The sequence below is a fragment of the Vipera berus genome, assembly GCF_964194415.1.
Source record: "Vipera berus genome assembly, chromosome: 2".
Lineage (NCBI taxonomy): Eukaryota > Metazoa > Chordata > Lepidosauria > Squamata > Viperidae > Vipera > Vipera berus.
The window spans coordinates 27,924,753-28,038,008 of record NC_138203.1 but is presented as its reverse complement, the minus strand read 5'-3'; the positions used below and the strand labels follow the sequence as shown (position 1 = coordinate 28,038,008).

Sequence of the window (113,256 nt, the reverse complement as noted above, 5' to 3'; positions counted from 1 at the left end):
TAGTATTCCATTGGAACTGATTCAGATGCTAAGGCTTCCAAATCCAATGAAATAAGGAGAGATCAAAGAAGCTTGTAATGGTTCATAAAATTGGGACAATGTCTACTGTCCCAGTCTTACCACAGATGCAAACTTTTCCGGTTCATCTTTCTATAAGAGAGATACTTATTTATTTATTTATTTATTTATTTATTTATTAAATTTGTATACCGCCTGTCGCGCCCCGCGGGCTCGACGCCCAGCGGCACCACGGGCGCGACACTCACCAGCGCTGCTCTCTTCCGCCCCTGCTTCTTCTGATCGGGCTGGCTCGGATCGGGAAAGCGCTCAACAGCTGCGGCAGCGACTGCGGCAGCGACAACGGCCTCCACACACGGCCGCCGAGCCAGCAGACGCCCCGACTGTGCGCACGCGCGTGGAGCAACCTGGCCCCGCCCTGCCTGCTACGGAGGCCTCACAGGAACCTGACATCAGCTTCGCCCTGCCGGCTATGGTGGCCTCGCAGGGCCATGGGCCCAGGTCGAATAGCAATTCGGGCCTTGCGGCATTGGCGGGCGGGGCCCTCAGCAGCAAAGCTCGGTTGCAGCAAGAACGGACTGGGGGCTTGACAGCTTTCCGAGGGGGGGCCGGACAGCAGGGTAGAGGTGTGTCCGCAACAGGAGGGAAGGTGGCGGGATCAGAGACGGGGGTGGGGGTGGAGACTGGTGTTCGCGAGAGGACTCACCTGGGAAGTAGAGGGTGCCGGGTGGTGGGGCGTGTCGCAAAAGGAGGTGTTTGGGGGAAACGGGAGTTAAGTAGGGAAGGGGTGGAAGTGGGTGTGGCTGGGTGGGGCATGGGTGTATACATGCAGTGTGTATTTAACAGCGTTGGATGCGGGTAGCAGCCAACGCTGGCTTTGTTCCGTTTGAAGATCGTTTGCTTTTGCTCATTAAACCGTTTTGGAAACTCAGCTTTCGTCTCGGTTGCTTGAATCTCCTGCTCTCCGGACGAGGTTTGAGAGAAAGCCAGCGTTGCTCACCCTTTCATTTTCCCTTCCGAGCGACAAGTGGGTGAGTTGTATGGTGGAGGGATCGCAGGGGCCCGCCTCGGCGGCTGCTTCGGAGAAGGAGGTCGGGCCTGAGATGGGGGCCGGGGCTGGTGCAGCCTCCCCCAGGACAGTGGATGTCGGAGAGGTTGTGCTCCCGGCGGTTCGGCCTAGGCAGCGGCCATCGTTGCTCGAGGATCGCTTGGTGGAGCCAAGGGAGGCAGGGGCCCAGAGCCTCGGCAGAGGGAGGAGGCCGGGTCTTGTTCTGGGCCATAGAGGATATGAGGAGGCCCACGAACCTCGGCTGAGGGGTCCTTCGTCAGTATGGAGGGAGCGCTGCCTTGTGGAGGACGAGGGGGACGAGTGGAGTTATTCTACCACCCCTGGTAACCAGACCATGGACATTCTGCGGACCAGGTTCGGGGAGGCTGGTGGCCAGGAGCCGGGCCATTGGTCCCCTGCCGGGGCTCCGCCTTTGGATGCGCCAGCCCACCTGAACCAACCTGGTCTGGGCTCTGCTCCTGTGGGCCTCGGGCGAGGTGCTGCAGGGATGTGGTCAGGGACGGACGATAGGCCCGGGCAATCGACAACACGGCCAGTTGGAGCCTCTCCTGTGCTGGGCCCGCAAGTGGCTTCGTGGGGACCCGGAGTGGTATGGGGACCTCCACCTTTGTCAGTTACTTATGATGGCCACCCTGACCGCCTGGCGATGTTCCTGGGTCAGGTGATAGGACATATGGACCAGTATGCCCAGGCTTATGTGTCCCAAAGGGCTATGGTGGTGGCAGTAACAGCTTGCCTGCAAGGGGAGGCAGCGGCTTGGGCAGCCGATTTATATAGTGACCACGCTCGGGAGCTCGGGGATGTTGGCCTGTTTTTGGAGTCGTTGCGGGCTCGTTTCGAGGACATCTCTCGGGTGCAACGGGCCGAAGCCGACATCCTTTCTCTACGGCAGCGAGGCAGATCTGCGCTGGAGTATGTGAGGGAGTTCCGTAAGGTGGCCGGGAAGTTGCGTTCGTGGCCGGAGCGTCTTCTTGTCCACCATTTTAGGGCTGGCATGGACGGGGCTCTCCGTCGAGCTTGTGTGGTCCACGGCGTTCCAGCACGACTGCAGGAGTGGTACCGCGTGGCCGTGGAGCTGGACGTGGGTTTATAGGACGTGCGAGGCCGGTTCGAACCTCCTTCTGGAAGCCGACGGCCGGCCGAGAAGACGAAAGTGGCAGAGCCATCTGTAGCAGCGTCTACACGGCCTTCCTCCCAGCCAGCGCGGGCCGTTCTGAGGTGTTTCAGATGTGACCAGCCAGGACACCGGGCAGTTGATTGCCCTCTGCCTCCTGCCAGGCCAGCCCCCTCTGCTTCCCCAGCACGGGGGACCGGAACTCGGAGATCCATGGAGCAGACACGGGCCGCTCACCAACTAGGCGGAGATGTCTCCAGACCAACTGTTCCTGTTCGGGTGGAGACGCCGGTAGAAACACAGCCTCCACCGTACGAGAGTCCAGAGGAACAGGATCTAGACGAAGATCCAATGGTAAGTGCTCCAGTTTGTCCCTTTGTTTTCCCTGTGGTGCTGGTCAGTCCCCGCACCGGTCAGAGGACGGCATTTAAAGCTCTCGTTGACTCAGGTAGCACACGATGCCTAGTGAGCCAAACGGTGGTAGCAAGGCTGGGAGTCACGGTGAGGCAACTATCTAGCCCGCTACGCTTTCAGCAGGTGGACGGGTCTCTGTTGGGGGGGGCACCTGTTACTCACGTCACTGAACCGATCCGATTGGAGATGGGCGATCACTGGGAGACTTTGCGGTTTATAGTGGTGCCTTCTATGACCGAGGCAGTTATACTGGGGCTTACATGGTTGGATCGGTGGGGTCCTACGATCTGGTGGGAGGGGGGTAGTCGCCATCTCCGGTTGGGGTTGGGCCACAGCCTCCGCGAGAGCACGCATTCTTGGGACCACTACACACGGGGGAACGGGAGAGGGTCTGTGCGGGTGAATTAGCACAAGAGGCTCAGGTACCCCGTGAATACTCCGACCTGTTGGACGTTTTTAATGAACGAGAGTGCGACACGCTACCACCTCATCGTTCCACGGACTGCGCCATTGAGCTGGAACCGGGTGCTAGGCTACCAAAACCCCGGATGTACGCCATGTCCCCGAAAGAACTGCAGGAACTCCGGCGGTACATCGACAAGAACCTGGAGCGGGGATTCATCCAGCCAGCGCGGTCTAGGATGGCGGCGCCCGTGCTGTTTCGTGAGAAAAAGGATGGTGGGCTTAGACTGTGCGTAGACTATCGCGGAGTGAACGCGGTGTGCGTTGAGCACCTTTACCCGCTCCCACTAATGAAAGACCTGTTGGCCCACTTGGCTAAAGGTCGGGTCTTTACCAAACTGGACCTCAGGGAGGCCTATTATCGTGTTCGAATCAAAGCAGGGGACGAATGGAAGACGGCGTTCAACTGTCCTCTGGGTAGTTTCCAATTCAGAGTGATGCCGTTTGGGCTACAGGGTGCCCCTGCCGTTTTCATGCAATTGATTAACCAGGTCTTGCATGAATTCTTATATCGTGGGGTCTTGGTTTACCTGGACGACATCCTGGTGTATACTGAGACGATGGAGGAGCACGTCGCCTTGGTTAGGCGGGTGTTAACGAAATTGCGGGACGCATGGCTCTTTGTGAAACTATCCAAGTGCGAGTTCCACCGGCAGCGACTTGATTATTTGGGGTACAGAATCTCTGCAGGGGGGGTAGAAATGGACCCAAAAAAGGTGGAGGCCATCCAGCAGTGGCAGGCCCCGCGGACACGGCGGCAGTTACAAGGGTTTCTAGGCTTCGCGAACTTTTATCGCCAATTCATACCCTGTTTTGCGGCTATAGCCCTGCCACTTACGGACCTTCTTCGCACACGACAACTAAATGTACGACCACGTCCTGGATTACGGGTGGGGTGGACTGCAGAGTGCCAACGAGCCTTTGATACGTTAAAAGCTCTTTTTGCTAAAGAGCCGATCTTACGACACCCAAATCCTGACCTACCTTTCGTGGTCCAAGCCGACGCAAGTGATGTTGCCCTTGGAGCCGTCCTTCTCCAACGAAACAACGACGGGGTGCTTCAACCATGCGCTTATGCGTCTAAAAAGTTGTCTCCTGCAGAACGTGCCTGGGCAATATGGGAGAAGGAGGCTTTTGCGGTACGCTGGGCATTGGAACTGTGGCGACATCATTTGGAGGGGGCTGTCCACCCGTTTGAGGTGTGGACGGATCATAAGAATCTGCTGGCATTACAGACACCCCGACGGCTGTCCCCCAAACATGTACGGTGGGCACTGTACTTCCGTCGGTTCCGCTTCACATTGAAATATGTTCCGGGGGGGAAGAACTTCCTGGCGGACGCACTGTCGCGTATGCCACAATTTGAGGGGCAGAGGGAGGAGGTTGTGCAAGCGCTTGTGCCTACCGGAGGTCCAGATCAGGAGGGGGACACCGCTCTAGCAGCGCAAGACGAGTTCTGCGAAGAACTTCGAAAGGCCCTTCAGGGGGATACCTGGCTACAGACCCACCCAGAGTTCGTAGCCATGCGTGATGGCTTGGCTTGGCATGGGACTCGACTTTATGTACCAGCCCCTTTGAGGGAGCGAGTGCTGTATCGGTGCCACGACACCAAGCAAGCTGGACACTATGGGTTTCTGAAGACCCTGCATTTGGCACGTCGGCAATTTTGGTGGCCGCACATGGCAAAAACGGTGGAGGATTATGTACGGCGATGCCACATTTGTGCCACCACAAAACCTATGGTGGGAAAACCTTTGGGCCTTCTACAGAGGGTAGCTGACCCTACTCGTCCATGGCAGGATATAGCTATGGATTTCATTGTTGAGTTACCCGACAGCAAGGGCCATAACGTTATTTGGACGGTGGTAGACTTATTTTCTAAGCAGGCCCACTTTATTCCCTGTAAAGGGTTGCCCTCAGCACGTCGATTGGCTTGGCTCTTTGTAACCCACGTCTACCGTTTACATGGAGTGCCACGCCGTATCATTTCGGACAGGGGAGTTCAATTTACGGCACGTTTCTGGAAGGAATTTGTTAAATTCATCGGCTCAACCCAAGGACTCAGTACGGCGTACCACCCTAGCACCAATGGCGCAGCAGAATGGGCCAATGCTGCCGTTGAGCGATATCTACGTTGCTACATTTCGTACCAGCAAACCAACTGGGTGGATCTTTTAGCGTTTGCGGAAGTAGCGTATAACAACGCTGTACATAGCAGTACGGGGTTTTCCCCCTTCAAAGTGGTTATGGGTAACGATTTTGTCCCCATCCCTGAATGCAGCCCGGAACATGAGGATCCTTGTCAGCCACAGGAATGGATGAGGCAGATTGAGGGGGCCTGGGGTGCAGTGAAAAAAGCGTTGGAGCGGGCTGCGATAACATATAAGGAGCAGGCTGATAGGAAGCGAAAGGCGTTCGCAGTCCCGAAAGTGGGGGACTTAGTTTACCTATCTACCAAGTATATACGTAGCCAGGTTCCCTGTAAAAAGCTAGGGCCCAAATACATCGGACCATTCCGGGTGGTACAGGTAATTAACCCTGTAACCGTACGGCTACAACTACCGAAGTTCCTAGGCAAACTTCACCCAGTGTTCCACAGTAGCCTACTGAAGCCTGTCACCTCGGGTGCCACGGCAGTGGGGGAGGGTGGGCCTGGGCCCACTCATGGCGACCACTATGAGGTCCAAGAAATCCTTGACTCCAGGGTTCGTAGGGGGGGCGTCCAGTACCTCATCAAGTGGAAGGGATATCCTGTGGAGGAAGCAACGTGGGTGGGGAAGGCAGATGTCCATGCTCCTCGGTTGGTGCGAGCATTTCACCGGTTGCACCCTGGCAAGCCGAGGGGGGGTCGGGGGGACACCGCGGACAGGGTGGACGTTTGCTTACCTTTTGTGTCTTCCCCTTCAGGAGGGGCCCTGGTAGGAGGGGCGGCATGTCGCGCCCCGCGGGCTCGACGCCCAGCGGCACCACGGGCGCGACACTCACCAGCGCTGGTCTCTTCCGCCCCTGCTTCTTCTGATCGGGCCGGCTCGGATCGGGAAAGTGCTCAACAGCTGCGGCAGCGACTGCGGCAGCGACAACAGCCTCCACACACGGCCGCCGAGCCGGCAGACGCCCTGACTGTGCGCACGCGCGTGGAGCAACCTGGCCCCGCCCTGCCTGCTACGGAGGCCTCACAGGAACCTGACATCAGCTTCGCCCTGCCAGCTATGGTGGCCTCGCAGGGCCATGGGCCCAGGTCGAATAGCAATTCGGGCCTTGCGGCATTGGCGGGCGGGGCCCTCAGCAGCAAAGCTCGGTTGCAGCAAGAACGGACTGGGGGCTTGACAGCTTTCCGAGGGGGGGCCGGACAGCAGGGTAGAGGTGTGTCCGCAACAGGAGGGAAGGTGGCGGGATCAGAGACGGGGGTGGGGGTGGAGACTGGCGTTCGCGAGAGGACTCACCTGGGAAGTAGAGGGTGCCGGGTGGTGGGGCGTGTCGCAAAAGGAGGTGTTTGGGGGAAACGGGAGTTAAGTAGGGAAGGGGCGGAAGTGGGTGTGGCTGGGTGGGGCGTGGGTGTATACATGCAGTGTGTATTTAACAGCGTTGGATGCGGGTAGCAGCCAACGCTGGCTTTGTTCCGTTTGAAGATCGTTTGCTTTTGCTCATTAAACCGTTTTGGAAACTCAGCTTTCGTCTCGGTTGCTTGAATCTCCTGCTCTCCGGACGAGGTTTGAGACCGCCCTTCTCCCGAAGGACTCAAGTACTTTACCCAGATAATGAGGAACAACATCCAGAGTTCTGACATCTTGAAGAGTATCAAACTCGCCTGTTAATTTTATAAATACATTTTATTTATTAAAAAAATATAAGTATAGTTTATCCCCATGACTTGAAGGAAGGCTGCTTCACATTCTTATCTGTTTCTTGATTTAGAAATGTGTTCAGAATGCTGTTACAACAAGGGTTGTAAACAGAATTAGAGTAATTGTGACTTGGGATGAACAAAAGAAGGAAATATGCTTGTGTATTAAACACTGAAATATCTTTGGCCTTCTTGAAATAACATTGTTACACTTTTATTAGTTAATCGATAAGATGTAATACAGAATATGGTTATCAACATAATTGTACCCCTGAGCACTGTGATTACCTTTGGATAACAGCCCACATGGGAACTGCTTTATTCTCATTATGAGACAGTTTTATGGAAAGGAGGAAAATGGGTCTTTTTGCTGAAGAAATATATAGTGGGCTATTTAAAATTAGCAGCCATTTCGATTGAGCTGATAAATTAACTTCCCCTTGTACATCTTGTCTCAAAGTCAGGCAAGCACCTTTCTCCCTGCCAATGTCTGTTCAATGACTGGAGGAGGGGGGAGCGCATAATATTTATATGCCTTAACTGTAAACATTTAAGTCACATTTCACTTAATGGGTTTGCCTTTAGGATAATTAAATTGCAGATATGAAGAGGATCTGGCACAGCAAAATGAACAAAAGGACAGCGATACCCACTGCAACACTCTTGGTAATGTCTTACATTGCATGTGAAATCTTGAGCACATCCACAGTATCAGGCTGCAATTTATAATTTTTCTTTAAAATTATAGAACCAGTTTAAGCTTTCAGAGAGATTTAATTTAACAAAATAGATGATATATTTTAATGGAAATGAGGAGCTAGTGAAGTCACAAAATGTGTGATCCAGTTAAAATGGACACAAAGTTTTATAAGGCACATAGACCCAACAATTATCCAAAGCAACAATGCAATCTATAAAAATTTTATTCCAGAAAATGCCCTCTGTTACATCCATATATAGTGCCAAACTATAGAAAGAGAGGAGAGAGAAATGAGTTGTTGTGATAGTATCCAGATGGTACCATTTATATAAATATTTGGATTAATAGAGAGAGAGAAAGAAAAGAGAAAAAGAGAGGAAAGAAAGAAAGAAAGAAAGAAAGAAAGAAAGAAAGAAAGAAAGAAAGAAAGAAAGAAAGAAAGAAAGAAAGAAAGAAAGAGAAAGAGAAAGGAAGGAAAGAAAGAAAGAAAAAGAAAGAAAGAAATAAAAATTTTATGCATTTTCTGATGTTACTGAGTTTTCAGCCATGGCATAATTCTGTCCCTCCAAGCCAGCAAGAATGACCCCTGAATCAGAGCTCTTTTGAGATTCTGATTTACAGTAATTAATTATTTAGATACAGGTTATAAGACTACATGACATCTGGTTTAATATGGTTCCAGTCTAATGCTATCTTAATAATCTATGGACAGATGTTGGTCCACTATGAATTCCAGACATGGTGTAATTACATCATTGAAATCAATGACAATGTTACAGAAATTGATTTTCAAGGAAATCTTTCTTTTTTCCTGTGCATGTATATCAGACACTAAGGTTACAATCCTACAACCGCTACCCTGGAATGACTATCATTATCTGTGCAGATACACATAAAAAAGATCAGTGCAAAGTACACAAGTGTAACCACACATTATCTGTCTCATTCACCCCAAAGATATTTTACCTACTCTATTGCATAGGTGATCTGAAGACATCTCTCATTTTTCCTGAAATTTGTCAAGCTGGGATTGAAACAGGCTCCACTCCACAGAAAAGGTTTGTTTCTTTGGATAATTGACTAACAAAGAGCAGCTATTAGGAGATAAAGCCTGTCAGAAATCACATTCTTATTAGGACAAAGACATTATTCATATTTTGTTTCAAAATGCAGTGCAAAAGTAAAATATTTTCCAGTTTTAAAATAGGTAAGTGGAAATGTAATATCTCTAAAACACATAGTCTATGAGAATTATAATAAATAAGAAATATCATACATCCTCATACAAGCCCATGTCAGAAAAATTCAGTAATATACAATAATGTTTACAAATGGAATAAAAGTATTCTGTGAAAAGCACACTTAGACCAAACAGCACCATCTTCACAATTTCCCTGATAGCCAGAAGCATTGAGCGATAAAACAGGAAACAGAACAGCTTATTGCTTTAAGGTACTTCTTTCAATTAATATATCTGAAATATCATGATATGGGCCAAAAGGAATTTCTCTTCAAGTGGGGCTCTAAGTTTGGCAATCAGTAAATAAATAATAAAGGAGATTAGGTGGTTTTACTACCATAATAGTCAAGAGTTTTAACATTGGAGTTCATAAGGAAACAGATAAACCATCTGTAGTTTGAGGATCTGAAAGAAACATAATACTTCTGTTTCAGTTTGCAAAGTAACTATATTTTTTTCAAACATTCTGCATAAACTATTTCCATCTGTTTTACATATCTAATTCGTATTCAAGTTCTTAGTTTCTACTACTCTTTGACTGATTGAACAGGAATCTGATAAACTAATTCTTTTATAACAATAACATGCTGAAGCATTTTCAGGGCCCATCTTTAAGTTGGTGCTATGTGCAAGTATCAAACTAAGTACTAAGTTTATCTATCTATCTATCTATCTATCTATCTATCTATCTATCTATCTATCTATCTATCTATCTATCTATCTATCTATCTATCTATTATTTATCATCCCAATTTATAGAACTATCCATTGGCAAAACTAGGTTTTCAAGGCCTTGCCAAAAACCAATAGAGTCAGGGCCAAAGTGATTGTATTGTAGTGTGGTCAATGGAATGATAATTCCTACATATCTGGAGTGATGAAAGGTATAAAATACTGTTTTAGATTGACAATTATATCTTACAGCCCTCGGTTTTCATTATTACAGAATACAGTAATGGAATATAACATAATTTAAATAAAATACACATCAAAATTGTTACTTTTGCCTGGATTCCCCAAGAGAAAGTTTATGAGTGGAATCATGTGTTTTGATCACCTTCTGATGATACATCTTATTAGCATAATCATATGTCCAAATATTGTAGGAACCCTTGAATTCTTTATTTTGAAAAGTGGTCAGGACTGGGCAGTAGATGTCAACCTCCAATTGATACCTTCCTTTCTGAATCCAGAGATATTCTGGGAAAATTAAAAAGTGATGTGGATAGCCAGTGCTTAGCTGTGAAATGTCATTTTTGAGCTAAAGAAAAGTAAGGATTAATGCAGAGCTTTGTACAGGTGAAACTTGAAAAATTAGAGTATCGTGCAAAAGTTCATTTATTTCAGTAATGCAACTTAAAAGGGGAAACTAATATATGAGATAGACTCATTACATGGAAAGCAAGATAGTTCAAGCCATGATTTGTCATAATTGTGATGATTATGGCTTACAGCTCATGAAAACCCCAAATCCACAATCTCAGAAAATTAGAATATTACATGCAATCAATAAAACAAGGAGTGTACATAGAACAATATCGGACCTCTGAAAAGTATAAGCATGCATATGTACTCAGTACTTGGTTTGGGCCCCTTTTGCAGCAATTACTGCCTCAATGCGGCGTGGCATGGAAGCTATCAGCCTGTGGCACTGCTGAGGTGTTATGGAAGACCAGGATGCTTCAATAGCGGCCTTCAGCTCTTCTGCATTGTTCGGTCTCATGTCTCTCATCTTTCTCTTGGCAATGCCCCATAGATTCTCTATGGGGTTCAGGTCAGGCGAGTTTGCTGGCCAATCAAGCACAGTAATCCCACGGTCATTGAACCAGGTTTTGGTGCTTTTGGCAGTGTGGACAGGTGCCAAGTCCTGCTGGAAAATGAAGTCAGCATCCCCATAAAACTCGTCTGCGGAAGGAAGCATGAAGTGCTCCAATATCTCCTGGTAGATGGCTGCGTTGACCCTGGACTTAATGAAGCACAGTGGACCAACACCAGCAGATGACATGGCTCCCCAAATCAACACAGACTGGGGAAACTTCACACTGGACTTCAAGCATCTTGCAGTGTGTGCCTCTCCATTCTTCCTCCAGACTCTGGGTCCTTGGTTTCCAAATGAGATGCAAAAGTTTCTCTCATCAGAAAAGAGGACTTTGGACCACTGAGCAACAGACCAGGTCTGTTTTTCTTTAGCCCAGGTAAGATGCTTCTGAAGCGGCTTGACGAGGAATACGACATTTGAAGCCCATGTCCAGGATCCGTCTGTGTGTTGTGGCTCTCGATGCACTGACTCCAGCCTCAGTCCACTCCTTGTGAAAGTCCCCAACACTTTTGAATGGCCTTTTCCTGACAATCCTCTTCAGGCTGTGGTCATCCCTGCTGCTTGTGCATCTTTTTCTTCCACACTTTTCCCTTCCACATAACTTTCTATTAATGTGCTTTGATACAGCACTTTGGGAACATCCAACTTCTTTTGCAATTACCTTTTGAGGCTTTCCCTCCTTATGGAGGGTGTCAGTGATGGTTTTCTGCACAACTGTCAGGTCAACAGTCTTCCCAATGATTGTGATTCCTACTGAACCAGACTGAGAGACCATTTAAAGGCTCAGGAACCCTTTGCAGGTGTTATGGCTTAATTAGCTGATTAGAGTGGACACTTTGAGCCTAGAATATTGCACCTTTTCACAATATTCTAATTTTCTGAGATTGTGGATTTGGGATTTTCATGAGCTGTAAGCCATAATCATCACAATTATGACAAATCACGGCTTGAAATATCTTGCTTTACATGTAATGAGTCTATCTCATACATTAGTTTCCCCTTTTAAGTTGCATTACTGAAATAAATGAACTTTTGCACGATATTCTAATTTTTTGAGTTTCACCTGTATATCCTAAGAAAAATATCTAAAGCACCTGAATTCACATAATGCCATGTTGAAGTATCCATCTACATGGATACCTCATGCAGTAAAGTATACCAACCATCTGATGTAACATTTCAAAATCTATTATAAAATCAATTATTGGAAAAATATGCAAGAGTTTGTAAAATAATGTGAAGATTAATGCTAATTTTTTTTGTTGAGATTAATTTTCCTTTTACAATAAATAGATTATTTTTTATCACCAACTTTCTATCACTAATGCCTTTTGATTAGTGATTATGGGACAGGTCATGTCAGAAGCTATATGTCCACCAGTTCTGGAATCAGGACTTACAATATGGAAAGTTTAAAATGTAACCATTACAAGTTACAGCATCACGCCCAAATAATTCCCTTGTGAGTTCCAATTTGTTCTTTTATTTGGTTTGTAACTAACATTGTGACTCTCACATAAGACCATGAATATGTTTCCTGTCATTAGTTTAAAATGGTGCTTCTTCTGCTGGCTATACTTGAAGCATACCTAATTCAAGAGCCATTATCTCAGAACTGCATAATCCCACCTTTTGAACAAATGAGGTGTTGCACATTAAATGCGTTTAGTTAAAAGACTTTGGAGTCAATATTAACAGGCTTTCATTTTACATGTAACAAAAATGCTGGTTCACTACCCTTTCCCCCCATTTTAGAATTGCTAGATAACAAACTCATCAACCAAGGAAACCAATTCTATCTACCTAACACAATAAATTGTTGAATATTGCTATCTGTAATCCTTTCTCAAATATGTTTGTTTCAAAGGCACCAGAGATGAGAAGAGCGGCACATTCTATACTTCTTATCTCTCAGCTTCAAGGGCAAAAATTGCAAATTAATCTGTGTTCCGAGTCAATAGGTCATGCTTTTTGTCCTTAACCAATCTACCGTAACAGCATCCTGTATGATTTTGAAGCTAACCAAGTAGATGATGTTACCTTTCTCAATAGGGAAAAAAACATTGCAATAAAGAATCTTTTGGAATAAGCCAGTGATGTATATCAAGGATTTACAAATGTGTAAAAGCATAATGTTTATTCTGACAGTTTTGCTTTACACCTGATTGTTAACCAGGAGGATAATCACTAGTCTCCATTTATGTGGAGGAATTTGGCCATTCTATCAGTAAAGGCTTTAAACTCATGATACTTACTCTGATCTTGGCATACAGATCCTTAAACATTTGGGCCAGTGGGCATACTGGGAATTTTCAAAGCATGCTAAAAGCATTGCTTTTAAATGGCTACTATAGTAGGCATAACTTGTCACAAAAGCTCAATTTACTAGGAGACAAACTTCCTACAACCTGTTCCTATCTCACGTAGATTCCCTCTAGCACTTCAGCTTGCTTTAAAAGCACAGGGAGACAGCACCCTTTGGTTTTGATTTCTAATAGTGTCTCCAGAGGACAAAGGCCCCCAAGAGTGCTTTTCCAAAAGGCAACTGGACTGTCTTTGTTTTTCCTTGAAGACATCTTGCTTCTCATCCAAGAAGCTTCTTCAGTCCTCATCCAGTGAAACGTCTTCAGGAAAAACAAAGAAAGACCAGTTGCTTTTTGAAAAAACACCTTTGGGACAACCGTGATATAGACACAAAGCCCCCCAAAACATTCTTAAGACTAAGTGAGGCTGGCATTTTCTATTGTTTAAAAAAATCCTAAAAATTAAAATAATGTGATACATAGAGGCAGTTAATGGGCATATCTTAGAAAAGAACCCGGAGAACAGCAAAGCAGTGTGGAGAAGCTAAAGAATCACAGCAGTTCCCAACAGGGCAGATGTTGGATTTCAATCTCATTTTTTCATAATGTAAGTCACAATGACATGTAAAAGTCCTCAATAAACTCAAATGTAGCAAGGTTTTGATAAAAGATTCCCTATTTTTTCTTGCTCTCTACAAATAAATCTCTATAAATAATTAAAATCCTATTTACAAATAGCTATTTCCAACTTGGAAGATACTTTGATATATATACCAATTAAATATAACCTCTTTAATCTAACCACGTATGAATCTGGAAATTTGTAATGATTGCCACATATTCTGATGTCTTACACTGGCTTGAAAAGAGAGATCAGTTTAGGACTTAGCTGTATGCATTTTGTATGGTCAATTATAAAGACATAGTTCAAAATATTAAACAGTGATTCAGCCAGCATTTAAGTCAGGAAGTAAGAAAAAATTATTGCTTCCAGCAATATAGCTGCAGGCTTAGGATTTTTCTGATCTCCATTTCTCTTTCAGCAAAATATAACAAGAGGTAGATTAAAAGACTATCAATACAATTAAACCTTACAGACTATACTTCAACATTTTATGATCGGTGTGTGAAATGTTCATTGCTTCTGAGAAAAGTAACATTCTTGAAACTGGAAATCCATGCTGTCTTGTATTAATCTGATAGTATCAGATGCTTTAAATCCTATGGGTAATTCTTCTCTGCAAGATTCATCCCCAAGTCTACAGTAGGGTAGAGACTGAGCAGCTAAGTTGAACTCAGCTTAAGAGCCAATCAATGAAACAAAAAAGAACTATAAAGAACTGGTTGTTCAGAATTAATATCTATTGTATTTGTGAAGATTCTATTAAATGATTGCTGAAATTCCCCCTTCTTTTGTATGACCATTTCCTAGACAGCATCTCTTTCTCTCATCCCCCAAGCCCATCTGCATATTCCACTACATCAACAGTCTTTCTCATTCTTGCTCTGTTGGACAATTTATATCTACTCCAACCAGAGGTGGTGGGTGTTGTAGTTCAATATATATATAAAACACTGCATTGGAAAAGACTCTAATTAGGAACTAGAAGTAAAATATGGAGAGTGAAGGTCATGGAAGAATTTAGACCCAGTTTAGAACTTGTAAATAGAAAGTAAGGAAGACAACCTTGAGGAAGGTATGCAGGAACTGTTACCTAGGCTAAAGAAACTGAAGCATATTTAGGTCCAGAACAATGAAGATAACAGTTGGATGTGGCTCAGATAGATACCTCCCTAATTCACCAAACCATACCAGGAGGAAGAGGTACAACACAATCAAACTAGCAAGACTTCATTATTATAGCCAATTTCAATAAAAGTAATTGTAGTGTTCCTATGGAGCAGATTTTCTGGAATGAACCACCTAGTGGGGCTGACACTTTGATAGTAGGTCTTGGCTGTAGTGCGCCAGGCATCCAAGTGATAATAGTAACAAAAAAAAGTGGAAACGCCACAGACAAGAACATCTCAGTTTGAGATCATCAAAAGACTGTGAACTAGCATTTTATTTCTGATCCAAGATCAAAAATAGGAGCAATGAATTACAAGAAAAGAGTGCTAGGCTTGAAGCCAAGACTTTGACACTTTAAGCTCACTGCTTTCTAAACAGATAAGCACAAAATTCTGGGCTGAAAAGAATCAGATTTTACTTGGACCTTAGGTTGTGTGTCCCAGTTGCTTAACCTGAGCTGTTTGGGGTCAAGGGACATTTGGCAACTTCGTATAATCAAGGTTCCTGCTTGAATTCAACTTTCTTGATTTGGTTTGAAGGCTGCCTGCATCCTGTAACGGATACAATATGAGACTTTATATTATAACAGAATAGCTTGAACATCCACTGGGTTTGTGTTGGAGGATCTACAATATGGAGGGCACAATAACATTATTCAAATTTTGCCTCTTTTGCACATATACTGCAGTTGCAAGCTCACAGATGTTGACTCTACTTTGCAGATGTTGCTGGTCTGTAACTATGCAACACATATGCCTGTATGTTTAAAAAACAGTAACTTTTAATGACATAAAAGGAGTTTGGTTATTTCTAGTAGAAGTGTAAGAAAGTATAAGCTATATTACCTATTTGGTGATGTGTAAATACTGGATCTATGTCATACAAGGCTGACAAAGTGCTGATAGAGCACTTATTTTACAAGCTGGAAAAAAATAAGCACCAGGAAAAAGAATTAATTCTCACAGCCCTTCAGAAAAGTGTCACCAATGTAGATTTGCAGAGGAAGCAGCATAATTCACCCAGAAACAAGGGGGGATATTACTCAGCAAGTAGAATACAAAAGAGTCAAGGAATTATGCCAGATAAACAGTTTGTGAGGAAGCATAACAATAATTCACTCCAGGGACAATTCTTTACAGAGCAATAGCCTGAAAGTCATACTCAATGTAAGTGAATTAAAATCAACTCTGCTACCCTTAAGATTAATTTTAAAGGCAAGATGCATGAGTACTAAATGATTCTAGGGCAGTAGACATATTAAACGTGAAATGTTTACTAATAGTAGACAATTATTTGGAAAAAGTGAACTTATTATACAGCCCCAGAGAGGCAGTTAGGAAGTTACTATTTTTTTTTCACTGCTTACACCTTTTTCTTAAATGCTTGTATACTAAAAAAATAGTTTAATGAAACCTGGCATATGTAAAGATTTGGATGGTTTTGCCACCAACATTTTATGGTAGGATGGGCAACATGCAATACCCCAATATTTTCTTGAAGCTTCCAAAACTACTCAAAACACAGACGTCCAAACAGATTTAACAGTTTTAGAGGGGGGAAAAACCTCAACTCACCCCACCCCAAAACTCCTCAACTAGAAGTTCTCTATTCTGAATCTGAAGGAGATTAATTGCAAATAAATTGGTGGAAGAATTTTCTAACTAGGATGTCAAGGTTATGATTTAGAAACTAACCAGCTGATGTAATGTAAGTTGTATGATGTAATATTGAGAATGACTAAGCAGGGTCTATGTCCCTTTAAAAGCCAGCTGAGTCTGTGTCTCTTTAAGAACCTTTGTATAAAAGGGAAGGTTCTGCAGATGTGTGCTCTCTCTTCCGTTTCCTCCTGTAACTATGGTGTGTTGGATCCTACTGTATTAGCACATGTATGTTTATTGTTCCTGGTGTACGATATCATAGATAGTGTAAGATAAACCAGCATTTAATATAGACCACTGTTTACTGTGTTTACTCCTGGGTTATCTCGTGCAATAAGACACTGCACGCTCTGACCGGTTATGGGCCCAGAGTGAGGAGAAACCCAGTGAGAGCTTGACCCAGAGCCAGAGAAGTTAAGGGTTGTGATTTGTGGTGGTTTGTGGTGGTAGCAGGCAACATGGACTCCATCAACATAATGGGAGAAGGTTTCATAGTATCTCATCTGAATGAGACCAACTACCACTCCTGAAGTCTGAAAATGGAGATGTACCTGAGAAGGTAGTAGTTGTGGATGATAGTTGCTGATCCACCTGCAGCCCTGGATGATGGGGACCGGAGAAAGAATGAGAAAGCATTAGCCCGCATAATCCTGAGTTTGGAGGGTAGCCAGCTGATACACATGAGAGGTCTCCAGTCTGTCAAAGAGTTCTGGGAAGTTCTGCACAGTGTGTACATGACAGACTGTGAGCAGCAAAGTAATGCTGACAAGAAAGCTATATAAAGCCTAACTGAAACTGGGAGAGAGCATGTTTACTCATTTGCAGTCCATGAGAAAGACATTCCTAGAATTAGAAGAGGAATGACTTTTACTGAGGCACATAAGGTGTATGTGGTGCTCAGTTCTTTAGACAATTCATGGGACATCATAGTGACCAGTTTAGAGTCCATGCAAGACTTAACCATGAGTTATTTGACTGGCCAGTTGCTAGAGGAGGAACAGAAATGGCTGGACAGGTAGCAGAGAGGAGGGTGACAATGCACAAACCAGGCCTACAACTGCAACGTCCAAAGATGCCAGTAAAGCAGCTGAAAACATCTGTATGGTGAAACGCTGCTTCACGTGTGGTTCTGCAGAACATCACCAGAGACTCTGCCCTGAGAGGAAAACAGAGGAGCAATGAAACATGATCGTAGAACTACACAACCAACATTTTCCCTAGCAGCAACTTTAACTGAAAAAACAACACTTGGCTGTTGGACATGGGGTGAGTCAACATATTGCAAATGACCCACAAATGTTTTCAAAACTAAGACCAGCTAAGCATATGTTTGTTAGCTTGGCTAATGAAAAACAGTCTGCTGTTAAAGGAGAAGGTAAAGTTTATGTACCTGGTATTGGAAAAATATTGGATAATGTATTATATGTACCAGAGTTAGACCATAATTTACTCAGTATTTCGAGCTTGGATAATATGGGGTATGAAGTACTATTTGCAAAGGAAATACCATCAGGAAAGGTGGGAGGATTTGTGCACAAGGTGTTATGCTGGATAATTTATACGTGTTAAAAAAGAAGCAGGATGGTTGTGCATGAACACTTACAAACACTCCCACGCATGATAATTCCGTACAGTTATTACACAGAAGGTTAGGTCATGCAAGTGTTGCAAAGGATACCAGACCTAGCTGTGGGACTTAAAATTAAGCAATGCAACACATATTTAGATTGCATTATTTGTAAGGAGTCGAAGTCCAGAGTGTATCCTGTAAGTAAGAAAAGCTCAAGGCAAACAGAGTTTTGCAGTTAGTGCATGCCGATTTAATTGGTCCTATGGCGCCCTCTCTAGGAGGAGCTAGATACATACTAGTCTTAGTAGATGACTACAACAGATATGGGTTTTGTTATTTATTACAGAGCAAAACAGAAGTTTGTCAACAGTTCAGGCAATGGGTGAACTTTGCAGAGCGAAGATATGGCCATAAAGTATGCCAACTGCAAACAGACAGGGGAACAGAGTTCATGTCTGAAAATTTCCAAAAGTGGATGAGGAACTTAGGCATAAGGCATAGCCCTACAAAACCATACTCACCAGAAGAAAATGGGGTAGCTGAACAGAGGAATGGCATTTTGAAAACCATGAAAGACTCACTGCTGGCAGATGCAGGAATAAGTAAAACGTACCAGGGGAAAGCCATGAAAACAGCCAACTATCTAGTAAACAGGACATTGCTATCAATGAAACTCCATATTACCTGTTATATGGAAGGAAACCTTCATTGGCTCACCTAAGGACATTTTGCAGTTGTGCCTGCGTGCATATTCCCAAAAGCACCAGAAGGAAGGGACAGAAAAAGGCCAGGAAACCTAGGTTTGTTGGATACGAGCCAGGTTTCAAAGGATATAGATTCACAGATGGAACAAAGAAGGTTGTGATTTCAAGGTCTGCTAGTTTTGCATGCTAACATCGAGGTGTTCATGCCAACACGTAGCGCTAGTTCTCAGGAAGGAGAGGCTACACAAAGCCCAAGGATGAGCAGAATAGCAGGTACGAAATACTAGGAATAAAAGAGGATAGACCTGAGGTAAAGAGAGAAGTCACAGAAACACAGGAACAGATGTTACTGAGGAGGTCTGAATGTAGCAATAAAGGCATACCTCCTGATCAGTTCTCAGCAAGTGGGGTTAGAGCGTATAGTGTAAGTATGAACCCCATAATTACCAAGAGATGTTATCATTGCCTAAAGTAGAACAGGATAAATGGAAGGAAGCTTTGGACAGAGAAATGGAGTCTATGAATGTGCATCAGGTGTTTACCCTTATGAGATTAACAGAAGGACAAAAGGCCATGGAGTATAAATGGGTATATAAAAAGGTTTTACACAATAATAAACTGCAGTATAAGGCACGGTTAATATAATGCAAGGATTTACACAGAAGGAATGTTCATATGTTGACTAAGCCTTTAAATGCAGGCAAGCATCAAGAATGTGTAAAAGCATTTGGGTTAACAGCTGTTTAGCTTTAAATGGGAGGAGTGTCAAGGTTATGATTTAGAATACGAGTGTCAAACTCGCAATGTCACATGACATGTTGTGATGTATCGTGGCTTTTTTCCCATTACTGGCAATGGGGTGGGCACGGTTTTGGTGTGACACATCTGGCCTGCAGGCTGGCAGTTTGACACCCCTGACTTAGAAACTAACCAGCTGATGTAATGTAAGTTGTATGATGTAATGTTGGGAATGACTTAGCAGGGTCTATGTCCCTTTAAAAGCCAGCTGGGTCTGTGTCTCTAAGAGCCTTTGTATAAAAGGGAAGGCTCCGCAGATGTGTGCTCTTTCTTCCATTTCCTGCTGTAACTGGTGTGTTGGATCCTGCTGTATTAGCACCATTTATATATATCACTGTTTACTGTGTTTACTACTGGGTTATCTTGCACAATAAGACTGTGCACGCTCTGACATAATATTATCCACATTATTCAAATTAAGTGCACAATATTTAGTTTTTCAAGTAAATCATTGCTCAACTGCTTTAGAAAAAGGGACAAATTTATTTAATTTATTGGCTACCCATCTTACTACAGTATAGCTTTGGGTGGTAAACCTTTTGTCCATGCATTTTCACTTACATATGCTTTTGAGTGAAATCCACAGATAATTCCTGAGTATTATTTGCAATATTGTCAAGAGTTAAAAATAAACATTAACACCAATGAAATGAGAATGATTGGAAGAAGATCCAGAGTTTGTTGGGCTGAACTGAATTCCATGAAGTCTTGCTGGGATGGAGTCCCTCTGAGACCAACAAGGTGATGGATGGATACAGAGACTGTTGTGCATTAGGTTTTGGGAAACAGCTATTCACATGTTTGAACTCTAACAGTTCTGGCGGGAGTTTTAGTGGCGGGATTGTTAGGTTCAATCTGATTGGTTGAACGAACATATACAAGCTTGCTTGTAATCCCTAACCCCTCAGTACTGATAGTGACTGCTAATAAAACATTAGTTTGTTTGTACTCATCTGCCTGGCGTCTTCTCTACGTGTCAGAACCCAATACTTAATAGAGACAGACTTTCATTCCACCAAAAGTTGCATTTTACTGGGTGGGATATCTTCCACCAGGAAGACCTAACCTTTCTAGCAGCTTTTCGTGACTCCACACCCTTTTCAGGACATCTTCCGCCTTAAATAGACCCACGTGCTCACCGCCCCTTTCATGTCTACTCCCTCCATCCAGCGCTCATGCTCGGCGCCTGCACCGGCTCTCCCGTCCTCCGGAGAGCATGCCGCTTGGGCTTACCAAGGTAGAAAAGTGCAGAGGTAGAAAAAGGTAGTTCACTTCTTGGTTCAATTTGCTTTCTTTTTCCCCAGCCGGTCGAAAGCAAGAAAATGAGGGGAGGGGAATGCTTATCGAAACAACGAGAAATTTTTCTGATCTGAGAAATAATAATAATAATAAACCTTTATTGTCACAGTACAACATGTGTACATTGAGATTAGCTGAGCCTCCCCCGTGCTCTCTCCCCCCAACACACAGTGACAACAAACCCTCCATCCCACCACACTATGTTAACCAACTACACCACACACCGGCCTCCCAAGTCAATTCTGCATAAGATTATGTCCCATTTAAAAGCCTAACAGCCCACAGATAAAAGCTATTTTTCAGCCTGTTGGTACGGCTGGCTATATTCCTATATCTCCTACCGGATGGTAAGAGAGTAAAGAGATACCGTCCAGGGTGTGAGTCATCCCTGAGAATCTTCCTCACTCTTCCAAGGCAACAAGCCCTGGCGATGTCATCCAGTGGTGTCAGGGGACAGCCCACAATGTCTTGTGCTGTGCTCACTACCCTCTGTAATACTTTCCTGTCCACGGCTGTCAGACCAGCATACCAAACCACAATACCATATGAGAGGACGCTCTCTATAGTAGACCGGTAAAAGAGAGTCATTAGCTGTTGTTCTACCCTGTTCTTCTGCAAGACCCTAAGAAAGTGAAGCCTCTGTTGGGCCTTTCTAGCCACCTAAGTTGTGTTAACTTTCCAGGTCAGATCTTCACAGAGGTAGACAGAGTGGTCCAGCCAGTATTTTCTTGCCCCAAAAGAGGGAGCTGCCAAGTAAGGAGTGGAGATTTGGGATTTATAAAAAGTGGAAAAGACTGGACAGTTATTGAGGACTATCTGAAGAGCGGTCTTTATTAATCAAAGGGTGGAGGAAATATTTACTGGGCTGCGTTGCCGCTCAGTTTCATTTAGCTATAATTAAGAATACAAAAGATCAGATAACCAAGAGATGGTTTACATCCGTTTCTCAACCTCAGCAACTTCAACTCCCAGAATTCCCTAGCCACCAGGGCTTCTGGAAGGCTTTCCAGCAATCCAACCGCACCCATATATTTCTCTATTATTTTCCATACTAATAGTATTAACATTAAAACTTAAAGATTAATATTAGTATTAATAATAGCATTCATAGGCGTTTATGCCCGGCGCACTGCAAGTCTGTTATTTGGCGGGGTTAGGTTTCGTCTTTCTCTTGTTTGCCCCAGTAAGTCCCGTTCCTTTAAAGGCAGAGGCGGGGTTTCCTACCCGGAAGGGACGACGTAAATCCTCCCTTCACCTCCACGTCCGCTCGGGAATACCGGTGAAGGCGGGCTCCAGTCGGAAGTTGGCTTCCTTTTACTTCCTCCTTCCGGTTGGCGGGTGAGTGAACCCTCGAGCCGAGATCTGGGGGGGGGGACCGGAGGGGGGGGCAGCCGTCTCGCATCGGGGGAGGGAGGGAAGGTGGCCGCGCGCGCTACGTCGGTCCGGGGCCTCGCCGTCGTGCACGCGCCAGACGTACCCGCGCCCCAGCTCGGCTCCTTCCTCGCCTGCGCGGTCCCGGTGATCCGGACCCTTTCCTCGCCTTGCTGTCCAAGGGGGCGGGGGCGGGCGCTGAGCTTCTTAAGAATCGCAGGCGACCTTCCCCGCAGCTTTCTTACGGTTGCCAATGTGTTGTTGTCGCATCCCACTCCCTTGCAGAAGTTCAACAGGTGAAGTCTTACGCACGCTGGCGCAGTAGATCCGAAGCAGAAGTCAGCGGGGCAAATGTCCCGTAATTCCCAGCCCGCTCCGCTTTGGGCCACAGTCTTTCTTAGCCCCACCCAACTCACGTGCGGGTGGGGAAAATAGGAGGCAGGAGTATTAGGTGTGTTCCTCGGCTAGATGGATGGATATAGTAAAATACAGGTTTGTCATTGCGTCTTTCCTGAGACTTCGTGTTAGGAACTGATGGTCTTGCAGCTGTATTCATGTCGCTGCTTGCAAATCCTTCTAAACTCCAGTAATAATAAGTCAGATGAATCTAAGAGTACTTCCCAAGAACCAGCCTTTCCATCACCCAAAATATCTGATTTCAAAATTAAAAGAAAGCAGGGAATGACAGTTGTTCATGTAGTTCACTAGGCACAATACGCAGGGAGGCTAAGGCAGTGTTTTTTCAACCTTAGCAACTTTTTAGATAAGTGGGTGGACTCCAACTGGCACAACGGATGCTTATTAGAAATAATTCCCACTGCAATCTATAGAACTGTTCAAGTGTATGCAGTATGGATTGCAGCCCTTTTTTTGGGGGGGGGGAGTGCCTTAAAGTCTGTCTTGAGTCTTGGCAACTGTTGCTAGTCCCTGCTGTTTTTTTAATTGTCTCCTTCCTAGGGCTGACATCATCTAGCCCAGGGGTGTCAAACTGCAGGCCCATGGGCCGGTTTCATCATACTGAAACTGCGCTCACCCCATTGCCAGCAATGTAAAAAGAGTCGCGATATGTTGCAACACGTCACATGATGTGGCAAGTTTGACACCCATGACCTAGTCTAAGATCACACAGTTGGGTTTGTATTAAGGCAGGAATAGATCTCACAACTTTCCTGGTTTTCTAACTTGATGTTTAACAGAACAGAATAACAGAATTGGGAGAGACTCTGGAGGTCTTCTAGTCCAACCGCCTGCTCAAGCAGGAGACCCTATACCATCATTTGGGAACAATATTTACTTATTCTACTGCCAGGTCTTTCTATTTGAATTTTTGCTCATTTAAATTATGTTCCTTATTTTGGGGGCAGTTATAGCCTTGTTGATCTTTAGAACAATCAGTAGTTGTAATCGTATTAACTCTACAGTGGATTAGAAACTATTGTACTTGATTACCGAAGTCCACAATTTTTTGATGGACAAGGATTACAGTGGGCACAGTGACTGATACAATGTAAGCAGGATTGGGAAGGTTGAATTTTTGGATGATTCAAGCATCCTTTTTAAACTGGTAAGTTTCCAGATTGACATACAGACTTTAAGGATTTACCATCTCAGAATGATAGGAAAGTATGTCACCACTTTTCAGTAATTGTGATCACTTAGTTAAGTGACTTCAGACTAATTTCCCTACCCTACAGTAACTCCTGGCCTAATAGAGCAATAGGAGTAACTACAATTTGTGGAGAAAATAGCAATTACTGTAAAATAGGGGTATTCTTAGTGGCTACTCCTATTAGCTCTGGAAAATAGATTCAATAAAATTTGATCATGGATCTGAGAATTTTGATATTAATTATTGCTACTTTTGTGAGTGAACATAAAGAGGTGGCATGTTTTTTTCTCTCAAATATGGGAACAAGTACTAGATTTAGAATAAAAAATAGCTTTTTTAGTTTTAATACTAAGTGCATTTTGGAAGATGAGAAAGAACATTTTAATAGTAGGCAATTCCCATGTTTAACAAATGGAAATTATTGGGCTTGCTTATTGTCCCAGTTTTCAGCATAGATGTCAAATGCCATTTCACATGAAGATGTCCAGATATGTAAATAACAGAGAAGCTGTGTTTTTATTAAAATAACATGATTGAGATAGAAATGAGAATTTCAAAAACCATTTTGCATGCAGCTTGATGTACCATAAACAAGTCTTCACATTTGGTTCAATTCACTGCCTTGATGACTTGCTTATGCAAAAAGCTATTCAGAATTGCATTTTAAATGTTTTCCTCAAAAAAGTATAAAGAGAACAAGTTGCTAGTTTTTTTGTGCTAAATTATAATTTTATTAAGAAAATATGGAAATTTGCCAGAAGGGAAAATGTTTATTTTCCTGTTTTACTGGATCTATTTTTCCTTTTCAATTTCCTTAAGTTTAATACCGGTAGATGGAACTCTTATGGAAGTTGCCATTTTTGTGAACAGTTTAGCAAATTACTATACTTACCAGTTCCACATTTTTAAGTAGCACTTGAAATATTTTAAAATTTATCTGAAACTTAGCAACTGAACCTTTGATATTGTAAAGAGCCTTGGTGGAGCAGTGGGCTAATGCCTCCTTAAGTAACACCAGCTGCCTGCAGGTTCGCATCCCACCAGGCTCAAGGTTGACTCAGCCTTCCATCCTTCCGAGGTAGGTAAAATGAGGACCCAGATTGTTGGGGGCAATTAAGCTGACTTTGTAATAATGTCGCTTGGGGGGGTATGTGAAAGCTTTAATAAGCAGGCATATACATAGAATGAAGGCTACTGCTAAGTTTGTAAGCCGCCCTGAGTCTTCGGAGAAGGGCGGGATATAAATGGAATAAAAATAAAAAATAAAAAAAATAAAAATATTTTGATATATAGATAGTCCTTCACTTACAACAATTCATTTAGTGACCATTCAAAGTTATGGCATTGAAAAAAGTGAATTATGACCCTTTTTCACACTTCAGATTGTTGTAGCATCTCCATGGTCACATGATCAAAATTCAAATGCTTGTCAACTAATATTTATGATGATTGCAATGTCCTAGATCATGTGATCATCTTCTGAGACCTGACAAAGTCAAATGGGAGGCCAGATTCACTGGACAACAATGTTGCTAACTTAACAACTGCAGGGATTCATTTAATAACTGGCAAGAAAGGTTTTAAAATGAGACACTTAACTATTATCTCGCTTAGCAACAGAAATTTTGTGCTCAATTGTGGTCGTACATCGAGGTCTACTTGTACAGTATGGAATATTATTTAATACCACAATTTGAACTGTTTTGTATTACTGTACAACTTCTACAATCAGAAGCTACTTTAAATTTCCCAATGTTTTTTCTTATAGTTTTTATGACAAAAATATTCAGCTTTGCTGTGTTGCTACACTGGAGTTTCTTGACCTCTTGGGTAAGTTGTGACATTTTTTATATTGCTGGAGGCTTTCTAAATATATTTCTAATTGTAATATACAGGGTTCTTGTTATTCTAGTAGTGTCAGTTATTTGATTGTTATTTGTATAAGAGGGGGAGACTCAGGTACCTGGGTTCATATATTAAACAAATGACCCATTGAGAACCCTATATTAAAACAACATACCTTACATGCGGGCAGACTCTGAAAACAACATTTAACACGCACAGTACTTGAGTAAAATGTTCGGCTGAGATTGGCATATGTGGGACTGATTGAGGTAGATTGCAGGGGTGATACTGAAATATATTTCTATCTTATTTTACTTCAATTTCATTTTAGATTGTTTTACAAGATTTTAATAATTTGGGTTTAGAGGTCTGTATTTTGATATGGCCTATGGGCTAATCAATAAACTAAACTATTAGTCTCAGGCACAAAGGATCAGAACCATACATTAAGTTGCAGTTTAGAACAGAGGTCTCCAACCTTTCTGGGCTCACAGCCTGGAGGGAAGGAGAGCAGCTTCCAGATTGGTGCGCATGTACACAAACGGGGCCATGCGCACTGGTGTGGCACTAGTGGCCCCGTTCATGTATGCAGCATGGGCTGATGCAATGCGCATATGGCTGCACACCCCCACAGCAGCTAGCGGCACTGTTCGCGCATGTACAAGTGGGCCACGCACATCTGTTCGTGCCCGCATGCATTATGTGCAAACGGGGCTGCAGGCACTAGTGTGTGTGTGGGGGGGGAATGCGCACCCATGTGTGTATGCACCGGCCAGCCATTTCAGCAGTCCACTGGCTAAGAGTCCGTAGCCTGGTCCTAGGCCACAGCCCATAGGTTGGGGACCCCTGGTTTAGAAGATTTATTGCTGAAGTCTATATAAAGAGTTCTAATCAACTAACGGTCAATACAAAATTGGTGCTAGATAAGAGTTAATGGAATTGGGTGGGGGCTGAACTTGGATACTTATACTTAGTATGGCAAATAATAACTCCAAACTGATCACTTTCTTAATTCCACCCGGCTCTGCCTCCTCTTTTACATCTAAAAGGATTTGAAAATGGTGGTAATAATCATGCTAGCTGAAGAGATATCTGATTCAGCAATGTCTTTCTGCCTAAGATAAAGAGAGAATGGTGGTGAAATGTGTGGAATCATCTCAACCCCAATTTATGATGTGGTTCCATCCTCTTTAAGACCATTTTAAAAAATTGAGGGATTTGGCCATCAAAGGGTTCTTAAAAACTTGTGGGGGTTTTGTAAAAGTATATTGTAAAAGTCTTTGTTTTGCAGGAGATTCTGTTCTTTTATTGTAATATGAGGTTTTTGTTTATGTTTGTATTGAAGTAGTTTTTCTCACCAATTTGAATCAAATGTGTTGCTTAATATAGTGTAATGTGGTGCTGCTTTGCAGAGCTGCCTTGATTCAAAACACAATTGCTAGAAGTGACACTCAATATTTTGCCTGGTCATTTTGCTTTAGTGGAAATATCTTTTGCAGAGAAGTGTCTATTGGTAGAATGCTGAATCCCACTGAAGTGGTGCTTTGAAGATGCAATTGAAACAAAGTGCTCTTTCAAGGCTCCATACAAGCTGAATCTATTAATTTGATTAACATGTTCTAAAGCAGGGCTTTTCAAACTTGGCCCTTTTATGACTCATGGACTTCTCTGGGAGTTGAAGTCCATGGGTCATAAAAGGACCAAGTTGAAGAAGACCCCTCTTCTAAAGAGATACAGCAATCCAACCTAACATTTTGGAGTGCTGTGACATTAGAACCAGACAAAGCAAAAGATCTACTGCAAAATGGAGGGAAGAGCAACTTTTGTGCTTTAAAAAAATATTGTCTTATACCCTTTTCCTTTTTCCAAATGAGGCTGTTCTGTCCCAGTGAAATCAATCCAGTTTGCAGGGTTAGCAAAGGTTAGAAACTGATTTGGGAACATATCAGGGAAGCTTTGGATTCCCACTGATCTAGTATTTTCCTACCTGGGTATAGCATTATTGATCAAGGCTGCAGAATTCACAGCATATATGTTTGGAACTCGCTGCTTATCCCTGCAGGGAAGACATATCCCTGCCATTGTAGCCTAAACATAAAATTGAAGGGATGTTTTAAATTTATATTTCACATACTAAAGTAGGGGTATGCCTTGTCTTTAATGAAAGAACTAGGGATGATATGATAGCAGTGTTCCAATATCTAAGGGGTTGCCACAAAGAGGGAGTCAGTCTATTCTCCAAAGCACCTGAAGGCAGGACAAGAAGCAACAGATGGAAACTAATCAAGGAGAAGTCCAATTTAAAACTAAGGAGAAATTTCCTGACTGTTGGAAAAATTAATCAGTGGAATGACTTCCCTCCAGAAGGCCACTTTCAGCTCTGTTACTCTGAATTTCTGTCTGCATTATTCAGTTGTTATCTGTTTAATTTTCTGTGAAATAATAGTTTCACATTTTTTTTAGGATTTTCCCCTATTAGATAGCAAGAAGGATGTTTGAAAATATCAAATCCTGGGCTGAATATATTGTGGAATGGGCTGCAAAAGATCCATATGGATTCCTTACAACAGTGATCCTTGCTCTAACACCTCTATTCTTGGCAAGTGCAGTGCTATCATGGAAACTGGCAAAAATGATTGAAGCTAAGGAACGGGAACAAAAAAAGAAACAAAAACGCCAAGAAAATATTATAAAAGCTAAACGAATAAAGAAGGATTAAGAAATCAATTTCACTGGGCCAATTTTTTCTGGCAATGCACTGTTATTATATATGTACCTTTTTTTGTTGTATCCTTCAGAAATGGGACATAGCAGATTTTTTTCCTGGAATAATGTATCCTTAATTCGTGCTATTAAACTCTGTGGTCGTGAACTTTAATTGCTTTTCTAAGAAATCTGGTTTTTTTTCTAACCTGGGATATAAGCAAAATGTAAGTTTATAATGTATAACATAACTAATATAGATATGAATTATTATTTTCATTAAAATCTGTCTTATGATTTTATACCTCAGAAAATAATTGTTTAATGATTTGCATATAATTTTGTTATATTGTAAAATTTTCCTACATTATTAAGAATCCTGATTTCATACTGAAAACCAGTATTTTCACTATTCCTTAGCATAATGGTTTGTAAGAGCCAGATTGTCTCAATTATACAATCCATAATGGCTTAAAATTATCACTCGGGAGATTATCCTTGTTAAATGTAAATGACAGCAACCTTATTTACAAAGTATTTGGAAAAAAGAATATAAAATTATGATTACTGGAATAGTCTGTGCATAAGCCATAGCTGTTGGATAATACTTTCTCATTTGTGTTACATTTTATTTTTGATGGCTACGCTCTGAGGACAAAGCAATAGTGAATGTGTCCAGTTGAATGTAGGCAACCACTAAGTCTTGTAACAATAGTTACAAATGCTCTCACATGTTTAGTAGTTCAGCTAAAGCAGACTGAAGGGACTCTTGGCCAGTTCAGGCCAAACGGCAAGCATCATTCTCCCTGTAGCAAGCTCTTTTGGCTGTTTTCACAAAGTTGCTATAGAAGCTTCTTATTCTAAATTATGGCTCCCTATAAAGTCAATGATTCATGCCTGGTGGGCAAACGATTAGCAATTCCTTTTATATATTTCTAGTCAAGCCTTCCTGTTTCAGTTCTTTAAAAATCAAGGCTTCTTAAGATCATCTTTCAAAATCTTGTAACATTTTGAAACCTATTTCTTTAGATCCAGTTACTTACAAATATAACAGAGGTATCTTATTTATGATATTGGTTTGGTGAAATAATGATTACGAAACCATTGGTTTACTGATCTAAGAATAAAGTTAGGAATTATGTAGGATAGGAAGCTAATAAATGCATCTCCTGATGCAAAGGATGCCAAGTACAAGTATGCATTTTAAACAAAATGTATAGGACATTTAAATATGCTCATGATTGCACATTGCTATTGACTTGTTAAGCTATGAAACATTACATTTCTACTTTAAATAATGTTAAAATTAGCTTTGTTAACTTGCACAAGTCCTGACATTTATTTACAGTGGGAAATTTTTAGCTGTAATGTATCCCTTTCTAAATAATTTATTGTGTTTAGTGACATTTAGAACCTTGTCAAAATCTTATTAGACATAATTAGTGAATAACTATAGCATTGCTTACTTTTCATAAATAACATTTTGGATCCACTTCCATAAACAAATCATTTTTTAATATGTTAGGAGAAGCTGTGAACTTATGTGAATGACTAAATTTCAACATTAAGCAGTTTGGAATGTGAGAAGTTATAATAGTTTTAACAGATTTAAAGAGAATATCTGTACGCATAGCATACATTGGATATGCCATACAATCTTTTAACATTAATTAACAGCTAGAATATATATAGTCATGTAGTAATCTGTAATGATTACAGCAGCAGTAAATTGTATTGAAGTATAACTTCACTGAAAACATTATCAAATGATTTAAGAGGCAAAGGAGTTAGAGACAGGACATTTTATAAAAAGCAATTAAACATTTCCACAAGAAGTGGCAGAATCTAAGCATTTTGAAAATGCTGCTAAGCTTTTAAATATAATATGGAGTTTTTAAAAGTGTGTCCATTCATGCTGCTCATTAACCAAATGTCGTCTCTTTCCTGATGCTTTGCATGGGGCCTTTTATTTTTCACGGATAGGAGGCATCCAGGCTCCAGGCTGAAATGTATTTGCTGTACTAACAGGGTCTTCTGAGCGTTCAGGCTTTCTGTAGTCGGAAGCAGATGCATGTCCTTTAATCTGTGTTTGAAGTGGTCCTACCTCAAGACCCTCTTCACGATCTTTGGCCTGTAGGAGTCTGCTTTTTTCATCCAAATCTTCAACTTTAGCTTTCATTTCTTTTCTGTAGTTCTTACTCTGGATACATTCCTGAAAAAAAATGTAACACATTGAGCTGACTGAATGAAACAGTGAATGCTAAGGAGATGCGCCTTGAGTGGGGCAGGTTGTGTTGCTTTCATTTTTCCAACAGAAAAGCTTACCTCATTCAACAAGTACCACTTGAAGAGACCAGGAAAAGCAGCCCCAGTATAGGCAACTTCATCTAGATTCAACTCATTGGAGTATAGGATGCTAATTTTCACTTTTCTGGGCATTCCCTACCATGAATTGCTGAGATCCCTCTAGAAGAGCATGGCAGACTTGCCTCCAAATTTCATTCCCATTCCACTGATGAGCTAGTGGATCAAAACCTTTCTGTCTGTAGATACCAATTAAGAATAAACCATTCTTGTTGTTGTTAGCTGCGAAATCGTGTCCGACTCATCGCGACCCCATGGACAATGTTCCTCCAGGCCTTCCTGTCCTCTACCATCTTCTGGAGTCCATTTCAGCTCACACCTACTGCTTCAGTGACTCCATCCAGCCACCTCATTCTCTGTCGTCCCCTTCTTCTATTGCCCTCAATCTTTCCCAGCATTAGGCTCTTCTCCAGTGAGTCCATTCTTATTAGTTGGCCAAAGTATTTGAGTTTCAAGAATAAACCATATACATACATTTTAATGAAAATTTTAAACACCAGAATGGGACTACTAAAATACTGTAGTCAAAAGAATAAAGAAAAAGCTAAAGATGCAAAAGAATACTTAGCAGAAAAATAGAAAACAAAGTGATACAAGGAAATGTCTTCTGATCTTCTCTACAGCAGCAACTACAATTTTACACTGACCTCTCTAAAGTTATATCCTAACTCTCTTCATGATCTATCCTTTCTAATCATCAAACCAAAAATCACAAGTTCATTTATTCTCTTTAAGACAAAAAGTCCATAAAGTGTTTCTAATCATCAATAAACAGCAATTCAGAGGATTTTAAACATTTAAGAGAAACCATGAAGGAACTTGTTTGATTTAATTATGAAGATTAATTTGAAGAAATAGCTACGTTTTCTATTCTTCAGAAACAGAGGTTTAAAATTTGCTTGTTTCATCATCCCAACAGTCCCAGTAAACTTGTCTTAATTACGGCTTGGAAAATATCTCAACATATGCTGGAGCTTGATTTCAGTGTGGCACCCTTCCATCTAAATCTATAGCTGGATTCACAAATTATACTGTTATAACATGTTTATTTTTAGGTTAGCACAACATACAGAACCAATCACTGGCTGTTTATGAGCCATGGTTTATAGCTAGCACCATGTGAGAAGCAGCTTACATACTTCGTTCAATCAACTGCTTAAAATGCATGCTTCAGTATGATGTGTTACCTCATATGACTTTGAATGCAGACTTAAACATCCCTTCCCCCAGCTTTTTTTATTGTGAACTTCATCCTCCCTTCTTGAGAACTGAAAAGTGCACACATTTGTAATCCTGAATTGGCTTAATAAAATACTTTGTCCTAATACAATTCTCAGAATTTTGCTATGGGTAACTTAGATTCCTTTGCTTTTTGTTTTAAATGTGTATCCAAGATCATCAAATCCCGCATGCTAGAGGCTGTCAATCACCATAATTTCTCTTAGAGGCATGCAGCACATTATATTTTCTTGATCACTATTCTTCTAAGAGAGACTTGGACAGATGACCAAGAGGCATGGTTGTAGGCTAGATGAGTAAGTTCTGTTCTAATACATGCACTATGAAGTGTCTATGTGGCAATATAAGTAATGTACAAAAAATGCTGCAATACTTTTTCAAAACGAGTTAAAATATTGACTGCCCATCATTAACATTTATAACCATGTATTTCTTTAAAATGAAAATAGAAAAATAAAGAGCAAATGTATCAAATAATTTTACAAAGACATGCAACAAGATATAATTCATTAAATGTGTATAATCAAAGGACTGTTTGCCAAATCCAAATTCAGAAGGAAACCAAATTCCCATATCAAAATGAAACTGAGATTGGACAATAATGAATTTCTATAATCGCAGTGTAATAAACCTACTGGGTCTCTAGTGCTAGCTGAAAATAATTCAACTGATTTCAATTAACTTTCTAATTTTTCAGCATTCAAATGTCAGACCCATAAGGAGTACATACAAATTTAACAAAGGCCCCTCCCCCCTAACATTTGGCCTTCAGGGGAAAGAAGACACCAGATATTACAGAGGAGTAGTACAATAGCATAGCATGAGGTTCTATTGCATTTCATCTGTACAGCTTATATAATTATTTCCTGTTCCTTCCTTTTCATGGGAAGGGTGGAAAATGCTGCAAGGTGGATTATTGGGAAAATTAGCTCATAATGGCTGCTGTTCCCCTAGCAAATAATCTTACCTAATTTACTGGTTCTGAGAGCGCATAATCACAGTATAGAACCAAATCCACATATCACACTTGGTAGCAGTATGGAGGTAATTAGCCATTGTCACTGCCTTCTTTCAAAATATTATTAACTTACTCATCTAGCCTACAACCATGCCTCTTGGTCATCTGTCCAAGTCCTAATCAGGTCCAACCTTTCCATGTGTGCATATACATTCTCCAACATCTCTAAGCGTAATTGTTCACAAACAGCCAAATTTAGTTCATTCTGAGATGAAACATTTTATAAATACCTTGAGGTTCATACTGCATGACTTCAAAGACCATTTTAACGACTACTGACGACTACTTTTTAATATAACTGGACTACTATAATAACAAGTGGCATGGTGGCATAGTGGTGAAGACGATTATCTCCCACTTGAAGGCTGAGAGTTCAATCCTAGTAGTGACAGATATTTTTCTCCTATGGCACTAAGGGAAAAATATCTGCTGCGAACTCCACATAGGTGTCAAGAAGGGCATCCGGACAGTTGCCTTGACTCTACCCCAAATAGGGACTATATAGTCGTAAAAAGGGAGTTTGGGTTATTGCAATAATGTATACAGAATAGTTATCTTGCAAAACACACTGAACGATATTTCTGATTTGTGAAAAGAGACATTAAGTAAGTCAGTAAGGTTCAAAGTGAGGAAGCATGAAATAAAGCACATCAAGGAAAAAGATGATAGATGCATACTGATGAGCTTGAATCAAGAACCAAAATATGAAAAATTCATATATATATATACATATACATATACATATACATATACATATACATATACATATACATATACATACACATACATACATACATACATACATACATACATACATATATATATATATATATATATATATATATATAATATATATATATATGTGTGCATGTGTATGTGTATGTGTATATGTGTATATATATTTGTTTTCTGAGGTTTTCGCGGGTGTTTGTATGTAGATCTTTGGTCATTCGGGTTTTTCCCCACATAGAATTGAAGGTATAAGAGCAACGTTTCGACGAAATCTCATCCGTCATCCTCAGGCTGGTGGCTTCAGCTTCGTTCTTCTGGGAGAAGTGTATATGTATATATGTATATGTATATGTATATGTATATATATATATATATGTATGTGTGTGTGTATGTATATATATGTGTGTGTGTGTATATGTGTATTCTCTCTCTCTCTCTCTCTCTCTCTCTCTCTATCTATCTATCTATCTATCTATATGTTAAATGCTTGTTAACTATTTAGATTACCTTGCTAGGCCCCAAACATGGGACAAATCTTTATTTCCTGTTTCAGCCTAACCGAAGGCCATCGACAGGCAGTAGTCACAACAGTGACAGCTCATATTTGTGTAAATTTTTTTAGATTGCTAACAAAGAATTAAAGGGAGACTGATATGCATTTCAAACTTATTTGTTTTCATCAGTCAACCATACCCTTCTGAGATTCGAAGGGTGTATATATATATATATATATATATATATATATATATATATATATATATATATATATATATATATACATACACACATACACATACACACACACACACACATATATATATATATATACACATACGCGAATCCTGGGCATATCTGTACAATATTATAAAGTCCTTGAACTCCGGAATAAATACATAACAGCTGTTTATTGTTAAAATAATAAAAACAATTTACAAACCTAAAACAACCTTAGCTTTCGCTGGTCCACTGATATGGTATGATCATTGTTACACTAAAAGTGGTATTATAGAGGTGGAAAAGGTTGGTCCAAATAAGGCACTTAACAAGAAAACTTACAATTATCTGGGTAGTTTTGACTAAAATAATGATGGTGGGAGAATGCTAAAGACATACCGAATTATGTGGCCCATTGGCTATATGAATAAAAGTTTATTCTTATTTTTACAAGCAAGGACTAAACCACTGAAGACTCAAGATGGATGAAGTAATTCGTCACAACGAGCATTCTGAGTATAATGGATGTTAGTGACCAACTTAGCCAGTTTTAAAGGATGATACTGTATGAAAAATTCATATGAAATAAGATTATTTTCATCTCATCAGGTATATATTACACTTAATATCAAAAACCATATAGCTCTGAATGGTGATTGCTGAACAATGTTACTGCCTTCCCCATCACATTGTAAGCCTCCAAAATCAACAACTTGGGGAAAAAAGCATTTGGCTTGTGTCTTGCAGAGCTTGTATATTCTTAAGTGATAATGCATTAGAAAGAGATTTTAATATGCCCATACAAAAACACCTGTACAGCAAAAATTGCTACCATATCCAATACCAGGTAAAAAGACTTAAGAGACAAAAGGGCTTATCCAGACTTAATTTCAAAGTTAAAAAGCACTAAACACTAAACATAGCCTATTTGTACCAAGAAAAATCTCTGACCTAGTCTTCTAAAATTCTTCCCCAAATAGCAAAAAGAAAACGTCCATAGATCAGAGGCATTAAAAAGTGCATTGACAATAATTGCATCACCAATAGAAACACTTAAAAGTTATTGTACCAACAAAAAATGAGGATAAGCAAACAAGGCCAAATATGGTAATTAACAAAATGTTGAACCAACGTGTGAACAGATCAAGAGATCCAGTAAATAAAAAAGGGAAACATAAAAGACCCTTACAATCTAATGCAGGGGTGTCAAACTCGCAAAGTCACGTGATGTGTCATATCATGACTTTTTTTTCCATTGCCAGCAACGGGGTGGGCGCAGTTTTGCCATGATGCATCCGGCCTGCAGGCTGGCAGTTTGACACCCCTGATCTAATGTGTTTATGGTGGTGGTAGGGGAAATATTTTAGTCTGATTTACTGGGTTAACAGAAAGGATTATTGGAGCTGTAAGATGATGTTAGAGGATTTTAGAGCGTGAACAAGCATGGGAGGAAGAGGAAGGAAAAACAGATGAAAATTCACAAAACGAATAATTCTCAGTGTCATACTACCCATTTATAATGATTCCCTGGCATACTAAAGGATGAAAAATAAAACAATGCTAATTTTACCAGATATCTTCCACGTTTGATGATGTATCTGATATGGGTACAAAAATGATCTCAGATAGTCGTTGCTGAATAACTATTTGTTCAGTGACTGTTCAAAGTTACAGTGGCATTGAAGGAATTGTAGTTATGCCCGGTCCACAAAGTTATGGCCACCAGTGTCCCTTAAGTCACATGATCAAATTCCAAGTGGTTGACAGCCTGCTCATACTTATGACCAGGAGGGTGATTCAACTCCCTCCACCCATTTTCCCCTATCTCTGTCCTTCCAGCTACTCTGCATTCTATTTTTGCCACCCTGTACTCCACTGGCCTGGCCGCCCCCAGTGAGCCTTCACCGTCTTCTTCCTCCCACTGCTGACAAGACACACCTGGCATGGTCCTTTGCAAGACAGCTGCTAGCTGTGCCAGGCCTTCTTCCCAAGGCAGCACATGCCTTTATCCAAATGACTCTTGTGAGGCTTTCAAACTGGATAAAATGAGTAAGAAAATACAGAATAAATTTTTCTACAGTAGAATTTGAATAAAATGCTTCCTATACAGAATTCTACCAGAATAAAATCCCAAAGTGTTGTATAACCACAGCTTCCTTGTTTGTCTGTCTGTCTGTCTATCTATCTATCTATCTATCTATCTATCTATCTATCTATCTATCTATCTATCTATCTATTTATCTATCACCCATGTTATCACAGGGTAAATCTTAGCTTTTTAGCTAGAGAGATAGAGATACTCAGGAAGCAATAATTAATATTTAGTAAATGCTTGCATTTCTGTTTTTGTAAACTACTGTTCTAGAACTAAATTATCTCAGTAATGAATTTTATTCACATATTAATGTTAAAGCCAGGTTCTCTCATCATGCCATTCTACACTATAGTATTAGATTATATACTGTTGGGCAGCTTATTGCTTAACACGTGGAAATTCAGACAATAATAGCCAATAGTTAAAAAAACCATAGCTTAGTACCATTTCAAATGGTTCAGAAAGATAACAAATCTTTAGTTTTAACAAGAAGCATAAATTATATTCTTTAGGCACTACCTTAGAAAGGCACAATTTCATGCAGCTACCACTCTAACAGGTGATTCACTGGAACTGAGAAAATATGCCCGCTGTTTTAATTATAGAGAAATTAATAAAAAGCTTTTAATTGACTAATGTAGTCAATTAATCTACAAAATGTTGCAGACTACATTTAAAAAACAGAATATATAAACAGGCAAGGCATAAATAAAGTATGCACTAAAGTGTCACTGAAAATATAATTCTTTAACCATCCTGCAGTTGGATGGTAGGAACTTAGAATTCAATGAAAACGAATCACCATGATTAAAGTTAGTTTCTCTCATGCTATTTCTGAAATAATATTCTTACAATCAAATAAGATGAGCATACACTATGATAACTAAACATAATGTAATTTTCAATTTAATTATTCTCTTCTAGGGATGATGATGGGGAGATAATAATTGAAATTTTATGCTTATTACTACTCAGTAAAGTACATTTTCCTTCCTTGACAAGAAGGCTGTCAAAACAAATAATTATGGAAATGCTCGAAATAGTTTGAAAGAAGACAGGAGCTGTCACAAAAAGTTTCTACTTTTTCACATTTCACCTTGTATCCAACTGTGTAATTCAAAAGCCACCTAGTCTTTATTATTGCATAGCAAACACATAGCACATTAGAAATGAAAAGTAGTACCTTCTATTTTCAACCATTTTCAGACCTCCCACACCAGCTAAGAAATATTAATTCAATTGCATATTAAATTCTATCTCCTCAGGATATTTTCATCTGCCTTTTGGAATTGTTTATTATTAACATTAGATGGAGCCCATTTGGTTAATTCTTTCTAATCTTTGGACTTTGATTGGGAAAAAAAGATACAAAGAATAAAGCTATGTATTGTCCTAAAGTTAATGGCTCATGAAAAGATATTTTGTAACAGCCAGCCCAAATCTGGCAACAGTCTCAATGTGTTGAACAACTCTTCCTACCTCTCCTAGCTGTTACAGTCATTGCCTACAGGGAGAGAACATGCAGGCAACTATAAAGAGTCATGGTAGAGGAAGGTATTTTATGCAAAAGCACAGAAGAAAATTAAAACTGAACACATCTAATATGAGTTCTTTCAATCATACTGAAATAGAATTACTGCTGCTTGCACAAACTTTTCTTTTTCTTACAATTTTCCCTTCTTTCTTTTAATTCTTCTGTTTTTTCCCCTCTGGCTTTTCTTGATTTAATAGCATTACTATTTTTAATGTGGCAGGTCCCAAGAGAGACAGTATTGGGGAAAACTCTCCAAATGTCACTACCAGAGCTTACTTCAATTCAACAAACTAAGTGTCACAATTACATTACTCCAGGCATGTCAAACTGCCGGCACGCAGGCCGGGTGCATCATGCCGAAACCGCGCTCACCCCATTGCTGGCAATGGGGAAAAAGTCATGATACGTCACACAATGTCATGTGACGGCACAAGTTTGACATGCCTGCATTAAGCCTAATTCAATCATCTTGTCTGCTTGCTTATTTTTGGCTTAGCGTAATGTATGAACATTCATTCATTCTTGCATTCTAACTGTATTCTGCTAAGTCAACAGACTCATCACATTTTACAGCAATCCAATAAAAAGCATACAGCCAATTAAAACATCCACAGTAAGCATCACTTAAAATCAAATTTGAAACAAGTATAGAATAACAACAATAGAAAAAATCACAACCAAAGTATAAGATAAATAAAACGGCTAAATTTAAAATTCAAACACGTAGACAATCAAATAGTCATATGTTTAAAGAAATGTACCATCTCAAGTAGCTTCTGAAACTTGAGTTTTAATTGCAAGGAAAAGCTATTGCCTATTCCTGCTGGAGCAACCAAGAAATAGCATCTCCTGTCTCGATTTTCTCTTTCCTTCCAAAAGTAGCATACAGTATAACCCAGGGTAGGCAACCTTGGCTCAGGAATTCTGGGAGTTGAAGTCCCCAAGTCATAAAAGAGCCAAGGTTGCCTACCCTTGGTATAACCGGAAGCTTCTAAGAACCTACCAGAAGGGCTGTTTCTAGTAGGTGAAGACAATCCTGCAGATACCTTAGAAACAAGTTGTATAGGACTTTAAAGACCAGCATTTTGAATTATAACGGGAAACCTGCTGGAAAACAACGCAGGGCTCAAAGCAGAGTTGTAAAAATCTCTTGGCAAGTAATAGCCACCAACAATTTATACCAACTGCAGTTTCCAATAGTCTTCAGAGGCATTCCATGACTGACTGCATTGCAGCAGTATCAGAAAATGATTACGGCATAAGTTACTGTTAGTATAATGTGCAAGGAAAGCCACTATAGCTTGCTAGTAAGTAACTGTAATTTCATACAGCCAAGTATTTTAAAATACGTTGACGATGAAGGCTCCAGCATACTTGAAGAATGTAAGATTTGGGAAGTATGCTGTAATGGATCCAGAACTCATCCATTAGGAGGGAGATTGTAATGTATTTTGGTCATCCTTTCCCATTCAAAACCTTTGCAACTTTTACAGGGTTTTATTTACTTATTGTTTCTTAGCCTGGTTACTTGGTGCAGATATAGAACTGCAAAGATAAGAGCAGAAGAAAGCATGAAAAAAGCAAGGTCTTTTTGTCAATAGCTTATACAGCGATGTTTTCAAGAAAATAGTACTAAGTATATTGGCAAGATTTGGGAATGAATCTTTGGGGGCAATAAGTGAGACAATAGAATAAAGGCTCAATAAAATACAGTAACTGACATTTCAAATTCTTTGCACACCTCCTGAAAAAGCGGGAAGTGGGGAAGGATAATTTGTCACTTGCCTCAATGAAAGATGTGGGCAGGGAGATTTGCTATAGAACAACTTCAATAAGAAATATGGTCAAAAGCACCCCTCCCTTCAATAGCTGTCAAAGACCATTTACTGTATCAGCAGGAAATTGTCAGAGGCTGTCTAATACAGAAACCAAATCAATCTATCTGGCAGCCATTTTAGAAAAAAATGTCTTAATAATAATATCAAGATACAAATGACCTGCCACACAGATTTACACATGCCTTAGAGAAGGAGGCAGGGAAAGGAATAGGTAATTTCTTTGGAGTAGGTCCACTATTCAGATTTTAAGATCACTTATGCTTCAAGTTCAACAACAACAACAACAACAACACACATACAATTCCTATATATTCTAGCACCGCTTCTCTCCAAGTCTTTTGGGACAAAAGTATCTGGCAAAGAAGTAGCAGCGTTACCATTAACTGTAAGATGGAAAGAATGTCACTTAGGTATTCCAGCCATTTTTAGCTTTAAGGGATGCGAAGAAGAACCTGGGAAAATTCAGCAATAAATAAATAAATCCCCAGAATTACAGGCAGTACTATACGATCTTTTGGGGACCCTCAAGAAACAGACATAGGTATAGAAGCCAGAGAAATATCTTTATTGTTCCAATTAAAATTGAACAACCACACCGGGATGATAGCAGTGGACAAAAGCCTGAGTGAAAAGGCTGGAAGTTCAGCCTGGGACATAATAAAAATATAGTTTAAACTATCTACACAGTATGTAATCACATCTTACCTCAAGTGTAGGTGGATTGTTTCTTCTTTTCTTCATCCAAGCTAAGAAAATTAAAAACAAAAAATATCAAACATTTCACATTCTTATATTTCTTCTGATAACTATATCAACAATATTTTATGAATTTATAAGCTGCCTTTCCAAATAACTTTTTAAAAAGTTACTTAAGTTATTTTTACCTTTTATAAGTAGTCCTTGACTTATGGTCACAATTAGAACCAGAATGGTTGTTGAGTTGTGGCTGATGTTACAATCTATGCCTTGGTTGTTAAATGAATCATTGCAATTATTAAGCAAATCATGTGATTGTTAGGCAAATCCAGCTTTCTCCATTGACTTTGCTTGTTGGAAGCTGGCTGGAAAAGTTGCAGATTATTATTAAATTTGTTTGCTGCCCATCTCACCACAATCACATGACCTCAGAATGCAGCAACTGTGCTGGTTATCAAGTGCCTGAATTTTGATGCCATGGTGGTCATAAGTGCAAGGACCAATCATAAATCATTTTGCCGTTGTATCTTCAAATGGTTACTAAATAAATGGTTGTAAATTGAGGACTACCTATATACAAAATTATGAAAAGATTAACCAACAGTAACATCATTTCTTTATCATCAGTAAATTTAGCACTAATTTTAAAACGACCATAGAAGCAACATTATAAAATCCTAAATTAAAAAACAAACCTTTTTTAACCCAGAATAAATCAGCCCTATTAGAAATATTCCATCAGAATATAACAAATGTTTTGTATTCTTATGGAACAAAACTCAAAATGTTTGGATTTTCTCCTCAATGGACCAATATGACTTGGAAGTGCTTGCTTAATCATTGTTTGCCTCAAGGTCTCAAAAATGTATATGGTGGTAATCCCTGATGACTATTACCCACCATCCATTTACATGTTTTAATTAAAATTTAAAAAATGTGCAGGCAAAGCTGCAAGAAGCGTGCTTATTTCTATTTAACTGTTTTAACATTTATCATTACCAAAAATTAACATTCAAATTTTGACCAACTTTACTATAGGTTTGGTGATGAGCAGCACTCAATGTGAACTGTTTCACATGATAACATTTTTTTGGATCTAGACCAATGAAAAAGAACCCTCAGTTTGTTTCAAGTTCCTCACTGCTCTTTCTAACCAAAAAGTTAAGACACTCTCTGATTAACCATTCAATTTCCCCACCCCCTGTAGCAGTCTTTAAATCTGGAGTAATCTAAATCCTGTGGTTTTTTTTGACCTCTCAGAATGAAACACATTTATAGCTATTGTTTCTTCTTTATAAAATTAACAGATAAACAACCTGCATAAGCGATCTCATTAGAAAGCTAAGGCATGACATGACATCATCATCATCATCATCATCATCATCATCATGAAATAAAAAAGTACAAAAAGAAATACTATGAGTGGGGAAGTAAGAGAGTGAATTTAGCAAACAAAAGGAACATAAGCAGCAGATAAAAAAATGTGTGAAAATCCTTTCCTTCTTTTGTCTCTTACCATTTGCTCTAGTGGGCGAAAAGGTTCACTGGTGTAGAGATAATGTAATCTCCAACAAAGGCAGATGGGAGAACGTAGCCTATTGCAAGGAATGAATCTTAGTTGAAAGAAATGAAAATAGTTGTGTACTAGAATGCATTTCTCCCTGCTTGACGTATGGACATGAGAACTGGGTGTTGTTAAAAGAAACACTGAAGAAGAATGTTGAGGGAATTGATTTCTTAAGATGCAAGCATGATAAAACAAGAAGAAACAGGGTGAAGAATGGATGGGAGAAGAATTGGATAGAAATTATGAAAATAGTACACCGAGATGGTTTGTTCGTACAGACAAGAGTGAAAGACAATTAACTTAGACAAGAAACACAGAAAAGTGTGAATGAGTTAAGAGAAAGGGGAAGATAGGACACGTTGTGGTTTCTGAAAAAGGGGTAAATGAGAAGGCAACATGTGAAGTATGTTTACTTAAGGAAACAAACAGTTTGTAGGGACCAAAAGATATAGAGAAATACAGTGAACAGCATTGAAGAAATACTAATAATACTAATAATAATAAAAATAAAAACAGCAGCAGCAGCAACAGTAGTACTAGTAGTAGTTGGAAGGATCTTGGAGGCCATTTAGTTCAACCCACTGCTCAGGCAGGAAACCCTACACCATTTCAGACAAATGGTTGTCCGGACTCTTCTTAAAAACTTCCTGTGTTGGAGCATTCACAACTTCTGGAGGCAGGTTGTTCCACTGATTAATTGTTCTGTCAGGAAATTTCTCCTTAGTTCTAGGTTGCTTCTCTCTTTAATTAGTTTTCATCCATTGCTTCTTGTCCTGCCTTCAGATGCTTTGGAGAACAGCTTGACTACCTCTTCTTTGTGGCAACTCCTGAGATATTGGAACACTGCTATCATCACCCCTAGTCCTTCCCTTCATTAAACTAGGTAAAGCTAAAGGTTCCCCCACACATGTGTGCTAGTCATTTCCAACTCTAGGGGCCAGAGCTCATCTCCGTTTCAAAGCCGAGCCAGCACTTGTCCAAGGACATCTCTGTGGTCATGTGGCTGGCATGACTAGACGCCAAAGGCGCACGGAACGCTGTTACCTTCCCACCGTAGTGGTCCCTATTTTTCTACTTGCATTTTTACGTGCTTTTGAACTGCTAGGTTGGCAGAAGCTGGGACGAGTAACAGGCGCTCACTCTGTTACGCGGCACTCGGGATTCAACCCGCCAAACTGCCAACCTTCTGATCGACAAGCTCAGCGTCCTAACCCACTGAGCCACCGCGTCCCTATTCATTAAACTAGATATACCCAATTCCAGCAACCATTCCTTATATGTTTTAACCTCCAGTCCCCTAATCATCTTTGTTGCTCTTGTCTGTACTTTTAGGCACACTGAGTAGTATTTCTTTTGTTTTCATACCTGCAATATATACATAAGTACTAGTGTTGTGCTGTATTTGGATCCAAACAGGCTCAGGTACCTTGGAGTTGGCAGGGAGACCTTCACTGTATTATCAGCAGCTCTTTAAATAAGCTGTGCCTTTTCCTAGGCTCACACAGTAACTATACAGGCTTAGAAAACATCTGTTTTAATTTTAAAAAGGTTTATGTAACTCAAGCAATTGATGATGGGTATCATGAAGTGCCCATGCCAGATCCAAAGTATCTCTGCTCACTCTGAAAATTTGTATGTGTGAATATTTTCATCTTTAATATATTTTTTTGCATTAAAGATAAAGCTGCTTTAATTTAAAGACTTGAGTATAGCTGAAGTAATAAATATGCAGTACTTTGTTTCTATCCTAGACTTTTTAAATTACAATATCCAGTTGTAAATATACCAGGAAACTATGTTTTTAAGTTGTTTTTTTAAGCAGGATACAAAGCAATCCTAAAAATGATAAATTATCTGCTTAGGAAGTGATGTTGTTTAAAAAGACCAAGACTGAAGCACCGAAGCAGAGCTTTGTAAGAAAAAATAATATAAATAATTCTCTTCCATTTTTCCCAAAAAATATTACAATGTATTTTATTAATCCAAATTATTTTAATTTGTTCTGACTTAAAAATGCCAACCTGAATAAGATGGACTTGGAAGCTTATTTAAAAGAAAGCAAAGAGTTCACAATAAATTCCTCTAATAAAATATTCTATGGTTTAAATCACCATTTCTCCTGGGAAAGAAACAGCGAGACTGAAGATTATCATCATAAAATAAGACAAGGAAATGATAAATAAATGGTTTTCATACTAGGCCCAACACCAGAGCAATATGGATGTCTATTTTTACTGTTGATTTCTTTTATATTAACTCACACATTTTTCACAATCAGCTATGAATGGACCTAAAAATGAATAATCATGCAATTTAATTATAACAAGAACTAACCTCAGAGATTTCTTTGCTTCCTTATTCTTCAAAGACATATTATCCCAATATATACTACTCAGTATACTCAAACTTGATTATGTGTCATCAAGTTATTTTTTACTCCTAGTGACCGCATAGATTTTCTCCATGATGGTTTCTCCTTAACTTGTTCCTTCAGGTCTTCCAACGGTACACACACACACACACACACACACACACGAATATGTTCAATGCTTTTATTGGAAGTTAGTAATTCTCAAAAAATTTCTACTACAGTATGTGAACTGTACAAGAAATCTCTACTTCAGTTTAGGGGGGGGGGGGAATGAAAGCAGACCGAATTTTAGTAATTGTTAGTTGATCTGTCCCTTGTTCAAATTTTGAAACATAGCCAATGTGTCATCTGTTTTTAGAAAAAAACTTTGTAAGTTCTATCCTAACCAAAAAAGCACTTTCATGGAACTGCAGCCAAAATAATTTCTAAGTGGAACAGTACCCTCCCATCCAAAATGAACAAAGAAAATGTAGAAACATATAGTCCAATTTTACAACATGCTCTTCCAGTTTTGTTAATCCAGTATAGGTCAAGCCATCTAATTAAACAGTTGTCTTTAATTATAAATATGGTATAGCTATCTGCAGCATGTGTTCACGATAATGCTACCATTTTCTAAGAAGAATGTAGCAAGATAAACTGGGTATTTCATATCCTGAGACCTTAGCATTGTTTCGTTTCAGTGCTCATCTGCATTCTCATTAGTATGCATGAGATTTCCATTGAACTTTAAGACTACTGGTGGCATGTAGCGCATTGTAATAAGCGTAAAAGTGGGCATGCAAATTAAAACTCCGATTAACCACTAAATGTTACTCATTAAACAAAAAGGGACCAACTTGAACACAGACTGTAAAATACAGTATGAAAAACACAAATGCTTATATCTCCAAACACACTGAAAGTGACTATATTTTTCATGAAGACCAGGGCTTTTTTCCCTCATAGAACGCTCAGAATGGAGTTCCGGCACCTTTTTTGGATGGAACCTTGTAGGATAGGCAAGGTGGGTTGTATGACATGTGAGTTCCAGCACCTTTTTCTTACAAAAAAAGCACTGATGAAGACTAACAATATGGAAAATGGATATAGCACCTTCTATCTTCAGATAGACGCGGTGGCTCAGTGGGTTAGGACACTGAGCTTGTCGATCAGAAGGTCGGCAGTTTGGTGGATCAAATCCCGAGTGCCGCGTAACAGAGTGAGCGCCTGTTACTCGTCCCAGCTTCTGCCCACCTAGCAGTTTGAAAGCACGTAAAAATGCAAGTAGAAAAATAGGGACCACTACGGTGGGAAGGTAACAGCGTTCCGTGCGCCTTTGGCGTCTAGTCATGCTGGCCACATGACCACGGAGACGTCCTTGGACAAACGCTGGCTCTTCGGCTTTGAAACGGAGATGAGCACCGCCCCCTAGAGTCGGAAACGACTAGCACGCATGTGCGGGGGAACCTTTACCTTTACCTTTTTTTATCTTCAGATAGAATCAGCACCGAGAATAAAAGTAAATGTAAAGATTATGACCATTGTAATCTACACCCCCCAAAAAATGCCTTGCAATTTCTCTTAAAAAGAAACCTAGGTAAATATGGATGTTTCCTAGATATGTAAGTAAAAGCATTCCTAATCCTCTGTTGTTATGTTCCTGGGCTGAATAAGGAACACTCACGTTCAAACTTCTGATGGGAATTGGGAGTTTTGTAGGGGTTGGGCAAAAATCATCAGCTTACTTTTACTTGAGCGGGTTGGTAAAATATACCATTTTGTAGCACATATACAAGCGCTGCCGCGCCGAATGGCGGCGTTCTGAAGCCGCCCGATCCTGGGAAGCGTCAAAACGCCCGGAGGCAGCGAAAATCAGCTGTTCCGTGGCGCTGGAGCTTCTCCCTCGGGAGAAGAGGGAGAGGCGAGCTTGCCTGGGTAGAGGTAGAGCTCCCCTGCGATTCTCCCAAGTAGTTTGGGGGATAACAGGGTGAGCCCCCTCGGAGCCCAGGCTTTCTCCGCTCTCAGGACGTTTTCGCTCCAAAAGGAGTGGAACAAGACGCGACAACTGCACCTGCTGCTTAGAGGGGACTGTGAGTATTTTGTTCCTTTGGAAAGCAGGCAGAGCAAAGCAGGAAGATCTGCATTTTCAAATTGGATTTCAACTTTAACTCAGTTTCATTATCTTCTTCAAGTTTCAAGTTTGAAATGGAGTAAAAATGGCGCTGGAATGTTTCTCTCCTGTGTGAAGTGACTGCGTTTGAAAATTGTTATATTTTGCTACAAAGCAAGAGATACAATTTGCAACTGACTTTATCCAGTATCGGATTTTGTGTATTTGAAAGCCTGTTCCCTTTTCTTCCTATTGAAGGTTAAGAACTTTGGGAGAATTGTTATTTTTTCTTCCTTTTCTTCCTTTTTTTTCTTTCCTGAACTTTGATTCTGCTGGGTGAAAGAGGAAATCGAAACCTAAGAGATGGCTGCGAGACGTGGGGGAGGGCCCCCGCTTTCTAAGAATGTTATTTCCTCACCTTTACCACAAGCTGCAGGGCAGACTTCGATGAAACCTACAGTACAACCACCCTCTCCCCCACCTCCTACATTTACACTGACAGACATTCAGCAAGTTGTGATGCAGTCAACGCAAGTTTTGCAACAAGAAATAAAGAATCAAAACAACCAGATGAGGGAAGATATAGTGCTTGCACTCCAGGGTTTAGCTGCACATATAGAACGCCTGGATGTTCGTGTGGACTCAGTTATGGAGTATGTGGAGAATTTGGAAAATAAAATTATTGATGCTGAACAGAAGATTGATAGAGCAGAGGCCAAGATTGACAGAACACAAGACGAGGTTACTATATCGGAATATAAGAACATGGAGTTTGCTTTGCGTATCAGAGGCCTCAAAGAGAATCCTAAAGAAAATTTGGAATGGGAAATAGCGCAAGCAGTGGCTCCTGTTTTGAAATGGGAACCTGAAGAACTACTTAAGGAAATGGATAAGACATTTAGGGTTAACTCCTGGATTGCTAGGCAAAAAAGTCTACCTAGAGACGTAGTGATTTATTTTTCCAGGAGATCAACCAGAAATTCTGTTATCCAGGCTTTTTATCGGGAAAAATTTCAGATTGCAGGCCAAGATATTATGATCTTAAAGGAGATACCTTCAAAAATTCTTAGAAAGAGGAAAGACTTTGGCTTTTCGTCTGATGAGCTTAAGAAGCGACAAATCCAGTTCAGATGGGAAATACCTATTGGAATCGTGGTAAATTTTGCAGGGACTAGATACAGATTGGATACAATCTTAAAAGCAAAAGATTTCTACACTAAGGTCTTGAAAGCAGGTTTACCACCATCTCCCAGAATTAAAAGAACAGAAGTAAGACAAGATGATAAACAATTGAGAGAAGGGGCAATGTCACTGCCCCTTGAGGAGATGCAGAAGGCGGAGGCCATGGAGCAGAGTTTGGCATCAAAAGAAGACCCAAAAGAACAGAGGATGACAAGAGCTGCATATAAGCGTATGGAAAAAGAGCAAAAACAAAAGCCTGTAACTGGTCCAGCTACGCAAGATGCGGCCGTTTCAGAGCCTGTGGGAGAAGCACGTCCTAAGAGAGCAACAGCTGATCTTCAGGCCATGTTCCAAAGGCTCATGGTCACCAGAGATGGTGAAGTTCCTGACATGGAATGTTAATGGGTTAAATTCACCACAGAAAAGAAAGAAAGTTTTTTTTATCTGAAACAACATAAAAATGACATTGTTTGCTTACAAGAGACACATATTGCATTAAAAGATCAAAAATATTTGATTAATTCCCGATTGGGAACACATTTTGCATCTTTTGCTTCGGACAAGAAGGCTGGAGTGGTTATTTACTTAAGAAAAGACTTTTCGGCAAGATTGATTGAATCGGATAAACAAGGGAGATATGTTAGTATTGAATTAACACTACAAGGAAAGAAAGTTCTTCTTATTGGATTATATGCTCCAAATCAACAACAGCAAAAATTTTTTAAATTTTTACATCAGAGACTAATTGAACTGGATTACAAATCTGTTATTATGATGGGGGACTGGAATGGGGTTTTGGTGCCATCTGAAGATAAGAAGGGATCTTCTAAAAACTTTTTTAATTCAAAATTGCCTAAAGCTTTTTTTGATTTGAAGGAAGATCTGGAATTAAGAGATGTATGGCGGGAAAGGAATATGAGAGACAGAGATTTTACTTTTTTTTCGGATAGACATAAATCTTTCTCCAGGATTGACTTCATTTTGATTACTACTGATCTTTCCTCTTCGGTTAAGAACGTTAATATTTTTCCTAGGACAATGTCTGATCATAGTCCTGTTTGGTTGGAGTTCTTTGCTGAAGACGCTAGTAGGAGATCCTGGAGGCTGAATGAGAATTTATTTATAAATGACTTGTTCTTGCAGAAATGTAGAGAACATATGAAAGAATTTTTTGTTACAAATATGCATAAAGGTACCTCGATGGAAATGGTTTGGGATGCTAGTAAAGCCTATATGAGAGGGGTTTTGATTTATATGAATAATGCTTATAGGCGTAAGCAAGTGCAAAAACGTTTAGATATTGAGGAAGAGATTAAAACTAAGGAGAAAAAGTTCATTTTGAATCCATTGGATAATAATTTAAAGATCTCAATACATTTATTGAAAGAACAATTTAATATGCTATTGGCTGATCAAGTAGCAACTAATTTGCGTTATGCTAAACACAATACTTTTTGTAACGCCAATAAGCCTGGTAGATGGTTGGCTTATCAATTAAGGAAAAAACAGAAATCACGTACTATAGACAAAATAGAATATAAAGGAAAAGAAGTCTACCAACAAAATTTGATTAAGAGGAGTTTTTTAGATTTTTACTCGAAATTATATTCTAAAGAAAATATACAAGCTTTAGATATAGACAAGTACTTACAGGGAGCTCATTTTCCAAGACTTTCACAAGAACAACAACTTGAGATGAACTGTCCAATTACATCAGAAGAAATTTCTTTAGTTATTAAACAGTTGAAATTGGGCAAGGCTCCGGGAACAGATGGATTAACAGCAATTTACTATAAAAAGTTGTTGCCTGAAATGATTGAACCCTTAAAGATTTTGTTTAATGAAATTCAGACTGGAGGTGTAGTTCCTCCATCATGGAGGACAGCTTTTGTATCGTTGATTCCAAAGGAGGATCAAGACCTTACTCAACCTAAAAATTATAGACCTATATCGCTTTTAAATACAGATTATAAGATTTTTGCTAAAGTATTGGTTAATAGATTAATGCAAGTTTTGAAACAAATGATTCATAGTGATCAATCAGGATTTATATCTGGGAGGTATATGAAATATAATGTAAGACAAATTGTTAACTTGCTTGAATATTTGGATAAGAACAACCAAGTCCCTGCAGCATTGATATTCTTGGATGCAGAGAAAGCTTTTGACCAATTGAATTGGCAATTTTTATTAAGAGTTGTTGAGGAGATGAATTTTGGAGAAGGTTTTCTACATGCTATTAAAGCTATATGTCAACAACAAACGGCACAAATTATAGTTAATGGGGGATTAACAGAGATTTTCAAAATTGAAAAAGGTACAAGACAGGGTTGCCCCCTATCACCATTATTGTTTGTTTTAACACTAGAGATTTTATTAATTAAAATTCGAGAGTCCTCTATGATAAAGGGAATTAAAATAAAACAGAATGATTATAGACTGAGAGCTTTTGCTGATGACTTGGTTGTGACAGTATCCTAACCGTTACAGTCGGTTATAGACTTGATGGAAATTATAACTCAGTATGGTAAGGTTTCTGGGTTCAAGGTGAATAGTAATAAGACTAAGATATTATCCAAGAACTTATCTATGAGTGAAAGGGATATGTTATCTAAATTAACAGGTTTTGAAATAGTGAAGAAGGTTAAATATCTAGGAGTATATATTGCAGCCTCAAATGTAAAATTGTATAAGAATAATTATGAAACACTATGGTTGAAGGTACAAAGGGACTTAAATAATTGGAAAAAATTACAATTATCATTACTGGGAAGAATTGCAGTTGTTAAAATGAATGTTCTACCAAAGTTTCTCTTTTTGTTTCAAATGATACCTATATTGAAAAAGGATGCCAACCTTGATCAATGGCAGGAGGGTATTAACAAATTTATTTGGGCGGGGAAAAAACCAAGAGTTAAATTTAAGATTCTACAAGATGCCAGGGAAAGAGGGGGACTCAAGGCGCCGAATTTGAAATTGTACTATGATGCGGTTGCCTTGACCTGGATTAGTGATTGGCTTAATTTAACTAACAAGAGAATACTTCATCTTGAGGGATGGGATTTGGTATATGGATGGCATGCATATTTGCTTTACGATAAGAAGGTGGACAGGGCTTTTAAGTCCCATATTCTTAGAAGTGCTTTATTGCGTGTCTGGAAAAAGTATTATTATAAGTTAAATTATAAAATACCGATTTGGGGAATTCCTGGACACGCGATAGAGGGCGTATCTATGGGAGTGAGTATGGATATGGTTTCTTATAAGGAATTACGTAGATTGCAAGGGAATAATTGGCAACTTAAACCATTAGAGGAGTTACGACAAGAAAACATAAGTTACTCTTGGTTTCAATATACCCAATTGAAAGCTAGGTGGAAGTCAGATCAAAAGGTTGGCATCACAATCATAGATCAAAATTTAGTAAAGCAAATTAGAGATTTAAATTGTGCACATATAAAGAGGATATATAATGCTTTAATTGAATTGGATTCGGAAACGGAACTGGTTAAAGACTGCATGATAAAGTGGGCACAAAATATTCAGGAACCAATTTCGTTGGACACCTGGGAGATAATTTGGGTCAGAAATGTTAAATTTACTCAGGCTCAAAATTTAAGAGAAAATTTTTATAAAATGTTTTATAGATGGCATCTGGAAGTTGCCAAGAAGTTGTCCAACATGTATCCTAATTTACAGTCTAAATGTTGGAGGTGTGGTAGTTTAGAAGCTACCTATTTTCACATGTGGTGGACTTGTAGAAATATAAAAGCTTTTTGGATTAAAATTTGGTGGAACATTCAAAAGATTTTTAAGAGAAAGATAAAGTTTTCTCCGCAATTGTTTCTATTGGGTATTGTTGTAGATTGTGATGTTAAAGAAACTAACTTGATGTTGAACATGATAACAGCAGCACGGTTACTGGTGGGACAATATTGGAAGAAGGATAGTTTGCCCACTATAGAAGAATGGGTGTTTAAAGTTTCGAATCTTGCAGAAATGTCTAAGATTTCTGCTTATTTGAAAGATCATTCACAGGAAAGATATATTTCAGTTTGGAGGAGATGGATAAATTATATTCAGAACAAATATGGCACTAAAAAGTTCCATTTAGCTTATGAGTAGATTTTAGTGGGATATTGTTATTGGCACGTTGTTTGTAGTTATATTAAAGGGGAGTTAAAGCACATTATGAATTTGGTTAATTGTATATTATGCATAATTTTTATTTAGAATATGATTATTGTAACTATAATCCTGTATTTAGCTCTGGGAAGTGGGGGGGAAGTGGGCGGGTTTGGGGTGGGAGGGATTTGGGGATGTATTGTAAAATTTTGTTTTTGTAAAACTCTAATAAAAAAAAATGTGGATTATAAAATCTTTACTTCAATAATGGCGGAGATTGAAAAAATATTTGGTTGAATTTATACATTCGGATCAAAACAGCTTTTTACCAAAGAGACAAATTAAAAACAACTTAAGAATGATAATAGATATACTGGAATACTATGAATTACATCCAGGGAAACAAATGGCATTAGTATTTTTAGATGCTCAAAAGGCATTTGATAATCTTTCATGGCAGTTTTTAATTTATCAACTACAAGCAATGGATTTTGGACAGAATTTCATAAATATGGTAAAAACAATATATAGTAAACTGCAAAAGTGATTGAGAACGGAGATTGTACTGAAAGGTTTGAAATAAGGAAAGGAACAAGGCAAGGATGTCCTCTGTCCCCTCTGCTATTCATTTTTACTTTGGAAGTTTTAAATCGAAATATAAGACAAGATATAGAAATTAGAGGTTTGGAGTTAAAAGGTGAAACATATAAATTACAAGCATTTGCTGATGATTTGGTATTCATTTTGGAAGATCCCTTGAAGATGATTCCAAAATTGTGGAAGAAATTGGAACAATATGGTGAAGTAGCGGGATTAAAAATTAATAAGGAAAAAACTAAAATAATAGTGAAAAATGTTACGGATAAGCAAAAAAATCGAATATCAGAGGTGACAGAAGTACAGATAGTGAAAAAGGTAAAATATCTGGGTATATATTTATCAGCTAAATGCTCAACATTAAAAGAAGACAACTATATAAGACTATTGAAACAAATAAAGTTAGACCTGGAAAAATGGAAGAATTTAAAATTGTCTTTACAAGGAAGGATAGCTACAATTAAAATGAATATATTGCCTAAGATTTTATTCTTATTTCAGACAATCCCGATAAAACTTGGGGGACTTTTTTTTAAAGAGTTGGACTCCTTAGTTTTGAAGTTTATATGGCAGGGGAAAAAAGCTAGAATAAAAAAGAAAACTTTGCAAGATACTAAAGAAAATGGGGTTTTTGGTTTACCTGAGTGGACTTTGTATTATTAAGCATCTGTACTGACGTGGGTGAAAGAATGGATAATGCTTAGGAATAAAAGGTTGTTATGCTTGGAGGGACATGATTTACAGTTGGGATGGCACGCGTTTCTATGGTATGGGAAAAACAAAATTCATAGATATTTTCAAAACCACTATATTAGAAATGCTTTGATAACAGTATGGGAAAAAATCAAAATGAAAATATATGTAAAAATTCCAAGGTGGCTATCAACAATTGAAGCTTTTTCACTTGTAAACTTGTTAGATTTTGAAAAAACGTGGACATATAAAGATATTTTAAATATTGATGGGACATTAAAATCGAAGCAAGAACTGGAAAATCAGGGTATCAACATGTCATGGTGGGTACGTTTACAAATACAAAATAGATATGAAAAAGACATGAAAATGTATGGATTTTATAAAGAACAAAATGTCTTTGATAAGATATTATTAACTGCTGATGAGAAACTAATTAAAAATTTGTATAATTTGTTGTTAACTTTAGAGATGGAAAGTGAACAAATTAAAGGGACAATGACAAGATGGGCGGAGAACTTTGGTTATAATATAGAGTTAGAAGAATGGCAAAAATTATGGGAGAGAAATTACAAATTGACAATGTCAATTGCATATAAAGACAATCTGTATAAAATGGTATATAGATGGCATTTACCTCCAGCCAGATTAGCAAAAATGTTTAAAAATGTATCAGGCAAATGTTGGAAATGTAAACATAATATAGGTACATATTATCATATTTGGTGGACTTGTGATAAAGTAAAAGCTTATTGGAGAAAAATACATGCTTGGCTAGAAAATATATTAGGAGAACATGTAGCATTTAATCCCAAATTATTTTTATTAGGTATATTACCAGAAAAGACTAATAAACAAAATACATACTTGGTTCTACATATCATAACTGCAGCAAGAATAAGCTATGCACAATGCTGGAAAAATGAACAAGTACCATCAGAAGAAGAGCTAATAAAGAAGATACTGGAATGCGCAGAGATGGACAGACTAACTATGAGACTAAAAAACAAAGAAGAAACAGAATATTATGAAAGCTGGAATTTATTTTATAAATGGTTGGAAAAGAGAACCAAAGAGTGAAATTTGTATACGTATTAATGGATTACGAACTCAGTTCGCACGTTGTTTGGAAAATTAACATATGTATGTAAAGAATAAAAAATAAAATTAAAAAAAAAAACCAAAGTTCTTCTCTTACAGAAGAAGCAAAAATGTGGCCTTCAATTTTTTTTACAACAGTCTCTAAACTGAAACATTTAGCAGTTGAAATGTTAAGTAAAAAAATCTAGTTAAAGTTGCTCTCTGTGTTTAAGCACCTGGGTTCTTATCTGTTCTCTTTGTAACAAACAAAAATATACTGCACACCTTCTTTGCCTAAATAATGGATGCAAAACAAAGCACTCTGAACATTTTCTCCACATTCCCTAAAAGGAGCTGTACTTCAAGAAAAAAAAGAGAGACTACAGCTTATTCATAACACTTTATTTCTATGCTCTTCACAAATCCTTCCAATTCAGTTCCGCAGTAATCACAAAGGAGACAAAATGCTATAGTAATTATAAGGATGCTTAAGTGTTGTGTTAAAAATGCAAATGCAACTGAAAGTATATCTTGCCACATATGGTTTATTTCCTAAATAATAAGAATCTTAGATGTGCAAACATATCCTAATCTTAGGAAAATCATCTAAAAAGATGTTTAGCTTACATGCATACTTGTCAAGAGTCATTCAATCAAAACTGCTTTTCTTACTTCAAAATGTACTCAGAGCTGAGTCTTGCATTTTTCTATCCAACTTTCAGACATTACATTAACTTGCCCAGTTTTTGTTTTAAAGTAAAGCCAATACTTTAGAACTGAGGTTTGAATCTAGGCTTATGTACCTAGGGCTATGGATTATGTTCATACCTCTCTGCAAGTTCCATTTTTTGGGGGTGGGGAGGTGATATCTATTAAAAAGGTACAGCACTGTACATGAGAAATGATGTCTGGACAAACTGAAGAGACAAACGTCAAGAAAGACAAAGTCATCTCCTCTTAAGAATTCTTATGTTAGTAAGGGTGAGGCTAGAAATGTTGTCTTGTGTCTTTTCTGTACAACCTGGGAGAGATAGAGGTCTGTAAGCCATGCATTTCCCCAACAATGCCAATAAAGCTTTACCTTCCCACTCTGTTGGAATGGCTCCAGATTCATACTGGTATTCTTTTAGATTCACAGCTTTCACAATTCTTCTCTCTTTAATATTCTGACCTGTTTCAAGGGGGAGAAATTGTGGATTATTAAGAATGAGTCCATATATTATCTTCAGTGTTGTAACTGATATAGAAATACTTTTATAGTATTTTTCCAGTAACTTGAGAATCGTAGCATGAAATAGTATATACCATGTTTCCCTGAAAGTAAGGCCTACCCCAAAAATAAGTCCTAGCTTGATTTTAGGGGTGGACCTAATATAAGCCCTACCCCAAAAATAAGCCCTAGTTTGGGGGCAAGGCACACACCTAAAAATCAAGCTAGGGGAGGGGTGGGGGTGTGGAGCTGCCCCACACATCCTGCACCCAGTTATCTTGCAGCCAGGCCTCTCCTCACAGGCCCACTTCTTCTGCAGCATCTTCTGTAGCTCGGCTTGCACTTGTCAGTCACAGGCCTTTCCAGAAGGCCACTGCAGTCAAGAACCGAACTATGGATTCAATCCATAGCTCAGTTCTCAGCTGAAGTGGCCTTCTGGAAATGCCTGACTGCAAAATGCAAGCTGGAGTTCCATTCCCAGGTGCAGAATGAAGCTGCTCCTTCGGCCGCAAAAGTAGGCTGGCTGGGCAAGGCTGTTGGTGCCAGAAGTGAATATAAAATACACCCCTATAAAAAAATAAGACCTGGTGCCTTTTTTGGAGGCCAAAAAAAATAAAACCCAGTCTTATTTTCAGGGGAAAATGGCATATACCTATACATTGTATATACACTGTACATAGTTTAATGGTATCTTGGTACTCAACTGCTTTGAAACTCATCAAATTTGGTGTTCAATGCATTTTTACACAAAAATTTTGTCCCAGTACTCATTGTTTGTTTGGTAGTCAACGTAGAAGTTAGAACTTGTCAGTGTTGGTTGCCTTGTGACTCACATTATTATTATTATTCGTTATGGGAAAAATATGTTTGATTTTCATTATTTATTGTACCCATTACGCCTCCTGGAAGCAATTAATACCTTGAGTACCAAAGGACCACTGTATAGTGAAATGTGGATCCGCTTCTATGACAAATATAATGAGGGTGGCTGCTAGACTGTCTTCCTTCTTTATAGAATAGGCAATCTATTCTCTCCCCAGATCAGTATAAAACAAGCAATTTTGATAATGGGGAATTATGGGTGGGAATAAAAATGGGTGTGTAAAACTACCTCTGTAAGTGCAGAGTACAAATTATCTTATCCTTAATCTGGAAAATCAGGCCCAAATTAAATCATCTTGAGGTAATTAGAAGCTGCAAATAGTTGGTCTCCATGATGCTCATATTTCTTTAAAACTAGTATTTATTTGTTGATTGATTGATTGGGAACATCAACATCAACAAAAACAGTAAAGAAGATTACAGGGGAAGAAAACTATAGAGGCAAAGGCATTGTAGCCAGCTGGTACTGTTTGAAAAGAGCATTAAAGATATGGCAATAATACAATGATTAAACTAGACATATAAAGAATAGGCATCTCACAACAGAGATGAAGAGAAAGAATACTGATTGGAAATGGAAAGAAGGGCTAATGACTAAGGAAACTCTACAAAGTAGTAGCTGACAAATATAAGGATGAAGTCAGAAAGCAATGATAGGGTAAACCAGATTCACTTAACAACCATGTTATTAACTGCAGTGATTCACTTAACAACTGTGGCAACAAAGATTGTAAAATGGGGCAAAATTCAGTTAACAAATATCTCAGTGTGCAAAAGAAATATTGGGCTCAATTGTAGTCATAAGCCAAGGACCACCTGTAACTTCTTGTTATGTATAAATATACATGTACTTTTGATAAAGAATGAAATCTAATTCCTACATCCTAAAATGTCTTGAGATACATAGTTTTTGGAAAGATTGAAATTAAGGAAGTTGTTTTCTCTTAAGTACAGCAACTACAATATTATAACCATACTAATGCCTAACAAAACATTTGCAAACATTTTCCTTTTCCTCTATAGAAACCAGTTTGTGAATGTTCCACTTAATATTTCAAAGCATGAATAAATCTGTACAATTTGTTTTAATTCACTAATTGCTTTATTAGTATTTGAACATCAAAGTAACCTCCTTTTGTTTACAGGTTTTAAATAAGCTTCCCACTCTGCTTCCCTGAAAACCAATTTCAGAGCTGAAAGGGAAAGAAAAGGCAGATGATGGGGGGGCACCATGGGAGTGGGGGTGGGAGAGAGAAAGGATTCCTATGAAGATGGCCTACGTTAGTGTGAGTATAACATTCATCTTCAAACACAGGACATTATTATAAAATAAGATTATCTGTATGACAAATTCTCTATAATTACCTGCAAATGCTTCCTTTTTTTTCTAAGATGAGAATGGTTCTGATTTGTGGCTGCATTTAGCATATCCTGCAGATGACTAAACATATATTTAGATATCAGCTTTAGATAGTTTTAGTTCAAATCAATGGGGCTGGGGAGGAAAGAAATAATTCCCTTCTGGCTGCCTATATTTTTCGTTTAATCCTGGTCAGTGTAAGACCTTATTACAAGTAATTTGTCATTATAACTCTGAAGAAAAATGCTAGCCTCACATTTTTTGTCATTCCCCCCCCCCAACACTTCCCTTCAGGCTGCTTCTGTTGATGGGCTTTATGGAAATATAAATTCAATCAGCAGCTGCAAATTTCATGAGACGTCCATCTTCATGCTGAATTTGTAACTGGGTGTCAAAACAATCTGTGAATTCCTCCCTGATGAAACACACATTGAATTGTAAATTTCTGCAATTTTCTCATGTTTGAATTTAAAGGGCACTAAAATAGAAGTAGCTCATAGAAAGCATCTATCAGTTTAAGACAGGTAATTTCTTTCATTACTTCTTCATAGCTTTCAAGGAGTTAAATCATAAGAACCAGTGAACGTGACAAAATTGAACTATATAGTATTTTTAATATATGCAGAAATAAAAGATTAAAAAGCTTTCAAATAAGCTTTTTAAGCTATTTTAGTTTCATTTTACACAATCCTGCAACAATAAAAATTGAAAAATTAAAAGATTCAGTAATGCCAACATAATCCAATATTTGGGTTTTTTAAAATTCTGGTAAAGATAATAATAGCAGCTATCTCTATCCCCTTATAAAGTTTACTCAATTAAATATTGGTAGAAAACAAAATAATACATAATACTTTAAATTGCTAAAAGAAAAGGACAATTGGCTCAAAGTTGTAATTTTCATACAGTTTTCTATTCAAGTTGCATTTTCTTACACTAGCTTATAAAATGTGCTGATATCAGCTTAACTTGGCTGTTCTGCTTTGGACTTATTCCAGTTTAGCAGTGTCCTTCCAAAACTTATTTTCTGAGCTAAGCACCATATTCTAGATGAGGTATGGCCAACCAGGGTTCAGGAGAAGGGCCTTTTCTGCAGTGGCTCCCACTTTCAGGAACATCGTGCTCCTTGAGGTCAGGTACACCCCCACATTCTTGGCCTTCCATAAGAGCCTCAAACCCATTTGGAGAGTGTTTATTGGGTTGGGAAGAAGATCCCATTCCACCCTGCAGTATTCTGCTTTTTTAAGTTAAGCTTTTAATTTAATAGATAAAGTTTTAATGTTTTGTACCTTTGTTTTTATGTTTATATGCTGCCCAGAGTGGCTTGACAGTGAGATGGGTAGCATATAATTTTAATAAACTAATTAAATAAAAAGTCCATCAGATGATCAGTATAGTCAGTTAATTGTATTAAATAAAACAAAGATAGTTTCAGAAAATGGTGTACTTTATTAAATCAGAACAAAAAGCATAAAAATTCAAACTAGATTAGATCTCTTTCTGTCTGTCTGTCTGTCTGTCTGTCTCTCTCTCTCTCTCTCTGTGTGTGTGTGTGTGTGTGTGTGTGTGTGAGAGAGAGAGAGAGAGAGAGAGAGAGAGAGAGAGAGAGAGAGAGAGAGAGAGAGAGAGAGAGAAGAGAGGGGTGGGGGGAGGTATAAAGGTTTCCCTGTACAGTCGTGTTCAACTTAAGGGTTTGGTCCTCATCTCTGTTTTTTGGCTTCATTCATCATATATTCATTCATTTTAAATGCGTTTAAGGATACTATTTGTGCACATACTGTAAATGCTCACTTGCAAAATAGAAATGGATAAATCATAATGCAAAAAATAAAATAAGATCACAGGGAGGAACTTGACAGTTCATTATTTCTTTCCCAACTCAAATCAATACTGACACTTTGCTCACACTAAGCACACAGCTTTTTTCTCTTCTTGAAACTGATGCCAGTCTGGTCTTATTTTATATATATATGTATCCAAGCTACCACTAACACATTTTAATTTTGTTTTATGTCACTTTAATTAAAAAAACTATTTACTTATATTGTATAAAAATCATAATTCAAACTAATTTCCGTATACTGTGAGTAGATAGTATAAGAGTTTATACTCAATTTATATAGAGAGTATAAGTTTATGCTCTGACATACTGAGTTTATATTTAGGCATGCAGCTTTGTCACTTTCATTGGGCTCCTCTGGCCAAATTCAGGGTAAATGAAATGCTCTTTTTTCCTGCTTGTTCAGCAACATTTTTCATTTTGATGGCATCACCTAGTCCAGGCATGTCAAACGTATTGCAACTTTTTCCCATTGCCAGCAATGGGGTGGACACGGTTTTAGTATGATGCATCCGGCCCACGGACGGGCAGTTTGACATGCCTGACCTAGTCTAATATATCTTTAATTGTGAAAAAAGATACATAGCCAGAAAGAAATAAAAAACAGAATCATGTCACTTAAATAAATAAATAGACCTTTATTGTCAAAGTACATGTGTACATTGAGATTAGCTGAGCCTCCCCCCATGCTCTCTCCCCCCAACACACAGCGACAACAAACCCTCCATCCTACCACACCATGTGAACCAACTACACCACACACCGGCCTCCCAAGTCAATTCTGCATAAGATTATGTCCCATTTAAAAGCCTAACAGCCCAAGGATAAAAGCTATTTTTCAGCCTGTTGGTACGGCTGGCTATATTCCTATATCTCCTACCGGATGGTAGGACAGTAAAGAGATACCGTCCAGGGTGTGATTCATCCCTGAGAATCTTCCTCACTCTTCCAAGGCAACGAGCCCTGGCGATGTCATCCAGTGGTGTCAGGGGACAGCCCACAATGTCTTGTGCTGTGCTCACTACCCTCTGTAATACTTTCCTATCCGCGGCTGTCAGACCAGCATACCAAACCACAATACCATACGAGAGGACGCTCTCTATAGTAGACCGGTAAAAGAGGGTCATTAGACATTGTTCTACCCTGTTCTTCCACAAGACCCTGAGGAAGTGGAGTGTGAGAGGTGCCACATTGGTCAGGGATGGTCCGAAGGGGGTGCAGGTGGGAAGAGGTGCTGGAAAGTGTACAAAAGATGCTATGCAAGACACAGAAGGCACATGGGTAGTGTGGCTTGCTACATAGATCAAGGAATGTGCACAGGGGCTGGCAAGGGTCTGGGAGTGTCCATGGAGGTGCACATGAAGAAGAAAAACAACCTAGAACTAAGAAGAAATTTTCCAAGTTAGAACAATTAATCAGTGGAACTTGCCTTCAGAAGTTGTGAATGTTCTAACACTGGAAGTTTTTAAGAAGAGACTGGACAGCCATTTGTCTAAAATGGTATAGAGTTTCCTGCCTGAGCAGGGGGTTGGACTAGAAAACCTCCAAGGTCCCTTTCAACTCTGTTATTCTATTCTACTCTAACATGAAAGGCTATAAGAAAAGTGCTAAAGTGAAAAAATGATATTTTAAGCAATATAAAGGATTTTTATTCCCTAATAATATGAATTACATTCCCAAGTTCTTTTCCCAAAAATACATGAAGAAGGTGAGAGAAACAGTCAAACTGTTATCCCAAAGATGCTTTTTCATGAGGCAACTGGACTTCCTTGTTTTTCTTTGAAGACGTTTTGCTTCTTATTCAAGAAGCTTCTTCAGCTTTGACTGGATGGTCTGACAAGCGGTCCATTTTCCAAGCTTCAATCATTTCCCTGGCTATTTTTGTACCTGCACGGCCAACAATCTTAGTACCTGAGAAATTGAATGTATGTCCTTGTTCATTGCAATGTGAGGTTACTAAAAAGTTTGGGTCTCCTCGTCTGACCGCTTGCTGGTGGTCTGGTGGTTAGCTTCCTCCCCGTCTGTCCTACATAGTCACAGGGCAATCCATGAAGGGAACTGATAGGTATGTAGATAACATCTATGTTGTCCATAAGAGTAAACAATGAGTTGATGGCACATAATCATCATTAATATCATTAAGTGATATTATCATGAAACTGGGCAAAGCCCTCTGTGGCCATTAGAAGACTAAATAACAGGAATTAATAATATGTGAACACTGGCCAAACCAATTGATCTTCATAACATCTTACATTACAAATTTGTGGTTATTTTATCATGACAAAAATATTACCATTGTTAGTAAACATGAATAATTATTATAGATCTGATGAAACTATCAAATTTTCTTCATATTTCAGAGGCATAAACCTGCCAGCAAAGAAATTTTATGAAGGCATGGTTATACTTAGTAGCTATTAGCATAGAATTGTCCAAAGAGAAAGCAATATAAGGACACAGCAATTCAAATTAAGTTTTATTTAAGATTTTAAAAAATGGGAGAATAAAGACATATGACTCCAACATGAAATTAAATAAGTTATTTAAAAACTGGCTGAAATTTTTCGATCACAAGTTTTTAATGTTCCTGCCTGAATTTCTAAAGGCTTGGAATCCCTGTAATGTCACATTTTGGATGGCTGGACACAGACACACACTATATAAACCAAAATTAAGGACAATGAGTTGTCTTATAGCAGCTCACAAATTAAGAACAATGATGCTGAGATAAAAATATTAAAAAATGAATTACAATTCAGCTAAACTGTCAGCTTTGTTTTGATCCATGAATAAGTTATCAACATTTGTTAGACATCAAAATTAACAGTATATCAAAATGACTGGCAGCAGTTTATATTCTAAGAGCTATGTTTAAGATTCCCTGTGCATTCTTATGAGTGATGTGAAAGAGTTTTTGTTCCCAACTTTGAATTTTAAGCTTCCATGACAACTCTTTTTTTAAAATGAAAGACATCAAAATGAAGAACAGAGGGTTTTTTTATAAGGAGGTAAATGTTCCTTTGTTCCTACTCAAAAAAACATAATGAAATTTCTATTTTTAAAAAGTTCTTTAGATATAAGATGCCACATGTCCATAAAAATTGATCTGTAAATGAATAAGAGTATAGTATTAATATACTGTGCATTTTTGGATTTTCACTGTTTTTATTAACATCCTTCTAAATTAGTAAGAAAAAGAGTTTGATTCTCCAACTGAAATAAGTTTTTCAATTTTTTTAAAAAATGAAATAAGGATCCAGAACATTTACAGGTTGCCTCTTATTTGATGAGATGTTCACACTATTTTGATTTACAAGGCAGTTTCAAGATTAAGAGTCTACCTTGCCTAGAATAACATTAGCATGCAATAAGTAAAACTGGGAATTGATTGTGCTTGAGACATACTGCCCCATATATACCCAAACTGTCTAGTACAGCCTTTACCATTAGCAGGGTAGCATTTGGTATGGATACAATAAACTCTTGTAACTTAGTCAACACTTTCTTTGTTTTACTAACAAGGATTATGTAAAAACCTTGATTGATCAAAGCTATTGATGGTGACAACAATGGTATATAGCAAACTGTGACCTGGAATCTAAGAAGAGCAAATATAATGACATAACATGTTGTAAAAGGTAAAGGTAAAGGTTCCCCCGCACATGCGTGCTAGTCGTTTCCGACTCTAGGGGCCGGTGCTCATCTCCGTTTCAAAGCCGAAGAGCCAGCGCTTGTCCGAGGACGTCTCCGTGGTCATGTGGCCGGCATGACTAGACGCCAAAGGCGCACGGAACGCTGTTACCTTCCCACCGTAGTGGTCCCTATTTTTCTACTTGCATTTTTACGTGCTTTCAAACTGTTAGTTTGGCAGAAGCTGGGATGAGTAACAGGCGCTCACTCTGCTACGCGGCACTCGGGATTTGACCCACCAAACTGCCGACCTTCTGGTCAACAAGCTCAGCGTCCTAACCCACTGAGCCACCGCGTCCCTAATGTTGTATAACAGTGTAATTAAGAAAAGGGGAGGGATATAACAGAACTCAATGAATTATGTCCATTAATCATAAATTATAAAATTAAATGTCAAAAATAATGAATTAGTGTCACCAATATTGTTTCGAGTATACTTATGACTACAATTGAGCCCAACATTTTTGTTGCTAAGCGAGACAGTTACGTGAGTTTTGCCCCATTTTACAGCCTTTTTTGCCACAGTTGTTAAGTGAATCACTGCGGTTAAGTTGATAACACGGTTGGGAGGTGAATCTAGCTTCCCTACTGACTTTACTTGTCCGAAAAGTGTGCTCATATGACCCTGGGACACTGTAACTGTCATAAATATGAGTCAATTGCCAAGCAGCTGAATTTTGATCACGTGACTTTGGGGATGCTACAATGGTTGTAAGTGTGAAAAATGATCATAAGTCACTTTTTTCAGTACTGTTGTAACTTGAATGATCACTATATGAACTGCTGTAAGTAGAGTCCTTACAATTGTATATCACTGAGAGTTGGGTTGCTTAGAATTTTTTTAAAAAAATTAACATCATCATCAGAATATCTGCAAGAAATAAAAGAATTGGAAGGGCCACAAAATAGATCAAGTAATAGAAAATGAAGAAGCTAAAGTGCTCTGGGATTTTAGAATTCGAACAGAAAAGCACCTGTCGCATGACATCCTAGATTTAACAAGTGTTGATAAGAAAGACAAAAAAGCTGGATAGTGGATATTGCAGTACATGGAAATAGCAAAACAGGAAGGAACTGGAAAAAAATAACAAAACACAAAGTCCAGCAGATAGAAGTTCAACAACTGTGACGAGAGAAAGCAAAATTAACAGCAATAATAATAGGGATAAAAATGCCAATCCAGTCTAAAAAAATCTGACTAACTGTACAATAATAAACACAAATGGTGACAATAGAAATACCGAAGATGAGTTTTAAGTTAAAAATGTGCAATGTTCTGAATGAATATTATTCAAGGAAATGTTTTTCCCCCAATTTATTGACAAGAACAGATAGATAAGAACAAGAAAAAGTGAAGAGAAAAAATGTCTGGGCCAGAGACTCCTCACCCACCCACCCCAAAAACCTGATGATGACAGATGAATGTTTAGAAAAAGGTCAATATCAAATACATGGTTTAAGCATAAATCTATTCAGATATAAACATGATAAAGAAATAAATTTAAACTTAAAAGCAAGGTTGGTTTGATTGTTCATGATGAAGAACTGAGAAAAACGGTGAAGATATGGAGGATGAAAGATTGTGATTGTGAGGCAGATCATTGCTTGATAGCGATGAGTGGATCTTGGGAGAAAAATGGGAATGAATGAAAAGAAGTGAATTATATTAGCCTGAAGGAATCATTCGTAGCAAATATTTGTACAAATAAACTATATTGTGCTATAAGAACTAAAGAAATGAAATTTCAAGTAATATAAACAAAAGTAGTTGGGTTTGACAGGAAGAAATGCAGTGCCAAATTACGATGGAAGAAAAAAACAAACAGAGCAAGTAAAACAAATTTGAGTGCCTTCACCTTTGATATCTTGCTTTGGTACCTACCTACAAAGCATGCCTGGAACAATCTTTGTCCCCGGCCCCCAGATATGATGGGCCTCAAATCTGCACGTCTTTAGAAAAACTGTTAAAAACTATTAAAATCTTTTCTTCCAGGCATTTGTGTCCCCATTTCATTGTCTATCCTGTTTGGTTGCCATTTTATATGTCATACATTTTTAACATTGTACGATATTTTTCTTTATTATCTGCTTCTAATGTACACCACAAAAGTCACATTGAGTTGAGAGGCCCTATAAATCCATTTACTAGATAAATATTTACTAAAGATGGATGAAGAAATGTTAAGAAAAACAAAGCCTGGCAGAAATATAGTCAACGTATGTGGTCTGTTGCAAGGACAGTTTATCAAACAAAGTGGAAATGGTTATGCTATGAGAACTTGTTTCTGTTCATTTTGTTATATGCAAGTGAGAGTTGGTTATATCAGGATGCTATGAAATGGGATTTATTTATTCTACATACTTCTAGACTATATCACATAAGTGGCTCCAAGTGGTTTAAAATAGAAAGTGTGTACAGTAAAAGAAGAATAAATGTTTGATTAGTTAATATGGATTGGACACAAAAGTGAATGATCTGTACAACAGTTCTATATTGAGAGACTTAAGGTTAGGGCTAAAAAAAAAGTTAGTGTATGAATTGGTGTACTGATATGGTAGAAGCAAGTATTGTTTCCAAAAAGAAAATAATAGAAAAATATAGTGAACAGTGTTGGTATAAATTAGATCTAGCTGTTTCTTCTCTATTCTAACTTTACAGACTAAAAAGTCAGTTTTCTGAACCACAAGTTGGGAGGCAAATACATATTATTTGTCATAAATAACATGGGACAGTCTAATCATATATAACAGAGTTTTTCTTTCTTCCAATTTTTTCATGTTGTTAAAAAAATGAAAACAAAAAATGGAACTGTAGCCGCTATGATTCAATGTAGCGTTTGAATACAAGAACAATTACTTTAAAAAGAAAAAATGTGTGAACCAATAGTAACTATAGTATATTGATATTTTTCCCTAAAAGTATTCTCCACATAAGTTTACCAGCATAACCTGTGAAGAAACTACTGCCTGTGCTTTACACAACGCAGGATATTATAAATATGCTGCTGATATAAATCTAAAACCACACTGCCTCCTTCTGGACAAAAATTGTACATAAATTTTTAAAGAAATTGAAAATTGCAGAAATATATCACCAATTACCAGGAGACAAGCTCATTCACTTTACTACAAAAAATAAATTAATGTAACATTTATAAATTCTATCCAGTGTATCAGATTGTACAGTAATTTGGTAATACAACTGACAGATTACAGTATTCAGTTTTGGATTCTTCTTTATTTCCTTTCTACTACTTTGGATATCGAGGGATACAATTCTTGAATACTTAAGCAATATAATAAAATCATAGCAAGTACAATGAACTTATATAATTGGGGAATGGTAGGAGGGAGAAATAAAAAGTGGTTAATCAGTGATCAACAAATGAGTTGACTAATATAACTTTGTAAAATTATGTAGTTATATTTATATACAATATTCCCTTTAATCTGACTCAGTAAACATCTGCTTATACCAATAATTTTAATCATTCCAATACATTGTGCACCAATGTTTATGTGTCTCTTAGCAGGTAAAGAAAATCCAGTTCAAGCAAGTTGTTACCTATAACTTGTTTCATATCTGTAATATCATTTGTGTAACTCATTTTTTTCTCTTTTGGCATATCATTTAATACTCTCAAACCTAGGTTCAAATGTCAGGTTCAAATTTAGTCATGCTGAGCTAAATATAGTGTGGAAATATTTGTTCAAATTACATTCTGAAGCACACATTCCTAGTTTTATTTTTCACAAACTGACTGGATCAGAATAGAAATATGCTTTACAATAATGGTTCTCAAAGTCTGGTCTGAGGACCACTGAGACTCTTGGGGGATCCATAAAGTCTAATAATTTTAAATTTCTTACCTCTAATTTCTAATACAGTACATATTGATAAATATAACCCATGTAAACCAAAACTCTTTGCTACTTTTAAGGATATAAAAGCATCCTAAAATGTATGATAATCACTGTTTTAGCTATCTATTAGGATGCATCTTTTTTCCTTTTATGTTGTTTGCAGCACAAATTTCTATATATAGAGTGAAAACTGCTTTCCATATACTGTATGTCTAGTTGGGAAATATGTATGAAAATAAACATTAATATTAATGTCTTTCTTTAAACTGCAGGCTGATTTTGCAATTAGATAATAGTTTTGTGATTTGTAACCACTGACCATAATCTGTAGTCCTAAGACTGACCTTGAGTTGTCCTTAAGGGACTTTATCAAATACATGGCAAAAGAATCATATCAACTGTATCTAAGTAATGTTCTTTAAAAATAAATCTATTTAATTTGCATTCTGCCCCTATTTGTTCTTAATAGAAATGCAGCAGTGACAATTTTGTCAGAGAATGTGTCTGAATACACATATTATGCACAGTGTAGTTGGTTTGGTTTGAGGTTGATATGGTTGTATTTTAAGAACAAACCATTATGAACCACAGTGTATAACTTGATGTACTGTCTCAACTAAACCTTTGGCTATTATGGTTATTCATTAGAAGATGTTTATTTCTGGTAATGAAACTAGAAGGCACCAAATGGAAAAGTGATTAATTCTAGCCCAGTCAGAAAAATTCACTACATACGGTAAGAACATGATGTAATCACTGATAATTTACTATTATCAATGAATACTACACTGCCAAAATTAATATAAAGAATTTTATACTTCACTTTCCTTTCCATTAATAAATCTTAGTCAAGACATATATTCCTGCTATTTCAAACATCAGATATTTACCATTAAGAAGACCAAAGTGATAGCATATTTTTAGCCAGAACTTAAGCAATCTATTTTATAGCAAAAATACTGTGGAAGATGATTAATAACCTGATATCACATTATAATACAGGTAGTCCTCGATTTACAACAGTACATTTAGTGACCTTTCAAAGTTACAAAGGCACTGAAAAAAGTAAGGACTGTTTTTCACACTTATGACCATTGCAGCATCCTCATGGTCATGTGATCAAAATCCAGATGCTCGTCAACTGACTCCCATGTATATATATATTCTAGTTCACAAACTATAATTTACTGTCTAGCCAACTGTAGGATGCCAACTACTGATAGTTTAGTTTATAAACCATGATTAAGGAAACCCCGGTTTGGATAAAACCAGCGAGGAAGTGGAGCATAAATACGACCGACCGTAGACGACCATCTCGTCTCGCTCACCTGCCCAAGTTTTGTGCTGCGGGATCCGATAATACTTGTTTCCAAAGAGGTCGATGCCCACGTACTCGCTCCCTGGCCCAATAAAGCGCTGCTTTAGCAAGCGCAGAAACCGCCATAAACCGCTCATCCCAGGCGAAGGGCGTTGCGAGGCCGCAAACCACAATCGCACCCCCCCCCCCAAATACCAGTACACGAGTGGAATAAACACGCTAGAATAAATCCTCGCCCGCCCCTTTCCGTCAGAAGCCACACCTACACCTCCCTCCGGCCCAGAATGTCCATCTTGCTTATTAGAGATACTAAAATTGAAGAAAAGACATCCCACATTGCTTTTAAAAAAGTTATTTTATGTTAAAACCCCAGTTTACTAACGGCCGAATGGCTATCTGTTAATAACATTCATGTGAAAAATTATCTTCTGGACAGCATTTTGGGAGAATGGAAATATTTCAAATTGACACTTGAAGTCAAAGAAGCCGCTGCTTTTTCGTATCTTTTCGTAAACGTTTCTCTATGCTTCTGAGCCTGACGCGTTCGACGCTGAGGCATTCTGAGCCGGTCCTTTTCTGACCGATGACGTTTCAATACCAAGGTTTCTTATTGGCTAAGAGAGCGACGCTTTGAGCCAATGGGCGCGAGACGATTTCGCGGCGTGGTGGCGTCGCAGTCGCTGGTTCTTCCTTTTGGCTATGCTGGGTTTTCTTTCCGCTCGTCAGGTGGGAGTAGATGACCCGCTGAGGCTCCGCCGGGCGGAGGCTACGAGGAGGTAAAGCCGCCTTCCTGCTTCCCGGACTGCGTTAGTCTCCTCAGGCCACACGTGATCACGGAGGGTCTTGCACAGCCTCAGCGTCACAATAAACGCCTCAGACCCGGGTTCGTGGGGTGGCGCTCTGATAGATGATCATGGCCTTCAAGTCAGTGTTGACTCCTGGCACCTGGGCAGGTCCCTGCAGTTTTCTTGGGAAAATTTCAGAAGTGGTTTGCCAGTCTCCTCCGTAGGGCTGAGAGAGGGACTGGTCCAAGGCCACCCAGCTAGCTTTGTGCTTAAGGTGGGATTACAACTCTTAATATTCCAATTTCTAGCTGATGCCTTCACCACCACTCCAACTAACTCTCTTTGATAACAACAATAATACTATCTTGGGAGGCCGGTGTGTGGTGTAGTTGGTTCACATGGTGTGGTGGGATGGAGGGTTTGTTGTCACTGTGTGTTGGGGGGAGGGAGCACGGGGAGAGGCTCAGCTAATCTCAATGTACACATGTTGTACTTCGACAATAAAGGTTTATTATTATCTTACTAATAAGGCTGAAAGGCGTCACGTGGGAGAGAATTGCAAAAAAACCAAATAGCATTGACTAGCCCTCCTTGCAAGTATACAAATTAGCAAGCAAGACTGATCATGTGCTGGAAAGATTCACTGCGTAGAGGGGAGCAGAAATGCCCTTTCTAGTGCCATTCCTAGCAAGTGAAAGAATTGTATGGACACAATGTGCAAGAAAGCATCTGTATGAATGTACCCTTGTTCAAGCATCCTTGGTTGCACATATACTTAGCCTGTAAGTATAGGGTCATTTTCAGCTTTATTTCAGGGGGGATTTTGTTTTATTCTGCAATTAGGAACTGATGCCCCTAGTTCAGTGTAGCTGCAGATTCAAAAATGGCATTTGGATGGGGAAAGGGACATCAATCGAACTATGAATGTGTGCTCATATGGAGCCTTATAATGAAATGTTAAAAAACTAGTACCTTTATGTTTCTCCCATGCATTAAATATGCAGTTTCTAAATGTATGGGAGAGAACCATTTGTGTGATCACAACTTTCTTTCTAAGGTTATTTGGGAAATAAGTGTCAAAAATATTGCTCTAAGCTTTGAGAAAAGATGAAACAATACTGATGTAAGTAAAACGTAAGCTACAATTTGGTGGTCCAGCTCACAGAAATAGAAACACAATATGCTTGTAATTCCTTTAGAAGGAAATCTGACTTCATGGGTCATTGAATGACCAGAACTAGCAAATGTATCTAGGATTGCAATTTACCTTGAAAGAAACCAACATTGAAGTTATTGAGAACTATTTTCTAAATCAGTGTTTTTCAACCTTTTTTGGGCAAAGGCACACTTGTTTCATGAAAAAAATCACGAGGCACTCCGAAAGGGGGGGGAGGGGAAATAGACATATTTTTCCAAGCTGTCTTTCTAGCAGCTCGGTCTAGCTAGCCGTATCAGTTTCATGCCTTCCAAAGGAACCGAATACCCAGCATGCATCTTTCCCCTAAATACCAATTTAAAATTGTATTCGAGTATATTATATGCATAGGGACGCGGTGGCTCAGTGGGTTAAGACGCTGAGCTTGTCGATCAGAAGGTCGGCAGTTTGGCGGGTCGAATCCCGAGTGCCGCGTAACAGAGTGAGCGCCTGTTACTCGTCCCAGCTTCTGCCAACCTAGCAGTTCGAAAGCACGTAAAAATGCAAGTAGAAAAATAGGGACCACTACGGTGGGAAGGTAACAGCGTTCCGTGCGCCTTTGGCGTCTAGTCATGCCGGCCACATGACCACGGAGACGTCCTCGGACAAACGCTGGCTCTTCGGCTTTGAAACGGAGATGAGCACCGGCCCCTAGAGTCGGAAACGACTAGCACGCATGTGCGGGGGAACCTTTACCTTTACCTTTACTATATTATATGCAGATTGAACAATGACAAGAGATCCAAGAGCTTCCCCTTCAGAGGTCACGTGAACGGAAAAAAAAGTGTGAGCCGTCCCGCCAAGGCCTAAAAGAATACCATAAAGGCCAAGGTGGTCAAGCTTCGCGGTATTGGAAGGAAGCGGGGTGGGGGGGAGAGAAAGGGGTTACCTTACGATGTTTGCTTGTTCGTTCGTGTTTTATTTTCTTTAGCGAGCCCAGATCTCCCAACTACCAACCTCCCTCCCGTTTCCTAAGCCACCCCACCCTGACAACCGCATAATCATCTCTTTGCGACAGCGGGACAAGAAAGGAGACTAAAGAGCGAGAGCGAAGCTCGCAGCTGCTGGAGAGCACGCGGAGATGGGGAAGACACCCCATCTCAACCCGAGGAACTCTCCGCGCCAAGCCTCCGTAGGGCTGGCACAACCAAAAAGGGGGAAGGGGGGGTTGTGTGCGAGGGGAAACACCCTGCCCAAATCGCACTTCGGCTGCTCTGCAAGCTGACGTGGGAAGGGAATCGCCGAGAACTTCCAGGCGGACACGAGAGAGACTGCCCTGCGGTGACAAGACTTGCAGCCCCTTTTTCTCCTCTTTCCCCCTTCCCGAGCCAAGCCCAAGTCACGGCAATAGCGGTCATGGCGCTTGCAAGAACAGTCACCCCCCCAACCCCCCACCCCCCACTCCACCCCCGAAAAAGGGAAGGAGCCGAATGGAGAGGGGGGGAGGGAAAAAAAACACCTTCACCTTGGCTCCCAAGAGGCGCGTGGCCGCCCTGCTACCGGCAGTCAACAAGGTCATGGCGAGCAGCGACCAAACTGGCGTGGCGGCGAAAGGGAAAGCAGAAGCCGCCGCCCTCGCGAGGGGAGAGTCTTTTTTTAAAAAAAAATCAAATTTTTCAATTTTTCCCACGGCACACCAGGCAACATCTCGCGGCACACTAGTGTGCCGCGGAACAGTGGTTGAAAAACACTGTTCTAAATAATATATTCTGTAAACTCAAAAAAAGCTAATGTAACATATTAAAATAGTAATAGGAATGTCAGTCCAAGCATCCTTTGAAATTCTAGGATTGACTTCTTTCATGTAAGTGGATTTCTAGTTATGCTAAAGAAATGGTCAAAAAATAGTGAAGACATTGAGCAAGGTTCTATCTGTATTGATGGAGGACATAGCACATTATACAAATTAATATGTATTTGTATTTTTGATAAGTTAAAAAGTTAAAAACTTATTATTAATGTGATCCAAATGTGGAAATAATAGACAAAAAGAATAAAGAAGCAGATAATATTTTATAATTTTGTTAACCACTTGAGGAATCAATGTAATAATATGCCATTATATGTGGAATGGCTATTGTCATGCACAGTGCAATATGCAATATTGACATTTATGGAATTACATATCCAGGAATGAATTTCTAATGTCTCTTCAATTCAGAATTTGCCACATAAAATGAGACTATACCATTTCTAAGAGAAGATCATCCAACATTTTCCTTAATAATTCCAGCAAAATTTGGTTCACCATATCCCAAAGCACTCAAGTTTCACTGATAGAGTTTATGTCTACTTCAGGAGAAATTTATGGCTCATTACTTTTTCTACCCTTTAGTTCTAATCTTGCTTCTGGAGAAAGAATATATTATATTTAATAGATAGAATTGAATAATCTATTTTATATATACTACCTGACATAGTGGGAAAAGATGAAATGTAGATAAATTCTTTGTAAATCCTAAAATTATAATGATAGAATCCTTTTATAGGAAATGGGGTATATGATTTTTTAAATTCTCAATCATTGTGAGTCATTCAAGGCATCTTAAGGCTACTTTTCACCAAATTTGTAACATAAATATTTTAAATTAAAAAAGGAAATTCTAGTTTTGCCAAATCAATAGGACTTTTTTTAAAAAAAGATTCATTTTTATTCATAATTTATAAAGCTTTTATAGGATAAAAACAGTTAAGTAATTCACTTAAAAATTGAAATGTTACTTGATACAAATACAATACATAAATACTGTTGCTTTATTTGCTTGGATTGAAGTGTTATTAACCTATCTCTGCTTATGTTTGATTGCATAATTTAGATACAAACTACTTATATTCTGGATCAAGCTGTCGTTTAATGATTTTTTTCCCCTTGCTAAAACCCCTGTGCTGGTCTGTAAAGGCAGATTCTATCATTGTTTAACAGCCCTTTGCCAGATAGCAGAACTCATGAAAATATCTTTTATCATCCAGAAATACCTTTATCTGCATGCAGAGTAGATTACAGCAGATGAGGTGAATTAGATGATAACGCAGGATATTTCCAAGGTCAAAAGACAGTAACGACTCCCAGTGTCTGCACATGTATCTGCCGGTTATGGAGGAGGAGAGTCCCCAGGGAGAAGGAGGAAGTCCATCCCAGAAAGGGGAGGGGTGTAAGGCACATGATCAGGAGAAGGAGGAAATATGTCATAGGGAAGGAGGAGTTGGCTACCCAGATAAAATAGCATATTATAATTTCCCCAAAACAGCCATGTGGTGGCAGCACACTCCCCGTCTGGTATTTCATAATACCACTATAAACTTGATACTGGTAGGTATGCAAATAAAAATAAATGGTTGTGATTAGCTTGTTGTCTTAAAAACCTGAGAGATATAAGAAATAAACCTGAGATATATAAGAAATAAGCATGCATACATATTGCAATAATAAGAACTGCCATTACAGGCCTAAAATAGTCTAACTTAAAGTTCAAATCACTTTTCTTCTTGAAGTGAGGATCCAACCAGTAAAGGCGACGAATTCAGTCTTCAAGAGGCAGAGGCAGGACAAGCTCTGTGATGGGTGTGATGAAAGTTTTTGGTGCCTTTCAATTCTTGAGCTTGTTGGTCCTTGAGCAGAACAAGGTCTCTAAGTTGGAGATTGGGGTGAAGATGAGACATTTGTGACTGGAGCATGACTTTGTTGCTCCCCGCCATAATTTGAAGCAGGGTTGGATGCAGGTGGTTGCTGTGAATTGCCTAGAAGTGGAGTAGGATACATGGCTGTAATGTGCTTGTCGCTATCGCATTCTGTACACTTAACAAAGGCTTTGCCATCTTTAGCAAAATGATCATATGAAGCTGGAGAATGGCGAATTAAATCATCCCTTTTTATTGCAGGCAGGCAAGGAGATCAAACTGTCTTTTGACTATTCTGGATGAAGCTGTCGTTTAATGATTTTTCCCCTTGCTAAAACCCCTGTGCTGGTCTGTATAGGCGGATTCTATCATTGTTTAACAGCCCTTTGCCAGATAGCAGAACTCATGAAAATATCTTTTATCATCCAGAAATACCTTTATTTGCATGCAGAGTAGATTACAGCAGATGAGGTGAATTAGATGATAACGCAGGATATTTCCAAGGTCAAAAGACAGTAACGACTCCCAGTGTCTGCACGTGTATCTGCCGGTTATGGAGGAGCACGTGTGTCTGCCGGTTATGGAGGAGGAGAGCCCAAGGAGAAGAAGGAGGAAGTCCATCCCAGAAAGGGGAGGGGTGTAAGGCACATGATCAGGAGAAGGAGGAAATATGTCATAGGAAAGGAGGAGTTGGCTTACACTACTGACATCTGACAAAAGATACTGTAAATGATAAATGTAGTGGATTGACGAATTTGATAAAATAACAAAATATATAATTTTAATTTTTGTTTATAATTGTTTCCTTCTTAAAAGGGTATTAAGCTTGGAGTTAAATAAGAACAGTGATGTTGAAAGGATTCATGGAAGTGGAATTAATACCTTGGATATTGAACCTGTTGAAAATCGATAGTATGTATATTTTATTATGCTTTTTTATGAAATTTATTTTACTGAACTGATCTGAAATATTTGCATTTTTAATTTCATGGAAACTTTTTTTTCATAGAAGCATTTCAGAAAATTTACTTGCAGCATAATGAAAGATTGTCAGCCCAACTGAATAATTTTGAAATTATAATTAACAATTTTCAAATGACTATCCCAGAATGTATATATGTATATATTTAATTTAATTTAATAATATTTATATACCGCCCTTCTCCCTGAGGACTCAGGGCGGTTCACAGGGCAGAATAAAATACTAAATACAAACATTAAAAAGAGATAATGAATAGCCAACTTCCTAATATAAATTTGCATGTTAAATTGTTAATTTTTTAGCTTTTTTTCCTTAGCATCTTAACATAGAGCAGTCTGATATATATCCAGTGAGTTTTACTGGCTTGTTCAGAGGTCTTTTTGATTAATCCCATATGATCTCCTCTAACAGCCTTGGGTGGATTTTCTAAGCATTCTTGTTTTGGCAGCTTATTTGTTACTGTATAATTGGCTATGGTTTCCATGTGCCACCACCTGGAAGGATCAATACAAAATTGTGGGTTAATTTTTTGTCCAGCTAATGAAAATAGAATCTGGGTAGATAACAAAATAAGCATTAAGCAAGCAATTTCCAAACCAGAGAGACAATTAACTATATGGAAATAATTGCTACTCCATATTTGGACAGAACATCAATAGAATAGAAGAATAGAATAGAATAGAATAGAATAGAATAGAATAGAATAGAATAGAATAGATAACTTTATTGTTAGTTTGAATGTACACTAATAGATATACACTAAAATGAAATTTTATTGCATACAGCTCTCAAAGGGTCACCACCTCTGATATACACTACATAAATATGACAAAAATAAATAAACACAAAGCTTAGTTAAACCTGAAACTAGGATAAAGGTCTGCATAGGATTGGGGTTGGAGCACTTGTGGGCAGGGATACAGTACATCCATGTTTTATTTACCAGATTCAGTGTCTTAGCATGTCATGTGAACATGATTAGTGTGAAGAATTACATTAAAATATTTGCAGGTATGCCGATAAAAATAATTTCTAAGAAAATTGTTTTGTTTAGGACAACTTTTAAACTATATCAAGAATTCTTTATTCTAAAATCATTATTCAGATATTTCAGTTTAAATATTTTTAGATTAAAATATTTAAAATAAAATATTTAGAGGCTGGATGACAGCACATAAAATGGTATGGTATACTAAAAAGTAAATCAGCTTGAAATTAATATATATGTTTAACATTAAAATGGTCTAATATTTTTAAATAAACTAATTTTCAACTATTTTTAAAAGATAAAATTACACATTTGGTGGGGGAGAGTAAAGCCTACAATATCTGAATTGATTCATATCTTGTTTTCTTACAGTATGTTATCAGGTGGTTCTGATGGTACTATTGTATTGTATGACCTTGAGAACTTTAGCAGAACGCCATGCTATACCTGTAAAGTGATTTGTTCTGTGGGAAGGTATGTACACTTAAAAACTTGTTATGAATATGTTATCTACATTACATGTTTACAGTTCACTGCTAACTCATATTTTGTCAACAAAATAAATGAAACATTATTTAAGAAACTATTTTTAGCACAATTTGTGCTATAGCATAGTTAGCATGTATGTTCTTGTACCAGGGTAAGCAAGATTGATCTTCAGCTGCCCTTTAGAAACAGGAAGAGGTTAGTTGCCATAGGGGATTGTTTGCTAGACCAAATGTATATTTTTTAATTTCATTTTTCATCTCTCTTAAAACATTTAGGAAAACAAACCAAAATTCTTAGTAGTTGCCATTAATTTGCAATACTGGTTTAAATCAGTCCAAAGTTCCAAAGGAAATTAGTTATATAAAATGGAGGCACATAGACAAAGCAAGGAAATGTATATATATAAAAAATTAAAATGTAAACGAGTATTGTAGTAGGAAACATTGAACAAATACTTCCCATGTGTCATCATTACAGTTTTTGATTATTTCATCAGATATTCAGTTTGTCCTAAAGCGTATGAAAAACAAAGGCATTTTGCTAACTTGTGCAGACTCATCTGTGTTCAAATGAAGGTTGGCATAAAGCAATCTGATATCCTGATGGAAAGGATTGGCAGTCTGAGGTCATGGAGACTCAAGTAATCATCCCTGAATCATTTTCTCCAGTGTCTGGAAACAACTGCCAAAATTGGTGGGATAGATTTCCTGCCATTTTGAGGTAGAAATACAAAACTAATATACAATAAAGGGTAAAAAAAAATAAGAAAGAATTCAGGTGAATAAATTTAAAAAGCAGGAGGGAAAGTTTATTATACTTTGTTTTATTATACTTTGTTTTGTCTGCCTGCAGTAGCTTCTCTTTCTCTTGGAGCAATTAAGTATACTTAGGACAGTCTTCTCTAACCTGAAGCTCTCTTGATGCTTTGGCTTGCAACTTTGAATCAGCCAATCTCCCTTCAGCCAATCTAATTCACATAGAATATGGGAGGCAGGAGTACTAATGTAGTCGTCATGGAAAAAAATCTTGTCTATGTGATTACTAAAAGTCGACACCTACTAGATGGCACATAATCATCATAAGCCAAGTCATATGAAGGTCACTAGACTCTGAGAGTGATGGGGAGGCGATCCTAGAATGTCACCAAACGTTGTCTCCAGGCTTTTACCATGTATGTTTTATTTTGTAGGATTGTATGTAATTTGTATTTTTGTAATCCACAGAGAGCCAGTAAAGTAAACAGTATTTACATTTCTTTTAATATATTTAGAATATATCTTTGCCTCAGAGCTAGTACAGAGCAGCCAATTTTGGTGTCTGCATTTGTTCATTGTTTCCAAATTTGCCCTAATGGCTCCTAATTTTATGGACTTTGATTTAGAGCAAAGTTTGGTTATCAACCATTGTGCTGTAGCACATTGGTGTGCCATAATAGGTTTGCAGGTATGCCGCCTCAGCTAGAAACCCACATCTATGATATCACCAGGTATCACTGATATCACTGTCTCCATCCTTTTTGTGGTGCCACAGGATTTCCAGTTTCAGAATCTGGAAGTCCCACCTTTGTAATGTGTGTTATGAGATGAAACAGATTAAAAACTGGTTAAGAGAGATGGCCTTGTAGATCTTCTGTGGAAGGCTTTTATATTTTTTTAATTGTGTGATTAAATGTTTACCCAGTAGGTGGCAGAGCTAGCTTAGGTTCTGCTCTGTTACATTAAACCAAAGTAGAATTATACTAGTTGAACTATTTTAGTCTTTCTTTCCTGTTTAAAGTGATCTTAGCTCTTCCTGCTACTTAGGTCTTGAAATAGTTGAGATATTCAGATTTGTTGAGCATTATTACAGCAAATAATCTCTATCAATTTTACTTTTCTATGACTGCATTATAGGAACCATCCTGGTGTCCATAAATACAGCGTAGAGACTGTTCAGTGGTATCCTCATGATACTGGCATGTTTACCTCAAGTTCATTTGATAAAACACTGAAAATATGGGATACAAATACTTTACAGGTAAGTTTTCTTTAATAATTTGATCATTATATGAAAGAGAAATAGTATTTTAACACATCCTTGTTTTTTACAAAGGATTGGCTGATTTTTGTAAAGCAACTTAAATGAACACACCATAGAGTCAAGCCTAATGTATGACTGGTCTCAAGAGTTGATGATGATGATGATGATGATGATGATGATGATGATAATAATAATAATAATAATAATAATAATAATAATAATAATAATAATAATAATAATAATAATTAATAATAATAATAATAATAGTTGGAAGGGACCTTGGAGGTCATCTAGTCCAACCCCCTGCTCATACCATTTCAGGCAAATTGCTGTCCAGTCTCTTCTTAAAAACCTCCAGTGTTGGAGCATTCACCACCTCTGGAGGCAGGTTGTTCCACTGGTTAATTGTTCTAACTGTCAGGAAGTTTCTCCTTAGTTCTAGGTTGCTTCTCTCCTTGACTAGTTTCCATCCGTTGCTTCTTGTCCTGCTTTCAGGTGCTTTGGAGAATAGCTTAACTCCCTCTTCTTTGTGGCAGCCCCTAAGATATTGGAACACTGCTATCATGTCACCCCTCACCCTTCTCTTCATTAAACTACACATACCCAATTCCAGCAACCGTTCCCTATATGTTTTAGCCTCCAGTCCCCCAATCATCTTTGTTGCTCTTCTCTGTACTCTTTCTAGAGTCTCGACATCTTTTTTACATCGTGGTGACCAAAACTGGATGCAGTATTCCAGGTGTGGCCTTACCAAGGCATTGTAAAGTGGTATCAGTACTTCACACGGTCTTGATTCTATCTCTCTGCTAATGCAGCCTAGCGCTGTGTTGGCTTTTTTGGCAGCTGCAGCACACTGCTGGCTCATATTTAAGTGATTGTCCACTAGGACTCCGAGATCTCTCTCACAGTTGCTACTATTGAGCAAGGTACCACCTATACTATACCTGTGCATTTGATTTTTCCTGCCTAAATGTAGAACCTTACTTTTTTCACAATTGAATTTCATTTTGTTAGATAGTGCCCAGTGTTCGAGTCTGTCCATATCCTCCTGTATCTTAAGCCTATCTTCTGGAGTATTTGCTATTCCTGCCAGCTTGGTGTCGTCTGCAAATTTGATACCCCTCATCCAAATTGTTGATGAAGATGTTGAAGAGCACTGGGCCCAGAACAGAGCCCTGGGGCACCCCACTACACACTTCCTTCCATGTAGAAGCAGTTCCATTGAGGACCACACGCTGAGTACGGCCTGTCAGCCAGCTACGAATCCATCCGGTGGTGATGCTATCTAACCCACATTTTTCTATCTTATCAAGTAGTAGGTTGTGATCTACTTTATCAAATGCCTTACTGAAGTCCAAGTAAATTATATTTACAGCATTCCTCTGGTCCACTAGTTTTGTCACTTGGTCAAAGAATGCAATAAGATTTGTCTGGCATGATCTGTTTTTGACAAACCCATGTTGGCTTTTAGTGATAACTTTGTTCGCATCAAGGTGTTTGCTGATTTGTTGTTTGATTATCTTTTCCAGAATCTTCCCAGGTCAGGCTGATAGGTCTGTAGTTTCCTGGATCTATTTTTTTCCCTTTTTTGAAGATGGGAACTACATCAGCTCTCTTCCAGTCCTCTGGTAGTTCCCCAGTGCTCCAGGATCTTTGAAAAATATAGTTCAGTGGTTCTGAGATCACGTCTGCCAGTTTCTTGAGAACCTTGGGGTGTAATCCGTCTGGTCCTGGTGATTTGAACTCGTCTAGGCTGGACAGGTGCTCACTTACCATTTTCTTGCCTATCTTAACTTGCGTTTCTATTCTGTTTTTTATGGCACTGGTTTTGGTAGGTTGGACTGTTTTTTCCCTTTGTGTAAAGACAGATGCAAAAAACGAGTTAAATAGTTCTGCTTTCTCCCTGTTGCTTGTCACCTTCTTGCCACTTTCCCCCACTAATGGACCAATCATTTCCTTAACTTTTTTCTTGTTTCTTATATGTTGAAAGAAGCTTTTTTTTGTTATTTTTGACTTTGGTCGCAAGCCTTAGTTCATTTTGAGCCTTAGTTTCTCTCACTTCATCTTTGCAGGCATGGGCTGTTTGCTGATATTCTGCCTTAGTTATGTGCCCCTCTTTCCACTTCTTATACTTGTCCTTTTTATCTTTCAGTTTATCAGAGAGTTCTTTATGCAGCCATGCTGGTTTCTTTTGAAAGCTGTTATTTTTCTTCTTTGTTGGTATTGTGCTAGACTGGGCCTTTATTATCTCACTTTTCAAAATTTCCCAAGCTTCTTGAGTTGTTTTCCCCTTTAGGATTCTCATCCATGGAATCCTTCCCAAGGTCTCTCTAAGTTTATTGAAATTAGCTCTTTTAAAGTCCAAGACTCTAGTTTGGCTGTATTCTATTGCTTGTGCTTCCATAATGTTGAATTCCAATATTGCATGATCACTTCCCCCCAAGGTTCCTGTGGCTTCGACACTTTCTATCATTTCATCTCTGTTTGTGAGAATTAAATCCAATATGGCTAATCCCCTAGTTCCCTTCTCTACTTTTTGGGAGAGAAAGTTGTCTGCTAGGTTTGTCAGGAATCTGTAGGATCACAGACCAGCAAGGAGACTGTACTTGATATGGAAAGCCAAATAGCTGATCCATGGAAAAATAGCTTTTAAATCAGTACATTATATTACTTGTAAATGTCAGACACGGGCTTATACATTTTGGTAAACCATAGATTATGTAATCATTGTTTATTAAAGTAGGCTTCATCAACACATTAAATTGTAGTTTACAAACTATAATAGCTAAGATAACAAGCATGCTATGACCTGAATGACAGAATCTCCATAGACTTAGAATTTATATTTCACAAGATTCATAGAATTTCTTGATGTTACTAGTATAACCTGAGGATATGCAAATAGAGTGGCTTGTTCTTGGAATTTTTTGTTTTTCTCCTTGGTTAATCCATACATTCATGGAATGGTTCACACTATTTCAAAGACAGACTATATCTAAAATAACCCAGATACCTTCTTCTAGAAGCCATATATTATACAATTTGTGCATGTGTATGTATGTGAGTTTATGTATTATACACACACACACACACAGCATGTATCTGCAAGAAGTCACATTCCAAAAAAGGGCACAAGAAGGTGGAAGATATAGATTACTTTAATTAATAACTCCTAATTAATTGAATTAATCATTAGTAATTAATTTACAAAATGTGCATAATAACCATGTAAATCTGTCTCCTCTACATGTACAAACTGTACACATTTATCTTCCTCTTTGCAAAAGTACCATAAAAGGAGGAAACAAAAAAAGATGGAACTACTTTGAGAAGGGGTAGCTATTGTAGGAAAAAGAGAATGGGAACGATCTTAATCAAGGTGGATACTTTTAACTTCAGAGACCATGAAGATGCCCTCCACCTCTTCAAAATTGTGAAGAAAATGTTGCTGCATTTTCAGTGATGCATCAAGTTAAAGCAAATCTCAGTGCAGCCATTGTTTTCTCACAAAAGCAAGAAATCACTTGGATTTTTATTTGAACCTATCAACTTTAAAGCCAGATAAATATATCTATGGTTAAAGGGCACCAAGTTCAAAGCTTGCATTAAAATGAAGTAGAAAGTAATAAATTATTTTACTATAATACTAATTTATGAACAAGTTGGTACGAATAAGGAATAAGTGTTATTTAATATCTTATGTAAAATAATAACAGGTATTTAAAATTTAAAGTTCAATTTTGCAGATATTAATGGTACTGAAATTTAATCATAATTGGCAATTATGAAAAATAAATGTATAAAATGTAAAATTTTGTAAAAATGTATAAAATATATAAAAATATAAAAAATAACAGATATAGGTGGGGGCTAAACAATATAAATGTAGAATGGTATGGCTTTTCTTTTTCTTTGTAGTTGAAAACAGGATTAAAAATGTTAAAAGTAAAAGCAGTTTAATCTTGTAATTATAAGTACTCGTTTCTTTATGTTATTTTGATGGTACATGCAGTATTAAAACTTGACACTATTATTTTATTTTTGTTAATGTATTATCAATCATAACTATGGTCTGTCGCTTCTGGTTAAGATTTGAATTGGTCCAAGTATTTAATAATCTGTTATCTTTCAATTAACAGCTTGCTGATGTATTTCATTTTGATGGGACAGTATACAGTCATCATATGTCTCCTGTTGCTACAAGACATTGCTTAATTGCAGGTTTGCATTAATTTTAAATATATTTTGAATATATTTTAACTGTCTTCATTTTTTAAAATAATTCTTTTCTGTATTCAAGATTGCAACATAACATAATTTAGAGTTACAAATATGTGGCATCCCTACAAACTTTTACATTTAAGAAAGAATACTTGAATAGTACATAGCCTTATTGTGTAATGTATTTTCTAGATATTTACCATGCTTTTGTGAACACATTGGGGCTTTTTTTGAATAAACATGAACAAATTGTACTATTAAAATATTTTTTGGCCAGTTTGATACTTAGGCATAGCAAATAATAATCTTAAAATAAAAATTTCAGTCTCAGATTTGTCACATGATGGGGGCACATATCTGACTCATCTATAATTTCTCTCTTGCCCACCACTATATTTTTAAGGGTATTCATAGTTCACATTACTTACTTATCCCACTAATTAAATGTAGCATATGGGTTACCAGGCTTTGTGGCTAAATTTTGAGTTGTTAGCATCTCATGCATAAGGAAAGTATTATGTCGACATTAAGGGCTATCCATTTGAAGCTCTGTATAGGGTGATGTATATAGAGTTTCGCTTTACACATACTGTACAAATGTTTCATTTATTATAATGTACGTACTGTACTCCCTTTTTATAAAAGAAGAAGATAATATCTTCTTTCTTGTTTATGAAACAGTTGCTGTATGCTAATGCAAAATGTAATTATAATAAAAGTAATTCTCTGATGAACCTATGTGATGTTTAAAGATATTAAAACTGCTATCTATTTTGTATATTTTTATATCAACATGCAGTGCTTGTGTTTGTTTTCTGTAATGTGTTTTTGCTTTTTCTGTTACAGTTGGTACCAAAAGCTCCAAAGTACAGCTTTGTGACTTCAAGTCAGGATCTTGTTCTCACATTCTGCAGGGTATTTCTTACTCTGAAACATAAATGTTAGACAATAATTACTTTGAGTATACCACACTGTGTAAAGAACTGCACTGAACAATATTTTCTTTGTAAGTAATAGGACAGATATGTTTAGTGCCAGTTGTCAAAGAAGCAGTGAGAAGGGCTTTCTTCCTTAACATTTGTCTGATCTTGTTGGGCTAAAGATATATTATTGATAATTATAAAAAATTCTGATGTCTATTTAAGTTGGACTCCTTGAATTTTATATCATTCAGATGTAAACTTGTAGTTTTCTAAGCAAGTTGAGAAACTGTCTTGGTTATATTTGTCCGAGTGCTTTATATTATACATGATTAAAATTATATTTTTTAATTGTAAACTAATTCAGGTAAGCCATGAAACAGTGTTTTTATTCCAAAAAACAAGTAATGAGTGGGGAGTGGTTTCTCTAGCAGGGCATTCTCCTTTTTCGTTCTTTCTGCCCATTGTCCTGACCTGTTCCCATTCACCATTGCCCAGGATTTTACAGATTATTTAGTGGCCTTCCTCTATTATCTCAGGTATCGTAATCTGATATCTACCTTCTGGTATCAGCTCAGAATCTGTGGTTTGAAAAGTGACAGCTTAATAGCTGGCAAGAATTCAGACTTGATACATTATGAAATAGATTTAGAATCTTGAGCTATATAATTTACCTGTATTGTTTCGGGATATAAGTAAGGAATGCCATTTTGGATGCAAATCTTATCAAATCCTGTTAACATTGAAAATTGTTGTATCTTCAGCCTGTAATGACATATAGTTCCTTCTAATTTCTTGGAACTCTACCCTTTAATTCTGTTGTACCTGTAAATGTTTCACAAATTCTACTTTTCTTCCATTACCAGAATTGCATCTGAAATTATGTTGATATATAAAGTAACATGATGTTTCGCTATGCATATTCTGTGGTCCTTAATAGTGCCTTCAGAAAACTATGAACATAAACTCCTGAGTGATGCTTGATTCTGGATCTCTGTTATGGAATTTATTGTGCAGAGGTCTCCTTGTGCTACCAAAGAGTTGCACAGACAAGGAAGGGCACTGAGAGCAGTAAAAGTCACACAGAAATACACTGAGTTCTAAAAGCAAAAAGTATTTTACTTTGAGGTGGTGTAAAAACAAAAATGCACAGTCAAAAATAAACAGTCCAAGTCATACACAATAGCAACAGTCCAAAGAGTAATCCAAACTACAAAGTCTTCTTACCGGTCCAGAGGTCAATACACAGTTCAGGTTACAACAGTAGTAAACCAACAGCAGAGCAAAAACAGTAATAGTAGAGATCAGTGAATTCAGAGAGAGAGAGAAGCTACTTTCCTAGCTTCCTCTTATGGCCATGAGAACACTTACACACCCATTGGCCAATTAACAACTTAAAGACATAGCATTATGGTTAATATATTTTCAACCCAACATTGTAGGCTAACACCATATGCCTAACATTCTCCCCTTTGGGTAGAATAATATATAACTCTTACAATCTTATGCACATTCTTTCACAATTAGCATTGTGTTTCACAGCACTTTGTACCTTCGTAAAATGGTCTGCAATATTTACATCAGATGGACAATACTCTAACTGTATTAATTTATCTTTGACACATTGTCTGACATTTAAATAACGAAGATCAGTATGTTTAGATCTTGTTCTTACTGCAGCATTATTAGCCATCTTTATCGCAGCTTGATTGTCCTCATACACAATAAATGGATCATTTACATTTAAACCCATATCTAACAATAATTGTTTGTACACTAGCAGTTCTGTACATAACACTGATAGACATGAAAATTCAGCCTCCATTGTAGATAAGCTTATGTGTTTTTGTCTAATAGACTTCCATCCAATTAAAGAATCACCCAACATTACAGCCAACCCTGAGGTAGATTTACGACTGTTTGAATCAGAGGCAAAACTCGCATCTGCATATGCAGTAAGGATTAACTCACGATTTGGCTCTAAATATAACGAGTAGTGAATAGTCTGCTTCAAATACCTTAATACTCGTTTAGCTGATTGCCAGTGTCTAACAGTTGGATTATTGTTGTACCTAGCTAATTGATTTACACAGTAAGAAATATCAGGTCTAGTCCAATTACTCAGATACATAAGACTTCCTATCAAAGATTGGTACATAGTCTTATCAAATACAGGACTCTCAACATTAGTGTCCTTAAAATCCATAGCCATCGGAGTTTTTGCTGGTTTACACATTTCCATGTTGTATCTCTTTAATAACTGAGATATTTTACTGGCTTGTGACATCTTAAAACCCCTATTTGTTTTCACAATATCTAACCCCAAATAGTGGCTAATTTCTCCAAGATTTCTAATTGTGAATTTATTTTGCAATCTTGAAATGATAGTTTGTGCTTCTAACTCAGTTTTTGTTATTATTGCAATATCATCTGTGAATAATAAGAGAAAAGATAATGCTCCGTTGTGTTCTCTTCTAAACAAACAAGGATCAGCATTACTGGCTACAAAACCTATTGCACTTAACTCATTTACTATACATTTGTTCCACTCATAGCCTGATTGTTTCAATCCATAGAGGCTTTTCTTTAACTCCCAACAATCATGGTCTCTATCACTGGTCAATCCTGGTGGTATTCTTAAATAAATAGTATGTTGCAATGGAGCATGTAGATATGCAGTTTCAACATCTACATGATTAACCATATATTGGTTTTTAGCCGCCCATACTAAAGCTGCTCTTAAAGTAGTTGCCCTTAGACTGGGTGCAAACACTTCGTCATAATCCTCAGTAGTTTGGGCAAAACCTTGTGCAACCAAACGTGCCTTATGGGTTACAGTCCCGTCTACACCCTTCTTTAACTTATATATCCATTTACAACCTATAGCTTGCTCACCAGGTGGCAGTTTTGCTTTCTGATAAACCTTAAGATTCTGCAAAGAATTCAACTCCCTGTTCATTGCAGCTTTCCATGATGCTTGTTCCTTTTCAGGATACATCCTGATCTCATCATAGTTAGAAGGCTCTACACTAACTTGACATATACTAGCTTCATAGCGATCAGGTGGATGTCTGATGCGCGTTGAACGCCAAGGAATTACAGGGCTTTGAATTTCAGACTCCTTTCCTTCCTCTGATTCCTCTATTATCTCCCCTATCTCCTCTTCATCTTTTATATTTACAGGAGATGAATTATCATTACTAGTTACGTTATCAGAGGAGTCCTCAAACACTAGAGGATCAGTATTAACAGTTTCTTGCTCTAACCTATCCCAACCAACGTGCTCAAGGAATTTTGCACTCGCACTGTTATATACATTAGTTGTGCCTCGTTCCCAGAAACGATAGGATCTGTGATTAGCTTCGTAACCTACGAAGTATAATTGCCTAGCCCTATGTTGGCCTTTACTCCTGAGTTGTGCAGGAATGTGGACCCAAGCTGGGGTGCCAAACGTGTGCAGGTAATCAAGGTTTGGCCTTCTACCATGCCATATTGTATATGGTATTTTACCAGTAGAAGTATTAACAACTAAATTCAGAACATGGTTTGCACATTTTGCTGCCTCCCCCCACAGTCTATCTGTTAAGCCAGAATCTCTTAACATAGTTCTAATCATGGCTTGTAACGTTTGCCCACGTCTCTCAACAAAAGCATTAAGTTGAGGCCTATAAGCTGAATGTTTATGCTCAATGCCAGCTGATTGTAGCATATCAACAAAGCGCTTGTTTGTAAATTCAGTACCATTATCAGTAATTATGCACTGTACCTTTCTCTTTGTTTTTCTCTCCACAAACCTCAGCCAGTTTGCAAATTGTTGGAAAGTGTCTGCCTTTGACTTAAGCAGATAACAAAATCCATAACGAGAGTAGTGGTCAAGGATACTTAAAATATAACATGACCCTCCTAAACTTGGTTTCATGGGTCCAATTAAATCAGCAAACACAACTTCCAAAGGTACAGTTGTTTTGAAGCCGTTTATCCTGTTTGCAGGAGTTGCCTTGCTCTTTTCCTGATTACAGGCATTGCAATTCAAATACTTACTACATGGCTTCAGTTTAACTCCCTCTACTAATTCCACTGTTTTACGTAGTGAGTTAAAGTTTACATGCCCTAACCGCCTATGCAATAAATGTATACATTCATCATGTGGCTTCTTGTTCTCACATATTGAGTTAGCTTTAACTGTACTAACCTGGTTACTTGTGAGAACGAATAAACCATTTTTCAAATTTGCAGTTACACAGGTTCCATTCCTCTCAATAGTGCATTGCTCCCCTCTGAATGTTACCACAAACCCAACCTTAACCAATTCCCTTACAGATAACAAGTTGAATCTTAGCTTAGGTATATATAACATAGGTAACTGTTCATCAATGCATGGACAATAGGAATTACCTTCACCAGAGGCCTTCATCCTCCAACCGTTTGCTAGTGAAACATATTGGTTGCTGTTTTTCATATTAACAAACCTCTTTTTCACTTTAGTAATGCATTGTGAAGCCCCACTATCAACAACCCACAATTCATTATTTCTGGATGTTGATTCACCAGAAATAGCCAAACCAATGCCCTTCTTAGCCTTCCCACTGCTATTCACATTCTGTTTTTTACCCTTTCTACAGAATTTGGCTATATGCCCTCTAGCCCCACAAGAATAACATTTCTTGACGTTGTAAGCAGTGGTGAATTGCTGCTTCTCTCGTGGCTGTGTCTCTCTCAGCTGGTCTCTGTCACGCCTCCTTCTGGACTCTTCCAGCAGTCTCCCAGTAATGTTAGTCAATGTCAGTTCCTCTCTGGTCAGGACTTCCAAAGAAGAAACATATCCATCATAACTCTCATCCAAAGATGACAGAATAATGTAGACCTGATGCAACTCTGAAAAAATCAGCTCCTTTTCATGAAGCTCTTGAAAAGTTGCCTTCATGTAATTTAAATGGGTCAGCTTATCTCCATTCTTCTGCAGACGAGCCCTAAACAGCTTACGTGTAAGGTGTATATGTGCACCCACACTGTCACGAACATAAAGCCTTCGCAAAACATCCCAACACCTAGCAGCAGACTCCTCACCACGAATATGGACAAGCTGCTGGTCATTCAGTGTTAGTCCAATAATGCAAAGAGCTTTCTCATTGCTTCGTTTAAAGTTGTCTAACTTCTTTGCATCCTCTTCGTCATCTGGATCCCAAGCAGTAGTATCTGGTGGGTTATTTACAACAGCCCATAGTCCTTCCTTGCGCAAAAGCAAGCAGCATTTTGTGGACCAGGAAACATAGTTTGTCCCATCCAACCGGGTTATCCAGGAGATGCCTGACAACAGTTCCTGTGCCATTTTACACCAAATACAAACTCAGCTAGGAATACTGTGTGTACTTACTCTCAGTACAGGCCTGGGCCCATAACCAGTGTTATGGAATTTATTGTGCAGAGGTCTCCTTGTGCTACCAAAGAGTTGCACAGACAAGGAAGGGCACTGAGAGCAGTAAAAGTCACACAGAAATACACTGAGTTCTAAAAGCAAAAAGTATTTTACTTTGAGGTGGTGTAAAAACAAAAATGCACAGTCAAAAATAAACAGTCCAAGTCATACACAATAGCAACAGTCCAAAGAGTAATCCAAACTACAAAGTCTTACCGGTCCAGAGGTCAATACACAGTTCAGGTTACAACAGTAGTAAACCAACAGCAGAGCAAAAACAGTAATAGTAGAGATCAGTGAATTCAGAGAGAGAGAGAAGCTACTTTCCTAGCTTCCTCTTATGGCCATGAGAACACTTACACACCCATTGGCCAATTAACAACTTAAAGACATAGCATTATGGTTAATATATTTTCAACCCAACATTGTAGGCTAACACCATATGCCTAACAATCTCTATCAGAATTAGTATTTATGTAATTAGTTTATATGTATTAATTTAAAATTTAAGAGTTATTTCTATTATTTACATGAGCCTTGCAATTTTACAAAGTTTTCATATTGTTACAAAAATGCAAATTTAGGAGGTTACTGTTCTTTTTTTAAAGATAATATACAGTACTATGAAAGTCTGTACAAAAAATTGCAACATAATTTATGTAAGATGAGAATAATAGAAAATAACATTTAACCTCTTAGTTAATTAACCAAAATATTATTGTGCTTTTGTATTTTTAGGTCACACTCAAGAAATTCTAGCAGTATCTTGGTCACCACGTTATGAATTTATTTTAGCAACTGGAAGGTAAAAGAAACCAATAAAATAAAGCAGTGTTTATTAAAGTCAGCCAGTGTTTTAAAAACCTATTCTAAATTTCTTTTGACAGTAGCATCCATACAAATTGCAATGACGTAAAAATTACATCTTGCACAAATTACAGAGTGACATAATCATGCAACTGCCCTGATTACATACTTTCTTAAATCACCTGATCCAAGTATATAAGCCATTGTATTTATATAATTATCACTTTATGCATATGTCACCATGTCCCCTACCTCTGACCTTAAATGCCCAGGTTGGCAGCATTTCCTAAGTTGAAATTTCTTTTTTTTTTATTTCTTTTTAAATTTAAATTTAAAAGCAGATAAATACTTTTAAACCATGAACATAAGTTTTGGCACTGAAATGTAAAATTAGGGTTGAGTCAAAGATTTAGTATATTATTGCTGAATGAATATTTCAGTAGTGTCTGTGTTCCTTTCAAACTTAATTTTTTAATACCTACATCAGCAAAACATATTCATTAAATAATCACAAATTTGTGATCAAGAGTAATGTGTGTGTGTATGTGTGTAAATTTTTTGGCTTGGTAACGAATAAAGGGTGACTGATATGATCATTTCAAACTTATTTGTTCTCATCAGTCAGCCATACCCTTCTGAGATTCGAACCTGGGCCGACTGCGTCTTAAGCAGTTGTTTTAACCTCCCTCCCTCCCTCTCTCTCTCTCTCTCTCTCTCTCTCTCTCTCTCTCTCTCTCTCTCTCTCAGCTGAGAAGCAAGGAAGATATATGTTAAATGTTTGTTAAGCATTCAGAATACACTTGCTTAGTCCCAGACACGGGACAAATCTTATTTCCTGTTTCAGCCTAGCCCAAGGCCATCTACAGGCAGTAGCCACAGCAGTGGCAGCTCATTTGTGTAAATGTTTTTGGCTTGCTAACAAAGAATAAAGGTAGACTGATATGATCATTTCAAACTTATTTGTTCTCATCAGTCAGCCAGGTTCGAATCTCAGAAGGGTATGGCTGACTGATGAGAACAAATAAGTTTGAAATGATCATATCAGTCTCCCTTTATTCTTTGTTAGCAAGCCAAAAAATTTATACAAATATGAGCTGCCACTGCTGTGGCTACTGCCTGTAGATGGCCTTGGGCTAGGCTGAAACAGGAAATAAGATTTGTCCCGTGTCTGGGACTAAGCAAGTGTATTCTGAATGCTTAACAAACATTTTACATACATACATACATACTCAGTTGGGTAATAAAGATCCCGTTAGAGTTCTTCTAAGAAAAGAAATAATTATTCATTTCCAAAATTCAACACATTTTACACCCAGTGCAATTCCTGAGAGTTTTAAGAATTTCATTTTTTTAATCTCTTCATGAAGGATCTCATTTTCTGTTCATCTGTTTTTGGAGTCACAGATCTTTGAAAACTTTAACAGTGTTATTTTGAATAATAAAAAAGTTATCCATTTCCTGGTTTAATAGTTGTACGTATCCTTTTAAGTCATCCATCAGTTCCATTTATATGTCTGTATCTTTCTTTATATTCTTCTGATTGGTTATCATATTTAAATCCCCTTTCTAAATAATTTCAAAATTTTTCATTGCAAGCTGCACTTGTTGTTTAGCTGTATTACAACATGCTGGATCCATCTTATCAAGAAGTTTATCTGTCTTATCAAAAGTTTTGGTAGAGAAATAACTGCTCCATTCTTTTTTTATCCTTTAGTTCCCTCTAGTGCCCAATCTTCAAGGTCCCCTTATCATAAAAATGGTAAACAATGACCGTTTTTCAATGATAAAATTTATTCTAATGAAATAAATTTCAAATCTGTCTGGACCCCTTAGTCTGTTAACTATCCAAAATCATATTCTAAGCACTTTTTGCTGCATAATCCAAAACATATTTCAAAGACTTTTAAAATGGTCAAAGATTACATGGAGTGTTTTTGAGGAGAGTGTTTTAGAGCTTGTTTTCAGAACATTTTTTTTTATTCCATTTATATCCTGCCCTTCTCCGAAGACTCAGGGCGGCTTACAAGCTTAGCAGTAGCCTTCATTCTATGTATATGCCTGCTTATTAGGGGAGTGGTGGGGATAATTAGAATGTGGGAGAAACTGTCAGAGGTCATTTTCTGTGTTTTTTTAAAAAACGTGAATTTATTCAAGTTAAGAAAAAATAATTGAAAATAAAATAATTATAAATGTTGAAAGTTCATTTGTATTGCTCATAAATTACCTCAGAGTGTTGTTTTTTTTCTTTTAGTGCTGACAGTAGAGTAAAATTTTGGGATGTAAGGAGAGCATCTGCCTGTCTACTTACTCTTGATCAACATAATGGGGAGAAGTCAAAAGCTGCTTCTGAAGCAAGTAATATATTTCATATATCAATATTATAGTTTTATTGTAATATAAGTTCATATTAAATGGGAACCATGCTATTATATAGCCCAGGATAGATGACACAGTACTAAGTGCTATATGATAGGTTTCATGACCTTTTTTAAAATACTAGCTTTTGTCTTACCCATGGTTAGCATATGACACCAATATATTATATAATCCCCCAAGAGACTACAACTCTCGACCAAAAAAAAATGTTTTCTTCTTAGTTGTTTTAAATCCATAATTATGATTGCTAGTAATTTAGAGTAATTTAGACAATAATTAAATATGATTTCCATGTGTTGAAATGAATGATCTGTTGAAATCTCCCACACTGAAACTTTAGAATTTTAAAGGGATTAACTTTAGATGGTTTAAGCCCAGGTGTCTGTTTGTTACCTGCAAAAATAATCCAGGATTATAGTAAACCAGTTAAATCTTTATATCTTTCCTAGGATGAAAGTAGCTTTCCCTTGTCAAACTCATTAATTTTAATTGGGGAATAATATGGAAATGTCTTTCTGCTTTTTTTCCCTTCTGTGGTGTGGTATACTAGTAAAATATGCCAGTAGAGTATATAAATGACTTTATGAAATTAAGGTGGTATGGCATCATCTTACTTCAGAAAAAAATATTAAAGCATAATGGTGTCATTAATATTCAAGGGTACAATAAATTATAGTAAATACTGTTTTACTGTAAAGAAGTATTGCATTGGGCAGGGAGCTAAACCAGATGATCTCCAAAATGCCTCCCAACCCTGGGATTCTATGATTCCACATGTTGTACCTAATCAAGGGAGGAGTCATTAATGCTAATATTAGTGACCGAGGCCACAAGAGTTCTAGAAATGACTCTCCCTTAAGCTCCATAGAGCCTTATCTGTCTGTTCCCAGGCGAAGGCTGGTAGCCTGAAGATACTCCTGTATAATAGGCAGAATATAATAAAGTAGTTGGCTTGAAGCTTATACCTGTGGATCTGCTTGCTTGCACCTGACACCACTCATTACTCCATTTTTACTGCAAGTGCAGAAAGGTGGAACTTCTTTTGGGCACAGATCTAGCTAAAAATAGCCATTGCGAAGGTTGTTGAGAGCATGGTGGCGCATCAGCTCCCTCTGTTTCTGGATGAAGCGGATTATCTAGACCCGTACCAATCGGGTTACAGGCCCGGGTACAGCACGGAGATGGCATTGGTCGCTCTGGTAAATGATCTCTACAGGACTCGGGACAGGGGATATTCCTCGGTCCTAGTCCTACTTGGGGTGTGTGTGTGTGAAAGCCCTAATAAGCAGGCATATACATAGAATGAAGGCTACTGCTAAGTTTGTAAGCCGCCCTGAGTCTTCGGAGAAGGGCGGGATATAAATGGAATTAAAATAAAAAAAATAAAATAAAATACTATTTAATAAATTGCTCAATCATAGTCCATCTAGTATAACTTTTTTAACTTGATCCTTCTCCCTTTTTCTTTCAAAAATAAAAATAAAATGACATTGGTGTCTTGATGTAGATATTGTTCCAATAATGCTACCAATAAATCCTTAAGTACAGTACTTAACTTTTCCACAATAAATTTTGTTAAATAACAGGATATTTTAATGTAATTTTTAAAATTTCAAAACACACCATTTTCATGATATAATAATTGTTTTTGCAATACCAGGCTATATATATTGCTGTTCAGAATTTCAAATTGTGCGTATTTTCCTTATAGTAAATACTGCCCATAATGGAAGAGTCAATGGCTTATGTTTTACAAGTGATGGGCTTTACCTTTTGACAATTGGTACAGATGATCGTATGAGACTCTGGAACAGTTCAAGTGGCGAGAACACACTGGTAAGAAATATGTAGTTAAAAATGTGGAATTCCAGTCTTTTAAAACAATCTTGGTGCTTTGTCTTCGTCAAGATAGGAGGATAAGTAGGAGGAGGGAGGTATGGATATGTTCACCGCCTTGAGGCTGAAATTGACTTTCCAATAATGTTTTGCTGACCAACGGTGACGTGTTAACCCCCGTTGATAGGGCTCGCAACTTGGTCATCCTCCTGGATTCACGGCTCAGCTTTGAAGATCATATAGGAGCCGTGACCAGGGGGGCTTTTGCCGAGGTTCGCCTGGTGTGCCAGTTGCGGCCCTATCTGGACCGAGATGCCCTACGCACAGTCACCCATGCGCTCGTGACCTCCCGGCTAGATTACTGCAACGCTCTACATGGGGCTGCCCTTGAGGACCACTCGGAGGCTTCAACTGGTGCAGAATGCAGCCGTGCGAGTTGTGATGGGAGTTTCCCGATACTCCCGTGTAACGCCTCTTCTCCGCGAGCTGCATTGGCTTCCGGTTGCCCTCCGGGTGAGATTCAAGGTGCTGGTGATGACCTATAAAGCCCTAAATGGCTTGGGTCTGGATTATCTGAGGGAACACCTGCTGCCGGCATCAACTTCCCATCGTCCTGTGCGCTCCCACAGGGAGGGCCTTCTTAGGGTACCGCCGGTGAAGGATTGCCGGCGGGTGACTCCCACAGAGAGGGCCTTCTCTGTGGGTGCGCCTGCCCTTTGGAACTAACTTCCGATGGAACTTAGGATTGCCTCCAACCTCCGCTCATTCCGCCGGGACCTGAAAACTTGGCTCTTTGAGCTGTTGGGCCTAGACCACAGGTCTGCAACCCGCGGCTCCGGAGCCGCATGCGGCTCTTTCAGCCGTCTCCTGTGGCTCCCAGTCCTCTGCCATGTGCAGTCCAAAAAAAAAAAAAGTGGGACTAAAAAAGTTCAACCAATCAATTCAAATATGCAGGGTAGGTACATATCTCGCCTTGGCTCCACTCTTCAGTCAAACCCTGTTCTGCGCATGTACGCGCATGTGCACACATTTTTTGCGGCTCCCAGTTTTTCCTTTTGTGAGGGAACCGGTTCTGAGTGGCTCTTTCACTGTTTCAGGTTGCTGACCCCTGGCCTAGACTGAGGGGTTTTAATTGGGTTTTAATGTTTTAACTTTTTAAATTTTGGGCTTTAAATTTAATTAATTGTTTTTTTAAAAAAATAACTTTTGTATGGTATAATTTTAATTGCCCTGTAAACTGCCCTGAGTCCTACTGGTATAGGGCGGTATATAAGTCTAAATAATAAATAATAAATAAATAAATAAACTTCAAGAAATGAACAGGTCCTGGATATGAACTAACTTTACATTTTAACTTTGAATTAGTTAAATACAGTTAAGAGTTCATCATATATTTCATTCAATAACATTCAAACTAATTAATTTTTGGAAAGCTGTCCAAAGCTAGGGAAAGCCACAGGTAGCCTTCGGACATCTGGCTGGGCAACTCTCTGTGTTTTGTAATAAAAAGAAAGTAGTTTAATGAGGCTGTATATTTAAAAAAAGCAGTATTCTTTTGATGCAATATATGGTGATGTATATATAGTTGATTTATCCGTAATAATTAATGTGATGCTGCATATCACTGCGCAGATGATATTTGGAGATAAACTTCTGCTTTGCAATTTAGTAAAACTTTTTCCCATTACCACACCTTAGAGGCTGCCAGAAGGTTGGTTTTCAGTCACAAAATGAGATACGGTAGTTAAAAAGATAATTGTCTCAATCACAACAATAATTATACTTGTCATAACTTTCCATGTCTTCTATTACATGTATGTTCAATATAAGTATTCAGTAGTCAGTTGACTGTGGTATCCTAATGAAAACAAAGTCCAGTTGCCTTTTTTAAAAAGGACCTTTGGGACAAGAAAAATGTGACTAAATAAAACTTTTTCCAAGGTTTGGCAGTAAGCCCCAAGTGCAACCATTGGCTGTTCAAGGTAGTTATACGACTAATTATCCCTTTTTTAAATCTTCCCTAAGAATCAGTACCCAGTAGACTACTGAAATTTGACCCCTTTCTAGTTACTCTGCCACATTACCAGATGACTTCCTGTGGCTTTCCTGAAGGTCAGGCAGTTGAATTGAATCTCTGTTCTGTCAAATGCCCCCTTATCTTGAGACATTAGATAATAGTTTTTTCAGTATTTCCCAGCATTAACATTTGCTTGCACTCAGGAAGCAAAATAGTATTGGGACAATAGGATGAGCTACAGGCTGAGGGTAATTTTCAGACATATTTTTGCATTCAAAGTTGATATTATAATGGATATCATATTTAAAGTAATAAAGTCCATGGCAGCCACTTTTTATTTTACTCTCCCTTCATTCTGCTAAATGATAGTTCAGGCTGTTTGCTTACCAAGACACTCTTATCAGTTCATTAATCTTTTCATTCCCCCGTCCAGTTTACATTCTTAAAATATTTTTGTTGTACATAAAAGAGAACTGTTGCAGGATTATCTCTTCTGTGTGCCTTAGTCCACACTTTTTATGTGATGGTAAATTATTAAGCATTCGTAAACTCTCCTGACTAATGCTATTTTTTTTTTTAGCTACTACTTGTAGAAAGAGCAGCTGCATTTTAACCTTCCTTTTATTGGCAAAGTGTTCTAAGTTGAAGTGCATTATAAGAACTCTTTTTCCCCAACTTGTTTAATGAAAATATACATTACATTTTAAATTATCTTTAAAAATTTAAACTACGTAAGAAGACTTATAAACTGGTCAATATTTCTTATGCCTGAAAACTATTTGCAAGGCTGCACAAGGAAAAGCATTCATTTCTCCATGCCAACTTCCCTTTAGTTTTTTGTTTGAGGCTCTGCATGTCAGTTCAGTCCTAGAAAAGCCACTTGTTATGAAGAGAGTAGTGCACTACTTTTGTTTTATTTACCCATGGACATCTCTGGGTTTACTCACAGTTGTAAGATAAATACATCTTTTTGTCAGAATGTATTATTTGAAATTATCTACGTTTTGTTCTAAAAAAATGTGTAATTACAAATGAATGTAGATAAGGAAGTAATTGTTCCCCTTCGCTTTTCATTTTGAATATTGTGTTCATTTTTAGCTCTGACACTTTGAGAAGCAAAAAAAAAAGTTAATGAGGGTGATCAGGAAGTTGGATAAGTCTATGAAGAGAGCTTGGAATAATTGGTATTGTTTAGCTTTGGGTAGAAAAGATTGAGATAGGCATATCATTTAAGTTTTGGGAGGGGTGCCTGATAGAAGAAGATGAAAACCTGTCCTTGTCTCTGTCATTCTGGTATATAACATAAGCATAATGTTCTTAAGAAACAAGACCAATTTCAATTGATGTTAAGCAAAAAAAAGTCTAAAATATGTATTCCAAATCTGGACATATGTCTGGATTAAAAGGAATCCAGGTAAACAGCTTCATCCAAGAAAAGCTGAGATTTTGATGCCACCATATACTCTTAAGACTTGATTCAAAAAGGTTTGATTTGAAATGTACAGTAATGATAGTTAATGACCCTTGTTTAAACAAAAGTTTTACCTTCTTAAAGGGGCTGGAACATGTTCCTCTGACAAAGATTTCTAATATGGATTTAGGCAGATGTTCTCTAGTATCCCAAGATGGGCATTTATCCAAATATGTTATATACCTCCAAGCTACTTATTTACATCATTGGTAACTGAACTAATTTCTTCTGACAATCCTTCTCACCGGTATTATCCAATGTTGAGTTTAGATCTAAGCAGATCTGAATTGCTTTATCAGGAAAAAAAATACACTGCAAACATATCATTACAAGATGTCAAAAGTTTCCTCACTATAGGAGTTTACATATAATAATTCCTGAATGTCCCAGAAGTGCTTTTTCAGGAGGCAACTGGAATGTCTTGTTTTTCATTGAAGAAAAGGCTCCACACACATTTGCACTACACAGGTGACCTGGAGGACACAGGTAAACCTCCAGATGGCCTCAGTCTAAAAGAACGCAAATGATCAGCTCTCTGCGAGGAATATAAATCCTTCCATTCCCCACCATTCAATCATAGCTGAAGAAGCTTCTTGGATGAGAAGCAAAACGTCTTCAAAGAAAAACAAAGTCCAGTTTCCTCATGAAAAAGCACTTTTGGCACAACCATGATCTGGATGACTGAGAATCTCCATAGACAAATAATTCCTGAAATAATTTCAAGTAGATCAACCCAACACTTAAACACTTTAACTTAAACTGCTAAGCTTGTAAGCCGCCCTGAGTCTTCGGAGAAGGGCGGGATATAAATGAAATTAAAATAAATAAATTTCTGATTTGCCTTTCCCACATTAGTGTATCTGCTGTTGGTCCAAAAGTTAACATTCAGAACTTCCAAATAAACATACGTAGAATACAGCCTCAAAATAATTATTAATGTTTATATTTTTGAGTATCTATTTAGTAGTAAGCCCCATTGACTTAAATGTGAATTTTCAGGTAACCATATATATGATTACAGCCTTGTGCTTTGTGCCATTTAAATATATACAGTTTACTTTTGTTTCTTGGGATACAGGAAAAAAATGTTAAATAAACACCAAAGATTTTGATTAAACCAAATGTAATTATGCCACAATATTACCTGCAGATTTAGATATTAGATTAAACATCATCATGTCAAACATACTTAACAACATAGCATAAATATACATATAGGAAATCATTATCATATCTTCATCCTACATATTATGAATAAGTAACATAAAGGACATTCTATTCATTCCAATATTTCATATATATTTATACAAACATATTTTATTGCATTCTATTTGCAGAGAAAAAGAATTCCTGCGTGTCACAGTTATATTGGTAATAAGAGGGAATGATATTCTTAAAAATATAAACTGTAATGCAACAGTGAGAATTGCTATTTTAAAAAAGGAAGCCACATGCTACCTATAATATTAATAACTTTTAAACATATGTTATCCTCAATATTTGAAACTTTAGGACAATCATACTGCAACTGGTGAACTTATATATAATCCTGTATTATAAAATCCTATATAATAACTGTATACATAATAACATAATAACTCCATACATAATGACATTAATTCAAGATTTTATACTGGGTGACAAGACTTAAAACGTGGAGAACCATTGGTACCCAGGTCCCAATAGATTTGAAATTGGCTTTGCTGAATGTTGCTGGTAAACATATTACAGAATACTAAAGTAATTTTAGTTTACAAGATCAGGTTAGTTAACAAAAGGTAACATGTTTCTTAAGTCCAAAAATAGAGAAAAATGTGAAATGGTCCCTGCCACAAAAAAGAGGGGAGGGAGAATTCCCTCCCCCCTCAAAAAAGATATAAAATTATCTATTTGATTTTTCTTCCTGCTCTGGGTATCACTCTTTGTAGCCTTCAGTTACCAAAAGGCTACCTCTCTCTGTTAAAGAGTTATAAAGTAGTTCTGAGTTATTTAAGTCTAAAATTGGATAAATGCTATTGTGGAGTGGGAAGGGACTATATTCTTTACAGCACAATACATTCAATAGTAAAGTTATAAGAAATAACCTTGTGTTTTAAAATTTAACTAACTATTGGACACTTTTTTGTGAAATTGGGGGCTAATTTTTGTATCTTATATCTTTACAGGTAAATTATGGGAAGGTGAGCAATGAAAGTAAAAAAGGACTCAGGTTTACTGTATCACATGGCTGCAGTTCAGAATTTGCATTTGTGCCGTGCAGTAGCACTGTTGCTGTTTATACAATTTATTCAGGAGACCTAATAACTACGCTTAGGGGACATTATAGTTCGGTTGACTGCTGTGTTTTTCAACCTAATTTTCAGGTAAGTGAAGCTGGAGAATTTTAGGTTATTTAAGCATGACATCAAGTTTTCCTTAAAACACTGAGCTGTATTGAATACATAGTCCCTATAAGGATTATATGCAGTAGAGTTCAAGTGAACTTCAGATTAAGAAGGCAAGGCCTTTCAGCTTTTCACTTTGAGGTTGAGTATGATGCACTGTCTCTATGACAGGCTCTCCATGTCATTTCTCTAGCATATAAAGTACAGTATAGTAAGAGAATGACTATATCTATACAGTATTGGCCAAAATTGTGGAAACCTTTTGGGAAAAGTGTACATTTGAGGTTCGATGGCTAGTACCACTTTTTTTTGGAGTATTACCATAAAATTATATATCAATGGAAAGATAATTTAATCAAGAATGTAATGCAATAACTTTTATAAAGGATTTGCTATTAGAATAGCAGTTATAAAGAAGAAAAGTGAAACATGTAGAAAAATGAGATATACAAAAATTATCACCATGTCAGTTAATATTTAGTTGGGTAACCTTTAGCATGAATTACGGCCCTAGATGAATCAAAAGTTGGAATTAAGATTGCCGGAAGAAATATCAACAACCTAAGATATGCAGATGATACCACTCTAATGGCAGAAAGTGAAGAAGAACTAAAGAGCCTCTTGTTGCGGGTGAAGAAGGAGAGTGCAAAACTTGGGTTGAAACTTAACATTAAGAAAACCAAGATCATGGCATCTGGCCCTCTCAATTCCTGGCAAATAGATGGGGAAGAATTGGAGGTAGTGACAGATTTTATTTTCCTGGGCTCCAAGATCACTGCAGATGGGGACTGTAACCAAGAAATTAAAAGACGCTTGCTCCTGGGGAGGAAAGCCATGACAAATCTAGACAGCACACTAAAAAGCAGAGACATCACCCTGTCAACAAAAGTGCGTATAGTCAAGGCTATGGTCTTCCCAGTTGCAATGTATGGCAGTGAAAGTTGGACCATAAGAAAGGCTGAGCGCCAAAGAATTGAGGCCTTTGAACTATGGTGCTGGAGAAGACTCCTGCGAGTCCCTTGGACTGCAAGGCGATCAAACCGGTCAGTCCTAGAGGAGATCAATCCTGACTGCTCTTTAGAAGGCCAGATCCTGAAGCTAAAACTCAAATACTTTGGCCACCTAATGAGAAGGAAGGACTCACTGGAGAAAAGCCTAATGCTGGGAAAGATCGAGGGCAATAGAAGAAGGGGACGACAGAGAATGAGGTGGCTGTATGGAGTCACTGAAGCAGTAGGCGTGAGCTTAAATGGACTCCAGAAGATGGTAGAGGACAGAAAGGCCTGGAGGAATGTTGTCCATAGGGTCGCGATGGGTCGGACACGACTTCGCAGCTAACAACAACAACAACGGCCTTACAACATCTTCCCATGGAGTGAACCAAGTCCTTTAGTTCTGCAGCTGTTATAATGTGAAACCAAGATTGAATGTTTGCTTCTATTAACTGGGTTTTATTGCTCGGTTGCTTCTGACTAACAGGTTTCTTTAGTCAGCTCCATATATTTTCAATTGGGTTAAGGTCTGGGCTATTCCTAGGCCATTCCAGCAGTGGAATATGATTACGTTGAAACCACTTTTTGCACACAGCAGCAACATGACATGGAGCTGAATCCTGTTGAAATATAAATGCTTCATTGTCTTGGAAAAGATCATGTGTGGAAGGTTTCAGTTTGGGCTCAAGTATTTCATTAATGTACTGTATTTTTGGCCCTTTATATTCCCATTAATCACCATTAATTATTCTGCCCACACCTTTTGATGTCATATAACCCCAGATCATAACACTGACTGGGTGTTTCATGATACATATAATGCAATCAGGATGCAAATCTTCTCTGATTCTTCTTATGTATTTTATGCCATCACTACCAAACAGAGAGATCTTGGTCTCATCACTCCAAATAACACTGTCCCATTGTTCCTCTGTCCAGGTAACATGGGTTTTAGGCCAGTTTAGTCTTTTCAACCTTTGTTTGAGAGATAAAAGTGGCTTTTTCGTGGAATTCTAGATTTTAGGCCAAATTCCTGCAGTCTGCGCCGAACAGTCCTTGCACTCAACTTCACATTGCATTGCGATATTTCATCTTGTATACACCCAGATGATTTTCTTCTGTCATGTAGCACAGTCTCTTAATTCTTCTATCATTACCTTTTCCTGGCTTTACCAGTGTGGTTTTGTAGTAACAGTCTCCTTATACCTCTTTAAAAACTTAGAAATGCCACCTTTGGTTAAACTTCCACCAATTTTTCTTCTAATTTATAACTGTAGCCTTGTTCACTTAATAATACTATTTTACATCGCTTTCTGGGCAACTATTCAACCCTTTGCACCATTACTTTAATTTTATTACGTTCTACAAGCTCACTAATTGAAAGAACACAAAAAAACCCAACCAACTTGATAGCAATCACATAACACATGTCCTCCTCTCAGCTTCAATACATGACATTGAATAACTGAATCCTACTGTGATCTGATTGGCTCATTGCCAAAACAAGATGACTCATCCTTATTGGCTACAATCAGATGAAGGAAAGCTACCTGATATCAACCTAAGTAAGTTGTGCTTCCTTTTTCTGGTTATTTGGCTATAACTTTTCATAGAATACAGTACAGATAATTGAACAAATTATGTTGCATTACAGTCTTGATTAAATTATCTTTCCATTGATATATAATTTTATGGTACTACTCCAAAAGAAAGTGGTGTTGTTAGCTATCAAACATCAAATGTACTCTTTTCCCAAAAGGTTTCCACAATTTTGGCCACTACTGTATATGGGATTTCAGTTGAGAGATTATGGTTAACAGACAAATGATGAAGGATTTCTTTAAGATTATCTCTTCCCATTAGCAGCAGGTCTCATTTGTGCAAGAGTTTTTCTACTATGTATTTAAGAAGTTATATTACGGAATTCAACTGGGAGCAGTGTAGTGATGGCCTACACTTATCTGATATGATAGTTCAATCCTAGGTAGCGGCTGATGTTTGTCTCCTAGGAAGCAAAGGAAAAAAATATCTGCTGTGAACTCTGCATGACATCAGGAATGGCGTCCAGCCAGTAAATGCTCATCTTCATCCAGTTGCCCCGACTCTGCCCCAAATTAAGGAATTATAGAGTCTTAAAAAGGAAGGTTTTTTTATTAGGGAATTCAACTAGGAATGATTATAAACTAAACGTACTGAAGTACCCAAGATTCTGTATTTGAAATTTCAAAACAAAACAAGACATCTGCGTGAGACCCCATTGACTTAATATTGAACTAGATGACCAGTAGCCTAATCTGATTTAAAGCAGCTTCCTGTCTTTAGAGCAGTTTAACATGTCAGCACTATAACAATGCTAGTACATGAATTAAGGTGAGGTTCTCAGGCAAGTGACTAATGAAAAATTATAAGCTTTGGTCTTAGAGTCATTTGGTCTAGACAATTGAATTTTTGAATATGCTTTACATAATAATAATGCCACTTGATTTATTGTAAGAAGTGTCTTATGAAAGTTACATCATTCATAGAAATCTTTGGGGGTATAAATATTAAATTATGTTTTTGCGTTGATTGGAGATAACAGTAACTGCAAGTCAACGGAGATCAACATCTTAAGCTTCTTATTGTTCATTTAGATTAGAGAATTTTGCTAGAAGGATCATTTCTAAAAACTTTGTATAGAATGCAAATTGTACAGTATACAGGTAAGTCCTTGACTTATGCTCACAATTGAGCCCAAAATTTCTGCTGTTAAGTAAGACATTTGTTAAGTGAGTTTTGCCTCATTTTACGACCTTTCTTGCCACAGTTAAGTGAATCACTGCAGTTGATAAGTTAGTAACACAGTTTTTAAAGTGAATCTGGCTTCCCCATTGATTTTGCTTGTTGAAAGGTTGCAAAAGGTTGGACACAGCAACAGTTTTAAGTATGAACCAGTTGCCAAGCATCTGAATTTTGATTATATGATCATGGTGCTGGTGATGACCTATAAAGCCCTACATGGCTTGGGTCCAGGATATCTGAGGGAACACCTGCTGCAGGCATCAAGTTCCCTTCGTCCAGTGCGCTCCCACAGGGAGGGTCTTCTCAGGGTGCCACCGGTAAGAGATTGCCGGCGGACGACACCCAGGGATAGGGCCTTCTCAGTGGGGGCGCCTGCCCTTTGGAACCAGCTGCCAGTGGAGCTGAGGACTGCCCCCGACCTCCGTTCATTCCGCCAGGGCCTGAAGACCTGGCTCTTCGAGCTCTCTGGCCCAGGCTGAGGATTAATTTTATTTTAACTGGGGTTTTTACTTATACAGGGATAAATTTAATTTTTTTTTTAAACTTGGTTTTTTAACTTTTGTATTTTGGTTTTTAATTGCCCTGTAAACCGCCCTGAGTCCTCCGGGAAAGGGCGGTATATAAATGTAATAAAATAAATAAATGGGGTTGCTATAAAGGTTGTAAGTGTGAAAAAATGATCATAAATTACTTTTTTCAGTGCCGTTGTAACTTTGAACTGTCACTAAATGAACTGTTGTAAGTCAAGGACTACCTGTATAATGCAATTTCTGGCTACACATTTTAAACATTCTGGAAATTGAAAGGCTATGACCACAGTTAATTCAAGATGGGAGTCAATTTTAGTGATGCTGTGGTCAGTTTATAAAGGCTTTTCATACATCTCCATTTCCCCAATTGAAATTTTAGTTTCTGAATGTTTCAGTTTTATTCAGGATCCACAAAACATATTTTTAGATAATTATATGAAAAGTGGGATAAAGATGCTAATTTAGAAATAAATGTGACTTGTCATAGGATGCCTTTTTTGACATGCCTTATCCCAACACTTCTGCAACTAAGAACTATCCTTAAGAAAACATCTTTAAAAACTGTTGCAGCTGTTCTGTTGAAATGGTAGAGGCATAGCCAAGGGAATGGTCAAATAAGAGACATCATAGCCCACAGCTGGATAAAGAGCAGGGCAAGGGGCTCAGAGGAGACACTTTTAGGTAAAAAAGATAATTGAGGTAGGGGAGAAAGAATTGTACTTATTACAATTCTTTGTAATATTGATTATGAATCCTGTCTGGTTTATCCTTCAAGGCCAAGATCTATGGAACAGCAGAAATTATATTCTGAACTTGTTGGTGAGCATAGCTTGAAAAGTCTGTCCAATTAGTCATTAAAACGTTCTTTCTTTAAATGGAATAACCATTTCCCCCTACTCTAAGTCTTTCAATAATGGACTACACCTTTTATAATTCTAGAAGTGATTGAAGTTGTAATCCAATATAACCTTCAAGACAGAAATGAATAAATGACCATGTTTATTTTAATTTATTTTAATTCAGTACAAGTGTATTTGAAATTTATTAGCTTTAAATATAATTTTTTCACCAACAAATACCGCTTAAGATAGCTAGTAATAATAATACAGTAATTTTTAAAAAAAAACAAATTATCACACTTTGATATATTTGATATATTTTTTATTGATATATTTTTTATAATTGATATATTTTTAAAAAAAGATATAACTGATTACCCAACCTAGCATTCGAGCCACTTTATATACTTGAATTAGAGACGTTGTCTATAGCAGGATACCAGAGAAGAAGTTAGCTGTACTTTCCTTAGCCAAGTGTTTCAAAGCCTGGGAGAAGGTACCAAAAGGCCTTGGTTCATATTTCCATTAAATAAGAGAGATGGTGAGATAAGAGAAGGATGCTTTCCATATTGTTTAGCCAGACATGTTACAATTTTTTAGATAAGCCTATTCTTAGCTCTGACAAGCCTTTATATGGTTTCTAGATTAAACCAATCCTCTTAGTTCTTTTTTTGCTTTGTACAGAAGTAACTTAGGATAGCACTAAATGTACTTATTATGAAGGAGCTTATTGGAGCTTATTTCTGAATAATATTTTCCTGTCAGCCTAATTGAAGTGGCTGATGTGGCATGCTGAGGTGCCCAGATGCAAAGATAGTGTCAGACTATCCTCTTTCTTACTCAGTAATACTTAACATTATTTTGTTTGTTTCTTAATTGCAGGAACTTTATAGCAGTGGCAGAGATGGCAATATTCTTGCCTGGATGCCATATTTGAAGGAACGAGAACCTGATGATACTCATGATGAAAAGGTAAATAACTTTAACTATAGCAAGCTAGAACTGGAGAATTTATAGATAAGGACATGAAAGGAAGAAATGCTTGTCTGCTTTTTTAGTAAGAAACAAGGACATGTCACTGATGGAGTGAATGCTCATTATAGCTGCTTATGCCAGATTGTTGTCTCATCTTGTACAGATTTTGAGGTGTGATTGGCTTGATTCTATAGGTTCATTGTATTTGTACTAAGGCAAGGGAGACAGACTCATTATTTAGAAATGTGTGTTCTTTACATTCCAGACAAGGGCATTGCTTCTATTTCTTATCCTTTCAGTATGCTGAAAAAGTTAAGGTATGAGATAAAACACATGCAGGATGGAAAATATTGGCTGAAGCATGACTTGTTTCTAGCTTCTTAGCTGCTGTTCTTAAGAAAAGGACTGTACTTCCAGCTAACTCGTAGCAGAATAGTTCGTAGCAGTCTTGGTCATAAACCTGTCTTTACCTATGTACAATTATTTCTGTAGAGCTATACAATAATATAGCAGAATTATTTCCAGTGCTGGCAGTTGTGGGAATTTATAGAGACAGAATCCATTCACAAGTTAATTTTCCATGACTGTAATCCCTTTTTTATTATTTTTTAGTTACCCTCTAAGCAGTGCTTAAATTCTGCATATGAAGACGCATGGAGCAGCAGTGATAGTGAGACTGGATGAATTCTTACATGACTGTTAACATAAACATGATAAATCACACCACGTTTTTTTAATGAAGGACATTGACTATCATGACCGGACACAGCTATGCCTTTCAGGTTCTTAACGTTAAGATTTCATGAATACTTTTCCTTTTTCTATTTTGTCTTTGATAAATTTTACCCAACCAACATATTTACATCTTCATTTACAATGAAGTAAGAAGGCATTTCTTTGAGTGTGTTGCTTTCTTCTGTAAAAATACAATGGACCTGCTCATGTTTTGTTCTTCAGTAGACCTCAGTTCCATTGATACACATTCATATGACAAAATTTTTGTCTTAGGATTTCTTATACAGAGGTGCACTGTGTATATGTACTATTTTTATGGTTGGATATATAGAATATGAATAAAAGCTGAACATCTTTGTGTAAGACAAATAATGGATATTTCAGTTAATTATCAAATTAAGAATGACAAAAAATTATAAGAAATGGCTTATAGGAAAATGTAACTATTTATTTATTTATTTATTTAATACTATTTCTATACCGCCCTTCTCCCGAAGGACTCAGGGCGGTGAACAGGGCAAGAATAAAAATACAGATTACAAAAGTTAAAACAAGATTAAATAAATGCCCACATACTAAAATACATCTTTAAAACCTAATAAAATAACAATAGCAACCCCCCCCCAATCCCCTCATCAGGCCAGGACAGCTTGTTCAAAAAAGTATGTTTTTAGCTCGCGGCGAAAGGAGCGAAGGTCGGGCGCCGTCCGGAGCTCGGCCGGTAGCTGATTCCATAGCTCCGGGGCGCCCACAGAGAAGGATCTCCCCCTGGGGGCCACCAGTCGACATTCTCTGACCGGTGGCACCCTGAGGAGGCCCTCTCTGTGGGAACACACAGGGCGGAGGGAGGTCGATGCCGGCAGCAGGTGTTCCCTCAGGTACTCCGGACCCCTGCCATGTAGGGCTTTGAATACCATTACTAGTACCTTGAATCTCACCCGGAAGGCAACTGGTAACCAATGCAGCTCACGGAGCAGAGGTGTAACGTGGGAGTATCGGGAGACTCCCAACACAACTCTCGCGGCTGCATTCTGTACCAGTTGGAGCTTCCGGGTGGTCCTCAAGGGCAGCCCCATGTAGAGAGCGTTGCAGTAGTCTAGTCGAGAGGTCACGAGCGCATGAGTGACCGTGCATAGATCATCCCGGCTTAGATAGGGCCGCAACTGGCGCACCAGGCGAACCTGGGCGAAAGCCCCCCTAGTCACAGCTCCTATATGGTCTTCCAAGGTGAGCCGTGAATCTAGGAGGACTCCCAAGTTGCGAGCCCTATCTACGGGGGGTAATAGTTCACCCCCCATAGCGAGAGGTGGAATGTCCGAATAAACCCGGGATGAAGGTATGCAAAGCCACTCGGTCTTGTCGGGGTTGAGTTGAAGTCTGTTCCTCCCCATCCAGACCCGAACCGCCTCCAGGCAACGGGACATCACGTTGAGGGCATCACTGGGGTGGTTTGGGGTCGAAAGGAAAAGCTGGGTATCATCAGCATACTGATGATACCCAACTCCAAAACCACGAATGATCTCACCCAGTGTTTTCATATAGATGTTGAACAGGAGAGGCGAGAGGACCGACCCCTGAGGAACTCCACAAATGAGAGACCTCGCGGTCGACCTCTGCCCTCCTGCCAACACCGACTGCGAACGTCCCTGGAGATAGGAGGAGAACCACTGTAAAACCGTGCCTCCCACTCCCAATCCCCTGAGACGCCGCAGCAAGATACCATGGTCGATGGTATCGAAAGCCGCTGAGAGGTCTAATTGGACCAGAACAGAGGAATGCCCCCTGTCCCGAGCCCTCCAGAGATCATTCACCAGCGCGACCAATGCCGTCTCCGTGCTGTACCCGGGCCTGAAACCCGATTGGTACGGGTCTAGATAATCCGCTTCATCCAGGACCAGAGGGAGCTGATGTGCCACCACACTCTCAACAACCTTCGCAAGAAAGCGAAGGTTGGAGACAGGACGAAAGTTGTTCAATACAGCTGGGTCCAAGGCAGGCTTCTTGAGGAGAGGCCTCACCACCGCCTCTTTCAAGACGGCGGGGAAGCTACCCTCGCTCAGAGAAGCCGATATAACTGCCTGGAACCAGCTGCGTGTCCTCTCCCGGGCTGCATAGACCAGCCAGGAAGGGCACGGGTCCAATAAACATGTGGTGGTGCTCAGCCTCCCCATGATCCTGTCCACTTCCTCCGGAGTCACAGAATCAAACTCCTCCCAGGTGATATCGACAAGACCGCCCGCGTCCTGCTCGACAGACTCTGCCCAGTCAGAGTCCAGACAGGTCCGAATCCGAGCGATTTTGTCCGACAGATGCTGGTTAAACTCCTCGGCACGACCCTGCAAGGGTTCCTCCCTCACCTCCTGATTCAGGAGGGAGCGAGTCACCCTAAACAGGGCGGCCGGGCGATTATCTGCGGACGCGATAAGGGTGGCGAAGTGGTTAGACCTCGCCTCCCTTATCGCAGCGAGATAAGACCTAGTATAGGTTCTTAGTCGCAATCGGTCGGATTCGGATCGGCTGGATCTCCAACCGCTCTCTAGGCCCCGTCTCCGACGCTTCATCTCCCGGAGCTCCGCGGAGAACCATGGAGCTCGACGGGATCTGCACCGGGTCAGGGGCCGCAGGGGTACAACTCGGTCAAGAGCCTCAGTGGCTGCCCTTTCCCAGGCTTCCACTAAGGCGTCTGCCGAGCTGTGAGCAAGGGCGGCAGGTGGGGACCCCAGCGCCGCCTGGAACCTCTGGGGATCCATTAAGCGTCTGGGGCGGTACCATTTAATTGGTTCCACACACCCACGGCGGGGGGTGGCAAAATGGAAGACCAGCCGCAGGATATGATGATCGGTCCATGACAGGGGCATAACAATTGGGGAGCCCCCACCAAGATCATCTAACCACCGTCCAGATAAGAAAACTAAGTCAAGAGTGTGGCCTCCCTCATGAGTCGGTCCTGAAATTACTTGCGTCAGGTCCATGGCCGTCATGGAAGCCATGAACTCCCGAGCCAACTCAGATGATCCTCCCAGCGATGGTAGATTGAAGTCCCCCAAAACTATACGTTTCGGGAACTCAATCACCAACCCAGAGAGGACATCGAGAAGCTCAGGCAGGGCTGCTGCTATGTGACTAGGCGAAAGGTACACCAGCAGCAAGCCCAACTGCGCACCAGGGCCGCATCTCAAAAAGAGAGACTCACACCCGACTATCTGGGGAACGGTGGCCTCCCGCGGACACAAGGTCTCCCTCATGACAACAGCCACACCCCCACCCCTACCCTGAGCCCGAGGCCGGTGTAGCACCCGGAAACCTGGTGGGCAAAGGTCAACCAGAGGAATCCCTCCCTCTGGGCCCAACCAAGTCTCCGTGATGCAAGCCAGGTCCGCCTGCTCACCCTCGACCAAGTCACGGACGAGAGGAGCTTTATTAGCGACAGACCTGGCATTCAAGTACACCAGCCGGAGCTCAGGAGGCTGCACATCCTCACTCCCAGAGCCCCGGGGCGGAGCCAGAGGGTCGGAGTGCCCCACCGCTTTTAAGCAGCGGAGAGGCCTTCCCTGAGGACGATACGGCCCTCTGCTCCTGCACCTGCTGCCATTCCCTAACGTCATGGGAATAGGTATTCCCACGACCAGCCCTGGAGCCCCGGAGGCAACCGGCCCCCGCTCCTCCCCCCCGCGAACTACCTTGGCACTGGCCTGAACAGAGGTTGTTGGACTGCCCCCCTTGTCCAAACAACCAAAAAGAGTACCCTCCCCCCTCCCTAGCCCCCTAAAAAATTTAGAAAGAAAACTAATCAGGGGCCTCCTATTGGGTTTCCGTCGAAGGCCCCTACCCGTGCCCAGCCATCTCTCGGGGTCCCAATAACTGGGCCCTTCCTCGAGATCGTAAGTGGCTAGAAAGGCGGGTCGCACCCAGGAAGGGGGAGCACCCCTGAGGGCGAGCAAGTCCGTGCAAGAATATTTAAGGAAAGGCATAAGGAGTAGTCCAAGTAGAAGGCAGTCCATAATTGATGATCAGTCAGTAAGGAGGATCTAACAGAGGGTAAATAGGTGTCCCAGACCTCCGCCCAGCTGCTGCCACTCAGCTGGGTAAACCCCCCGAGCAGGCCGACCACCGTCCTCTCACGACTGCAGCCAAGCCAATTCCCGGGGGGGAGGTGGTGGTCTGAAACAACCACTCCGGATATGGCATGCCACCTAGAGCTCTCACCTCTAGGGGCAGCAGATGTAAGTTCAAGCCACCCTCTCACGGTGGCTAATATCCAGGATCCTCCGAGTCCTTTGGGGACTTTGCCTCTGTCTTAATGGCAATCCAATAAATCTATTTGCTATTCAGTTCACATAACGGAATGTCTTCAGATACAAAAGATTCTAGGACCTAAACCTCTTAATCTAGTCAGATACTGTTGAAAAAAATTGACAAAGGTGCTTTTTTGCACTAGTATCTGACCATACATTGCACAGTTGCTGACATATAATAAAGCTGTTACCATTAGTTTTGTTCTCAATTGCATCAATGCAATCAATATCAAAAATTGGAGTCCTAGTGGACAGTGACTTAAATATGATCCAGCAGTGTGCTGCAGCTGCCAAAAAAACCAACACAGTTCTAGGCTGTATTAACAGAGGATTTAGATCAATGTGAAGTGTTAATACCACTCTATAATGCCTTGGTAAGACCACATTTGGAATGCTGCATCAAGTTTTGGTTGCTACAATGTAAAAAAGATGTTGAAACTCTAGAAAAAGTGCAAAGAAGAGCAACAAAGATGATTAGGGGATTGGGGGCTAAAACATATAAAGAACGGAATTGGGTATGTCTAGTTTAATGACAAGAAGAACTAGGGGTGGCATGGTAGTGGTGTTCCAATATCTTAGGGGCTGCCACAAAGAAGATGAAATCATGTGATTCTCCAAAGCACCTGAGGGCAGGACAAGAAGCAACGGATGGAAACTAATCAAGAAGAAAAATAACCTAGAACTAAGGAGAAATTTCGTGAGTTGGAACAATTAATCAGTGGAATGTCTTTCATCCAGAAGTTGTGAATACTCCAATACTGGAGGTTTTTAAGAAGAGATTGGACAACCATTTGTCGGAAATGGTATGGGGTTTACTGCCTGAGCAGGGGGTTGGACTAGAAGACCTCCAAGTCCCTTCCAACTCTGTTTTCTGTTAATTCTGTTAATATATAGCTTTCCAGATGCTATCGAACTACAGTATCCAAAGAAAGTAGAGTAAATATAGTAAAACATGTTTATTATTCAGAGCCTTGGTGGAGCAGTGGGCTAATGCCTCCTTAAGTAACACCAGCTGCCTGCAATTAGTGCAGGTTCGCATCCCACCAGGCTCAAGGTTGACTCAGCCTTCCATCCTTCCGAGGTAGGTAAAATGAGGACCCAGATTGTTGGGGGCAATTAAGCTGACTTTGTAATAATGCCGCTTGGGGGTGTGTGTGAAAGCCCTAATAAGCAGGCATATACATAGAATGAAGGCTACTGCTAAGCTTGTAAGCCTCCCTGAGTCTTCGGAGAAGGGCGGGATATAAATGGAATTTTAAAAAAAAAAATTCCTGAATGAATATCTTGGTTAACTATTTGTCAATGCTCCAAACATTGAATGTTTTTGCTCTGACATATAAGAGGCAGCCTTTTGCTTTAACTGTTTTGCTTTGAATCACTGAAGGGGTGGGAATGTTAACCCAGATGTTTTAATAAGATAAGGGATGGCACGCTTGGCTTCAGAAGGGAAGTGAAACTTCGTATGTTAAACTAATTGGAGAATGTAATTCATGACGTGTAATTAAGGGAGGGAATTGTGTATGATATGATATGTTCAGGGGAGGAGAATTCAGATTCTGGCATCCATGAGTGCCAATGTTTCGTTCTCATTATTATAGACTTCTTAGAAAAACAATGCCTGAATGTTCTTTGATCTGATTCCCTAATCGGAACCATGACACTATTGTTATCTCTTAGTTGCTTTAATGACATATTCTGTAAGTTATTTTACCACTTTTAGACACTATGTTAGGTGCTATACACAAGGGGTCCCTAACCCCCAGGCCGCAGCCTACTACTGGGCCATGAGATTTTTTTCAGCTGAGCTGTGGAAGCAGCAGGCGAGCACACATGCATCCCCACTTGCTTGAGCAGCAGGCGAGAACTGCACGCGCAGTCCATTTTCTTGAGCGGTGCGTGCGCTTGCACACTGCTCTCGCAAATGGAGCTGTGCGCCCGTGCATTACAGCTGCTTGCACAGAACCATCCCCTTTCCCCTTCCAGTCTGCAAAGCCAGAAAGGTTGGGGAACTCTGCTATACACTGTTTGCATGTACAGCTCCCATGGTATCTAAAAGCTTAAATATGTTTCTGTCTTACAAAGCTCTCAGAGTATAGCATGTTTTAACATCAGCTGGTATGTTTCAGAACAAGGTTAAAATGCATGTCTC

General features: G+C 38.7%; 3 protein-coding genes across 10 annotated transcripts; 2 read left to right on the top strand and 1 right to left on the bottom strand.

Annotated features, from left to right (window-relative positions):
- Positions 1-22,078: 22,078 nt before the first annotated feature.
- On the top strand, positions 22,079-28,634 carry SMIM15 (small integral membrane protein 15). Of its 2 annotated transcripts, none has more exons than XM_081318220.1 (3): positions 22,079-22,142; positions 25,553-25,614; positions 28,093-28,634. In XM_081318220.1, exon 3 carries the CDS (start codon positions 28,121-28,123, stop codon positions 28,346-28,348), a length of 228 nt encoding a protein of 75 aa, XP_081174346.1. In that variant the 5' UTR covers positions 22,079-22,142; positions 25,553-25,614; positions 28,093-28,120; the 3' UTR covers positions 28,349-28,634. The 2 variants fall into 2 exon arrangements, with proteins under 2 accessions (XP_081174346.1, XP_081174347.1); XM_081318221.1 differs by lacking the exon at positions 22,079-22,142 and adding an exon at positions 22,204-22,667.
- Positions 28,635-28,854: 220 nt separating this feature from the next.
- Positions 28,855-68,703, bottom strand: NDUFAF2 (NADH:ubiquinone oxidoreductase complex assembly factor 2). Its single transcript, XM_081318219.1, has 4 exons — positions 68,447-68,703; positions 55,351-55,440; positions 40,572-40,612; positions 28,855-30,544 (listed from the first exon to the last, which is right to left on the bottom strand). The coding sequence occupies exons 1-4, from the start codon at positions 68,571-68,573 to the stop codon at positions 30,299-30,301; spliced, it is 504 nt and encodes a 167-aa protein (XP_081174345.1). The 5' UTR covers positions 68,574-68,703; the 3' UTR covers positions 28,855-30,298.
- A 405-nt stretch (positions 68,704-69,108) lies between these two features.
- Positions 69,109-107,255, top strand: ERCC8 (ERCC excision repair 8, CSA ubiquitin ligase complex subunit). Of its 7 annotated transcripts, none has more exons than XM_081315708.1 (13): positions 69,131-69,212; positions 69,752-70,003; positions 74,851-74,946; positions 76,377-76,478; positions 78,386-78,509; positions 82,652-82,733; positions 83,580-83,648; positions 89,808-89,874; positions 92,128-92,231; positions 93,964-94,088; positions 99,742-99,756; positions 105,985-106,074; positions 106,690-107,255. In XM_081315708.1, the coding sequence occupies exons 2-13, from the start codon at positions 69,885-69,887 to the stop codon at positions 106,759-106,761; spliced, it is 1,065 nt and encodes a 354-aa protein (XP_081171834.1). In that variant the 5' UTR covers positions 69,131-69,212; positions 69,752-69,884; the 3' UTR covers positions 106,762-107,255. The 7 variants fall into 7 exon arrangements, with proteins under 7 accessions (XP_081171833.1, XP_081171834.1, XP_081171832.1 ...); XM_081315706.1 differs by having other exon boundaries at positions 69,151-69,212; positions 99,742-99,939; XM_081315711.1 differs by lacking the exon at positions 69,752-70,003 and adding an exon at positions 76,990-77,213 and having other exon boundaries at positions 69,196-69,212; positions 99,742-99,939.
- The last annotated feature ends 6,001 nt before the right edge of the window (positions 107,256-113,256 follow it).

What these genes read in the sequence shown, in the direction of transcription:
- SMIM15 (XM_081318220.1), top strand. Translation starts at nt 28,121, where the DNA reads ATGTTTGAAAATATCAAATCCTGGGCTGAATATATTGTGGAATGGGCT.
- NDUFAF2 (XM_081318219.1), bottom strand. Translation starts at nt 68,573, where the DNA reads ATGAGCGGTTTATGGCGGTTTCTGCGCTTGCTAAAGCAGCGCTTTATT. An exon ending in GCAGCACAAAACTTGGGCAG is followed by an intron (nt 55,441 to 68,446) that starts GTGAGCGAGACG and finishes CCCTTGAAACAG; the next exon opens with GTCAGAATATTAAAGAGAGA. An exon ending in ACAATCCACCTACACTTGAG is followed by an intron (nt 30,545 to 40,571) that starts GTAAGATGTGAT and finishes ATTTTTTTTCAG; the next exon opens with GAATGTATCCAGAGTAAGAA.
- ERCC8 (XM_081315706.1), top strand. Translation starts at nt 69,885, where the DNA reads ATGCCCTTTCTAGTGCCATTCCTAGCAAGTGAAAGAATTGTATGGACA. An exon ending in GTGATTTGTTCTGTGGGAAG is followed by an intron (nt 76,479 to 78,385) that starts GTATGTACACTT and finishes ACTGCATTATAG; the next exon opens with GAACCATCCTGGTGTCCATA. An exon ending in AAGACATTGCTTAATTGCAG is followed by an intron (nt 82,734 to 83,579) that starts GTTTGCATTAAT and finishes TTTCTGTTACAG; the next exon opens with TTGGTACCAAAAGCTCCAAA.